This window comes from Acipenser ruthenus, chromosome 19, assembly GCF_902713425.1.
Source record: "Acipenser ruthenus chromosome 19, fAciRut3.2 maternal haplotype, whole genome shotgun sequence".
Lineage (NCBI taxonomy): Eukaryota > Metazoa > Chordata > Actinopteri > Acipenseriformes > Acipenseridae > Acipenser > Acipenser ruthenus.
The window spans coordinates 15,027,361-15,171,539 of NC_081207.1; the positions used below are offsets into that span (position 1 = coordinate 15,027,361).

Sequence of the window (144,179 nt, forward strand, 5' to 3'; positions counted from 1 at the left end):
GAGATACACAAAAATAGGAGGAGTGGCAAACACTGTTGAAGCAGCAAAAGTCATTCAAAATTATCTAGACAGCATTCTGAATTGGGCAGACACATGGCAAATGAAATTTAATAGCGAAAAGTGTAAAGTATTGCATGTGGGCAATAAAAATGTGCATTATAAATATCATATGGGAGATAGTGAAATTGATGATGGGAACTATGAAAAAGACCTAGGAGTTTATGTTGACTCAGAAATGTCTTCATCTAGACAATGTGGGGAAGCTATAAAAAAAAGGCTAACAAGATGCTCGGATATATTGTGAGAAGTGTTGAATTTAAATCAAGGGAAGTAATGTTAAAACTCTACAATGCATTAGTAAGACCTCACCTAGAATATTGTGTTCAGTTCTGGTAACCTCGTTACAAAAAGGATATTGCTGCTCTAGAAAGAGTGCAAAGAAGAGCGACCAGAATTATCCCGGGTTTAAAAGACATGTCGTATGCAGACAGGCTAAAAGAATTGAATCTATTCAGTCTTGAACAAAGAAGACTACGCGGCGATTCAAACATTCAAAATCCTAAAAGGTATTGACAATGTCAACCCGGGGGACTTCTTTGACCTGAAAAAAGAAACAAGGACCAGGGGTCACAAATGGAGATTAGATAAAGGGGCATTCAGAACAGAAAATAGGAGGCACTTTTTTACACAGAGAATTGTGAGGGTCTGGAACCAACTCCCTAGTAATGTTGTTGAAGCTGACACCGTGGGATCCTTCAAGAAGCTGCTTGATGAGATTGTAGGATCAATAAGCTACTAACAACCAAACGAGCAAGATGGGCTGAATTGCCTCCTCTCGTTTGTAAACTTTCTTATGTTCTTATGTTCTTACAACGCAGAGACAGATCCTGACCAAGTACAGGCTCAGTGACCACAACCTGGCCATAGAAAAAGGCCGACACAGGCAGACCTGGCTGTCCAGAGAGAACAGGCTCTGTGGTTACTGTGAGACAGGAGAGGTCAAGACAGAGATGCACTTTCTTCTACACTGCAAGAAATACAACCAAACAAGGGAAGTATTCTTTAATAAAATAGTAAATGCCCATCCACGTTTTCCAAACATGGCAGACCCAGAAAAACTGGCTGTACTCCTAGGGGAGGGACATATAGTCCCACTGGCTACCCAATACGTAGCTGCCTGCCATCACCAAAGGGGCACGCGGTGACACTCTGCATAAGGAGCACAACTTGGGAGGAGAGAAAATGTATTACTTGTAGCCACTGTATTATTTATTTTGTGTGTGTATATATATATATATATATATATATATATATATATATATATATATATATATAATTATTTATTTAAATCATTTTCTTTGATTATTATTTATTTATTTATTTAATCATTGACTGTACTATTTTCCCATCAATTGTATTCCTTTTTTTTTTTACTGTACTTTATAAATCAGTTTTCAGTTTGTTTATATATATATATATATATATATATATATATATATATATATATATATATATATATATATATATATATATACATGTATGTATTGTATAATTGCTTTGGCAACACCTGTTATTGTAAGTCATGCCAATAAAGCACCATTGAATTGAATTGAATTGAATTGAATTGAGAGAGAGAGAGAGAGAGAGAGAGAGATTAACGGTAGGATCCGAGGGGACTCTTTAGGAAGACACACCTACAGCTCAGCTCTTGGCAACAGTGTAGTAGATTACACCATTACTGACCTCGACCCTTCCTCTATTAGTGCATTCACTGTCAGGCCAATATCTCCTCTGTCAGACCACAGTCAAATAACTGTGTTCCTTAAAAGAACAGAGCAGACCAGCAACACACAGACACAGCCCTGCAAGCTGTATAACCTCCATCATTCCTACAGATGGGCTCCAAACAGTGCAGAAGAATACCAGAAAGCAATCAGCCATCCAAAAATCCAATCACTATTAAACACCGTTCTGGTTACACCACATACTCACAGTAAACAGGGAGTAAATCTAGCTGTAGAAAACCTGAATGAAATATTTAGACAGGCAGCTTTAAAATCCAAACTAAAAATAATTTGGAACACTCAAAAGAAAAAACTGAAAGAAGAAAATTGGTTTGATGAAGATATAAGATAAAAATATAAGGAAAAGACTTAGGCAATTATCAAATAAAAAACATAGACAACCAGACAACCAAGATTTACGCCTCAGCTACTGTGAAACTCTAAATTACTATAAACGCACACTAAAACAGAAAAAAATAACCACATCAACAAGCAACTGACAGAAATCGAGGAGTCCATTAACTCAAACCGATTCTGGGAACATTGGAAAAAACTAAATAAATCAAAACCAGAAGAATTGGCCATACAAAATGGAAATATATGGAAAAACCATTTTGAAAAACTCTATCAAAACATAACACACAATGAACAACCATTAGATCAAAACAATATTTATGAAAAACTGAAAAAACTAGAATTGTCAATTAAAGACAACCATAATCCACTGGACTCTCCAATCACTGCGCAGGAACTTAAAGAGAAACTGCAGACCCTCCAGAATAGGAAAGCCAGCAGGGTAGACAGCGTCTCCAATGAGATGCTGAAGCACAGCAGCCCTAAGCTGCAGGAGGCCCTGCGCAAACTGTTTAACCTGATACTAAGTGTGGGCTACTTCCCTGACATCTGGAACCAAGGGATTATATCCCCTGTCTTTAAGAGTGGAGACAAATTCGACCCCAATAACTACCGGGGCATCTGTGTGAGCAGTAATCTGGGGAAGGTATTCTGCAGTATCATTAACACTCGGATACTGGCCTTCCTTACCGAACACAGTGTCTTGAGTAAGAGTCAGATTGGCTTCCTTCCAAAACACCGCACTACTGATCATATTTACACCCTACACACCCTAATAGACAAACACGTAAACCAAAATAAAAATAAATTATTTGCTTGCTTTATAGATTTCAAAAAGGCTTTTGATTCAATCTGGCACGAAGGATTATTTTATAAACTCCTCCAAAGTGATGTAGGAGGTAAAACCTATGACACAATTAAATCAATGTATACAGAAAATAAATGTGGTGTAAAGATTGGCAATAAAAGAACACAATTCTTCTCACAGGGGCGTGGAGTGAGACAGGGGTGCAGTTTGAGTCCAACACTGTTCAACATCTACATCAATGAATTGGCCACAGTGTTGGAGCAATCTGCAGCCCCTGGCCTCACTCTGCTTGATACTGAAATTAAATTCCTGCTCTACGCAGATGACCTGGTCCTGCTGTCGCCCACAGAGCAGGGGCTGCAGCAGAGCCTGTCAGTGCTAGAGCAGTACTGTCAGACCTGGGCCCTGGCAGTAAACATGAACAAAACTAAAATCATGATATTTCAGAAAAAACCCAGATATCAGGAAAGTAGATTCATCTTCACACTACACAACACCACAATAGAACACTGCATGCACTACACCTACCTCGGACTAAACATCAGCGCATCAGGTAGCTTTAACCCGGCAGTGAATGCACTGAGAGAGAAGGCCCGCAGGGCTTTCTATTCCATAAAGAAAAAGCTTTATATAAAACTCCCCATTAGAATTTGGCTCAAAATTTTTGAAAGTGTTATCAAACCCATTGCCCTCTATGGCAGTGAAGTGTGGGGTCCGCTCACAGAGCAGGATTACACTAAATGGGATAAACACCCAATAGAAGCCCTGCACACAGAGTTCTGCAAAAACATCCTGCAAATCCAGAGAAAAACACCAAACAACACGTGCAGGGCAGAACTAGGTCAATATCCATTATTGATCTCAATACAAAAAAGAGCAATTAAATTTTGGTTTCATCTAAAACAAAGCAACCCAAACTCCTACCACAGTAAAGCCCTGCAGTACCAAGAACTGAGCCAAAAGAAGAGTCCCCTCAGCCAGCTGGTCCTGAAGCTCACTGCACTAACTAACACCAACCAGCCTCAGGACAGCACTGCTCCAACACAGACAATTCGAGTTAACCAAATTATAACACAACACAAACAAAACTACCTCACCTATTGGGACACACACACAAAAACACAAAGCAAATTAGAGTGCTATCGGGCCCTAAAAAGACACTACACCCTGGCTGAATACCTGAGCAGGGTGAAAGACAACAAGCAGAGGCAGATCCTAACCAAATACAGGCTCAGTGAGCACAGCCTGGCCATAGAAACAGGCCGACACAGGCAGACCTGGCTGCCCAAAGAGGACCGGCTGTGTCATCACTGTCAACTCCAACAAGTAGAGACAGAGATGCACTTTCTACTGCAGTGTACAAAATACACAGAAATAAGGGAAACTTTCTTCCCACAAATAAAAAATCTCTGCTAAACATTCCCAGACCTGCCAGACTCTCAAAAACTCCCAATCCTCCTCGGAGAGGAGTCCAGCTGTGTCCAACTGGCAGCCCAGTACACAGCTGCCTGTCACAGCCTGAGGGACAAACAGTGAGCACTCTACATTAGTTCAAGTCTTGTTATATTTCATTGTTGTTATTGTTAACTTATTAATAACGTGGTTATTATTTATATTTGTTTACCATTATTATTATTATTATTCTCATCAGTGTTATTGTCTATTTAATGTTCAGATGATGTACTGTGTGTACATTGCTTTGGCAATACTGTGAATAATGGCCATGCCAATAAAGCACCTTTGAATTTGAATTTGAATTTGAATTTGAGAGAGAGAGAGAGAGAGAGAGAGAGAGAGAGAGAGAGAGAGAGAGAGAGAGAGAGAGAGAGAGAGAGAGAGAGAGCTGCACAGCAGATATCAGTAACATTAGCTCAGAGCACAGACACCCAGCTTTGGAAATGACACCCTATGACAGCCATATTGGCTCTGAATGCTCTATAGATCTTAATAGGATTCTCAATACATGTTTGAGCCACAATGGCACCAGTTTCTTATCTAGGAAAAGGAGAAAGGGAAAACATTTTTTAAATAAGGGGGATGGAAAGAACCAGGGAAAGAAAGAAAAAAGAGACAAAGATAATTGTCTGGTTGTTTTGTTTCTTTTTCTTTTCACCTGCTCTCTGACGCTTGCTCTCCCTCTCCCTCTCTCCTCCTCCCCCTCTCCCCTCCTCCTCCTTCTCATTTTCTTCAAGAGAGGGAGAGAGGAGAGAGAAGGCACCCTGCATATCCTTAATATTTAAAATAATTAACAGAAAAATTGAAAAATAAAGCGGAAGGACGCGCGAGAGAGAAAGTGATATTCGTATCACACTCAAGTATCAGAGACATATTTAAAAGAGCAGAGGGAGATAATATGCTCACCCATTCACAAGCAGATTGAGGGAGGCAGAGAGAGAGAGGGAGGGTAGACAGCGAGGGAGGGAGGCAGAGAGAGAGAGGGAGAGAGAGAGAAGGAGGGATAGTAAATACCTTATATGTATTCTCAAGAGCAATAGGAAAATAAAAACAGAGACGAGAGAGAAAGAGAGAGAGAGAGAGAGAGAGAGAGAGAGAGAGTGACGAGTGGGAGGGAGAAAGAGAGGGTTAGATGTTTATATATTTTGCTGATGGGAGAGACAGATAGATAGATAGATAGATAGATAGATAGATAGATAGATAGATAGATAGACTGCCGGATAAGCAAACAGACAGACAGACACACAGACATGCACACACAGAGCGACAGACACTAAAATCAACAGAGGGAGGGAGAGAGCTGGCTATTTCCATCAATGACAGAGACACAGACAGACAGACAGGCAGACAGACAAGGGCTATTTTTATTACCGACTGAGGCTCAGACAGACTGACAGACAGACAAACAAACAATAGGCATACTAAAACCAAAACACAGACAGCCAAGACCAAGAGAGAGAGAGAGACAGATAGAGATAGAGAGAAGGTGTGTGTGTGTGTGTGTGTGTGTGTGTGTGTGTGTGTGTGTGTGTGTGTGTGTGTGTGTGTGTGTGTGCACTTGGCCTGTTTTCCGCGTTTCCTCAAAGCCCCTGTCCCCTCCCTTCTACTACCCTCTCAACCCCCACCCACTCCTCATCCCTCACTGGAGCACAGGAGAAGACAAGAAGAGAAGAATGTCAGGCCTGGGTTTAGGAATATTATCACTGACCAATCGAATATTACCTGGCTGCTAAGAAAGGACAGGACCAGACTCACCTCAACACAACTATGGGCTGCATAGGATCCCGGACTATCTGTGAGTACAGGGGGCTGGAGACTGAGAAATCTGCGTGTGTGTGTGTGTGTGTCACTGGATCTGTGAAACTGTGTCTGTGCCACATCTGTGCATATATGTGTCTACAGATTTTTATCTATCTATCTATCTATCTATCTATCTATCTATCTATCTATCTATCTATTTCTATCTGTATGTTTATGTATACAGAATACCTATTTATCAATCTGTGTGTCTATCTATCTATCTATCTATCTGTGTGTCTATATATGAATCTGAGTGTTATGTATCTCAATGTGTCTCTCTCCATCCATCTACTTCTGTCTGTGAATCTGACTACAGTATACATAGCAGCTATTTATCTGTTTGTCTATCTATCTGTCAGTGTGTCTATATATTAATCTGTTTTGTGTTTTTGTATCTGTGAGGGTTTGTGTCTCTGTATAAATCTCACACCTACCTTGTCTGTCCATCTCTTTGGCTGTTTGTCTAGCTGTGCGTGTCTGTGTCTAAATGTGTGTTTGACCAGCTGACCACACTACAAGCCTCCCTTGTTGTCCATCTGCGTAGCTGTATTGTATCTGTCTGACCACAGTATCTATCTGGTTTGACCATCTACATGTGTTTTTATGCCTGTTTATAAATGAACATTATCTATCTATCTATCTATCTATTTATCTATCTATCTATCTATCTATCTATCTATCTGTCTATCTAAGCATATTTTTTATCTGCAACGTTTTCTGTCTAATGTTTTGATTTACTGGGGATGCAGAGAAAAGAGAGAGTGAGGAGATGGGAGAGGGAGAGAGAGAGCACGAAAGAGAGACGAGGACAGATAATTTAGTAAACAAGACAGAGAGAGAGAGAGAGAGAGAGAGAGAGAGAGAGAGAGAGAGAACTGAAGGAACAGGAAATTTAATAGGGATCATCAGGAAGGCTTTTGAAATCTCGTACGGAATGGAATGGAAGGGAAAGTCGTAATTGGAAAAGCGTTGAGCAGCACTGAATACTGTGTCTGGTGGAAATGAAGTGGTGTTTATGTTTGTTATTTGTGTGGCATGATTTTGTGGCCCTTCTTTAGAGCAGAACATTGATACGACAGAACATTGGTTCTGATGAGGAATAGAGAAGGCAGGTTGAGGAACTCCTGGCTGTTTTTTTTATATATTCTACTGTCTGTATGGGGGGACTGTGACGGTCATGTTCCCAATATTTTGGAACTGACTGTTGTAATTTGCTTTGCTACACTTTTAAAAGCTTAATATAAAAATGGTTATTATGTTATGAACTATATAATCTTTTGAACTAACATAAGTTGGCATGGTCCTACCTGACTTCCCTCTTTGGCATAACAAGTTGAAAACCTGTTGGAATTCATTTAATCCAACAGCAGATTTCTTAGAGCAGTCACAATGCTTTGCATTTTTATTTTAAACCATGATATTACACTAGGTTAAAGACATCTCTGTTTGCACAATACATGCTTCCAGATACTGTTGCAGCTATCTGAAAGCATGGCTTGCAAACTGAGATTACAACATTTATTTTTCAGGGGTTCCCAAATATTAATAAATCCCTTGCTGTATTTGGCTGGAGTTCTTCATTGGACTACCTGTTAATTATACAACAGTTTCCACCACTTTCAGTTTATGGGTTGATTCTGACCAGCTGTGATTGAGTCATGCAGAGATATTTAGTCAACAATAGAAAAGCATTGTGGGTTCCCGAGGTCTCCCCTGGTAAAGGAATGTTTGTGTGGTGTGCAGGGTGAGTCATACAGTCAGGAGAGCGCAGGTTTGCATCCTGGCTGTGTGGTGTGCAGGGTGAGTCATACAGTCAGGAGAGCGCAGGTTTGCGTCCTGGCTGTGCAAAGTCACCGGTCTTCATTGGGGATTCCGGAGGGAGCGTCACATTGGCTTGAGGGTTCCGTAGTGTAGCCGGTTCCTGGAGTGGGACGCCTGGTTTATAAGGCTAGCGCTCGCCTTCTGGGGCAGTGTTTCAATCTTTGTGAAGATAAAGAAGTCAGACCAGCCAGTCTATATAAATCCCAATGATGACCAGAGTAACCCAGCTTAGTTATAAGTGATGCCAACTCCACAAAGCAGGAAGTCGCCAGAGAAACCTCACAAAGTTGCTAGATGTCACTATTTACACATTCTAAAGTCGCCAAAAATGTCGCCAAACAATTTATCACTCCTCTCGGAATCGCTTAACCTTTAAGAGTAAATATAAAGAATATTAAATGTATTAAATGATGGTTGATCATTTTTAAACATTTTGTATTTGTCTGGATTATCTACCTATACAGTTTAATGTAATTGATTAACATTAACTTTATTTTAACATTACGCAGCACTTATCACGGATTTAGTACGTTATGTGTGTTTATATAATTGATGTCGTTCTCTTCCGTTAACAAGGGGCAGCTGTAGTTTTAGTAGTTATTTACATTATGATTAGCTTCTTTGGTTCACAGCCGCAACCAGTCTTCACAGCAACTTACACCTGGAAGTTGGTTACTTATTCCCGGTTCCTTATTCGCGATGTAGTTGACAAAGTAGTGTGTCCTTTTTTCTGTGTGTTTTAACTCATTTACACATATTGCTCAATTAATATATTGCTACTATTTAAAAAATAATCACTCCTTCTTAAAAAAAAACCCAAAAAGAATATTAATAACAAATCTGTATCAGCAGCATAGCGGTACCCTATATTACCAGCTTGTTTTGCCCCATTTACCCCCTTAGATGCCTTGCTCACTAAATATTGAAGTATCCCTAGATAGGTTATCACCCCCTCTTTGCAAAACCACTAAATAATTTATTGAACAAGCCGTAACACGAAGAACAGTATCCCAAAATGCAGCCCATTATAACCAATACAGAACGCATGGGGGCACGTTTTTGGATGCCCCATTTACCCCCCTTAGGCACCTTGCTCACTAAATATTGAGGTATCTCTAGATAGGCTATCGACTCCTCTTTGCAAAAACACTAACGATTTTAGTGAGCAAGCCGTGCCCCACGAGCAGCAGCACCCCAAAATGTCGCCCATTATAACCAATACAGAATGCATGGGGGCACGTTTTTGGATGCCCCATTCACCCCCCTTAGACACCTTACTCACTAAATATTTTGGTGCCTTATGATAGGCTATTGTCTTCTCTTTGCAAAAACACTGAAGATTTTAGTGAACAAGCCAAATGCATAGCAACCCCTTTGCTCTTACTTGTTGATAAACCGGGTCCAAAGTGTGATGCTAAAGTTGGCTTCTAATTCGGCCAGCTTCCTATTCACATTCCAGCTTTTTAATCGCATCCTGCAAATGTAACTCAAATTGAATAAGTAACTGGGGTATTTCAGGGGTTAAATCGTTTCGGGCCACTTATTTCAAAGCTGATTCTCACACAGGGCTAATACCTCTACCTCACCCTTATGTATTCATCCTGTCCCAAAATTGATTTTGATACGAAAACAACGGGCAAACATGGCACAGAGACAAGTTGGCATGTTATCCAATTCATGCAAATTGAATAAGTAACTGGGGTATTTCAGAGGTTAAATCGTTTTGGGCTACTTATTTCAAAGCTGATTCTCACACAGGGGGAACCCCTCTATGTCACCCATATGTGTTTATACCGGCCCAAAACTGTTTTTGATACAAAAACAGCATAAATCATACAATAATCCAGGACGTTATCATAAGAATGACTGCATTTAACATCAGATGTATAAACATGACTCTGACGTGGCATGGGAGTAGAAGAGAACTTGTTAAATTGCGTTAGTTTGCCGGTGGTCGTTTGGTTTGTTAGGGTATTGATGAACTCTTGATAATGTTACTCCACTTACTGTCACAATGTGTTCAGTCCCTTTGAAGTGAGATTACTGGATTCATTGACAGACGAAACACAGTCTTTATTTCATACCTTCAAAATCAGAAGACAGCAAACCACAACCCCCAGCTTGATTCTCGATGTATTTATTTATCTTTTCAAGATTAAAAGGTGAAAAAAGCAAGTGAATTTACATTTTTTTAAAGGAAAAAACGATTGGACAGAATATACAGCAATCTGCTTCCAGGATTTCCTTATAGTAACATTGACAGCTATGGCCAAATGTTTTGCATCACGCTATAGAATTAACTAATTTTGCTTCATAAAGTTGAATGAAACCTGCTGAATAATGTTACATTAACATATTGAATTACACACCACTTTGTAGTTTTCATATATTTAATGAAAAACTGACATACATCACAAAATGTGACATTTCAAAATTGTAATAGGTTTGTTTTCTTCTTAACAAAATAATGTCAGTCTTCTTCAGGTAATCTTCAATCAAAAGAGTTTAAATCAGGAACAAAGCAAACCAAAAGACAGAACAGAACGTAATCACATGCAGAAGCAGCAGGTAAACCTAAAGGTCTTGCCAGGTAGTATTCAAGCCACAAAATACAAGTTACAGACATTAATATACATACCACAGGGAGTGGAAATCTACTTTCACCAATGAACAGAGTTGCCCCCCCCCCCCTTCACTGGAGGCACACCAGCAGGTGCTCGAAGACGCGGCACCAGAGGCACAGCGCGCCACTCCTAGCAGACATTTGTGGATTAAAACCAGTTTTATTTGGGTTGATTGTGGTTCGTACCTATGATTAAAATCAGCATTTTAAGTAGAAACAAACTCATGCATAAACAAGGCTAATCCTCCCGATGTCACAACTGCTCTTTAAGCATTAGATTTTAAAACAAAATCTTAGATTAAATACAGGGAAATCATACAATGTTCAGAGACAAACAGAGGTTCATACAATTTTAGAGCAGCAGAGTGACAGGCCTGTCTTAGGTTGTCAGATCTTTAAATATCCAATCTTACCCATCGTGGGATCGTCCCTCACCTACATTCTGCTCAGTTTATCAAAAGTAATCTCTTTAGATAGCTGATATCCTTACCCTTCTTAATCTGACACTTTTGGTAACTAAACATAAAGAGAGTGACCATCAGTGTGAGAACTGTCAGACATACTCCTTCCCCGACTACCTAATTCAGATGGGTGTTGACATTACCTATCTTCATGTCAGATCCATCCAGGTAGTTTTGTACTTTATGAATAATTAAGTAACAATTTATATTTTAAGTGTGATCCAAATTATTTCCTGATAATCCAGAAATATTGTGTTTTATTCTTGTGCAAAAAAGAAAATAATTAAACCTTATCTTTATATATATTTAATCTTATCAATAGTAACTTATTTATTTAACTATGTTCATACAAAACATATATCTAGGCTTGCTACTATTCAATTTTTATTTTTTTGCCAAATCGATGATTAATATCGACGTTTATTTTTTAAAGAATTTACAGGGTTTTTTTCTATCATTATTTTTCAATTCAAGCAGATCATGGGTGAAATCGACCTTTATGCCTTAAAAAAACAGACTTTTTATGCCATTAGAAATGTCTCATTTAGAGAAACTCCTTTATCATATACAACATGCAATAAAACCATGGTTACCAACATTCTAATTGAAATAACGTTTGGTCACAGCAAAGCTATACCTTATAAAGCTAAAGTTCCTACACAAATTTAAAAAATTGTCTCAAATAAACCGTAGAAAACGCAGCATATAAAATGTATTACATGTACACAGACTTTTATAGCATACATTTACAAGTAAAAATAATATGCACAGAACAAAACATCAGATAGTTCAACAGAACTAATTTGCACTTATTATTCTGAGCTCTGCCCCTCTCCTGCTTCAGCACTCAGTCACTGGAGGCATGCAGGCAATAAAAATGTGCATTATAAATATCATATGGGAGATACTGAAATTGAAGAAGGAATCTATGAACAAGACCTAGGAGTTTATGTTGACTCAGAAATGTCTTCATCTAGACAATGTGGGGAAGCTATAAAAAAGGCCAACAAGATGCTTGCATATATTGTGAAAAGCGTTGAATTTAAATCAAGGGAAGTAATGTTAAACTTTACAATGCATTAGTAAGACCTCACCTAGAATATTGTGTTCCATTCTGGTCACCTCGTTACAAAAAGGATATTGCTGCTCTAGAAAGAGTGCAAAGAAGAGCGACCAGAATTATCCCGGGTTTAAAAGACATGTCGTATGCAGACAGGCTAAAAGAATTGAATCTATTCAGTCTTGAACAAAGAAGACTATGCAGTGATCTGATTCAAGCATTCAAAATCCTAAAAGGTATAGACTATGTCGACCCAGGGGACCTTTTTGACCTGAAAAAAGAAACAAGGACCAGGGGTCACAAATGGAGATTAGATAAAGGGGCATTCAGAACAGAAAATAGGAGGCACTTTTTTACACAGAGAATTGTGAGGGTCTGGAACCAACTCCCCAGTAATGTTGTTGAAGCTGACACCCTGGGATCCTTTAAGAAGCTGCTTGCTGAGATTGTAGGATCAATAAGCTACTAACAACCAAAGTAGCTACTAACAACCGAATGGCCTCCTCTCGTTTGTAAACTTTCTTATGTTCTTATGTTCTTATGAGGCAAGACAGGCGGGCCCGCTTTGTCCTGCCGCGGAGACTTCTGCCGTCGATCAGGGTATTGTGCACAATACTCATTAAGTGTTTTCCTCTTGCGCCCCATTTTCAAATCAAACTAGTAACTGTCACCATATATACCTATAATAGCAAAAGCTTATTCACACCTTAACCCGCTAATTTCAAAGTAGGCGCCTTGAATAACAGGCGCTGTAGCTGGAAAATGAAAGTGCACAACAGTCTGTCTTGACGACTGACAGTCATTTCAATAAATGAGAGAGCATTCAGCCAATGGGATCTGTCAGAACAGGATGAAACGACTGACTGTGAAACTATACTAGCCTATTAAGGGACCACTGAGGAACAGAAACGGGACAGACAGCAAGTATAAAAACTACACCAGACAAGAGATGATTGCTAAATTATTATTTTTGGTAAGAAAAAAAAACAGCGGGTGGTTTTACCGATATTCATCCTATATAAATGTATTTCAGTCAAAATCATATTTTTGGGGAATTCGTTGTTTAACAAGCTTTACCGATTAAAATCAAAAAGTAGCAAGCCTACATATATCCCATGTTAATTACATTACCAGTTCTATTATGCAGATCAGAATCTTTTAAAAACTGGAACTATAACTGGAGCTAGAAATGATCACTGTACATTGAACAGGTACTAAAATAGTGTGTGAATGCTTAACCATCTATCTGTAACACACTGGGAGGCAGCAGTTCCTTTTCTCCTTATACAGTTATACAAACCTCCATTATATCTTGTGATACTCTCTATACCGGGGTGCTCAGGACGTTGATCCCGGGATTCTGGTCTCTCGTGGTTACTGTTCAGTAATCACACAAGGTGGCGCTGCTTGACTCTTGACTGTATTAACTGGTGTTGTATGTATAGTAGCTAATGCTATCAGTTACAGCTTGAGAGTTGCGATTTTCTACTACGTTTACAGTGATTTTTTTTTTCCTATAAAGTTGCGGTGAAGACCTTAATATGAGTGCTGGACCAAGCAGCAAGAAAGCAAAAATGTATCACTTTCACAGTGAGTGGGAGGAAGATTATTTGTTCACCACTGTAAATTCAAAATGTGTGTGTCTGATCTGCCATTCAAGCGTAATTCAAAGTAAAATTAATGATAAGGAATAAATAAATAAATAAACAAATATATAAATAATAATGCCAGTAATTAGAACTGTCAGGCAGTTATACCGCTTCCAAGCTTAGTACCAGTTGGAAATTTTGGCAAGCTGAGGCACTGCAGCACAAGTGTCAGCAACAGATCAGTTTTATGGAGCACTTTCAATTCAAAATACTGCATTAGTTCATTGTCTCACAATGCTTTATAACTTTAAAGAGCATAGTAACCATGACCCAAATCTACACACTGTAATGAGTTATAAGCTAATTTTACATTTAACCTTAAGAGAGGTCTAGGTCACAGGCAAGGTCATTTTTGGATAGAGCACATATGGGTTCCTATATGTGTTCCATAGTAACCATTAACCTATCTGCACTGTAAGGAGTTATAAGCTAGTTTTACATTTGACCAAAGATTTTGAAAGGTTTTAAAACAAATGCGTCAGGTGGCCATATTGGTTTACGCACAAACGACCATGCGACCCTGGATTGCAGATGGTACCTTGTGAGGGGTGGAGTTCTTTCAGTCAGGGCAGGGTGGCCACTGTCAGAGATGGGGGTGGGGAGAGAGAGGGGGTAGGAGGGAGAGAAAAGGAGGATAGCAGGGTGTTGGGGACGAGGAGGGAGAGGGAGAGGGGAGAGGGATGGTAAGAGGGGAAAGAGAGTGAGCAGGATGGGGTGTGGTTCTTAGATATATGAAATGTAAATATATATGACATGTATCAACTCTGAATGCCCTGACCAAGTTTCATCACAATCGGATAAAAGGTTCTCTAGATAAATTTAAATGCAAGTGTGAAATACAGACAGAGAGACGACCAGACAGACAGACACTCCATATACACCCTAGAGTATGATGATACACTTAATAACTTTTGCTAGAAGGTCCCTAACAGGTTACATGACACTTGGATAAGAGGCTCTCTTGATATGAGTTTACAGTATTTTTGCAGTTTTGCCATGATTTTCCCATGGCTATACGATGCATTTACCATAGTTTACCCTGGCTTGCCATGTGTATTAATATGCTTTACCAGACCTCGCTATTCTTTACCATGCTTACCTGTGATTTACCATGCTCTCACTGTGCTTTATTACACATTGCTATGCTTTTACTATAAGGGGTGTAAAAGTGAGAGACAGACGCTTACACAGTTTCCCCAGAGGATAATTATTCCAAAGCGAACCTTAAAATGAACACAAAAAAATGAACTTTATCCCTGTCTCCAAATTAATTACAACGTATCTGTGAGGAGTTTTGGGACATTTCCAATTAAATTGAATGTCCAGAGGCCTTTGAGAAATTAATCTGTAAATTAATGGGCAATTTATAAACGGATAATTAAAATAGATTAATCATAATGCACAAACCACAGATGCTATTAAATTCCTACTGAATATATAATACATTATGTAATATACCCAACAACACAATGCTGACCAGACCAGTAGTTTAAAATTCTGGCTTTTTAGTTTATATAACATTGTCTGTGTCTGTCTTTTATTGTGGTGATAATAGTGTGGTCCGTTGGTTTTTTGCATTCATTTTGAATTTAAAAGCATTTCAAATACAATGTTACAGAATACTGCTGCATCCTTGTACCCTTGCTGTAGGTCACATGGTCTGATTCCTGCCGGACCATTGGACAGTTTCAACTACTACACAGGAAGTGATTAGGTAACAGGAAGTAGGAAGCCCAAGTGATCATTTTTTAAACCCTTTCCACCTTTCCAGACATTCGATTTGCAGGAGTCTTTTCAGAAGCAGGCACAGTGGTTGTAGAGGACATTGGTTCGTTATCACATTTTGAAATGAAAAAACATACATTGAAATTAGCACGTGTTCCTTTCAAAACTGCACATGTGACACCCGTTTAGTGAATGGAGGGGCACTTCAGCTCGTCACTGTGGTTGTGGGTCAGTTTTCTGTTTGTTTGTCTCTTTCAGCATCGGAGGCCGTGCAGGTGGGCAAGAAAGAAGGAGAGCAGGTGGGCAGCTTCGTCACCATAGCAACACCGATTCAGTACAGTAGCATACATAGAACCTACAGTACATACAACTGGGTAGACTGATTTTGAAAGGAGAGTGAGTGTGTGTGTGCGTGTCTGTGTGTGTGTGTGTGTCTGTGCGCCTGTGTGTGTCAGTGTACTCTATAATCGTGCAATAACACTGGTTTCTGTGAAAATGCAGTTAATCCTTTGGTTTCACATATAAGCCCATGTGTTGTCTCTGAGTATAAGTCCCCCCTGGTTGAAGAACAGTGGAAATGCAAGGGGGCTAGATGCATATAAGCATGCTTTACTGTAAATCTTTTTTTAAACAGTAGAAGTAGAAGAAGTTTTTGTATATAATACAGTTAACACGCACACAGGCGAGAACATTGTCCTCACGAGTCAATGTGAGGACAGAAGTGATGGGCCTCCTCATTTAGATATTGATTTTTCTTAAAATAAATCTGCTCTATTCAGAAAAAAGTACAGTGTGAATGCAGTGTTCTTACTAATGTAGTAAAGATAACATGAGTGTGTGTGCCTGCGTGTGTCTCTGTGTGTGTGACTGCGTGTGTATGTCTCTGTGTGTATGTGCTAGTATGTGAGTGTGTGTGTAATGTATGTCTATGTGTGTGTTTGTGTGAGTGTGTGAGGGCGTGTGTGTGTGTGGGCCCAGATGTACACCAGCCATGTTATTTTTTAAACGCAAAACTTTGTCTTCTATATTTTCTTAATATTTAAAATCTTACCTGTTTAATATCCTTATATGTGTATTCTGTTTGACTCCCTATTGCTGTTTCGAATTAGATCATTATGAGTCTGGCTTACTAACTATTCCAGTATAAACTGCTTTCTTAAGCATCATGGAGAACCATAATAGTGTTGCACAGGCTTCAGTGCACAATGCTTCTGCTGTGGGCTGCGGCAATGGCGCAACTCTGAAATGCTTCCCCACAATCAGACCCGAGGAGTCTTTTCTGAAGTCATTTTGCTGGATTAGTTAGCAAGCAATTGCAAATAATGATCTGAGCAGAAATCACAAAGAATGATAGAGAGCACACATAATAGGGCATTAGGCTGGTAAGAATATTAGGACAATGTGTAGATGGTATAAAGTACCCTTACAATGGGAAAACTAGCATTGTTTTGTGGTATATATGTACCCTGTATCAGCATTGCTAATTCTGTAGACACAGATCTTAGCCCTAACACTAATACACAGCCAAATAAACAACCAGAACACACATGCATTCTATAATGTCTGAACATCAACCAATTATTGGAAAAGACGCACTGCTTCAAATGAAATCAGAGACAGAGATGCCCATGTTTGTATTTGGTTTCATTTGCAATGGACTGCATCAAAAATATGACACAAAGGAAACTAGTGCATCAATGAGGTCTGCAATAGACAACACCCATCCATTCTAGTTTTATTTCATTTTTGCTTTTATTTTATTTCTTTTGGTTGAATGTAGGAAGTTCAGAACTATGGCAAAAGTCAGAATCTTTCTTGGAGGTCACTGCAGAATCTCTTTGTCACAATATCATGTTTTCCATTTCTTCTCTCCCCTCCCTATCCTTCCTAACCATTTCTCTCTCTCATCTCATCCCTTCCCCCTCCCACTTTCTCTCTCTTTCCCTCTGACGTCAATGCAAAAATATCAAATGCCATCAATACTAAATCTATGAGGATCTCCTCTCCCTCCCTCTGTTACCTGTGCAACAATTTCAAATGCAATGCATGCTGATCAATTCTCTCTCTCCCGCCAACCCCTGCCCTTTTATCCCTCTCTCTCAGACACCACTGTAATAATATCAGCTTATCAGATGAATACTAACTCTCTCTCTCTCCCTCTCTCTATCATTCCCTCTCTCAGAATGCCCGTACAGAGCTCTCCTGGGACGGTATCAATGTAAGTTACAGTGCTATTGGCAGTGTGTCAGTGTCTGTGAGTATGAGTCTGCATCTCTGTGTGTCCTTCAGCTGAGAGGTCACTGCACAACGAAAGGAAATCCCTCCATCTGCTCAAACCTACTCCAGCCAGTCAAATAATCCCATCAACCTGCAGTTTTAAAGTACCCTTATAAAAGTCTCCTGCTGTGAAAGCATGGTAAAGCATAGGGAAGCATTGTAAAGCATAGAGAGGTGTGATAAAGCATATTGATAAACATGCCAAACCAGGGTAATCTATGACATGCATAGAATAATCATGGGTAAGCTTGTGGGAAAACTGCAAAAACACCATGCAAAAATATTGGGTAGCTAACAAATGAATTTCATAAATCTTACATGTTTTGCTCTTCAGTTGGCTACATTGGTCTAAAATTAGCAATTTTAAAAGTATTAGCAATTTTAAAAGTATTATAAAAAGTATTTTAATTAAACAGCATTAATACAGCAGTACTTGGGCTAGACAAGCCACAGCATGTGTGGATATACCCGTATGCCAGTGTTTATTAAAAATACTAAATTGAAATTGAACTCAACGACAAACTTTTCGATGTGCAGTCTTTCTGTGTTGTCTTTGATTCAATTTATTTATGATCCAGGTGAGTTCTTATAAGAGGAAAGTACCTAGGGGCGGGACGAGTGTGTGGTTTCATCTCAGGGACTGCTGTGATTGGATAACATTTCTCATATTTTGGAATCTTTTTAAACTTCTGGGCTTGTCGTTTAAGCCCCTAGGTGGTGTGGAGATCAGATCAATGTCGTCTCAGAGTTGGTATATTAATTAAGTAGTCATTTTGCAGATGTTTTTATCCAAAGCAACTTACAGAGGCTAGGGGGTGAACTATGCATCGCAACTGCTGCTGCAGAGTTACTTACAATAGGACCTTGGTTTTATGTCTCATCCAAAGGACGAAGCATAAGTTAAGTGCCTTGCTCAGGGTCACGGGGGGGGGGGGGGGGGGGGGCATAAACATACATCACTGGTATCACAGCAGTCCCTTGGCTGAAACCACACCCTTGTGCCTCCGCTAGGTCCTTTCCTCAGCTGTCTCACGGTCTGATTATCCTCACAGATCTCAATGGAGGACACAACCTCAATTCTCCCCAGGCTGAAACGGAACTCAAACGCCTATGGGATTGGAGCGCTGGCTAAATCATCACTATCAGGTACAGAGACTGAACCAGTTAAAACCAGTAACTAATAAATGATTTCTGGAACGCGTTCTAACCAGGGTTAGACTCCTACAGAGAATAGTGAGTGGACTCTATAGGTTTAACCAATGTTGAGCAATGGTGCACATTTTCCTACCCACAAGGGGTTTTGTGACCCCAGGCCCCAGTGGGGTCCAGGGGCAAAGCGTCACTGACACATTTACAGTGCCAGTGAAGTCAATTTTACACCTAAAAAGATGAGAGTTATTATTTCTATAGATCTATAGTTATTATTTGGGGAGCCAGGTCCATGAAAAATCATGCTGTTGAATGGGAAAATCTTTATTTGCATTTAAATAATTAATTGTGGAGATTGGAACGAAGTTTTAGGCTACCAATAATCAGTATAATAATTAGAATTAATAGTGGAGCATATGCTGTCACTGTTGGGTAGATTTTGTATTGAAGGTTCCCAGCCCAGAATAAAGAGAAAGAGACTCTCCCTCTCTAAACTAGGAGGAATATCCTTACCTGTTCTTGAGAAATATTATTTGATTGCAAGGCTATCGGTGCAATACTGGATTTAAAAAAAATGTTCATGCGGGATGTACCCACCACATGAAACCATTTGGGAAAATAATCTGACTAACTCACATCTCCTGGTACCCCAAAAAATTGTTTAAACATTTTAAATAAATTGTATTTTGCATACACTAAATGTCTGGTATAACGTTTACATTTTTTTAGGATTAGACAATAATTTAAAACTGGAGAACAAAGATATTTTGTCCACAAAATAGAAAGTATGGCATCAACACACTGCAGGACATCTCAGGATGGCACACTGTTATCCTTTGACAAGCACAGTCAAGCACAATACAATAGCAAAGGCACTCATTTCTTTCAAGTCCACACTAATAGCATACATCAGGGGTTCCCAACTGGCGGACCGCGGTCCAGATTCGGACCCCGAAGACATTTTTTCCGGACCCCATATGCATCTGCCAATATTATGACTTAAGGGCTGTTCACACCAGACTCAGCGCGCGTGCCGCCTGTTTGCGTGCCGCTCTGCAGTCACCACGGACCAGTGTTCACATTGAACGTGGCAGGGGAAAGACAGTGGGAGGTCTGTTCGTGCCGCGCTGCGTCCGTTGTGAACGGCCCTTTAAACCGCAATTATATACAACGCTGCTTGTGGAAGACTGCGTAGTTTAATCAGTGCAGTTAAAATCATATTGCACATTGAAAGATTTGGACAAAATGGATGCCAAAAAGAGAAAAGTCGACTTAGAAAACCGTGTTTTTAAAGACAACTGGACCTCTGATTTCTTGTTAATTCTTCCTGATCGACCGAACAGCAAGCCAGTGTGTCTATTATGTACCGAGACGGTGGCCCTGATCAAAAGCTCAAATTTAAAATGACATTACGACAGTAAACACAGCAAGTTGTTTGACAAAACCTACGCACCAGGTTCTGAACAACGGTTACAGAAGATATCTTCATTCCAGGCAAGTTACCAGCATAGCACAGCACTTATAAGCGATCTATGACAGATTAGGAAAGAGCCACTGAGGCTTCATTGCGAGTAGATTGGCTTCTATGTAAAAAATGGCTCCTTACTCCCAATCGGAAATGATAAAAGCGTGCATGGTCGAAAGTGCTTCAGTGTTGTTCCCAGAAAATAAAAATCCCGTGGACACTTTTAAAAGGATTCCGCTGTCAAACAATTCTACTACTCGCCGATGTGAAGCACTGGCTGATGATGTCTTTGGTGATCTAAAATCAAATATAGAAAAGGCTGAAATAATCTCATTTTGTACCGATGGCGCTCCTGCAATGGTTGGTAAAGAGAAGGGCTTTGTAAAGAAAATGAAAGAAGTGAATCCAACACTTCTTGCCTACCACTGCATTATTCATCAGGCCATCCTCTGCTCTCACCTTAAGACAGGTCCACACCTGAGGATCAGTTGCGCAACCCAATTGCTCCCGAAATCACGCAACTCAGTTGCGAGCAATTGCTGTATCCACATTTGAGCAATTACTTGTGCAACAAGGTTCCCGCGTCTACAAGTTTCATTTTTTTACAATAACTGAGTTGACAGGTTTTTGTTGTTGTTGTTGTTGTTGTTGTTTTTACATTTTTATTCCATCTACAAGGTGAAGTAGTTTTTTGGGGTTTTGACAACCGAGTTGACACTTTTTGTTTGGTTTAGTTTTTCCTCCCGTGTCTACAAGTTTAGAATCGTATTTATTCTATTTTATTTATTTTTTTTACAACCGAGTTGACACAGGTCTTTATGTGTCAGTAATTAACGAGGAAGAGTTGGCTGTTATTATTTTTCAACTGTTATTATTTTTCAACTGTTATTTTAAATGCCCTAGTCCCTAAAGAAAAAAACAAAGCTGCGTAAAAGCTGGAGGAAACCGTTTATTTATTTTTTCTTTATCGCTGACATTTTTTAAATTAGAGCTTCTTAATATGGAAGCCGTGCAGTCAGCATTATAAGAACCAATCAGTTGGCGAATTGCCACATGATCGCTATGTCTACAGAAGTCGCTCAGGAGGTTGCCTGGAAAATAGAGCCTGGCTCTACTTCAAGCAACTGGTTGCGCAACTGCTTGCAACTGGTTGCAGGGACGTCCACATATAAGTGACTCAGTTGCAAGCAACTAAGTTGCACAACTGATCGCTCAGGTGTGGACCCAACTTTAGTGAAGAATGTGGCAAAGTCATGTCCAAAGTGTTTAAGTTGGTAAACTTCATTTGTATTAAATCCTCCCTGCAACACAGGCAATTCAAAGCATTTCTGCAAGAAGTTGACGCCAAACTCGACAATATACGGTGGCTCAGTAAGGGTGCAGTGTTGAAGAGATGTTTTGCTTTGAGGGATGCGATTTTGCAGTTCCTGTCTGATGATTCGTCTTCACGTGCAGAGGAATTTCTGAATTTTATGCGTGATGAACATCAGATGGAAGTTGTTGCTTTCCATGTAAATATATTTGAGCATTTGAACACACTGAATTTAGCACTTCAAGGCAAAGGGTCATATTTGATCTTTGGGAAAGTGTCAAAGCATTCAAGGAGAAGCTGGTCTTGTTTCAGGAAGACCTGCAGTTGGAAGAGCTCCTTCATTTTCCCACTTTGAAGGAGGTTTTGGCGCCATCTGCTGGAAAAAAACATGACGCGTCTATGGTTTTTGAGTAAGCTAGCCACCGAATTCAGTGAACGGTTTTACCAGTCCAGCACAACAGAAGACCTTTTCTTGTTTGCGAAAAACCCATTTCTTATAGAACCAAGAAGATCGTGGAATGTGACTGCCAGTAATACATTTCCTTGCGTAGACAGAGGACACCTTCAGATGGAGCTGTGTGATCTGCGTGCCATAGTGATTGCCCTGACAATTACATTGATCCTGAGAAATTCCCAAAAGCGAGAAAACTGGCTTTGGCAATTTGTACCATGTTTGGATCAACATATTGCTGTGAGGCATGCTTTTCAAAAATGAACATGATCAAAAACAGACACCGCAGTCGGATAACCAATGAACATCTTGCACATTCTCTTCGCATTGCTACTACAGCCTACACACCCAACTTCAAAAGGCTGACCTTGGAGAAGAAGTGCAAATTTTCACACTAGACTCAATAAAATGAAAATGAAAAAAAAGTTTGTAAACAGTTAGGAAAGAAAAACAAAATAAAACAAACAAAAAAATGTTTCCTGTTATGGACTGATCCTGAGTCACCGATTTGTGTTCCTGGACCTCAGAAGGAAGAGTATATTAGGTAAGTGGACCTTCGCTAAATAATGTTGGGACCCCCTGGCATACATCCAATTGAAGAAATATTATTGCTGCATATCAGCCAGATAGAATCTTCTCCACATTTTTCAATATTCTAATATCTAAAAACAAAATATTTAAAACTCAAAATAAAACATGATTAATATGTTTAAAGAGGATCAGAGCAGAGCGGTTGGAAACATGTTAATACTATCAGAATGTCTTCATGTAAACTATCTGGTTTTTAACATAAAATATCTCGGGGGTTTCTGCCTTAAAATTAAATGTTTTAATCATTCAATTTAAATAACACTGGCTTAAAACGTAAAAAGAGCAAAATGTGTACAAAGGTTAAAAACACACAAAATCATCTGTCTCAACAGCACTCATTACAATACCTGATGCCTTTCTAAACATAATAAAAGACCACAAATTAAATAAATCCATATCACTAATGTTGGGGTGATGTGATTCAGCGCCTCAGTCACCATCTGCTGCCACACTGAAGAGCTCCTCTAATGGGACCGGACTGCACTGCTGCATTACCTGAATCTTAAAGGTGCACAAGACATCTACTATTAAGTTACATTATATGTATTAGTCTATGTCACAAAGACGGCCGGAGTGGGTGGCGTCAGACCAGAAGCAGGGAGTAAACAGACAGAGACTTGGGGTTTTGGTGGAGCTGAGCGAATGGTTTCGCTCAGCATTTAATAAAACAGCACAGAAAATAAAAGGTTTGAACAGTACAAAAACAAAACAGGACACGGCACTACACGCCAAAATAAATAGACAAACAAAACGGACTACACAGACAAACGGTGCACGGAGACAAACAAACACGGTGAGTGAAAACACTTAACTATTCTTCTTCTTATTATTATTACCTCCGTCTCCAATCCCGTTCTCCACTCACTGAACACCTAACCCTGACTGAGTGCTACGTGTCTCTATATATACTGTTGTGCTGGGATTCAATTACTAATTAATTATTCACTTGAATCCCAGCACGTGAATTAATTCTGTGCAACCCCGTGCTCACATATTACATTTTAAATGCACGTGCGTGATGTGCAATCCCGTGCCTAAATACAAATATACACTTTTTAAATACACGTGAAACACAGACCCGTTTATATCCCGTGTACCAATCTATACACCAACATTAACACACGCACGCAACATACAAATGCACACAGGGACGGGGCACATTGCCACATATACCCCCCCTTGTGCGCAGCACACATGGCCTCAACGGCCACCTCCCCCCTTAAAAATCCAGCAGTCCAGGACAAAGTCTCGGGCTGGGAAGGGAGGCTTCAGTGGGCCCATGGCTGGCCATGCTGTCAGCACCCCTGCCGGTAGTGGCACGGCTGACAGCCTGTTGGTTTGCTCCTGCAGCGAAACTGCTGCTGGGGAAAGTGGTCTCCTGACCTCTCCCCCTGTCTTTGTAGCTGGTAGCTCCCTTTGGTGGGGCTCCGACCACAGTACTGCCGGCAGCGAAGAAGCTGCAGTGGGAGCAGGTCTCCGGACCTCCCCCACGATCTCCGGCAGCGAAACTGCTGCAGTGGGAGCAGGTCTCCAGACCTCCCCCACGATCTCCGGCAGCGAAACTGCTGCAGTGGGAGCAGGTCTCCTGACCTCCCCCACGATCTCCGGCAGCGAAACTGCTGCTGGGGTTGGTGGTCTCCAGACCTCCTCCCCCTTCTTCGTGGCCGGCAGCTCCCCTTTCTGGGGCTCCGGCCACCGTACTCCCTGCGGAGGTACGGGCAGCAGAGGCAGCTCCTGCTCCTTTGCTCCGGGCGGTGGCGGAGGCAGAGGCAGCTCCAGCTCCTCTGCTCCTGGCAGTGGTGGAGGCAGAGGTAGCTCCAGCTCCTCTGCTCCTGGCGGTGGTGGAGGCAGAGGCAGCTCCAGCTCCTCTGCTCCTGGCGGTGGTGGAGGCAGAGGCAGCTCCAGCTCCTCTGCTCCTGGCGGTGGTGGAACCAGCAGGTATTCACCCTCTGCTGGTGGAGGTGGGAGGGGCCAGCAGTCCTCCCACTGCGGTGGAGGTGGAACCAGCAGGTATTCACCCTCTGCTGGTGGAGGTGGGAGGGGCAAGCAGTCCTCCCACTGCGGTGGAGGTGGAACCAGCAGGCATTCACCCTCTGCTGGTGGAGGTGGGACCAGCAGGTATTCACCCTCTGCTGGCAGCTTGGGTCCTAGGGCTGTGGAAGCCCCGACTTCCCTCTCTTCGGGCTGTGGACGCACCGACTCCTCCCTGTTGGGCTGTGGACGCCCCGACTCCTCCCTGTTGGGCTGTGGACGCCCCGACTCCTCCCTGTTGGGCTGTGGACGCCCCGACTCCTCCCTGTTGGGCTGTGGACGCCCCGACTCCTCCCTGTTGGGCTGTGGACGTTCGGGCTCCCCCCACTCAGGCGTAGGACGTTCGGGCTCCTCCCACTCAGGCGTAGGACGTTCGGGCTCCTCCCACTCAGGCGTAGGACGTTCGGGCTCCTCCCACTCAGGCGTAGGACGTTCGGGCTCCTCCCACTCAGGCGTAGGACGTTCGGGCTCCTCCCACTCAGGCGTAGGACGTTCGGGCTCCTCCCACTCAGGCGTAGGACGTTCGGGCTCCTCCCACTCAGGCGTAGGACGTTCGGGCTCCTCCCGCTTGGGCTGTGGACGCTCAGGCTCCTCCCGCTTGGGCTGTGGAGGCAAAACCAGCAGGAATTCTTCCTCTGCTGGTGGAGACGGGGACAGCAGGCATTCTTCCTCTGCTGGTGGGACTGCTACCTGGGCTGCTGTTCCACTTATAATTGCCTCCAGGTAGCTGAGGACCAAACCCACACCTTCCTCCCAGGTGCTTACGGTCTGCTCCCTTGCATAAGCCTCCCATCGTTCCCTATCCATAAACTGCAGGAACTGGACGACTACTGGTATAGACTGGGCCTCCAGCCCAGCATTTTCCAGCATCCAGTCCCGCACTTTGATGGCGTCTTCTGCCATTTGTTTTTTTTAATTTTATATATTTTTTTTTAAATCCAAAACTGCGGTTCCTGCTCTGGCCTGAGTCCTGGAGGCGCTGTCGATCCCACGCAGGACACCACGTGTCACAAAGACGGCCGGAGTGGGTGGCGTCAGACCAGAAGCAGGAAATAAACAGACAGAGAGGTGTGGTTTGGTGGAGCTGAGCGAATGGTTTCGCTCAGAATTTAATAAACAGAAAATAAAAGGTTTTAAACACAACAAAAACACAGGACACGGCACTACACGCCAAAATAAATAGACAAACAAAACGGACTACACAGACAAACGGTGCACGGAGACAAACAAACACGGTGAGTGAAAACACTTAACTATTCTTCTTCTTATTATTATTACCTCCGTCTCCAATCCCGTTCTCCACTCACTGAACACCTAACCCTGACTGAGTGCTACGTGTCTCTATATATACTGTTGTGCTGGGATTCAATTACTAATTAATTATTCACTTGAATCCCAGCACGTGAATTAATTCTGTGCAACCCCGTGCTCACATATTACATTTTAAATGCACGTGCGTGATGTGCAATCCCGTGCCTAAATACAAATATACACTTTTTAAATACACGTGAAACACAGACCCGTTTATATCCCGTGTACCAATCTATACACCAACATTAACACACGCACGCAACATACAAATGCACACAGGGACGGGGCACATTGCCACAGTCTAACATTAAACCTACATGTAATATGTTGAATACTGTATTTGAGTGCTGTTTTTTTTTAATTTCCAAAAATAAACGCTTTTAGCAAATCATAATACAAATTTTAAAAAAAAAGAAACATACTAGATGTACACAAAAAATAAAAATCGAAAAATAACTTACTATCAAAGCACCAAAAAAAAAAAAAAAACTAGCGCCTACCAGAATATATTGCAAATTATACTTATACAACACACAAGAGCCATCTTATTAAGTTGTATGCATAACATTTAAAAAAGAAAGAAACAAAATTAAAAATCAGACAAAATAGCAAGTCACAAATAGAAAACTACACGACATGCAATAAAATTAAGAACGGAAGGCTTTATATTATAGCCTATAGTAAAACAGATGTGCAGTGTCTTTGTAAACACTGATATGCTATTAACAAATTTCGCTTTGTGTTATGCGCTTTCACAATTATTTTCAGCATATCAAGAGATCTTGCTAGGAACGCAGTGCCTGTTTGGAGCAAATGTTATTTTTCATGGAATCTGTTTGGATAGTGTTTGTCATTTTTGGAAGGTAAAAAAACAAAATTAGCTGTTATACTAATTTTCACTTAGTTCATTTTAGAAATGTTGAACTGAATCAACACATGTTATTATTATGTGATAACATTCTTAAAAAAAAATTAAATGAAATCGCCCTCAAACAGTTGTCATGTCAATTTCAGTTCCTAGTGCCGTTTGTCAATTTCAGTACAACTCGAATTGTTGTTTCGCTGAAGAGCACACGCAGACGCAATAAAAGCAAAAGTTGTGTCGGGAACATTAAAGGATGAAGTATTGGGAAGAAATAAAATAGGCTACTATTCAAGACAAATAACAATGAAGATGGGTGTGAAAAATGCTGTTTCACCAAAAATAGTGGGTGGACTCCAACCACCCTTCCAAAAAAGTGAGTGGAAAATGTCCATCTGCGTCCACCCCCCAGTATAACACTCGTCCTAAGTCTTAGGTGTGTTCTGGTATAAAGAGAATAACGAGCTTCTATCCCATGATGACCCACTTCACTGAAAACTACACCTCCCACAATCCCTTACAGAAGATATTCTGTCCATCTCAAAGCCCTTTTCAATTGAACAGCATTGTGGGAAACTGTGGCAGAGTGCTCCGCCCATGTGTGGGTTATGTGTTATGTTTTGCGTGTGGTGTGTTAATGTTGGTGTATAGGTATTGGTGCACGAGATATAAATGGGTCTGTGTAGCACGAGCGATTTAAAATGTATTTAGGCACGTGGATTTTATAATCACTTCACATGCAGATAAAGTATGTGAGCATGGGATCGCACTAATTAGTTCATGTGCTGGGATTCAAGTGAATAATTATTTGATAATTGAATCCTGGCACAACAGTATATATAGATGCACGTTTTACTCACTCGGGGTTGGGTGTTCAGTGTGGAGAGAACAGGAGAGAAAGTCGGGAGTAAGCTTTAAAAGAATAATAATTACAATTGTAGACGTGCTGAATTAGATCAGCACGATACTTGTATGTTTAGAGTTCGTCCACCCTGTTTGTTAGTGTTAGTCCGTTTTGTTTGTCTGTTTATTTTGGCCTCAAGTGCCATGTGCTGTTTTTGTTTAAACCTTCTATTTTTACAATTAAATGCACTGAGCGCCGCAGCGTCTCAGTTTCACCTGCCAGTACTGCCTGTCTGTGTGTTTCTTTCTGGCCTGACGTCACCCCTACAGCCAACCTGTTCACATGTGTTAGTGGTGGGATAACAGTTCATTTCAGGCCAGAAAGAGTACTGCGAGGGAAAAAAATAATATACAAAAATAAATACAAAAATGGAAAGCTGGAGAGACGGCTGCAGTGAGCTGGAGGATATCCTCGGGGACCTTGAGGACCAAGGCTGGTGCCTTGCCTACGGGGTGTATGGACACACTGTGGTGATCTGCCCCTTCCAAGATAAGGAGGAGGAACCGGCCCAGGAGAGGAAGGTGGGGAGAAGGAGCAGGAACAGAATGGGGAAAGGAAAGCTGCAGCAGCAACAACAGCAACCGCAGCAACAGCAGGAGGAAGTCGGGGATGATGGTTGGGGGGCCTTTTTAAAGATCCTCACTGCGGAGTTGTGCCCCGGCTGTAGGGCATATGGGCACATATTGGCCATATGCCCCACGCAATACGAAGAGGGGGAACTATCACGCCCAAGTGGTGGGAGCCCAAGCTACCAGCGCCCAGAAGGGGGGAGCCCGTGCGTCCAGTGCCCAGAAGGGGGAAGCCCGTGCGTCCAGCGGCCAGAAAAGGGGGGCCGTGCATCCAGCGTCCAGATGGGGGAAGCACGAGCATCCAGCGCCCAAGAAGGGGGGGGGGGCCGAGGAACCAAAGCCCAAGAGGGAGCTGTTCCCACCTCCACTGCAAGAGGGAGACTGTCTGCTGCTCCCACACGTGCAGATAAAGTATGTGAGCACTGGATTGCACAAATTAGTTCACATGCTGGGATTCAAGTGAATAATTAAATGGTAATTGAATCCCGGCACAACAGTATATATAGATGCACGTTTTGCTCACTCGGGGTTGGGTGTTCAGTGTGGAGAGAACGGGAGAGAAAGTCGGGAGTAAGCTTTAAAGAATTGCTAGACGTGCTGAATTAGATCAGCACATCTAGCAATTCGTCCACCCTGTTTGTTAGTGTTAGTCCATTTTGTTTGTCTGTTTATTTTGGTCTCAAGTGCCGTGTGCTGTTTTTGTTTAAACCTTTTATTTTTACAATTAAACACACTGAGCGCCGCAGCGTCTCAGTTTCACCTGCCAGTACTGCCTGTCTGTGTGTTTCTTTCTGGCGTGACGTCACCCCTACAGCCAGCCTGTTCAGACAGACCTAATTTGTTTTTGAGATACACCTGTCATCGTTTCTATTCAGTTTAAAAAATGAGTGCTTAAGAACTACACCTTCCACGATCCTTTGCTACAGATCAGCATTCCCCTCCCAATGCCCTTTATGCTGAACATCACCTTGTGAGATGTAGTTTGTTCCTTTCTGGGTCTTGACCCACTGTCTCTCTGTCTCTGCCGCCCCTCAGCAGGGGCGTCCCGCAGCGTGAAGGATCACATCACCAAGCCCACGGCCATGGCTCAGGGACGCGTGGCGCACATGATCGAGTGGCAGAGCTGGGGCAAGCCCTCCGCCGGCCCCGGGGTGATTAGACCAGCCGCCCGGGAGAGAGAGAGGCGGCTGGAGAACGACGCCTACTCAGACCTCAGCGAATCAGAGAAGGAGGCCAGGTTTGCTGCTGGTGAGACAGGCATTGGTACTGGTGTTGATATTAGTATCAGTATCAGAATGGATTTCAGGATCTGTATTGGTATTGGTATCAGTATGGATTTCAGGATCTGTATTGGTACTGGTATCAGTATTGATTTCATGATCTGTATCTGTATTGGCATTTCAGGATCAGATTTTTAGTAGCAGTAGTTTACAATAGTAAGAAGATTTGCACCATGACCTTTCTGATTGTCCTCCCATCTCTCAGGTGTAATGCAGCAGTTTGCAATCTCCGAGGCGACTCTGCTGGCGTGGACCTCGATGGACGCAGAGAGCATGAGCGTGGGGTCAAACCAGGGCAGCGTGGCTCAACTGAGCGAGATCAACCAGGAGTCAGTCACCAGCAGAGGTACTTGTCTGTCTGAGTCTCTCTCCTCTCTCAGATCAGATCCTACACCACTCTCTGTACAGTATATTGACCCTCTTCTCCTCTCCTCTCATCTCTCTTTCTCTCCTCTCCTCCTCTCTCACAGATCAGATCCTCCATCACTCTACAATATTTTGGCCCCTGTCTCCTCTCTTCTCTTCCTCTCTCCTAACCTTCCTCCCCATCTCCTCTCTCTCTCTACTCTCTCTCCTCCTCTCTCACAGATCAGATCCTTGAACACTCTACAGTATAGAAACCCCAATCTCTCTCTGCTATCTCTCCTCTCTCAGATCAGATCCTACACTACTCTCTGTACAGTATATTGACCCTGCTCTCCTCTCTCTCTCTCTCTCTCTCTCTCTCTCTCTCTCTCTCTCTCTCTCTCTCTCTCAGATCAGATCCTACGCCACTCATCAGTAGATGGCTGGCCACACACCTATGTATCTCAGGGTCTGTACTGTCTCAGCTCCTCCGATGCCTGGGAGCCAATGAGCAACGAGCAGTCCAACATGGCCTCTCCTGCTGCTGGGTCCTATGTGATGGGGGCTTCACAGAACTATGATGAAAACTCTGCCTACTTACACCAACATCTACAGCAGATGCAGGTAACCATCCAATCGCTTCCCAGCAGACCAACACAAGCCATGCACTGCCCGGCAGACCAACACAAATCTCAAACAATAGAGAAGGAAAGGTCTGTTAACATGGGGGAATAGTACATTTACTGTGAACACCACTGTGTGATACAGTGCTAAATTAATAATAATAATAATAATAATAATAATAATAATAATAATAATAATGCGTTTTTCTTGTTTTTTCAGCCAATGGAACACAGAATAAACCACACCCAGTCTGCTCAACAAACCCCGAACAGCACAATCCACGGGCAGCAGGATCCACCCACTCACACACCACTGGTGGATCTGTGGGGGGCGGGCCAGAGTAGAGTTCATTACACTGAGGTGGGCGGGTATGTGGGTGTGTCTGCTGAAGAAGGAGGTGTGACCACGGGGGAGGAGCCTGCAGTGGAAAATGCTCCTTTATTGAACAAGCAAGATTCAAAGGTAGTTGACTTTTTACCTGGTTTCTGCTAAATAAAGTATTGGTTATGGTTAATTTATATTGTATTCCTTTAAGCCAGGGATTCATCTGGTTGTTCTTCACTGGACTCTGTCCAAGACCACAATGTCTTTTTGTGTTGTGGAGACCAGAATTGATCACAGGCTCTTTTGGTCCATTCCAAGCCAGGACCTTGTTCAGCCAAGCTCCTTCATTTCTCAGTTACGCACCCAGGTTCAATGAAACCATTTGAATTGCTTTTAAACAAGCACAAGTTTGTATTTATAGTACGTTGTAGTTTAGAGTCAGATATTAGATTTAACAGACAGAGGTATATGGATTAATTGTGTATCTTTCTTTGCATTGTTTGTATCGTGATACAATTCCAAAAGCGCAACAAGATAGCTCATTGCAGTTCACCAAGTGGCTCTTGAATGACGAATGAGTGTGTTTTGTAGTTGGTATGAATACATACTCTCCCTAACTCATTTCACTTTGTAGTTTTTTAATATAATAATCCCTCATTAATTGCTCATTTGATCTTATTATATATCATACAAGTAGCCCATCAGGACCATCCCATGTATTGTAATACATATCATATTGTGACCAAGTGGGTAAGTGTGTGCAGGTGAAAACAATGCAGCAGTGCAGAAGAAACAATGAGATTCAGGTGCAATGGTGTTTAATGATCTTGTTTTCCAAAGCCTGACGGCAAAACAAACAGTAAATAATAATGATGGAAAGTAAAACAGTGGTGTGTATTACTTTACTTATAATCCCATTCTTTATACACCCACACATAACACAAAACACATACACAAGTCCTTTAGTGAGTGAATTAGTGCTCCTGGTGCAAATACGGTTCTTCGTGAAACAAGTGGTGATGTTATCCGGTTTGTTGCTGGCCTTTGGCGACAGCTCCGGATCGTGTTAGCTCTCTAAACAACAAACAAAGAGGTTTTTAACAAGACAGTACAAACATACACTCACCGTTCTCCTTTTTAGGCTTTCCCTAACCGTTCACTTCACTACGTCCCATTTTTATACCGTCATCCATGACCCCTTGGTCAACGAGCGCATCTGCTCCTCCAACCAGCGGATGCCACACCGTTTCCCGTCCAGATCATTGAGGTTGTGTACCATAGCTCTGCTCCCTTTCTAGATGGCCGACTTCCTCCTAACCCTGGGAATAAACTGTGGTGTCATTTAGTGCAGGGTAGTCTGTTCCCTTTACACAGCGCCCTTGCAGGTCGGGAGGGAGATCTAACACCAAGAATCATTCGATCTCTGTCACACCTGCATATCGTGATCTATGGAGAATGAGTGTTGAAATACCCTATTAAAGATAATTAATTAATATGTGTAATGGTTTCATTTAATTGTCAGTCTTTGTTATAAATTTCTCCTGGACAAGCTTGAGATCGCAGAGAAAAATAAGAGTAGAAAAGATGGTAAGTATCAAAATAGCATAAATCAGTACAGAACATTCAGCTGTCCATAATATCCAGTTACCAAATATCCAAATACTAATTACATGAAAAACTCAGGTATTCATCAATTGTCTATAATGGGTCTTTTCTATAAGAACTAGTACTACTCTTAAACCAGCAAATATAATAATATTAATATGTAAGCAGGAGAACTGTTTGAGTGAATATGAGTCAGTAAATACCCAAATAAAATCAGTGAATTCCAATTAATGGGACATTACGAAATTGTAATTCATTCTTTATTAATTGGTTGTTAAAATATATCTCTGTTAACTAAAATCCATGGTACACTAACTTAATACCCGTTTCATTTGTTTTATATTTATTCCAGCACCTTTTACTCTATTTCTGAGATTGCTATCTTATTCTCATTCTGTATACTTGTCAAGTCAACCATATAATATAATTTCCACCCCTTTTGTTAACAGAACAATATATATATATATATATATATATATATATATATATATATATATACACACACACACACACACATACAGACGTGCTCAAATTTGTTGGTACCCTTACATCTCATTGAAATAATGCTTCATTCCTCCTGAAAAGAGATACAAGCTGAACTCCAAGGTGAAGGTATGTCAGTTTCTGATCGCACCATCCGTCGCTTTTTGAGCGAAAGTGGGCTCCATGGAAGAAGACCCAGGAGGACTCCAGTTTTGAAAGAAAAACATAAAAAAGCCAGACTGGAATTTGCTAAAATGCATATTGACAAGACACAATCCTTCTGGGAGAATGTCCTTTGGACAGATGAGTCAAAACTGGAGCTTTCTGGCAAGTCACATCAGCTCTATGTTCACAGACGAAAAAATGAAGCTTTCAAAGAAAAGAACACCATACCTACAGTGAAACATGGAGGAGGCTCGGTTATGTTTTGGGGCTGCTTTGCTGCCTTGAATCTGTGCAGGGCACAATGAAATCTCAAGACTATCAAGGCATTCTGGAGCGAAACGTACTGCACAGTGTCAGAAAGCTCTGTCTCAGTCGCAGGTCATGGGTCCTCCAACAGGATAATGACCCAAAACACACAGCTAAAAGCACCCAAGAATGGATAAGAACAAAACATTGGACTATTCTGAAGTGGCCTTCTATGAGTCCTGATCTGAATCCTATCGAACATCTATGGAAAGAGCTGAAACTTGCAGTCTGGAGAAGGCACCCATCAAACCTGAGACAGCTGGAGCAGTTTGCTCAGGAAGAGTGGGCCAAACTCCCTGTTAACAGGTGCAGAAGTCTCATTGAGAGCTACAGAAAACGTTTGATTGCAGTGATTGCCTCTAAAGGTTGTGCAACAAAATATTAGGTTAGGGGTCCCATCATTTTTGTCCATGCCATTTTCATTTGTTTTCTTATTTACAATATTATGTTGAATAAAAAATCAAAAGCAAAGTCTGATTTCTATTAAATATGGAATAAACAATGGTGGATGCCAATTACTTTTGTCAGTTTCAAGTTATTTCAGAGAAAATTGTGCATTCTTCGTTTTTTGTGGAGGGGTACCAACAAATTTGAGCACGTCTGTATATATATATATGTAGCACACCCTTTTTAAATTTCACAAGTATCACCTTTTCTATGAATGCTAATTTATTACATTCCCCAAGTATATTCTCTGTACTCTTTTCTATTCCTTAGTTTAATGGAGAATACTTTATTTTTTTGCAATCATTTATTTTGAGGTGTGCTCTGTTGTAGAATTGTTCCAGTAGCGAGGTGAGGGTGTGCTCTGTTGTAGAACGGTTCCGGTAGCGAGGTGAGGGTGTGCTCTGTTGTAGAACGGTTCCAGTAGCGAGGTGAGGATGTGCTCTGTTGTAGAACGGTTCCAGTAGCGAGGTGAGGGTGTGCTCTGTTGTAGAACTGTTCCGGTAGCGAGGTGAGGGTGTGCTCTGTTGTAGAACTGTTCCAGTAGCAAGGTGAGGGTGTGCTGTGTTGTAGAACGGTTCCAGTAGCGAGGTGAGGGTGTGCTCTGTTGTAGAACGGTTCCGGTAGCGAGGTGAGGGTGTGCTCTGTTGTAAAATGGTTCCAGTAGCGAGGTGAGGGTGTGCTCTGTTGTAGAACGGTTCCGGTAGCGAGGTGAGGGTGTGCTCTGTTGTAGAACGGTTCCAGTAGCGAGGTGAGGGTGTGCTGTGTTGTAGAACGGTTCCAGTAGCAAGGTGAGGGTGTGCTCTGTTGTAGAACTGTTCCAGTAGTGAGGTGAGGGTGTGCTCTGTTGTTCACACTTTGTTCAATAAGAACAATCTTCATGCAGAGCTGTCCTTTCCTGGTCACCCAACCCAGTCCATTATTCAGTTAATCAGTTGTTAACTTTCCTTTTCTTCAGTGGCGATTCAGGTTAATATAGTTACTATTAAGACCTTTTAAACAGTGTCCAGGCTGGGGGTGTTTAGCTGGAATGAATTTAGAGCTGGTATTTCAGTTGTTGTTCATTGCTATCCTCTTCTCTGACTAAGTAGACAATCTCTGTGAAACAAAGAGTGCACTTTTTCTTATAGACCTTGAGGTTGTTTTCAGGACTTGCATACATATCTCATTACTACAGTAACAAGATTTTGCAAGATTTGAACATGAAAAAGAGAACAGTGAGCCCCATACCCTATCAGTGTTACCATGGGGACGAGACTAGCTGATGTTTTCATCTCATTTCCTAGTTACAGTTTCAAGGTGCTGGACTAATTATTGAGCAATAAAAGTTTGACCTTTTACCTACTTTTATGGTCCTTGTGGCAGGGCAGAAGCCTGCCATGTAAATAGTGTGTATGTGTGTGTGCGGTTTTGGTGTTGGGTTTGAATAAAGTTTGATTATTTGAATCTAAGTGTGGTAGGAATGGGGTTAATTCCATCCATGCCAGAATCCACGTGCAGAATGTCGCTGGGTCTTGATTGAATAATTTATGGTCTATCGAGCCCTAGCCACATGGTATATAAGGGGAGCCAGACCCTTTGTTTGTTGGAGGAGTTTAGTAGAAAGTGTATTGTGAGTGAAGGCGATTGCCCAGCCTGACGGTAAAGTATGTTTATTTTATCCCTTGTAACTCTGTTTCTTTATTGTTGTAAATAAATGTGCGCATTAGCACTTGACTGCAGCTTTCTTGACTCTGAGTCTCCTTTCTGATGGTATCCTTCTACATATGGTGTTGGGATAGCGCCCCCTAGGGACTCAGAGCCAAACAAAACCCTATTTAAGGTGGAGTGGATTAAAGGAGCAGTGAGTGGAGGCCTCTGGTCTAAACGCTTGCCCTTTCTATCAGGAGGACGAGGACGATGCTCTGTGTAGAGATCTGGAGTCCATGTCTCCCCCCCGAGAGGAAGCTGTCATCGTGGGCAACAACAGCACCAATGAGACCATCCTGCCCCGGAAAATCTCTGATGTCACTTCCTCTGGAGTGCAGTCTTTGGACGAGGAAGACGGAGAGACCAGCAACAACTGAAAGGACGGCAGGTTTGACATCTGAATCGCCTCCATACTCGGCACTAGTGGTAGATATGGCAGCAACTATTCATATATTTTTTTTAGTTTTGAGAAGATTTTTTTTGCTTCAATAAGTATTCAGTTGATATGCAATTACCCATGCATTCAATCATGTCTGTAGTGTTTATTTTGATATTTCAATAGATTGTTGTAGAGTTACACTTTAATAAAGAGCTAAGTTATATGCAGTAGGAGCTTGTGTTTATGATGATCTCATCAGAATTCTGGTAAGTTTCAATCTCCATGGTTTATATATATATATATATATATATATATATATATATATATATATATATATATATATATTGTAATAAATAGGTTTATAATCACTAATGTTACGAATATAGAACAGTGGGGGTGTCTTATATTGTAACATAGAGAATTATAATATTTAGTTGATATGGGTTTTAACCTGAAATAGGTGCAACTGTTATAAAATGATGGTTTGTTGTAACGGCAATGGAGTGACCACTTTTGATGGGTGGCACTGTTTCAGATAGAGCTATGGGAAATAATAGACCTATCTAGGAAGAGAAAGAGAACTCTATGATTGACCTGTGACCCGGATCTGAAAGGTGGCCATCTTTAAGAGGGGCAAGGGGAGTTTGCAGAGAGAGGAAGTGGTTGGAGTTAGTGAAGAGTGAGAGGGGGTTTGCAGACAAGAGTTAAACAAAAGGAAATTTGTTTGGTCAAAAAGTGTCTTTTTGGACATAAAACAAAGCCTGGACCTTTGAGTGTGGAGTCTAGCCTCTAAGTCCAGTTAAACCAAAGTCTGTTGGAAAAGCTGACTGGCCATGTGCACAGCGCAGGAGGTACCGGAACAAGGGAACCAGAATGGAATAAAGGTTTTCTTGGAAGACAGTAGGTGAAGCAAATAAGTACTTACTACAGTGTAAACAAAGCAACGGAGTAGTTGCAAAGAGACTGCAAAACCCCACTCAAGAGCAAACCAACCAAGTGCATGTCAGGTATACACTGCAAAATGTATATAGTGTAAAGAGTGGTCTGTGTGAGTTGAATAATCAAGGGTATGGTACACCAGAGTCTTACACAACTACCATTGTAGGTAAGGGTACTCTGGTGGAGGTAATGGTGTCAGACTGGCAGTGATAAATTGGCACACAGACAGTTTAAAGGCTACCACTGGTTGGTAGTGAAGATTTGAGTTGTTTTCTTTCTGTTACCTTCACCTTCTAACAGAATAAATATTGCCAGCAGCTGATGTACAGCAATTACAGTTGTGGGCATTGTAATCATTTACACCACCTCGACCATCCTGTCACACGTGGTGTCTTGTGTGGGATTCAATGCAGCTGAAACAACATCAGTCACCTACAGCACTCCAATCCACAACTAAGATGGCATCCTTAGAAGATTTAGTGAAGGCACTGGTACAAAGCACAAACGCTTTTGTACAGAGTCAAGAAGCAACTAACCGCTCATTGCTACAGGCTGCAGCAAAGCAACAAGAGGCTAGTTAGAGGCAGCGAGATGCAACAGCGGCACAGTATGAAGCAACCAAGGCACAGCAGGAGCAAATACAAGCTCTGGTAGAGCGACCGATCATAGCAACCTTAAGTTCAGATAAACCATCTTCCATCAGATCTAGTCATGTGCTTCAGAAGTTGACTGCGGAAGATGACATCGAAGTGTTCCTGGGGGCATTTGAGAAAACAGCCACCCGAGAGAAATGGCCAGCAGATCAGTGGGCGGGGATTCTAGCACCCTTCCTGAAAGAAGATGCCCAGAAGGCCTACCACGATCTCCCCTCAACCGTCGCAGATAACTACGAACAGCTGAAGGCGGAGATCCTTGCCAGAGCTGGCGTCACTACTGCAATGAGGGCCCAGAAATTCCACTCCTGGCTTTTCAACTCAACGGTAGCGCCCAGATCCCAGATGTTCGACCTGTTACATATAGCGCGAAGATGGCTGGACCCAGAGGTGAATGATGCAGTGAAGATCGTCAACATGATAGTGATGGATCGCTATCTGAGAGCCATGCCAGCTCATTTGAGGAAGTGGGTGGGGCGATGTGATCCATCTACATCGACGAGTTTGTGACCTTGGTGGAGCGAGAGTATGCTGCAGAGGAGTTGGCCAAACAACCCCTTCCATCGCAGCCAGGGATTCTTCAACACACCTCTTCATCCGCGAAGCAACGGCAAGCGCCCAGACCGGGTAAGACCGTGATAAAAGGGGGAGATGTTGAAGAGCAGTCACCGACTGTGAAGGGACTTAATCGGGACAGTGGGGTTAAAATTCAGGGGTATAATAGATTTGCTGAAGACATTTGTCATAAATGCCACAAAAAGGGTCATATTGTAATACAGTGTAAAGGTATGGAGGAGCCTATGGAGTGTAATATAGGACATAGTTACTGTGGATGTATCACTGTGTCAGGGGTAGCCATTTGTAATACACCTTACATTGTCAACATAATAGTAAATGGAAAGGAAGCAAAAGCTATCGCAGATTCAGGCAGTTCAATTACATTGGTACGCCCGGAGTTTGTGGAAACCAATAAATTGGATGAAAGTTTTAAAACCGGAATTACATGCATTCATGGGGATGTACGATACTATCCCACCACCAAAGCCAGATTTTGTTGCAACAAGACTGCACTGGTTGTATGGGTAGGAGTCATCCCTAGTCTGCCCCACCCTGTAATTCTTGGTAGAGACTTCCCAGGTTTTAAAAGCCTGGTACAATTCAGCGGAAAATTGGAATCATCCGAGGTAAGAAGGGAGGGGGCATTGGAACCTCCAGACAGCTTGTTTGCTATGTTTCAATTCACTGACCCTGACCTCTTTCCCAGACACAATAAAAGTAAAATAAGCAAATCACGTAAGCAAAGACGGCTAGAAAAGAAAAGAGGGCCGCCTGTGAGGTCTGTGTTGCTGGGTAATTTTGGTAATGGGAACAAAAAGGGGGTTGGCACCCAATGTAGCCAGAATGACATTTCTAATGAAACAGGGGAGGTAATAATTGATACTGGACCTGAGAATGAAACATGGTTTGAGTCATTTAAATTATGTGGTCAATTCGGCAGAGAACAGGAGAGGGATTCAACTCTTGTAAATGTAAAGAAGGGGGTGGTATCTGTTAATGGTGTGCCAGTGGAGGGCACTGTTGTTAACCCTAGAGAGCATTTTATTGTGAAGGACAATTTGTTATACCGGGTTATTGAAATTAATGGTAAGAGAGTGGAACAGTTGTTGGTCCCTCAGACCTATAGAAATACTGTAAAGAAATTGGCGCGTGACCATTTGTTCGGTGCACACCTGGGGTGGGAGAAAACATATCAAAGAATCTCACAGAGATTTTATTGGTTGGGGATACAGAGAGATGTAGAAAATTTCTGTAAATCCTGTCCCGAGTGTCAGCGAGCTGGACCTCGCCCACACTTTAGACCGCCTCTGGAGTCAATGCCCATAATTGATGTCTCCTTTGAGCGCATAGCCATGGACCTGGTGGGGCCTTTAAATAGATCTGCCAGGGGCCATGACCATGTACTCGTCATTCTGGATTATGCGACCCGATATCCAGAGGCGATTCCGTTAAGAAATACAGCTTCCAAGCACATTGCAAAGGAGCTAGTACAGGTATTTTCGAGGGTTGGAATACCAAAAGAGATCTTAACGGACCAAGGTACTCCCTTTGTAAGTAAGCTAATGCGGGACTTGTGTGCAACATTGCATATTAAACCTATACGCACCTCTGTTTACCACCCACAGACGGATGGTCTCGTGGAAAGGTTTAATAAGACCCTGAAATCTATGCTGAGGAAGGTGATCAGCAAAGATGGAAAAGACTGGGACTTATTGTTACTGTACTTGATGTTTGCTATCCGGGAAGTCCCTCAATCTTCCACTGGGTTTCTCTCCATTTGAGCTGTTGTATGGGAGACAGCCCAGAGGGATTCTTGATATAGCAAAAGAGACCTGGGAAGAGGAAGTATCCTCAGGTAAAAACGTTATAGAGCATGTGCTTCAAATGCGGGATCGGATTGAGAGGGTGACCCCAATCGTCCGTAAGCATATGGAGCAAGCACAGTCTAGGCAAGCCCACTATTACAACAAGTCCGCCAAAGCTAGATCTTTCCAACCTGGAGACTAATGGTGTTAGTACCAACTCCAGAGAGTAAACTGTTTACTCATTGGCAAGGACCCTTTGAGATTATTGAGCAAGTGGGTACCGTAGACTACCGGGTGAGACAGCCGGGAAGACGAAAACCTAAGCAGATCTACCATGTGTGAAAGAATCGAACCTCTTTGCGGTTCGTTGCCCCTTTAAAAACACTGACCCAACACAGAAATTGATTTTTGAAGCGCGGTTGCGCAATTTTTAATGAAAACACAAAAACAAAATAAACAAAACAGCTAGCTCTCTTTGAGCACTAACTAAAACAAAACAGGAACCTAAACTAAAACAGGACAGCTAAGCTGTTTACCTGTACAAAAATAAACAAACAAAACAGCACACACACAAAAAGGCTTCACTCTACCTTTTACAAATTACAGCTGTACCCACACCAGCACAGTCGGGCCTCTGCCCTCTTCAGCAGCCGCCCAGAGCAGACTGACTGCTCTCTTTTTAAACCCTGCACCTGGCTCTAATTTTCAATAATAGCCAGGTGCAGGTAATGATCAATCAATAAAACAATTAACAAAAGACAAAAGTGTGCCTTCCGCACATGTTTTTTTAGAGGGAGGAATTAACCCCCTCCCTGCTGTCTCACACATGTAAATCTGCTAAAACATTGGACCGATAGAGAGGCCTTGGTGGTAACTCCCCATAATAAGCCTGATAAGTGCAGAACTCCTCCGAAGGTAACCCCACACAGAGTACAGGGTGGGGTAAACCTAGGACCTGATTTGAGTGTTAAGCAGGTTAGTGAGGTAGAGAAGCTGGTGGTTGATAACCGTGATGTCTTTTCCACTTTACCAGGCCGGACTCGAGAGCTCCAGCATGAGATTATCACTCCTCCTGGGGTCAGGATAAAACTGCGCCCCTATAGAGTGCCAGAGGCAAAAAGGGCGGATGTTCTAAAGGAGCTGAAATCCATGTTGGACCTCGATGTTATTGAGGAGTCCAGCCCCTGGACCAGTCCAATTGTCATGGTCCCAATGCCCAGCGGGCTATGGAGGTTCTGCAACGACTTTCGTCAATTGAACGAAGTGTCTAAGTTCGACGCATATCCAATGCCTCAGGTGGACGAACTTAGAGAAAAGTTGGGCAAGGCTAGGTATCTGACGACCCTTGATCTAACGAAAGGGTATTGGCAGATTCCGTTATCGTCTGAGAGTAAGGAAAAGACAGCCTTTGTAACACCTTGGGGCCTATACCAGTACAAGGTAATGCCATTTGGTCTGCATGGAGCTCCGGCTACATTCCAGCGCCTCATGGATAAGGTCCTAAAGCCGCACGCCGAATATGCATCGGCGTATATAGATGACATAGTGATCCATTCGGAGACATGGGAGGATCACATAATCAGGGTAGGTGCTGTCTTGCAGAGTCTCAGGGAAGCGTCGTTGACAGCTTACCCTGAAAAGTGTTATGTGGGGTTAACTGAAACCAAGTATTTGGGCTATAGTGTGGGAGGAGGACAGGTAAAGCCTCAGTCCAGCAAAGTGGACACCATCAAGAATTGGCCACGACCATTTAACAAAAAGCAAGTGAGTGCCTTTCTTGGTTTGGTAGGCTATTATAGGCGGTTTATACCAGAATTCTCTACAATATGTGCGCCACTTACTGACTTAGTAAAAAAATCTGCACCCAACATGGACTAATGTTGCAGAGCAAGCATTTAAGAAGTTGTCAAATGCCTTATGCAGTGAACCGGTGCTGGCAGTGGCAGACTTCACAAAACCTTTTGTGGTGCAGACTGATGCTTCGGATGTAGGCATCGGAGCAGTCCTCTCACAGGTAATAAATAATGAAGAGCACCTCGTAATTATTATTATTATTTATTATTTATTTCTTAGCAGACGCCCTTATCCAGGGCGACTTACAATTGTTACAAGATATCACATTATACATTATTTCACATTATACAGATATCACATTATTTTTACATATAATTACCCATTTATACAGTTGGGTTTTTACTGGAGCAATCTAGGTAAAGTACCTTGCTCAAGGATACAACAGCAGTGTCCCCCACTGGGGATTGAACCCACAACCCTCTGGGCAAGAGTCCAGAGCCCTAACCACTACTCCACACTGCTGCCCATAATGTACCTCAATGCCACCGAGGGAAACCAGGTATGCAGTAGTTGAGAAGGAATGTCTGGCAATCAAGTGGGCAGTGGAGGCACTGAAGTATTACTTGATTGGTAGGGAGTTCACTTTGGTTACAGACCATTCTCCTCTCAAATGGATGAAGGAGAATAAAGAGAAAAATGCGAGAGTAACCAGGTGGTTCCTTACACTTCAACCTTACAAGTACAAAGTGGAACATCGTAGTGGTTCGAAGAATGCGAATGCTATTATGGAGTGAGGGGTTCCACCGAAACAAGTTCTCCAGGGCCTGCTGCCCCTCCACCCTCTCTGTCACCCCCCTGGACCTCTCTGATCACTATTTCATCTCTTTTTCTCTGTCTCTCCCCCCTCTCCCTGCTCCTCCTACCCCCACTGTCACCTCTCGCCGTAACCTCCGCTCTCTCTCCCCCTCTGTCCTTGCCTCCACTGCTCTCTCTCACCTCCCTCCTATCGACTCCTTTTCACAACTCTCCGTAGACTCTGCTACCTCCACCCTCTTCTCCTCACTCACCTCCTCCCTCGACTCCCTCTGTCCCCTCACCTCCCGTCCTGCTCGCCCCTCCCCTCCCCATCCCTGGCTCTCCTCTGCGCTCCGCTCGGCAAGAATCACACTGCGATCTGCTGAAAAGAAATGGAAGAGAACCAAACTCCCTGCTGCCCTAGACCTTTACCGCACTCTCCTCTCCTCCTTCTCCTCTACTCTCTCCTCTGCTAAATGTGCTTATTTCCAATCTGTAATCCAAGCCTCCACTAACAACCCACGTAAACTATTCTCTACCTTCTCCTCCCTCCTTAACCCTCCCCCCCTCCTCCTCCCTCCTCTATCTCCCCTGATGACTTTGCCTCCTTCTTCTCTTCTAAAATTTCAGATATCCGCAAACTCTTTAACACCTCTCCCTCCCCCGCACCCCCTCCCGCTCCAACTCCTACACCCACTGCAACCCCTACTAACTCACCCTCCTTCTCCACCTTCTTGCCCCTCTCAGACTCTGACCTCTCCTCCCTGCTCCAGGGTCACAAACCCACCACGTGTGCCTTGGACCCCCTCCCCACTCACCTCTTTCAAGCTGCTGCTCCTGCTCTACTCCCCTTCATCTCCTCCCTCCTCAACACCTCTCTACTTTCTGGTATCGACCCCACCTCCCTCCAGAGCTACCGTCCTGTCTCCCTCCTACCCTTCCTCTCCAAAACCCTCGAGCGGACTGTACACCGCCAGCTCTCTGCTTTCCTGTCCAACCACTCTCTGCTTGACCCTCTCCAATCTGGCTTCCGCTCTGCTCACTCTACTGAAACCGCCCTCCTGTCTGTCACCAAGTCACTTAAATGTGCCCGAGCTGCCTCTCTCTCCTCTGTCCTAATTCTCTTCGACCTCTCTGCTGCCTTTGACACTGTTAATCACTCTATTCTACTATCATCTCTTGCTGACCTGGGGATCTCTGGCACTGCTCTGGCCTGGTTCTCCTCCTACCTCTCCAACCGCACTTACCAGGTAACCTGGCGTGGAGCAACCTCCACACCTCACCCTCTCTTAACTGGAGTCCCCCAAGGGTCAGTCTTGGGTCCTCTCCTGTTCTCTCTCTACACCCGCTCCCTGGGCCCCCTCATCGCATCCTATGGTTTCTCATACCATTTCTATGCTGATGATGCTCAGATTTTCCTCTCCTTCCCCACCTCTGACTCCACCATCTCCTCCCGTATCTCTACCTGTCTGTCTGCTATTTCCTCCTGGATGCACTCGCATCACCTCAAACTCAACCTCTCTAAATCTGACCTCCTTTTCTTTCCTTCCTCCTCCCCCTCCTCTGATCTCTCCATCTCTGTTCCTCTGGAATCTACCACACTCTCTCCCTCTTCCTCAGCTAAGAACCTTGGAGTCACCCCGGACCCCTGCCTCTCTTATTCCCAGCACATCTCCACTCTGGCACGCACTTGCAGATTCTTCCTGAGCAACATCCGAAGAATCCGACCCTTCCTCACCAACTATGCTACCCAGCTCCTGGTCCAGGCCCTGTTACTCTCCCGCCTAGACTACTGCAACTCCCTCCTGGCTGGCCTCCCTGCGTCCGCCACCCGTCCGCTCCAGCTCATCCAGAACTCTGCTGCCCGCCTAGTGTTCTCTCTGCCTCGCTTCGCCCACGCTACTCCACTACTCCGCTCGCTCCACTGGCTCCCGATCACCGCTCGCATCCAGTTCAAGACTCTTGTACTAGCCTACAGATGCCTTGACCAGACTGCACCCAGCTACCTCCAGACCCTCATCTCTCCCTACACCCCCACTCGACCTCTCCGCTCCGCCTGCACTAGAAGACTAGTTCTACCACCGCTACGCTCCCCTGCCTCCAAAGCCCGCTCCTTCTCCACCCTTGCTCCGCAGTGGTGGAATGACCTTCCTACAGATGTCAGGACTGCCCAGTCCCTGACCACATTCCGGCGCCTCCTTAAGACTCACCTCTTCAAAGAGCACCTGTAGAACTCCTCTGTTTGTATCCTGGGACACTATCACCCTTCATGTAAATGTGCTTTATTTTGCTCTTATCAGCCCCTATTTTACTGCATTTAATCCTGTACTTCAGAATACTGTAATCTGCCAAGTTTTTAACCTGTAGTACTTTGTATTTAATCACATCCTGATGTAACTATCACTATTTAATCATATCCTGATGTAACTATCACTATTACCTGCTGTATTATTGAATTGTGGTTTGTCAAACTTGTACTTTACTTGAACAAAAGTTATTGTATTTCTTGCTCTTATTGTATTACTTGTATTGTAACGCTTGAAATGTTTTTGCTTATGATTGTAAGTCGCCCTGGATAAGGGCGTCTGCTAAGAAATAAATAATAATAAAAGTTGGTGGGGTAGGAAGGTCGCTAAAACCAGTAGGTTTAAGCTGGGTGGGAGGATGTGTAATAAATAGGTTTATAATCACTAATGTTACGAATATAGAACAGTGGGGGTGTCTTATATTGTAACATAGAGAATTATAATATTTAGTTGATATGGGTTTTAACCTGAAATAGGTGCAACTGTTATAAAATGATGGTTTGTTGTAACGGCAATGGAGTGACCACTTTTGATGGGTGGCACTGTTTCAGATAGAGCTATGGGAAATAATAGACCTATCTAGGAAGAGAAAGAGAACTCTATGATTGACCTGTGACCCGGATCTGAAAGGTGGCCATCTTTAAGAGGGGCAAGGGGAGTTTGCAGAGAGAGGAAGTGGTTGGAGTTAGTGAAGAGTGAGAGGGGGTTTGCAGACAAGAGTTAAACAAAAGGAAATTTGTTTGGTCAAAAAGTGTCTTTTTGGACATAAAACAAAGCCTGGACCTTTGAGTGTGGAGTCTAGCCTCTAAGTCCAGTTAAACCAAAGTCTGTTGGAAAAGCTGACTGGCCATGTGCACAGCGCAGGAGGTACCGGAACAAGCGAACCAGAATGGAATAAAGGTTTTCTTGGAAGACAGTAGGTGAAGCAAATAAGTACTTACTACAGTGTAAACAAAGCAACGGAGTAGTTGCAAAGAGACTGCAAAACCCCACTCAAGAGCAAACCAACCAAGTGCATGTCAGGTATACACTGCAAAATGTATATAGTGTAAAGAGTGGTCTGTGTGAGTTGAATAATCAAGGGTATGGTACACCAGAGTCTTACACAACTACCATTGTAGGTAAGGGTACTCTGGTGGAGGTAATGGTGTCAGACTGGCAGTGATAAATTGGCACACAGACAGTTTAAAGGCTACCACTGGTTGGTAGTGAAGATTTGAGTTGTTTTCTTTCTGTTACCTTCACCTTCTAACAGAATAAATATTGCCAGCAGCTGATGTACAGCAATTACAGTTGTGGGCATTGTAATCATTTACACCACCTCGACCATCCTGTCACAATATATATATATATATATATATATATATACATATATATATATATATATATTGTGAAGGGTTTTAGTCCTTCGGGTTCTTTTCCAGCACTTTAAATGACCCAGCCACACACAAAACTTGATTTTTAACAGCGCTGTTGCGCTATTTTTTTAATAGTCACAAAACCAAAATAAACAAAATACAAAACAAACACCTAGCTCTGTACGAGCACTAACTACACCTCAGGAACACCCTGACTACCAGTGGGACAGCTAGGCTGTTTCCCCACTACACAATAAACAACACCACACAGGTTTCATACAACACACTTTACCTTACGACTGCTGGGAAGCAGAGTACCTCTTCCTGCCTCCTTCTACTCAGCAGCCTAAAACAGACTGGCTGCTCTCTTTAAATACCCTGCACCTGGCTCTAATTTACAATGATCACCAGGTGCAGGGGATAATTAAATAATAAAACAAAACAATGACATCAACCAATGTGCATTTGCACATGTTTTCTGCAGGGAGGATTTTAACCCCCTCCCTGCTGTGTTACAATATATATACAGTGGCTCTCAAAAGTATTCACCCCCTTGGACTATTTCACATTTTATTGTGTAATCAAATGGATTTAAAGTTTTTGCCACTGATCAACACAAAAAAAGTCCATAATGTCAAAGTGAAAAATACAATCTACAAATTGTTCTAAATTAATTACAGATACAAAACAGAAAATAATTGATTGCATAAGTATTCACCCCCTTGAGTCAATATTTGGTAGAGGCACCTTTGGCAGCAATTACAGCCATGAGTCTATTTGGATAAGTCTCTACCAGCTCTGCACATCTGGACACTGCAATTTTTGCCCATTCTTCTTTGCAAAATTGCTCAAGCTCTGACAACTTGGATGGGGACCTTTAGTGAACAGCAATTTTCAACTCTTTCCACATATTCTCAATTGGATTGAGGTCCGGGCTTTGACTGGGCCACTCCAGGACATTGACCTTTTTGTTTTTAAGCCACTCCAGTGTGGCTTTGGCTGTATGTTTGGGGTCATTGTCCTGCTGGAAGATGAATCTTCTCCCAAGGCCCAGGTCTCTTGCAGAATTCAGGAGGTTTTACAGTAGGGATGGTGTTCTCAGGATGATGTGCGGTGTTAGGCTTGCGCCAAACATAGCGCTTAGCGTTGAGGCCAAAAAGCTCTATTTTGGTCTGATCAGACTATAGAATCTTCTTCCACTTGGTCTCAGAGTCTCCCACATGCCTCCTGGCAAACTCTAGCCGAGATCTGATGTGAGTTTTTTTCAACAATGGCTTTCTTTTTACCACTCTCCCATAAAGGCCAGTTTTGTGAAGCACCTGGGCTATTTTTGCCGTATGCATAGTGTCTCCCAGCTCACCCGTGGAAGACTCTAACTCCTTTAGAGTTGTGGTAGGCCTCTTGGTGGCCTCCCTAACTAGTTCCCTTTTCGCCTGGATACTCTTTTTGAGGAAGGCCTGTTCTAGACAGATTCACAGTTGTGCCATATTCTCTCAATTTTTTGATAATGCACTTTACTGTGCTCCGGGGGATATTCAATGCCTTGGAAATGTTCTTATATCCCACCCCTGATTGGTGCTTCTGAAGAACAATATTCTGGATTTGCTTTGAATGTTCCTTCGTCTTCATGATGTAGTTTTTGTTAGGAAATGTACTAACCAACAGTGGGACCTCTGAGAGACAGGTGTATTTAACCTGAAATCATGTGAACACCTTAATTGCAAACAGGTGGACTCAATTCAACTAATTATGTGACTTCTAAAGACAACTGGTTGCACCAGAGCTTATTTAGGTGTGTCATAGCAAAGGGGGTGAATACTTATGCAATCAATTATTTTATGTTTTATATTTGTAATTAATTTAGAACAATTTGTAGATTTTATTTTTCACTTTGACATTATGGACTTTTTTTGTGTTGATCAGTGGCAAAAACTCCTAATTAAATCCATTTTGATTCCATTTTGTAACACAATAAAATATGGAAAAGTCCAAGGGGGGTGAATACTTTTGAGAGCCACTTTATATACAGACGTGCTCAAATTTGTTGGTACCCCCCCACAAAAAACAAAGAATGCACAATTTTCTCTGAAATAACTTGAAACTGAATAAGAAAACAAATGAAAATGGCATGGACAAAAATGATGGGACCGCTAACCTAATATTTTGTTGCACGACCTTTAGAGGCAATCACTGCAATCAAACGTTTTCTGTAGCTCTCAATGAGACTTCTGCACCTGTTAACAGGGAGTTTGGCCCACTCTTCCTGAGCAAACTGCTCCAGCTGTCTCAGGTTTGATGGGTGCCTTCTCCAGACTGCAAGTTTCAGCTCTTTCCATAGATGTTCGATAGGATTCAGATCAGGACTCATAGAAGGCCACTTCAGAATAGTCCAATGTTTTGTTCTTATCCATTCTTGGGTGCTTTTAGCTGTGTGTTTTGGGTCATTATCCTGTTGGAGGACCCATGACCTGCGACTGAGACAGAGCTTTCTGACACTGTGCAGTACGTTTCGCTCCAGAATGCCTTGATAGTCTTGAGATTTCATTGTGCCCTGCACAGATTCAAGGCAGCAAAGCAGCCCCAAAACATAACCGAGCCTCCTCCATGTTTCACTGTAGGTATGGTGTTCTTTTCTTTGAAAGCTTCATTTTTTCGTCTGTGAACATAGAGCTGATGTGACTTGCCAGAAAGCTCCAGTTTTGACTCATCTGTCCAAAGGACATTCTCCCAGAAGGATTGTGTCTTGTCAATATGCATTTTAGCAAATTCCAGTCTGGCTTTTTTATGTTTTTCTTTCAAAACTGGAGTCCTCCTGGGTCTTCTTCCATGGAGCCCACTTTCGCTCAAAAAGCGACGGATGGTGCGATCAGAAACTGACATACCTTCACCTTGGAGTTCAGCTTGTATCTCTTTGGCAGTTATCCTTGGTTCTTTTTCTACCATTCGCACTATCCTTCTGTTCACTCTGGGGTCGATTTTCCTCTTGCGGCCGCGCCCAGGGAGGTTGGCTACAGTTCCATGGACCTTAAACTTCTTAATAATATTTGCAAGTGTTGTCACAGGAACATCAAGCTGCTTGGAGATGGTCTTGTAGCCTTTACCTTTACCATGCTTGTCTATTATTTTCTTTCTGATCTCCTCAGACAACTCTCTCCTTTGCTTTCTCTGGTCCATGTTCAGTGTGGTGCACACAATGGTACCAAACAGCACGGTGACTACTTTTCTCCATTTAAATAGGCTGAATGACTGATTACAAGATTGGAGACATGTGTGATACTAAGTAAAGAAACTAATTAGTTTGAAATATCTCTATAATCCAATTATTTATTATCTTTTCTAAGGGGTACCAACAAATGTGTCCAGGCCATTTTAGAATATCTTTGTAGAATAAGCAATAATTCATCTCTTTTCACAGCTTCTTTGCTTTATTCTATGACATACCAAAGGCATGCAAGTATACATGATAAAATAGCTTTTAATTTCATCACTTTTCAGGAGGAATGAAGCATTATTTCAATGAGCTGTAAGGGTACCAACAAATTTGAGCACGTCTGTATATATGTATGTATATATACGTCTGTATAGCTCTGGAAAAAATTAAGAGACCACTGCAAAATTATCAGTTTCTCTGGTTTTACTATTTATAGGTATGTGTTTGGGTAAAATGAACATTTTAGTTTTATTCTATAAACTATTGACAACATTTCTCCCAAATTCCAAATAAAAATATTGTCATTTAGAGCATTTATTTGCAGAAAATGACAACTGGTCAAAATAACAAAAAAGATGCAGTGTTGTCAGACCTCGAATAATGCAAAGAAAATAAGTTCATATTCATTTTTAAACAACACAATACTAATGTTTTAACTTAGGAAGAGTTCAGAAATCAATATTTGGTGGAATAACCCTGATTTTCAAGCACAGCTTTCATGCGTCTTGGCATGCTCTCCACCAGTCTTTCACATTGATGTTGGGTGACTTTATGCAACTCCTGGCGCAAAACTTCAAGCAGCTTGGCTTTGTTTGATGGCTTGTGACCATCCATCTTCCTCTTGATCACATTCCAGAGGTTTTCAATGGGGTTCAGGTCTGGAGATTGGGCTGGCCATGACAGGGTTTTGATCTGGTGGTCCTCCATCCACACCTTGATTGACCTGGCTGTGTGGCATGGAGCATTGTCCTGCTGGAAAAACCAATCCTCAGAGTTGTGGAACATTGTCAGAGCAGAAGGAAGCAAGTTTTCTTCCAGGACAACATAAGAACATAAGAACATAAGAAAGTTTACAAACGAGAGGAGGCCATTCAGCCCATCTTGCTCGTTTGGTTGTTAGTAGCTTATTGATCCCAGAATCTCATCAAGCAGCTTCTTGAAGGATCCCAGGGTGTCAGCTTCAACAACATTACTGGGGAGTTGGTTCCAGACCCTCACAATTCTCTGTGTAAAAAAGTGCCTCCTATTTTCTGTTCTGAATGCCCCTTTATCTAATCTCCATTTATGACCCCTGGTCCTTTTTTCTTTTTTCAAGTCAAAGAAGTCCCCCGGGTTGACATTGTCTATACCTTTTAGGATTTTGAATGTTTGAATCAGATCGCCGCGTAGTCTTCTTTGTTCAAGACTGAATAGATTCAATTCTTTTAGCCTGTCTGCATACGACATGCCTTTTAAACCCGGGATAATTCTGGTTGCTCTTCTTTGCACTCTTTCTAGAGCAGCAATATCCTTTTTGTAACGAGGTGACCAGAACTGAACACAATATTCTAGGTGAGGTCTTACTACTGCATTGTAGAGTTTTAACATTACTTCCCTTGATTTAAATTCAACACTTCTCACAATATATCCAAGCATCTTGTTGGCCTTTTTTATAGCTTCCCCACATTGTCTAGATGAAGACATTTCTGAGTCAACATGAACTCCTAGGTCTTTTTCATAGTTCCCTTCTTCAATTTCACTATCTCCCATATGATATTTATAATGAACATTTTTATTGCCCGCATGCAATACTTTACACTTTTCTCTATTAAATTTCATTTGCCATGTGTCTGCCCAATTTTGAATGCGGCCTAGATCATTTTGAATGACCTTTGCTGCTTCAACAGTGTCTGCCACTCCTCCTATTTTTGTGTCGTCTGCAAATTTAACGAGTTTGCTTACTATATCAGAGTCTAAATCATTAATGTAGATTAGGAATAGCAGAGGACCTAATACTGGTCCCTGTGGTACACCACTGGTTACCTCACTCCATTTCGAGGTTTCTCCTCTAATCAGTACTTTCTGTTTTCTACACGTTAACCACTCCCTAATCCATGTGCATGCATTTCCTTGAATCCCTACAACCTTGTACTTGGCTTGATTCATGCCAAAGCTGCCCGATTCCAGCCTTGCTGAAGCACCCCAAGATCATCACCGATCCTCCACCACATTTCACAGTGGGTGCGAGACACTGTGGCTTGTAGGCCTCTCCAGGTCTCCGTCTAAACATTAGATGACCAGGTGCTGGGCAAAGCTGAAAATTGGACTCATCTGGGGGTGCTTCAGCAAGGCTGGAATTGGGCAGCTTTGGCATGAATCAAGCCAAGTACAAGGTTGTCCTGGAAGAAAACTTGCTTCCTTCTGCTCTGACAATGTTCCCCAACTCTGAGGATTGGTTTTTTCAGCAGGACAATACTCCATGCCACACAGCCAGGTCAATCAAGGTGTGGATGGAGGACCACCAGATCAAGACCCTGTCATGGCCAGCCCAATCTCCAGACCTGAACTCCACTGAAAACCTCTGGAATGTGATCAAGAGGAAGATGGATGGTCACAAGCCATCAAACAAAGCCGAGCTGCTTGAATTTTTGCGCCAGGAGTGGCATAAAGTCACCCAACATCAATGTGAAAAACTGGTGGAGAGCATACCAAGACGCATGAAAGCTGTGCTTGAAAATCAGGGTTATTCCACCAAATATTGATTTCTGAACTCTTCCTAAGTTAAAACATTTGTATTGTGTTGTTTAAAAATGAATATGAACTTATTTTCTTTGCATTATTCGAGGTCTGACAACACTGCATCTTTTTTGTTATTTTGACCAGTTGTCATTTTCTGTAAATAAATGCTCTAAATGACAATATTTTTATTTGGAATTTTGGAGAAATGTTGTCAGTAGTTTATAGAATAAAACAAAAATGTTCATTTTACCCAAACACATACCTATAAATAGTAAAACCAGAGAAACTGATAATTTTGCAGTGGTCTCTTAATTTTTTCCAGAGCTATATATATATATATATAATCTCATACTGTACTCTGGCACCAACAATGATTCAGACAGTCCCCCTAAGAGTCAATATTTTGTTTTGTTTTTCAGATTCATTGGAATTTGTTGGTCAACCAGCTTTGTGAAAAAAAGCAACAAAGTAACCCCACAAACAAACTTTAATTTGTAAAGAAATACATGTAAAAGCATTTAGGATTTCCATTTTGGAAAATGGCCAAGCATGCTAAAGGGTCTTTTTACAAACCAATGGAATTCTGCTTGAAAAATGGGAGAAGGATCCAGAAAATACCAACAGGAGTTTGGAAAATTTGAAATGTTCCAGAAATACGGAGAGGAAATAAGGAGTCTAAAACTGAGACAGAAGCTTGATTGTTGAAAAGTGCAAGTCATGCTGATTTTTTACAAACAAACTCTGGACACAATGGATTTGTGTTTTAAAGTTTTACACAGAAAACAAAACATGCACTAATTCTTCAACCCTACTTGTAACTCTAAAAGATTTTAAGACAACTTCTGAATTCTTTCCAAAACCAGGACTTGGCACTGTTTATTTTTAAGCAGGTTCATTCACTAGCCTCTCTATTCTTTCCCCTCAAAAAATATTCAAGAATTCCCCCTATTATTACAGTATCTATAGACGTTAGTTCTGTTTAATTGTGTAAAATCTAGACATAAAATCAATATTAAGGATAACAAAATAATGCTATTTTAATATAGAGTTTTACAAAAATATACAGTAAATGTTTTGTATTCTCCAAATGGAAAATCTAATTAAAACATAAAAATGACATTTTCACCTAACGACTTCACTAAGGAGGTTTGTAATTGCAGGAATAAAGAGTACATGGATTGAAACTGCATTTTCTTAGCTTTGCCTTTTCTGTGTGCTTCTCATTGCATTTGTCAAAATATTTGATCGGTCTGTGCTTGGGCTATGAGTTTAGAAGCTGGTTGTTTCCTGCCATAGATATAATGTAGGCTAGATCAGCCAAAGCATCTTTATATTAGTAAGTACCAGCGCCATCTAGTTCACAGCAGTGTATTACAAACAAAACAAAAGTAAACTTGATCCAAAGTGACAATCACTAATGGTACCGGCTTTTCTATAAAGACACTTGGACTGGTCTAGAATTGAAGAGCAGCTCCTGAAATAAGGGGAAACCATAAAAACACAGACTTAGAAAAACAGTAGAAAAAACACAGTATTGTAGTAATTGTAGAATGATTGCCAACATCACAAATGCATTAAAAAAGAATTGAACTAGAAGCTCCTTTCTCTTCAGACTCATAATCTGTAATGATCAGATACTTACAAGACAAATTGTCTATTTGTAATGACCAAGACCAATAGAGTTTACTGCTGAGGAAGCAAAAGATCGATCAAGCATATCAGAGGAATATTTTTGGGAAGATTTTAAATTTTTTGAGTAAAATATTGAGGGATGTTTTCAACTCTAGAATGTTTTCAAACATTGGAATTAAATGATGTGGGACAATTTGAATTTTGGAGCAAAATGTCATTGGCATGTACTTTATTTGGATGATACAAACTGTGAATTTTGGTGGAAAATATTGAGGGGTGTTTAGGAATTTGGAAGAATCTGGAAATGTAATATCTCTGGCTCATGTTGAAGTATTTTAGGCATTTTGGATGAAAATATTGTTGGAAAGTTCTGAATTTTAGAAATGAACTTTCTTAAAGTTTCAGTTTTGGAGAAGAAAATCTATTGTCAGGACCATTTGAACTTTGGAACAAACTAGAGCACTTGCTAAAACTCAACCAAACTATGATCCTGTACGTTGACCAGTTTATAGTTCAAAACTACAAGTGTTGTGAGTCGACAATTACAATTCTTGGATGGAATACTTTCAATATTCTGCAAAAAAAACAAAAAAAAAACAATGATGAGTGAAATGTGTGTGAAGTTATCTTAAAAAAAGGAAATGAAAAGTACTCTCTGGAACGTGTGTCTTTTTTTAATTTTGTTTTTGTTTTTTTAATCTCTGCATGGACAAAGTTGTCAGCCATTTTGAAAACCAACACTGCATCATGGGTAATGATTGTAACTGTTTATTGCCAGGAAAAGCATCCTGTTAATGCTTTATATTACATTACATTAATAAATATTCAGTTGATATGCAATTACACCATTAGACTGCCATTGCAGTTCTTTGCTCATATCCCATATATATATATATATATATATATATATATATATATATATATATATATATGTTGTCGCTTTTTAAGACTTCTAATGATATATTTCAGCTAAAATTAATTTTATATTTCCCTGAATGTTTATTACCATGTAACTGAAATTCCAGAAACAGGTTGCTGCATAACAATTAAATTCTTATCATGAAAAATATAGCGTTACTCAAGTTTAATTTCAGCAATGAGAAAATCCTCCGAAAAGGATACACACAGATTATATTTACTAATTAATGAAGTTAATGTATTATTTTATTACTTTATTATTTTTGTTTTAATATATTCATTTTGTATTCTATTGATTTTTTTTTGTTCTAGCTAATGAATTACTTTTCCAAATCTTACCTGAGAACTATATAGTGACTAAGTACACTCCAGAGAAGATTTGGGGAATTTCTTAATTTAAATGCAATTTAAATATATCTTTTTATCACAAGTGTAAGGGAGATGAAAAATTAATATTAATATTACATTTGTACTTTAATATTCTGCCCAGCATCAAGTCCAATATATTAGTGTTTGTTTTTTAAACTTGAATCTTATCTGATAAAGCAGTAAAACAATGGATTTCACCCAGTGCACAGGAGAACTTTCCAGATGTGTTGTGGTGCAGAAGTCAAATGGACCCCCTTCTTTTCTTTTCATTTGTAACCTTTACAGTTGGAAATGGAACAAGCAATGAAAAGATGGGGACCCTTTTAACTGTTAAACCACAACACCAATGATAAGCTTTTGTGTATAAATCAGTTGTTATTGATCAGTCATTAACTAGATTTTGAATCATTTTCAAATGTATTGCACTTAAGGCAGGGCAAGATTGATTTAAAGTAATCATTTCTTAATTACTTTTAATAGGAATATATAAATACTCTTTTTATTGCGGCGAGAATCTTATTATGTTAGTTTGGGAAATGCAAGTATGTCAGACGCTTTATAGAATACTGCTGCACCCTGGTTCGCTGTCAGTCACATGGTCTGATAGCAGCTCGACCACTGGAGTGAGTTTTAACTACTCACAGGAAGTGATCAGGTACCAGGAAGCAACAGCAACTTTTCAACTATAGTGTTGTCTTTGAAATAATATTCCAAAATACAAGAACCAAAAGATCTTCAACAGAAGAAAAGGGAGTCAGCGATAATATTGTTAGTGCTAATAAGAGGTAAGAGAGTGGATTTTAAACTCTTGGATGGCACTCCTTTGATACAGACCTGCCAGTATTTCATGTATTTTTTGCTGCACAGAGAATGTTTGGTCTGATTGTATGTAACACAAATTGAAATTGTCTTCCATGTGTTTCAATTGCCTGCAGATTTCAAAGCGCATGTTTTATCCCCTCTTTTTATATGTAATGAATGGGATAAAAATAATAAAAAACATAATAATTATAACTCTCTAAAAATTATAAATATCATATATATATATATATATATATATATATATATATATATATAAATATATATATATATATATATATATATATATATATATATATATATATATATGTGTGTGTGTGTGTGTGTGTGTATAAAATATACAATGATGAGACATGAAATGTTTTCTTGTGTTTTTTTTTGTTTAAAGTAGGTGTAATGTTATCACAGGACACAGTACAGTTTAGATAAACAGATGTCATGACCTGTACTTACCTTTTCAACTGATTTAAGTGAAGATGCCGGTCGTGAAATTATTTTAAAAATGATACTATGGAAAGGATGAACAAAACTAACGTTTGTGTTCACAGTATATCATGTGCAATCAATATGAAGAGCTGCCTGCTGCTGACTGGTTTAAGTTTTCACTCTCTGCGTTTGAGGTTGAATGTCGAGTGTTAGCAGGAGTTAAAAATAAGAGCTAGCCATCTGTATTCCGCATGTATAGTTCAGCATGAGGGCAGAGTCCAGCACCGGGGATTAGAAATGCACAGCTCATTGGAACAGGGCCAGTCTTTCAGTGGTGTCTGCCTCAGCGTTCAGTGGATCATAATAGTCAGCAGGGAGAGAGAGAAATGATAAAAAACTACCAAAGTATATTTTTAAGAACATAAGAACATAAGAAAGTTTACAGACGAGAGGAGGCCATTCAGCCCATCTTGCTCGTATTGGTTGTTAGTCGCTTATTGATCCCAGAATCTCATCAAGCAGCTTATTGAAGGATCCCAGGGTGTCAACTTCAACAACATTACTGGGGAGTTGGATCCAGACCCTCACAATTCTCTGTGTAAAAAAAAGTGCCTCCTATTTTCTGTTCTGAATGCCCCTTTATCTAATCTCCATTTGTGAACCCTGGTCCTTGTTTCTATTTTAGGTCAAAAAAGTACCCTGGGTCGACATTGTTTATACCTTTTAGGATTTTGAATGCTTGAATCAGATCACCGTGTAGTCTTCTTTGTTCAAGACTGAATAGATTTAATTCTTTTAGCCTGTCTGTATACGACATGCCTTTTAAACACGGGATAATTCTGGTTGCTCTTCTTTGCACTCTTTCTAGAGCAGCAATATCCTTTTTGTAGCGAGGTGACCAGAACTGAAAACAATATTGTAGGTGAGGTCTTACTAATGCATTGTAAAGTTTTAACATTACTTCCCTTGATTTAAATTCAACGCTTTTCACAATATATCCCAGCATCTTGTTGGCCTTTTTTATAGCTTCACCACATTGTCTAGATGAAGACATTTCTGAGTCAACATAAACTCCTAGGTCTTTTTCATAGATTCCTTCTTTAATTTCAGTATCTCCCATATGATATTTATAATGCACATTTGTATTGTCTGCGTGCAGTACTTTACACTATTAAATGTCATTTGCCATGTGTCTGCCCAGTTCGGAATGCTGTCTAGATCATTTTGAATGACCTTTGCTGCTGCAACAATGTTTGCCACTCCTCCTATTTTTGTGTCGTCTGCAAATTCAACAAGTTTGCTTACTATACCCAAATCTAAATCATTAATGTAGATTAGGAATAGCAGAGGACCTACTACTGGTCCCTGTGGTACACCACTGGTTACCTCGCTCCATTTTGAGGTTTCTCCTCTAATCAGTACTTTCTGTTTTCTACATGTTAACCACTCCCTAATCCATGTGCATGCATTTCCTTGAATCCCTACTGCGTTCAGTTTGAGAATTAATCTTTTATGCGGGACTTTGTCAAAAGCTTTCTGGAAATCTAAATAAACCATGTCGTATGCTGTGCAATTATTCATTGTCGATGTTGCATCCTCAAAAAAATCAAGCAGGTTAGTTAGACACAATCTCCCTTTCCTAAAACCATGCTGACTGTCTCCTAGGATATTGTTACCATATATGTAATTTTCCATTTTGGATCTTATTATACTGTAGTTTCCATAAGTTTACATATAATACAAGTCTGGCTTATTGGTCTGTAGTTACCTGGTTCGGTTTTGTCTCCCTTTTTGTGGATCGGTATTACGTTTGCAATTCTCCAGTCTGTCGGTACAGCCCCTGTGTCAAGAGACTGTTGCATGATATTGGTTAGCGGTTTGTAAATAACTTCTTTCATTTCTTTGAGTACTATTGGGAGGATCTCATCCGGCGCAGGGGATTTGTTTATTTTAAGAGCTCCTAGTCCCTTTAACATTTCTGCCTATGTTATGCTAAAGTTATTTAAAACTGGATAGGAGCAGGTCAACATGTGGGGCATGTTGTCCGTGTACTCCTTTGTAAAAACCTGTGAAAAGTAATCATTTAATATATTTGCTAATTTTTTTTCTTCGTCTATGATTTTGCCATTTGTGTCTCTTAGACATTTAACCTCCTCTTTAAACGTTCTCTTGCTGTTATAATATTGGAAAAACATTTTGGAATTGGTTTTAGCCCCCTTAGCAATACTGATTTCTATCTCTCTCTTGGCCTTTCTAACTTCCTTTTTGACTTTTGTAGTGTTTGCAATTCCAAGTACTCTTTCTGTGTACTTTGTTTTTGGTCCCTTTTAAATGCTCTGTAAAGTGCCTTTTTTCGCTGAATATTTTTTTAATTGATGTATTAAACCATTTTTGCAATTTTGTTTTAGATTTAGATTTGTTTACTTTTGGGATGTAATTGTTTTGCGCCTCAAGTACTACGTTTTTAAAAAACAGCCATCCTTTTTCTGTGGATGTTTTGCTTGTCTTTGATCACTTACTGTACCCCTGCTTGTTCCACCAGTTTGAAATGGCCAGTTTGAATGTGAACTCACCTCTGCAACCCAGTTAGTGATCAGGAGGAGTGGCGATCAGGGTGCTGCCTGCCTCTCTGCCTCTCTCTGAAGCCAATCATCTCTTCATCAAGCTAAGCAGCAGATGTTATCAAGTTAATGAACCCTGGAGGCAAAGAAGGAATGGATGGAGGGAGACAGGAAGTTCTGACCAGCAGGGGTCGCTGAAGCGCAACAAAGTAATAATGAAGCAACAGAACTAGAATCATTATTATTATTATTATTATTATTATTATTATTAGTTTATTTAGCAGACGCCTTTATCCAAGGCGACTTACAGAGACTAGGGTGTGTGAACTATGCATCAGCTGCAGAGTCACTTACAATTACGTCTCACCCGAAAGACTGAGCACAAGGAGGTTAAGTGACTTGCTCAGGGTCACACAATGAGTCATTGGCTGAGGTGGTATTTGAACCGGGACTACTTGGTTACAAGCCTGTTTCTTTAACCACTGGACCACACAGCCTCATTGCAAACATCATAATAAAGGCAAATAAAACATAATCATAATTAGACGGCACTTGAATATAAATGCCCCCACATCTCGAACCTGCATGCCGAAGCATATCCTCGCTCCCCGTTTGCATAAGAAAGTTTACAAACGAGAGGAGGCCATTCAGCCCATCTTGCTCGTTTGGTTGTTAGTAGCTTATTGATCCCAGAATCTCATCAAGCAGCTTCTTGAAGGATCCCAGCTTCAACAACATTACTGGGGAGTTGGTTCCAGACCCTCACAATTCTCTGTGTAAAAAAGTGCCTCCTATTTTCTGTTCTGAATGCCCCTTTATCTAATCTCCATTTGTGACCCCTGGTCCTTGTTTCTTTTTTCAGGTCAAAGAAGTCCCCTGGGTCGACATTGTCTATACCTTTTAGGATTTTGAATGTTTGAATCAGATCGCCGCGTAGTCTTCTTTGTTCAAGAATGAATAGATTCAATTATTTTAGCCTGTCTGCATACGACATGCCTTTTAAACCCGGGATAATTCTGGTTGCTCTTCTTTGCACTCTTTCTAGAGCAGCAATATCCTTTTTGTAATCATGTAACTGTGATTAGGAAAAGAGATGAATGTTACTAATATATATATATATATATATATATATATATATATATATATATATATATATATATATATATTTTTTTTTTTTTTTATTTCACTGTAATTAGCAAAACAGCCTGGTTGCAACAGTAAACAAAGAAGAAGAGCGTTTCCACCATCTGCACAAAACTTTGTACTCAGTGAAAGCAATCACTGTTGTCCAGTTGCTGTATTTTACATTGTTCTGGACATGGCAGCCATCAATTCCTTAGTTTTGTACACCAGGGAAAATATCAGTAGGAGAGATCTCTTATGATGCTAGCCATGGAGCTTTGGCAGAAACATTTCGATCAGAAAACTGCAAAGCGGCAGGGAAACGCAGCTCAACCCGGATACAGTGTGCATCAAGTGACACACGCAACAGAAAACAATGCCAGGTAACTAAATGCAGTAAAAATAAAACTTCTGATATCTGTGCCCAGTGTGAAAGAGCAGTATGTGGTAAATGCACACGACAAGTTGATAAGCATTACATCTGTGTGGATTGTGCGAATATGGGGGCTACTTTGAAGTATGTTGATTCTTGAAATGTATTTTTGTTTATGACTGTAAGTCGCCCTGGATAAGGGCATCTGCTAAGAAATAAATAATAATAATAATAATAATAATAATAATAATAATAATAATAATAATAATAATAATAATGATGATGTTTCCATGAATATGCATTCCCGTTACACAATGGTAACTGAGTTATTTTCTTTTTTATGTTATTTTGTATAAATTATTTCGATTTTACAATTGTGTATGTAGGCCTACATGTAACCAGTTTACAGCTGGTTACACAATATCTTCTTTTGAAATGTTTATTTTATTATAGTTTTTTTTTTATTTTTTGAAGTCATGCTATGCAGTAGGCTAATGTGAAAAAAAGCCTTTTGTTATTTTTGTAAATAATTACTTTGTTTTCACAATTGTGTTTGTATGTATAGCAGTTTACACCTGTTTACACAATATCTTCTTTTGAAATGTTTATTTTATTATAGTTTTTCATTTTTTACGTAATGCATTATATGCGCTAATTTAAAAAATAAAGCCTTTTATGTTTATTTTTCATTTAAATACAGTGTTTCTGCTATGCAAATGTTAGATATGATGTTCATAAATAAAACTTTTGAGTTGTATCTGATAGTCTGTGTTTAATTTTCATATCGAAGCTGTTTAAAATGTACCCGTCATATTGACTACTGCTGGCGGTTCTAGGTAGTATCATAAACCCAGCGGTTCTAGTGTTAAATCTGATCATCAATCTGCCTTGACTGTTCTTATCTTTGAGTTAATGATATATTCTAGAAGGATCCGGTCAACTCTTTTTAAAACTAATTGGAGTTACATAACAACCTTCAGAATTAATTGGATATAACTCCTTTCCAAAAATATTGGAACATGATCTCATGGTTCTCATTTTCAACCCCTCCTTTCTCTAAAAAGTCAGGTGAACCAAAGTTCACAGGATCCTTGCTATAATACAATACAATATGATACAAGTTCATATGTGTATTAAAAAAGATGCTGTTTTATATATAACATCAACTTTTTTTGTGTGATTATATTGAGCAGTATATTTCACCTTTTCAGATTAGTTTACTATTATATACAGGTTTGTGTGTGTGTGTGTGTGTGTGTGTGGGAGGGTAGTGGGTGGAGCTTAAGGGAAGAACCAGAAATGACAGCACACAGGAGCCGGAAGTGTCATAGAGTCCATGGAGCCATGTACCATCAATGGTAACAGGCAGGATTTTATTTTAACAAACAAAAATGGAACAGTCCAGCATTGCAGAAAATAAACAAGAAAACCACCTGGAATACTAGCAATGGTAAACTCAGATTTCAAATAAAACAACAATAAAGGAAGCACTGGGTTTCTCCGTGCTACTGCAGTGGGTTTCCTCTCACCGCCTCTTGGCTCCCTTCCACGGATTACTGGCTTGTCCTGGGCTTTCTTCACTGCGGCAATCCACCAAAGTTTCCCAAAGTTTCAAGCTTCTGTGAATTAAAGCAGTTTGATAAAAACAAAACAACAAAGCACAGCGCGTGTTTTCAGTTCAGGACAGGGAGCCGAATGGCAAAACCATACTGCTTAAATACTGCAAAGTCCCAGCCCTGCAATCAGCACGCTGCCTCACGTCAGCCAATCGACGAGAACAGCACAGCTGATTGCAATGATGGGACCTGACGGCCGCATGGTTCCACCTTGGTCCAAGATGGCCGCCTGGCCCGGAACTTCCTGTATGGTCAGAGTTCAGCCTCCTGACCCAATCACGGTCAACCCTACACAGCGCTGCCGGTGGTCGGGAGGGCGAATTACGACAGAGACTCCTTTCAATCCTGTCACACATCCCCCCCCTCAGAGTGGAGCCGTAGGCACACTCGGCCAACCCTAACTCCCTTGAAAAAAAAGTTAAAGGGTTGCAGTGCCAGACTCCACCGAGTAATCCAGGCGTTCGTGTCCCTCATCGTGTTTAGCCACTTAAGAGGAGCGTTATCTGTGACAAGAGTGAAGGATCACCCCAGGAGATAATATCGAAGAGAGTTCATGGCCCATTTAATGGCCAGGCACTCCTTCTCAATAACTGAGTAGTTGCACTCCCTCTGAGCCATTTTCCTGCTAATGTATAGCACGGGGTGTTTTACCCCATCGATCTCCTGGGACAAGACTGCCCCCAGACCGACATCTGAGGCGTCTGCCTGGAGGATGAATTCCCTGTCGAAATCTGTTGAAACTAATGCAGGGGCATGGCAAAGTATCCGCTTTATCATGTCAAACGCTCCCTGACACTCATCTGACCATTTAACAGCGTTTGGGGCACTCTTCTTAGTGAGGTCAATCAAGGGGCTAACAATGGTGGAAAACTCGGGGATAAAACGGTGATAATAGCCTGCCAGCCCCAAAAGTGACCTCACTTGAGCCTTGGTTCGCGGGACCGGAGTGTCCACCAAGGCCTGGACCTTGGAAGCCACTGGTTTCACCCGACCATTACCCATGCTAAAGCCAAGATATTGGGTCTCTTGTTTGCCAACGCGCATTTGCCTAGGTTGATTGTTAGCCCTGCCTCCCTCAGAGACTACAGGACAGCCGCCAATCTATCAAGGTGCTCCTTCCAGGTAGAGCTAAAAATAACCACGTCATCAATATACGCTGCCGCATACTGATGATGGGGACGTAACACCTTGTCCATCAGTCTCTGGAAGGTAGCTGGGGCCCCATGCAAATCGAAGGGCATGGTCTTGAAATGAAACAAGCCATCCGGGGTAGCAAATGCAGTTTTCTCCTTGGAGCTGGGTGTTAACGGGATCTGCCAATATCCCTTTGTCAGGTCCAAAGCGGACAAGAACGTCGCCTTACCCAGTCTGTCGAGGAGCTCATCCACTCGAGGCATGGGGTACACATCGAACTTAGAGATAGCGTTCACCTTTCTAAAGTCCACACAGAAACGAGTGGAGCCGTCCTTCTTAGGTACCATTACCATGGGACTACACCACTCGCTCTGGGAAGGCTGCACTACTCTCAGCTCGAGCATATTGGCCACTTCCCGGCACATTACACCCCGCCGACTTTCCGGGATCCGATAAGGCCTCTGACGCACCCGAACACCTGGCAGAGTAATAATGACATGTTTAATAATGTCAGTTCTACCGGGCAACTCAGAAAAAACATCACTGAATTCCTCAGTTAATTGACCCAGCTCCTGTTTCTGACGGGGAAGTAACTGTTTCCCCATCTAAATCTTAGTTGTTTGACCAGATGGCCCTGCCTCAGGACCAAAATCCTCCTTGGGGCTATCATTAGCAATAAACAGGGCTTCTCTGTCTCTCCAGGGTTTTAACAAATTACCAAATTTACAAGATAAATTTGGAGTGGTTTTCGATGGTCGGGCTGCCTGATTTCATAATTCATTCTCCCTATAGCCCGAACCACCTCATAAGGCCCCTGCCATTTGGCAAACAACTTAGATTCGGCTGTGGGAAGGAGCATCAGTACTTTATCTCCAGGTCGAAAAGTCTGAATTCGTGCTTTTTGATTGTACTGCTGCTGCTGCTGATGCTGAGCATTGCGCAGGTTCTCTTGAGCCAAACGACCGACTAATTCTAAGCAATCTCTTAGCAGTAGTACGTATTTGACTACATTTTTAGAAGTAGAGGTTTGGTCCTCCCACTCTTCTCGCACGAGATCAAGAATGCCTCGGGGTTGTCTCCCATACAGCAGCTCAAATGGGGAGAACCCTGTTGAACTCTGTGGCACCTCTCTCACTGCGAACATCAGGAAGGGGAGTTTTGCCCAATGTTTTTGTTCCTGGTTCACAAATCGCCTCAGCATCTGCTTCAGGGTCTGATTAAACCTTTCCACCTGGCCATCTGTCTGCGGATGGTACACAGAGGTCCTGATGGGACGAATTTTCAAAATTTTGTACACTTCTTTGAGGGTATCGGGCATGAAGTTGGTTCCCTGATCCGTCAGAATCTCTTTGGGCACCCCTACTCTAGCAATAATCTTAACTAGTTCTTTAGCAATGGCGACGGCGCTAGTGGAGCGCAGTGTCACCGCCTCTGGAGATCGAGTAGCATAATCCACCATTACTAGAATGTGCGTATATCCAGAGTCGGCGGGATGCACTGGGCCCACTATGTCCATTGCTATGCGATCGAAGGGAGTACAAACCAGTGGCAGCAGGGCCGGGCGAACCCACCCCGGCGCTACTCTCTGGCAATCGGGACACTCCGCTACATATTTCCTCACATCCACGTGGAGTCCCAGCCAATAAAACTGGGCCATTATTCGTTCCAAGGTCTTTTCCTGCCCCAGGTGGCCAGAAAAGGGAATATCATGTGCCAACCGCATGACCTCCCGGCGGAAAGACCCCGGAACCAATAATTGGGTTATCTCTGTTTTAGTTTTACGGGGCCTGAACCTGGAAGTAAATATGTCGGCCTGCAAGGGGAAGATCCGGCCAATTGGATCCCCCATTGCGACCACCCCTTCTACAATAGGTGGCCGAGCCACATTGACCTTAACTTCCGTATAGTAAGGCCAATCTTGACCCAAAATTACAGGGTATGGCACCTTTTTAACGACGGCCAAGACTACGTGGCACGTCTGACTTTCCACAGTCATTCTAACTTTAGTGGTAGGATACGCCTTGGTTTCTCCATGAACACACAAGATGGTCACAGACCCCTGTGGCCGCCAGGGCGTACCCTCCAAGAGAGCAGACCGAATTATAGTGTGACTACACCCTGAGTCCACTAATGCATGGGTACTCATATTACTAACAACTACATTAATAATGCAAGGCCCCTCCTGACCCCTTCCTCTGTACTCACCACCCTCTGCGTCTGGACATCGCAAGGCCACGTCACAGTCCATCTCACGATGTGTCCCACCTCGTGGCACCGGAAGCAGGTAGGGGAAGGCAACGCTGTGGGAGGCAGCTGCTTGTCCCTTGGTCCACCACTGGGGGGGGGAGTCCAGGGATTCTCTCTGGCCCAGCTGGGAGCTAACCTCAGTCTCCAGTTTGGACTTGAGGCGCTCAAAGGGACAGGGAAAACTGAAGGCCTCGCTGCAGTCCTTGGGTGCGCTGGTGAAGGTCGATACTTCACTGGGACCGCTGGGGCTGGACTGGGGTCCACCCGAAGCAGTGAATCCTCGAATGATTTGTTGGGTGGTCCGTTCAGTGGGACGCAGCCAGCGGGTCAGTTGGTCCCAGAGTTGCTGGGCCGCAATGCAGGGCCGGGTTCCCTCCGGACGCTTGTAATCCCTGCAATCAGCATGCTGCCTCACGTCAGCCAATCGACGAGAACAGCATAGCTGATTGCAATGATGGGACCTGATGGCCACATGGTTCCACCTTGGTCCAAGATGGCCACCTGACCCGGAACTTCCTGTATGGTTAGAGTTCAGCCTCCTGACCCAATCACGGTCAACCCTACACAGCCTAGGTCGGGAGAGCGAATTACGACAGGGACTCCTTTTGATCCTGTCATAAGCCCTTGTATGAAAGTACTAAGCATGCAATGGTCAGGTCAGTTCTTTCCATTTAAATTTAAGATATAATTAACATGTTAAATATAATAGTTTTATTTAACTGTGCCATTCTTGGACTAAGTCTGACCTCTGTTTCTAAAATTTGCCTGCACAAGCAGGTTTTCAGACACTGTTTTCTTACCAAGACTAGTGTTTTAATTAATATGAAACTCCACTGTAAGCGCTTTTCCAAATTCACCGCATGAAGTAATTTTTTGGCTCTCAAACATTATCCCAATTAAAGTCACTACCTGTCTGATACTGTAGACAACTTTTCTAATTTAAATGAAATGCTTGCTTTGGCTGCCAAGTTTTCATTCATTTCTATGATATAATGAAGAAGTTAATTTTGCTCATTATGGAAAGGCCTTGGATTCAAAACTGCTGACGGCAATTAAATCTCGCTTTGACTGCCAAAAAGAACTTTCCAGATCTAGCACCGCTCTGCTGCAAGTCGGTAAAGGTGAGGCTATTTTTCTTCCAGTAAGTCTACTATGTATTAAAGTTATTAAATACAGTTTACACTTTATTGTCTTATATTCAAACCTAAAGTTCCTGTTTTTTATTGACGTAAAACCTTTATATAAACTAAACATTTATATTGAATCAGCTGCGCCAAGCTGAAACTTGGAACAGCTGTTTCAAATTCCGTGCCGTTCTGAGACACGGGGGAGGGGCGGAGCTCGCAGCACAACGCAGAAACAAACAAAAGGCAGCCATTATTCAGAGCAACAGCGTGTGAAAGCGACAGCGTGGGAGAAGTGCAATCGTGGACAAGTACAGCACAGTTAGAAGCAGTTTGAAAGCAGGTTGACAGCTGCAGAAGCTAAACTTAACTTCCAAAAAAAAAATAATAATAATAATAATAAAACATGGTCTTCAAGCCAGTAATCTGTGACAACTGCATGATGTGGGAAATCTGAGAAAACCCAACAGAGCTCAACTAAGTTTGTGTAAAGTGCCGCACGATCCAGGACTTGCTTCAACGAGTAAGTCTGTTTTTTACACAGAGAATTGTGAGGGTCTGGAACCAACTCCCCAGTAATGTTGTTGAAGCTGACACCCTGGGATCCTTCAAGAAGCTGCTTGATGAGATTATGGGATCAATAAGCTACTAACAACCAAACGAGCAAGATGGGCTGAATGGCCTCCTCTCGTTTGTAAACTTTCTTATGTTCTTATGTTCTTATGTTCTTATGTTCTTTCTTATGTTCTTAAATGGAGCTGGAGGACATGAGACAGCAACAGGAGCTTGAGTAGCTGACACACCCACAATTCATGGAACTCTGCACCCCTAGCAGACTGAAAGTCACCAGGGAGATGGAAGAGAGTCAAAACAGCTGGGTTCAGATAGGCAGAAGCAGGGGAAAAAAAGAAACTTCGTCAAACACAACCACCAGAAATCCAAACATCCAACAAATTTGAACCACTTCAACATTTAGATGACCAAAACTAACATCAAGAGAATGAAAGAAACAATATCCAGGATCCTATAAACAGTGCTGGCCAGGCAGCAAAAAGAAGGGAGGTCATGACTGTTGGGGACTCCATATTGAGAAACACTGCAAGTTCAGTTCGCAGTTTGGACCCCCTTACTACAACAGTGTGCTGCCTTCCAACAGAATGGAGAACACATCAAAACAAGGGCAACAACTCTGGTAAGACAGCCATTAAATGTATTTATCTTAATGCTAGAAGTCTGAGAAACAAAATGTTAGAACTTGAAGCTACTGCACTAACAAGTAACTACAATGTGATAGGTGTTACAGAAACTTGGTTGTCTGAGAGTGATGGAGGCAAATATAATAGTAGTGGGTACACACTGTATAAGAAAGACAGGCAGGATAGAAGAGGCAGAGGGGTAGCGCTATACATAAGAAATAGTCTTGAAGCCCAGGTGTTAAATCAGGACAAAGAAAACAATGCAGAATCAATATGGGTCAGAATAATAGACACAAATGCAAAGGGCATAATAATAGGAGCATGCTATAGACAGCCAAATTCGGATGCCAAGCAAAATAATCTGTTATACAATGACATTCGAAATACGTGTAGAAAAGGAGAAGCCATACTAATGGGGGATTTCAACTTCCCCGTATAAAATGGGAGAACCCGGTGGGGAGCGTGACGGACAAAATTGAAATGGTGGAAATGACAAATGACTGCTTCCTAATGCATTTGTCAAGGCACCGACTAGAGGGGAGGCATGCCTTGATTTAGTCTTTTCAAATAATGAAGACAGAATAACTAAAACAGAGGTCAGAGAGCCATTGGCAAACTCAGACCACAACATGGTCTCATTTGAAGTATTTTTTAAAACCCCAAAAGTAATGACTAAAGCTAAGGTTTACAATTTTAGAAAAGCAAACTATGAAGCTATGAAACAGAGACTAACAGAAATAGATTGTAGTAAAATAGAGAAAACATCCACAGAAAAAGGATGGCTGTTTTTTTAAAAATGTAGTACTAGAGGCGCAAAACAATTACATCCCAAAAGTAGACAAATCTAAATCTAAAACAAAATGGCCAAAATGGTTTAATAGATCAATTAAAAAAATATTCAGTGAAAAAAGACACTTTACAGAGTGTTTAAAAGGAACCAAAAACAAAGTACACAGAAAGAGAACTTGGAACTGCAAACGCAAGTCAAAAGGAAGTTAGAAAGGCCAAGAGAGAGATAGAAATCGATATTGCTAAGGGGCCTACAACCAATTTCAAAATGTTTTTCCAATATTATAACAGCAAGAGAACATTCAAAGAGGAGGTTAAATGTCTAAGAGACACAAATGGCAAAATCATAGATGAAGAAAAAAAAATAGCAAATATATTAAATAATTACTTTTCACAGGTTTTTACAAAGGAGGACATGGACAACATGCCCCACATGTCGACCTGTTCCTATCCAATTTTTAATAACTTTAGCATAACAGAGGCAGAAGTGTTAAAGGGACTAGGAGCTCTTAAAATAAACAAATCCTCTGGGCTGGATGAGATCCTCCCAATAGTACTCAAATAAATGAAAGAAGTTATTTACAAACTGCTAACCAAGATCATGTAACAGTCTTTTGACACAGGGGTTGCACCGACAGACTGGAAAATTGCAAACGAAATAACGATCCACAAAAAGGGAGACAAAACCGAACCAGGTAACTACAGACCAATAAGCCTGATAATAAGATCTAAAATGGAAAATTACCTATATGGTAACAATATCCTGGGAGAAAGTCAGCATGGTTTTAGGAAAGGGAGATTGTGTCTAACTAACCTGCTTGACTTTTTTGAGAATGCAAGATTGACAATGGATAATTGCAAAGCATACGACATGGTTTATTTAGATTTCCAGAAAGCTTTTAAACGCAGTAGGGATTCAAAGAAATGCATGCACATGGATTAGGGAGTGGTTAACATGTAGAAAACAGAAAGTACTGATTAGAGGAGAAATCTCAAAATGGAGCGAGGTAACCAGTGGTGTACCACAGGGATCAGTATTAGGTCCTCTGCTATTCCTAATCTACATTCATGATTTAGATTCTGGTATAGTAAGCAAACTTGTTAAATTTGCAGACGACACAAAAATAGGAGGAGTGGCAAACACTGTTGCAGCAGCAAAGTTCATTCAAAATGATCTAGACTGCATTCAGAACTGGGCAGACACAAGGCAAATGACATTTAATAGAGAAAAGTGTAAAGTATTGCATGCAGGCAATAAAAATGTGCATTATAAATATCATATGGGAGATACTGAAATTGAAGAAGGGAACTATGAAAAAGACCTAGGAGTTTATGTTGACTCAGAAATGTCTTCATCTAGACAGTGTGGGGAAGCTATAAGAAAGCCAAGAAGATGCTTGGATATATTGTGAGAAGTGTTGAATTTAAATCAAGGGAAGTAATGTTAAAACTTTACAATGCATTAGTAAGACCTCACCTAGAATATTGTGTTCAGTTCTGGTCACCTCGTTACAAAAAGGATATTGCTGCTCTAGAAAGAGTGCAAAGAAGAGCAACCAGAATTATCCCGGGTTTAAAAGGCATGTCATATGCAGACAGGCTAAAAGAACTGAATCTATTCAGTCTTGAATAAAGAAGACTACGCGGCGATCTGATTGAAACATTCAAAATCCTAAAAGGTATAGACAATGTCAACCCAGGGGACTTCTTTGACCTGAAAAAAGAAACAAGGACCAGGGGTCACAAATGGAGATTAGATAAAGGGGCATTCAGAACAGAAAATAGGAGGCACTTTTTTACACAGAAAATTGTGAGGGTATGGAAACAACTCCCCAGTAATGTTGTTGAAGCTGACACCCTGGGATCCTTCAAGAAGCTGCTTGATGAGATTCTGGGATCAATAAGCTACTAACAACCAAACGAGCAAGATGGGCTGAATGGCCTCCTCTCGTTTGTAAACTTTCTTATGTTCCTATTTTCTTAAAACAATTGGATTAGGTTAACACTATCTAAAAACAAGTTCAATTGTGGAAATAAGCAGGGAGGTTCCCTGTGCTTCACAACCGTGAGAAGAGAGGCCGTAGCACGGAAAGATACAACCTTGTATTCTTTGTGTCCTGGCTTATAGTATCACTCCAGGCCAAAAATGGCCCTTCGCTATAAATTAGCCCCACACAGACAGGCCCCATCAAAACCCAGGGCCGGCTTCTCCCTGTCCCGAATGCTGTCCTGCTGGTAAGTGCAGTTCCGTTGCAATGTAATGTATCCCAATTTAAGTTTCTAACGATACTCCAGCAGGTTGTCTTATATACAGACCACCACAATAATTATGTTCAATCGGTATAATGCTATTTATCACACTTCATAACTCCTATATAGTAGTAAAGTCAATATATGTGTCGTACAGTAGAATAAAATGGTTTCCAATCGCAACAAAATGATTCTAGCCCTGTGCACTTATCTGCAAGCTGGACAGGGTTCACCACTCAGCAGTATTACTTGGTTGTAACTTCCCTTTATCTCTTTGTCCAACTTTTCCAGGTTCTTCCTGCAGTCTGTGCTGTAGGACGAAGTTGCCCGTAGCCGCGTGTCCAACGTCAGTTTTGCCAATAGAGCGAGTTCCCGCCCACCCCACCGCGCGCCTTCGACCATCCCTCCCTTCACCAACATCACTGAAATTTGAACGCCCCAGTGCGCGGGAAACCCCAAAGAGAGCAGCAGCATTCTCCACGCAAAAGGTATGATAACGAAATAATAATAATAATAATAATTATCACAAAATATAGACAAACGAGGGAGTGACTGGATATAATAAAACATCTAATGTAATCTCTTTGTACAGTATTTTCAATTTTGCTCATTTTGGTTGCCCCCCACAATCAGTTCAAAAGCCAATGTTTGCTAGCTAATGTCATTAGCTAACGTTAGCCAACTTAACTATTAACCATTACTAGGTAAAGTGAGCAAATTTATCGCGTCTGACTAGTTTCAATTTAAATATCTATTCTTGTTTTACTGTAATTATTATTAGGCTATACCATTTATCTAGTCTTGTGTCAGTTATAAACTAATCTGAACTCACATCAGTTTTGACATCTGACCTGGTGTCAGTTTGTAATTAACCCTGTATCGGTTTGTAATTAACCCTGTATCGGTTTGTAATTAACACTGTATCGGTTTGTAATTAACTCTGTATCGGTTTGTAATTAACCCTGTATCGGTTTGTAATTAACACTGTATCGGTTTGTAATTAACTCTGTATCGGTTTGTAATTAACCCTGTATCGGTTTGTAATTAACTGTGAGCCCAGACCAGTCTGTATGTCTGACCTGGTGTCAGTTTGTAATTAACCCTGTATCGGTTTGTAATTAACTCTGAGCCCAGACCAGTCTGTATGTCTGACCTGGTGTCAGTTTATAATCAAATCTGAAATTAGACCAATTTTTTTCATTTGGTATGTTTATTATGAAATCTGAACCTAGACCAGTTTTGACATCTGAGCTGGTGTCAGCTTAAAATCAAATTTGAGCTCAGACCAGTTTTTACATTTGGTATCGGCTTAATCTGAACCCAGACCAGTTTCTATATCTGGCCTAATGTCAGTTAACGATCAAAGCTGAGCCCAGACCAGTTTTTACATCTGATCTGTTGTCAGTTTGTAATTAACTCTGTATCAGTTTATAATTAAATCAGAGTCCAGATCAGTCTCTATGCCTGACCTGGTGTCAGTTTATAATCAAATCTAAATCCAGACCAGTTTTCACATCTGATATTGTGTTAGTTATAATAATCAAATCTGTATCTGTAATTCTGAATTGAGACCAGTTTTCATATCTGACCTGGTGTCAGTTTGTAATTAACCCTGTATCAGGTTAAATCTGAGCCCAGACCTATTTCTATATCTGATCTGTTGTCAGTTAATGAACAAATCAGCACACAGTTTTCACATCTGACCTGGTATCAGCTTGTATCACAACCTGAATTCAGTCCACTTTTTACACCACCTCATTTTATTAGGTCATGTTTTTGTAGTGGATTGTGGGCGATATTGTACCCGGTGCACCAACCCGGTGTCAGTTTGCAACCAGTCAGTGTTTACAGATGATAAATCAATGTGCAACAGTATTACATTTCTAAACTTTCAACTGAGACCAATGTAGTTAACAGGTATAAGTTCTATCAACCTTGACTAATCTCCTTACCAGTGAATAAAAAGATCTTTTTCTTTTCACAGTATGTAGCAAAACTTTCACAACAACTATTTTTTCAAGACTCAACAATTTCTTGAGACGGCAGAAGAAAGAATGGAGGAGAGATTCCTTGACTCTATCCGAAGAGGCATCAAGACTAAAGCAGGCATTGAGGTGGAGGTGGCTCTTTTGCATGCCAGTGAAGACAGTTTCGAGTATTTGAAATCACTTCAAGAGAATGGATATGGATCATTTACCCGTTTCAAACATGATGGACAATACAAACAGTATTTGTGTGAACGTAGTGGAATGCCCAAAGGAAAGTCAAACGGTGACCCCATTGAAATACAAGCTAATGGTTGCACAGCTTATGTTTCATTTAGCTTTGTGAGTGCTGCTGTGTGTGCAAGGAAAGCTGTAATAATCAGAAGAAAATGCAAACATACTGAACATAACAATGAGGGTAAATTCCAGGATTGTACAAAGACTATTGACTGTTCCCTGCTATCTTTTATTCAGATGCTCATTGCTCTTGGCAAAAAAAACAAATGAAATCCTGGTGGAAGTGGGCTGTTGGTCCAGAGAAAGAGGGTACAGTGATCCCACCAACAGAGCATTTTATCCTTCTCCAACCAATATTAAATATCTATCCTCCAAATATAAGGCTGAAGGCAGATTTGACAGGAATGATGCTGCCAGTGTGGATAGGCTCCTAAAATGTGACCTGAAGGAAGATGTACTCTACTATCAGCCACTATCAAGAGAAATTGATCAACCCTTGATAATTGTGCTCCAGTCTGCATATCAGAGGAGGAAGGCTGAGGAGTAATATTCATTGACGCCACATATGCTGGTAATTTTTTGCATAATTGCAGAACCCCATCCCAAGTCAGCCATGGTATACAGCTTAGTCTCTGAAGTATTGTGTTTAGTGCTGTCACATAATTCTTTCTATTTTGTGTAGCCCACAATGTACTTGTTATTTTTTTTTAAAGAACCTTAATAGGTTTGATTGAAAGTTAAAAAAAAATTGATGCTAATAAAGTTAAATACTCTCCAGGTTATGCCAACAAGGCAACATTTGAGGACAGTATTTTCATGTTTCCTGAGTTTATACTATGATTGTGTATTTATTGTGTAATTGACAGTTGCTTCTTTTGTAGGTCTCTCCTCTTACAGATGGCCAGGGATTCTTTCGGGCATGGATTTCCAATAGGTTACATTATATTAAGCACAGAGACAATCCATGTACTGCAGGCATTTGCTGACAGGAATCCTTCATTCCATCCAAGGTGCATTTTTCACCAAAAGAAGCATAATATAACTGCCATTTGGCTGTTGCAGCAATTGCTGATTGTCCCTTTTAAATGTTTGAAATATGAGATTTATCAATACATTTTTTCAGAGTATGATACTCACGAAACCACAGTGATTGCTTTGCAAGTTACTGTTTCTTTTAAATAAGTAAAATAAGCAGAATAATGTATCATGTATACAAATGCTTTCAGGGCCTTCATTATTATTATTATTATTAGTTTATTTAGCAGACGCCTTTATCCAAGGCGACTTACAGAGATTAGGGTGTGTGAACTATGCATCAGCTGCAGAGTCACTTACAATTACATCTCACCTGAAAGACAGAGCACAAGGAGGTTAAGTGACTTGTTCAGGGTCACACAATGAGTCAGTGGCTGAGGTGGGATTAGAACCGAGAACCTCCTGGTTACAAGCCCTTTTCTTTAACCACTGGACCACACAGCCTCCTGGTGGATAAGGACCTGAAACTATCATGGTGGATAAGGACCTGAAATGAATCAAGCATTCTGCTTTGCTGGTTCCATGTAACACAGGTAATGTATAGTGTGACAAGTTTTGAGAGTTTAACATAGAAGTTTAATGTGATAACACTTGAATTTACATGGCCAGCTGAAGTGAAGTACAATAGCCTACTGCCCACCACTCATCCCGGTCCAAATAAGTTTGGAAAAGCCCATCTTGTTTAAAATGTTTCACATTTAAGGCTAAGAGTGCCTGCATTGTGCCCAACATGTCTGGTGATTAAGGGATTTGTTGTTCAGGCTGCCTCAAAACAGTTTTGAAATTCTAATGCTCTCGATTTTTTTCAACTAAGAGTAATGGCATGCACTGTCTATTTGTGCCATAACTGTTTAGGCAGTTCAGAGATGGATAACGAAGAAATATTCAGAGATAAGTGGCCCGAGTTTGAAGGAGGAGCGGAATAAAGTAATGGCCTTAATGTTTCAGTTGAAGTACTGCACAACAGTAAGTTTGCACATGCTTTTAAACCAATATTTTCACCAGCAGTAGACTACCACTAATTACATCCTAAAGTTGACATCCAACAATAACATGTATTGTGTGAATGTTTATCCTGAAAGGTAACTGAATGAATGTCACAGGTGTACAGTGATTTCCTTTTTCCCTGCAGGAGTCACAGTTTCAGGAGGTTTTTTCATCTCACTGCAAGAATGTCCACCCTAAGGCAGCCAATTACATTAAAGAAAATTGGATTACATGTGGTCAGATGTGGTCGTCCTTTGGAAGGCGGTTCTTCCATGAGGACAGTGAAACAAATAATTTAGCTGAACAGTAAATAGTTGTGAGAATACTCACTATGAAATATCAGTTTCTGAATGGGTATGCCAACTGGATGATCTACTACTATTACTGTGTAGACATGTGTGGCAATGTGGCCACGCCCTTGTGTGTAGTTTGTTTATATGTTACGTGTTGTGTGTAAATGTTGGTGTATAGATATTGCTGCACGGGATATAAATGGGTGTGTGCAGCACAAGTTATTTAAGATGTAATTGTATTTAAGCACGAGGTTGCACGTAATTAATTCACGTGCTGGGATTCAAGTGAATAATTAATTAGTAATTGAATCCTAGCACAACAGTATATATAGATGCACATTTCACTCACTCGGGGTTGGGTGTTCGTGAGTGGAGAACGGGTGAAATAAAAGCTAAAGTAAAGAATAACAATTGCTACAGCGTGCTGGAAGTGCCAGCACAGTACTTGTTTAAACGTTCGTCCACTTGTTTTGTGTGTTAGTGCGTTTTGTTTATATATTTATTTTGGCGTAAGTGCCGTGTCCTGTTTGGTGTTTAAAACCTTTTTATTTTGCAATAAACATTCTGAACGCTACCGTTGCGTCTCAGTTTCACTCACCACTGTCTGTCTGTCTGTGTTTCTTCCGGGTCTGACGTGTCACCACTCAGCCAGCCTTGTGACAACATGTTATGGAGTATTACAGGTATGTTGTTTACTATGTAGTAAGATTCAGGTTAGTATATACATAAATTGTTATGTTTCAAACAAGTGTTATTTTGTCTTATATACTGTAGATACCTTGATGGGCTACAAGAAGCTGGACATTTGACCAACCCAAGGGCAGAGAAGGAGTCAACAGGTCTGAGGGCAGCTGAGGAACTTCTACAAAAGGGCTGGATAGAGCGAAGTCACTGGATGGATGACTACAGATGCCTTGTACCGTCAACCAGCAGAGAAAACTGGTGGTACACTGTGGTTCTTCCAGAGTACACTTGTGAATGTGTTGCAGCTTCTAATGGAGGTATTTTGTGTCTTCTCATCTGCATAGTATTGACATACATTAGTTTTATGAAGTGTGTCCTGGATAAGGGCGTCTGCTAAGAAATAAATAATATACACAGTATGTATATAATTTTATTATTTTCATTTTCATGTTACACAAAAATGTAATTGTAGCATTGTTCATAGGTCTTTGCAAACACCTCCACATTGCTTTGGAAGCTGCAAAACAAAAGGGTCTTGACGTGGACTCTATGCAGAAGAGACTTGTCCAGGAGCTGCTTCAGCGGGGAAAGACTTCCCAGTGCAAAGACATGGTCTTAGTTGAGAGTTTTTTTTCAAATGTGTTTAGCTGCATTGATAAGTACAAGAAATGTTCCTGCATTGCAGCTAGCCATGGGAGATTGTGCCTCTGTATTCAAGTTTTTAATAGAATCTTTGCAGACACTGATGTACAGGACCTAGAAGAGCAGACCCCACATGACCTTGCAGAAGCTTGCCAGAGCAATGCCACACAGCAGTACTCTAACCGCTACTCCACAGATTCTGCAAGCGATGAATCGCTAGTGTCTCGTTGTATAACTAAATCTCGGCAGTTTCTGACAAGTTTTTCTAACATGAGGAACTACCGTTCCTCTCAATATATATATATGTATATTTACATGAAGCTTGTACTTTTTATATAGGTATATAAATGTCAATTGCTGTGGATAAACGCATCAGCCAAATCAATTAATATGACGTAGTTTTCTAGCTTGCTATTTATTAATTTATTTATACATTTTTAACATAAACATGTATTCATTTCTACATTTATTTAAAAATATTTATTTCTAAATGTATTTATTCCTCTATGCATTTGTTTAAATCATTTATTTATTTCTACCAAATAAATTATTCCTTGATTTATTTTTAATTAAACGAGGAACTACAATTTATCAGAGATTTAGAGACGGAAGCTACATGCTACTCTTGTGTACAATTCCATTCTATGGTATCTACCAAACAAACAGGAAATAGAACATTTCTAGAATCGAGCAACACATTCAGGTTTTCAGCGAAAGCTGGTCAGGCATGGGATCTAAGCTTAAAAAATTAATACATTTCAACAACAGCCCAGTGGCACAGCAGGCTAAGGTCGTGTGTGCTTCAAGGATGTCATGTTGCAAGATCAAACAATGGAAAAAAAAAATTGTGCAATGTGCTGTTTTAAAACAGAAATATATTGTTTAATACAAATGGTGTGGATATCAAACTGCTTGCGTTCCCTGGTTTATTTTGACGTTGACCAACATGTGGAATCACATGATTGGTAGATGTCCAGTTTAGCTTTTCTCTTTGAAAAGTCGCTATACACCCTTAAGTAAACAGAAGAGGAAGAAGAACAATTTTACCTTAGTTTGACAACTTATATCTCATTGTGTATAAGATGTATTTTATATATTTTTTTCACATTTTGATGTAAGAAAGTTTCAGACTTTTGGTACTGGTATAGATTGTAATTCTAAGTGATTTAGTTTTGCCGCTGCAACATGGTTAAAACAGCAAAACTCTCTGAGCTGTATAGAGACTCTCGGTAGTTTCAAACAAGTTTTTCTAACTTGTACGAGGAACTACAGTTCCTCTCAATATGCATTGTGAAACAGTCACGTGATGAGAATGCTACCCATTCACTGGCACTTTCACAACAGATTATTATTATTATTATTATTTATTTCTTAGCAGACGCCCTTATCCAGGGCGACTTACAATCGCAAGCAAATACAAATACATTCAAGTGTTACAATATAAGTCATACAATAAGAACAAGAAATACAATAATTCAATAATAAGTGTGACAAATCACAATTCAATAATACAGCAGATAATAGTGAAAGTTACATCAGGATATGATTAAATAGTGATAGTTACATCAGGATATGATTAAGTACAAAATACTACAGATTAAACACTTGGCAGATTACAATATTCTGAGGTACAGGATTAAATGCAGTAAAATAGGGGGCAGATAAGAGCAAAATAAAGCATATTTAAATGAAGGGTGATAGTGTCCCAGGATACAACAGAGGAGTTCTACAGGTGCTGTTTGAAGAGGTGAGTCTTAAGGAGGCGCCGGAATGTGGTCAGGGACTGGGCAGTCCTGACATCTGTAGGAAGGTCGTTCCACCACTGCGGAGCAAGGGTGGAGAAGGAGCGGGCTCGGCAGGCAGGGGAGCGTAGCGGAGGTAGAGCCAGTCTTCTAGTGCAGGCGGAGCGGAGAGGTCGAGTGGGGGTGTAGGGAGAGATGAGGGTCTGGAGGTAGCTGGGTGCAGTCTGATCAAGGCACCTGTAGGCTAGTACAAGAGTCTTGAACTGGATGCGAGCGGTGATCGGGAGCCAGTGGAGCGAGCGGAGTAGTGGAGTAGCGTGGGCGAAGCGAGGTAGAGAGAACACCAGGCGAGCAGCAGAGTTCTGGATGAGCTGGAGCGGACGGGTGGCGGACGCAGGGAGGCCAGCCAGGAGGGAGTTGCAGTAGTCTAGGCGGGAGAGTACCAGGGCCTGGACCAGGAGCTGGGTAGCATAGTTGGTGAGGAAGGGTCGGATTCTTCGGATGTTGCTCAGGAAGAATCTGCAAGTGCGTGCCAGAGTGGAGATGTGCTGGGAATAAGAGAGGCAGGGGTCCAGGGTGACTCCAAGGTTCTTAGCTGAGGAAGAGGGAGAGAGTGTGGTAGATTCCAGAGGAACAGAGATAGAGAGATCAGAGGAGGGGGAGGAGGAGGGAAAGAAAAGGAGGTCAGATTTAGAGAGGTTGAGTTTGAGGTGATGCGAGTGCATCCAGGAGGAAATAGCAGACAGACAGGTAGAGATACGGGAGGAGATGGTGGAGTCAGAGGTGGGGAAGGAGAGGAAAATCTGAGCATCATCAGCATAGAAATGGTATGAGAAACCATAGGATGCGATGAGGGGGCCCAGGGAGCGGGTGTAGAGAGAGAACAGGAGAGGACCCAAGACTGACCCTTGGGGGACTCCAGTTAAGAGAGGGTGAGGTGTGGAGGTTGCTCCACGCCAGGTTACCTGGTAAGTGCGGTTGGAGAGGTAGGAGGAGAACCAGGCCAGAGCAGTGCCAGAGATCCCCAGGTCAGCAAGAGATGATAGTAGAATAGAGTGATCAACAGTGTCAAAGGCAGCAGAGAGGTCGAGGAGAATTAGGACAGAGGAGAGAGAGGCAGCTCGGGCACACTTAAGTGAGTTGGTGACAGACAGAAGGGCGGTTTCAGTGGAGTGAGCGGAGCGGAAGCCAGATTGGAGAGGGTCAAGCAGAGAGTGGTTGGACAGGAAAGCAGAGAGCTGGCGGTGTACAGTCCGCTCAAGGGTTTTGGAGAGGAAGGGTAGGAGGGAGACAGGACGGTAGCTCTGGAGGGAGGTGGGGTCGAGGGTAGGTTTTTTGAGGAGGGGATTGCCAAACTTTCTTACTCGTTGTGTCAACACGTTTTTGGCCCCGATGGCTTGGATAACCTGAGATCCAAGATGCAAGAGTATAACTTTAATCACAGTGTCTTTATTAGAACAATCTCTGTTGAAACCTACACATTAGTGTTCTCTAACTAAGGACTTCCTCGACCGACTGGTATCCTAGGAGAGGGTAAGTATATGGGGCACTACTGACCTCTAGTGGCATAACTTGAACTGCATTATATACATAAGCATTCACATTACTACATTCTCCCCCCCTTAAGATTTCAGCTTCTCTAAAATTTAGAAACATTTTAAACACAGTTATAAACAAAATGTAACACTAATACACTAAATGTCTCTGAACTATTGCTGTAACAACAACTACACACAATAGTCCATCCTTAACTGTACATAAACATTTAATTTCAAACTTTTTTTTTTTTTTTTACAACTCAAAGTCCTTCAGGTAACCAGGCTTTTTGACAGTTATTTGGGAACGACACAACAGCTTGTGCCATGCTTTGATTGTCCCTGCCCACCTTTGGGGAACTCCCAGTTTGTTCCCCTGTTTTCAAAACAAGCTGCTCTGAGACAGTGTCCGCATTGCTTGGAACAAGTTCATCTGGCATGGTTACTCTAGCTGGTGGTTGTAGAACCTCTGCAGGTGTGTCCTGCACAATATCCTCTGACCCAATGGTGTTGTCCTGTTGTCTAGACAGGATCTGATCTATGTGTCTGCGTACTATTCTGCCATCTCCCAGCATTACCTTGAAAGATACAGGACCAGTCACTGTTGCAATGACTCCTGGTATCCACTTGGGACCGTGACTGAAGTTTCTTGTCATCACAGAGTCTCCGTCTCCAAAACTCCTCCCCTTTGTGTGCTTGTCATGGTGTTCCTTTTGTTTATTCTGCTTAAGTTTCACTTTCCTCTTTAAATCGGGATGCACTAAATCAAGCGTAGACCGAAGTTTCCTCCCTAGTAGCATCTCTGCTGTAGAGAGTCCTGTGGTAGTTTGCGGTGTTAACCTATAGCTGAATAGAACCCTTGACACTTTAGTTGACATACTTCCTTCTCCCGCTTTCTTCATCATCGTCTTGAATATTTGAACGGCTCGTTCTGCGAGACCGTTGGAAGACGCATGAAACGGGGCTGATGTAACATGGACAATGCCATTTTTGTTCATGAATTCCTTGAACTTTGAGCTGACAAACAGGTGCCGTTATCAGAAACTACCATTTCTGGTAATCCCTGATTGCTAAAACTTTTTTGCAAACAGTCAATTGTAACAGCTGATGTTGCTGAAGTTACCGGGTAAACATCCATCCATTTGGAATGAGCATTTATGAGTATCAAAAACATCTGCCCCATAAATGGTCCTGCATAATCTATGTGTAATCGTTTCCAGGGTTTGTCTGGCCACTCCCAGGGATGTAGCGGGGCTGTGGCTGGTGCTTTCTGGTGTTCCTGACACTTGCTACATGCCTTTACCCGTGTCTCTATCTCCTCATCTAGTTTGGGCCACCAGAAATAACTTCTGGCCAGAGCCTTCATGCGCGAAACCCCTGGATGGCACTGATGCAGCTGTTCCAACACAGCCTGTCATCCTCGCTGTGGGATGATTACACGTGTCCCCCACAAGACACAACCATCTTGCACACTCAATTCTGTCTTCATAGCAGCATAAGGTGTAAAATCTGTTCCTTCCCCCTGCAGTGGCCACCCCCTTAAAACGTGCTCTCTCACCCTAGACAGTATGGAATCTTTACCTGTCCACACTCTCACCTCCTCTGAAGTCACCATCGCAATGTCTTCCATCATCAGCACCCTGTCTTCCAGACCTGTGGATTGGGAAGTGTCCGGCAGTGGCACACGACTCAAGGCGTCTGCGTTGCCGTGGTCCTTACCCGCCTTGTAGACTATCACGTACTCATACGCCCGCAGTGTCACAGCCCACCTCTGGATCCTCGGTGACACCATCTGTGGAACAGCCTTCATTTCGTTGAAGAGTGAAAGAAGCGGTTTATGATCTGTGCATATCTTTCTACCATAGAGATACTTGTGAAACCGTTGCACCCCGAAAATCACAGCCAGTCCCTCTTTATCAAGCTGAGAGTAGTTTCGTTCAGCTGATGTGAGTGTTCTTGACATAAAACCTATGGGTCTCTCCCACCCATCCGGCATGAGGTGTGAAAGTACTGCGCCTACCCCGTAGGGGGAGACGTCACAGGACAGAATCAGCTCTTTCTCACTGTCGTAATGCACAAGTATATCTGTGGATTGCATGAGCTTTTTAAATTTCTCAAAAGCAGCCTCCTGCTCTTTTTTCCATTGCCATTTTGTGTCTTTTCTCAACAATTTGTGCAGTGGAGCCAGCAGTGTTGACAGGTTAGGTAAAAACCTGTTATAATAGTTCAAAAGTCCTAAGTAAGCCTTAAGCTCTGTTATGTTGGTAGGTGCAGGTGCATTTTGGATAGCTGCCCAGTAGGTTTGGTCCTTTGCCAGACACTACTACTACTGGCAGCTGTTTAACAGTCTCTCTGTACTGTACAGTTAAGTTTGCAGCACCCAATGTTTTCACTCTTTCGCCTGTAAGATGCAAGAGATCCAAGATGCAAGAGTATAACTTTAATCACAGTGTCTTTATTAGAACAATCTCTGTTGAAACCTACACATTAGTGTTCTCTAACTATGGACTTCCTCGACCGACTGCAACATGGTTAAAACAGCAAAACTCTCTGAGCTGTATAGAGACTCTCGGTAGTTTCAAACAAGTTTTTCTAACTTGTACGAGGAACTACAGTTCCTCTCAATATGCATTGTGAAACAGTCACGTGATGAGAATGCTACCCATTCACTGGCACTTTCACAACAGATTGCCAAACTTTCTTACTCGTTGTGTCAACACGTTTTTGGCCCCGATGGCTTGCCACATCCGGGGCCGTGTTGGTAAAGTTACATTTCACATTGCAACAAATGTGTTCCTCTTGCTGTCGACGGCAACAAGAACACATTTGTTGCCTGCTTGTTGCCTAGCAGTTTGCGGTGGTCACACAAGACACAATTATCTAGTCGACAAGCTGGCAACACACAGGCAACAACGTAATTGTAATAACCTGAGATCCAAGATGCAAGAGTATAACTTTAATCACAGTGTCTTTATTAGAACAATCTCTGTTGAAACCTACACATTAGTGTTCTCTAACTAAGGACTTCCTCGACCGACTGGTATCCTAGGAGAGGGTAAGTATATAGGGCGCTACTGACCTCTAGTGGCATAACTTGAACTGCATTATATACATTCTAAGCATTCACATTACGACAGTAATGCAACCCAATCATAATGCACGTAAGCTTCGAATGAAGATTATGATATAAAAATGTACTAGTTACATTACCAAACCTGTAGTTCCTTCTTAATTAAATAAAAAGGTGTACATTAGTATAATTATTTAGTTTGTATGTCTACATATTTAAGATGCCAAACATAGTAAATACATCAGTATTCATTATCCTAAACAATAATGTACTTTTAATTCAAGGCTTTTGAGTGTAAGAAGGCAGACCTGAGATTTAAAAAAATAATAAATCACTTTGTTTACTGTTAAAACAAAAGATGTTATGATTGGGGGTCAAGTAGGAATGACAGGCATACTGCATACACAGCAAATTTAAAATAAAACAATGTTAAATACGCTACATATGTATTTTATTATTGTATGATAAATTTAATTCATAGCTTAATGTTATTGTAATTGTGGACATTAACATTTGCTTATCCACTGTGTGGCGGAGTGTCCCGCCCCTATTATTATTATTTGTATTATTGTTTGCGTCGCGGATAACAGTGCCGCGTATTTCTTATTATTTATATTTAAAAACCTCGTGAGGATGCGTGACTGATCAGCTACTGATTATTTAACTAGCTGACAGTCACGCATCCTTACCAAACGCGTGCAGACTGTGGCCGAGGGGTAATAAGATAATTAACAGCTAGTTAACCCCTCGGCCAGAGTATAAGAACCTGCAGCTGTCTGTTCGGTTGGTGGTGGAGTGTACAGAGGAGAGTACGGGGAGCGGAGAGAGCGAGAGAGAGCGAGGAGAAACAACAACGATATTTAGAAACAATTGCTAAAACGTGCTGGATTAGCCAGCACGATACTTACTTGTTTGTCTGTTTATTTGTTTGGCCCTCGTGCCCTTTGGTTTCTGTTTTCTGTTTTGTTTAAATCTTTTGTTTTGTTTATTTATTAATAAAATCACCTGAATGCCGTAGCATTCAGCTTCACCCGCCCATCCACTGTTGTGATTCAGTTACTTCCTGGTCCGTGACGTCACCACACCAAGCCATCCTGTCACATATGGTGTCCTGCGTGGGACAAACAACGCCTCCAGGAGCCGGACCAGGAAAAGGACGTTTTGTTTTGGTTTTTTTTCAAAAAGTGTTTTTGTGGTTTTTGGGAAAATAAAAATAATAAAATAATATAAATAAAATGGAAGGCTGGAGAAACGGTGGTCTGGAGGACCAAGGCTGGTGCCTTGCTTGCGGGGTCTACGGGCACACTGTAGCGATCGGCCCCTTCCAGGATGAGGAGGAGGAATTGGCCCAGGAGAGGAAGGCAGGGAGAAGGAGCAGGAAGAGAAGGGGGAGAGGTAAGCTGCAGCAACAGCAACCGCAGCAACAGTAGGAGGAGATCGGGGAGGATGGCTGGGAGGTTTATATTGTGAACCTCGTGGCGGGGTTGTACCCTGGCTGTGGGGCATATGGGCACACGTTGGCCATATGCCCCACACAATATGAAGAGGTGGAGCACAAGCATCCAGCGCCCAGAAGGGGGGAGCCCGTGCATCCAGCGCCCAGAAGGGGGGAGCCCGTGCATCCAGCGGCCAGAAGGGGGGAGCCCGTGCATCCAGCGGCCAGAAGGGGGGAGCCCGTGCATCCAGCGCCCAGAAGGGGGGAGCCCTTGCATCCAGCGGCCAGAATGGGGGAGCCCGTGCATCCAGCTCCCAGGGGGGGGGAAGCCCACAGGTCCAGAAACTAGGCCTCCAGCAGCAGAGTAAGAATACCTTCTGCCTCTGCCTCTGCCACCTCCACCACTTCCACCGCCAGGAGCAGAGCAGCAGGAGCTGCCTCTGCCTCCGCCACCTCCACCAGCAGAGGGTGAATACCTGCTGGTTCCGCTTCAGCTGCCGTGGGAGGCAGGAGCAGAGCAGCAGGAGCTGCCTATGCCTCCGCCACCTCCACTGCCAGGAGCAGAGCAGCAGGAGCTGCCTCTGCCTTCGCCACCTCCACCAGCAGAGGGTGAATGCCTGCTGGTTCCACCTCAGCCGCCGTGGGAGGACTGCTTGCCCCTCCCAGCTCCACCAGCAGAGGGTGAATGCCTGCTGGTTCCGCCTCAACCGCCGTGGGAGGATTGCTTGCTCCTCCCACCTCCACCAGCAGAGGGTGAATACCTGCTGGTTCCACCTCAATCGCCGTGGGAGGACTGCTTGCCCCTCCCACCTCCACCAGCAGAGGGTGAATACCTGCTGGGTCCATTCCCACCTCCACCAGCAGAGGGTGAATACCTGCTGGTTCCACATCCACCGTCATTGGAAGGACTGCTCCTGCCCTGCTTCGCACCGCCCAAGGATGCCTGCTTTGCACCGCCCAAGGATGCCTGCTTCGCACCGCCCAAGGATGCCTGTTCCACATCGCCTGGGGCTGCCTGTTGCTCTGCATCGCCTGGGGCTGCCTGTTGCTCCGCATCGCCTGGGGCTGCCTGTTGCTCCGCATCGCCTGGGGCTGCCTGTTGCTCCGCATCGCCTGGAGAGCCACCAGTTACAGGGTACGAGGGAGAAGTGGAGCTCCCGCTGCCACCTCCATGGCCAGGGGCTCCTCTCCCGAGTTCGCCTCCCAATGGTCCGCTGCTGCTGCCGTCACCTCCCGAGGGTCCGCTGCGGCTGCCGTCGCCTCCCGAGGGTCCGCTGCGGCTGCCGTCGCCTCCCGAGGGTCCGCTGCTGCTGCCATCGCCTCCCGAGGGTCCGCTGCTGCTGCCGTCGCCTGCCAAGGGTCTGCAGCTGCTGCCGTCGGCTCCCGAGGGTTCTGTTTTGCCTGGGGTCGCTACAGGAAATACTGTGGCTGGATCCCCATGAAGGGGAGCTGCCGGCCAAGGAAAAGGGGGGGGGGGAGGTCAGGAGACCAGTTCCCCCAGCCGCACTTTCGCGGCAGGAAATACTGTGGCTGGAGCCCCATGAAGGGCAGGTGCCAACCATGAAGAAGGGGGGGGGGGGGGGGGGTCAGGAGACCAGCTCCCCCCGCAGCAATTCGCTGCAGGAGAGAGAGTGGCCGGAGCCCCACGGAGGGGAGCTGCCGGCCATGAAGAAGGGGGGGCAGGTCTGGAGACCGCCTGTGCGTGGTCCACTAGGACGCTACAGTTGTTGGGGTGGGAGGAGGACATCCCGCCATGGCTGCCCCCGGAGACACCTTGCTTCCCCTGTTCCTGGGCCAGGACTGCTATCCGGGACTTTAGGGAATAAGGGGGGGAGGTGGCCGAAAAGGCCAAGTGTGCTGCGCACAAGGGGGGGCATGTGTGGCGGAGTGTCCCGCCCCTATTATTATTATTTGTATTATTGTTTGCGTCGCGGATAACAGTGCCGCGTATTTCTTATTATTTATATTTAAAAACCTCGTGAGGATGCATGACTGATCAGCTACTGATTATTTAACTAGCTGACAGTCACGCATCCTTACCAAACGCGTGCAGACTGTGGCCGAGGGGTAATAAGATAATTAACAGATAGTTAACCCCTCGGCCAGAGTATAAGAACCTGCAGCTGTCTGCTCGGTTGGTGGTGGAGTGTACAGAGGAGAGTACGGGGAGCGGAGAGAGCGAGAGAGAGCGAGGAGAAACAACAACGATATTTAGAAACAATTGCTAAAACGTGCTGGATTAGCCAGCACGATACTTACTTGTTTGTCTGTTTATTTGTTTGGCCCTCGTGCCCTTTGGTTTCTGTTTTCTGTTTTGTTTAAATCTTTTGTTTTGTTTATTTATTAATAAAATCACCTGAATGCCGTAGCATTCAGCTTCACCCGTCCCATCCACTGTTGTGATTCAGTTACTTCCTGGTCCGTGACGTCACCACACCAAGCCATCCAAGTATGTGTATGTCACACACATACACACACTGCATTGCATATCAATAGAATACTGTGGCAAAGTGGTGAATACATGCAGGTGAGTGCAGTGCAGAGCGGATTAATCACACAGACAATGTTGTACAGGTGCAAGGGTGTTTATTTAATTTATTAAATGTCCAGAGCCTTGAGGCAAACCTGCAAACAATAATAGTGTTGGAAGTGGTACAGCGGCGTGTATCACTTCTGATTATAATCCCACGGGTTTGACCCGTAACCCAAAGTCTGGTTCTTTCACCCACACAAAACACAAAACACAGACACAATTCCGACAGTGCGTGATTTTAGTGCTAGTGGTGCAAAAAGACAGTTCCTGTAGTGGAAAGGTGAGAGGTGATGTCTGGGTTTTTCGCTGGCCTGCGGCTGCAGCTCCGGATCGTGCTCAGTATTCTTGGTGAGAAACGACACACAAGACAAACAGTGTAAATACAGAGACAAGCAAAACACTCACGGTTTTTAGTACACACAAGACGGGCTCCTTCTAGGTTATTTGGTTTAACCATATGCAAAGGAACAGATCACGTATGCTACCGCCCTATTTATATCCTCGCTCGTGACCCCTAAATTAACGAGCGCATCCGCTCCTCCAATCCTCGGATGCTACACCGTTTACCGTCGGGTCATTGAGTTTGGATACCGTAGCTCCGTTCCTCTCCTAAATGACCGACTTCCACCTACCCTACGGAATAAATTGTCGTGCCATTTAATTAAGGGTACTCTGTTCCTCTTGCACCGTGCCCTCACAGGTCGAGAGGGAGATCTAACACCAAGAATCATTTGATCTCTGTCACAAATACATATACAGTAATTAACTAGATGAAATGCAGGAATCAGAATGTACCATAATGGCTGCATTCCTAAATTCAACGCTGAGAAACAACTACTCTTAAAATCGTTCCTAACTCACCGTTGAGAGCTAGTGACGCGCAGCGTTGGGTCAACGCTGACTCAACGAACTCACCGACTCTCACTGATCAACAGAAAGATGGTGACACCCTCAAAACCGCGATCAAGCTGCTATATAAAAATTATGAATGAGATTTAAATGTAGATATTGATCCCGAAACCGCTTACTGATACTGAAACCTGATTACTGATACTGATCCCGCAATCCGCCTACAAAACGGGAATGGTTAATACACATACACATATACATACATACATATATATATATATATATATATATATATATATATATATATATATATATATATATATATATATATATATATGTATGCATATATGTGTATATATATATATATATATATGTATATATATATATATATATATATATATATATATATATATATATATATATAAATAATGACACACACACACACACATTATAAACACGAGCCAGACGACAGCAGCAAGATCTCATTCACATGTTTATTCATTCAACATCAGTACACCACAACACAGCCCCGAGCTGCTCGCAGGCAGCTCCTAAATAGAGATCCCCTTACATACACACTGACCAATCGCTCAGACCCTCGGTCCCGCGCAAGCAGCTGACCGGCAGAACCGAACACAAATCACAGTGCAGCAAACACAAACTCCATCTACATACAGCTGCACTATGCACGTGACACCCCAGTCTGCGCGCGAGCACTGCCTAGACACAAAACATTCTTTACTCACAGATTCATGCAGGGTGACACACAAACGGTGAGAAAGACAGGACAAAACAGGACAGGACAACACACACACACAATTAGCACACATACGCTGTCTATCTGACGTTATGATCTATCCGACGTTATGATCTATCCTTATTATTACGTGCCACTACTATCAAATTTGATTGGCTGGTATTGAGAAAATGTTGCCCTTGTGTTGGCTGAAAAATAGAACATATTAAGTGGCAGACATATCGCCAGGTGTGTTGCCGGGTGTCATCCAGGGTGGTCACAGGAGGCGACCATCGTGACCAGGCCTTAAGAGGAATAAAACCACTGACGCCATATTGGGTAAGACACGAGTTCTAATTGCAGTATTTTTGTTACAGCTCCAGCGGTAAAAACATGCAACAGGAGACAGTTATTGCACAAATGTACCCTTTTAATCAAATGCGCATTTTCTTTATAGAAAACTAACTTTGTTTTACAAATATTGGTTTTACACCTCAAATCAAGTTCTTAAAACCTAGATCAGTTTGTATTATAGTCTGGTTCAGACTCTTATCAATTATTAACTTCACCCCCGCCTTAAACCTTGAGTCGAGCATTGCTTCATGGGAAATGTAGTTTATTTACTCAAAAAATGCAGGAAAGAAATAAAGTGAATCTTAAGTGATCAAAATAGAGGTGTTTCATTATTTACCACAAGCACATTTTTCTTTTTTTTTTTTTTTCCTTGGCAAACGATCAGAAGCATTTAAACTAGAAAGGAAGGGGGGAGAAAACAAAAAAACAGAAGGGAGACTACATCAAAACAAGAGCAACAACTCAGGTAAGACCACTATTAAATGTATTTATCTTAATGCTAGAAGTCTCAGAAACAAAATGTTAGAACTTGAAGCTACTGCACTAACAAGCAACTACGATGTGATAGGTGTTACAGAAACTTGGTTGTCTGACAGTGATGGAGACGAATATAATATTAGTGGGTACACACTGTATAGGAAAGACAGGCAGGACAGAAGAGGCGGAGGGGTAGCGCTATACATAAGAAATAGCCTTGAAGCCCAGGTGTTAAATCGGGACAAAGAAAACAATGCAGAATCAATATGGGTCAGAATAATGGACACAAATTCAAAGGGCATAATAATAGGAGCATGCTATAGACCGCCAAATTCAGACGCTGAGCAAAATAATCTGTTATACAATGACATTCGAAATGCGTGTAGAAAAGGTGAAGCCATACTAATGGGGGATTTCAACTTCCCCTGTATAAAATGGGAAAACCCAATGGGGGGCACGACGGACGAAATTGAAATGGTGGAAATGACAAATGACTGCTTCCTAACGCAATTTGTCAAGGCACCGACTAGAGGGGAGGCATGCCTTGACTTAGTCTTTTCAAATAATGAAGACAGAATAACTAAAACAGAGGTCAGAGAGCCATTGGCAAACTCAGACCACAACATGGTCTCATTTGAAATATTTTTTAAAACCCCAAAAGTAATGACTAAAGCTAAGGTTTACAATTTTAGAAAAGCAAACTACGAAGGTATGAAACAGAGACTAATAGAAGTAGATTGGAGTAAAATAGAGAAAACATCCACAGAAAAAGGGTGGCTGTTTTTTAAAAATGTAGTACTAGAGGCACAAAACAATTACATCCCAAAAGTAGACAAATCTAAATCTAAAACAAAATGGCCAAAATGGTTTAATAGATCAATTAAAAAAAAATATTCAGCGAAAAAAGGCACTTTACAGAGCGTTTAAAAGGGACCAAAAACAAAGCACACAGAAAGAGTACTTGGAACTGCAAACACAAGTCAAAAAGGAAGTTAGAAAGGCCAAGAGAGAGATAGAAATCAATATTGCTAAGGGGGCTAAAACCAATTCCAAAATGTTTTTCCAATATTATAACAGCAAGAGAACATTCAAAGAGGAGGTTAAATGTCTAAGAGACACAAATGGCAAAATCATAGATGAAGAAAAAAAAATAGCAAATATATTAAATGATTACTTTTCACAGGTTTTTACAAAGGAGGACACGGACAACATGCCCCACATGTCGACCTGTTCCTATCCAGTTTTAAATAACTTTAGCATAACAGAGGCAGAAGTGTTAAAGGGACTAGGAGCTCTTAAAATAAACAAATCCCCTGGGCCGGATGAGATCCTCCCAATAGTACTCAAAGAAATGAAAGAAGTTATTTACAAACCGCTAACCAAGATCATGCAACAGTCTCTTGACACAGGGGTTGTACCAACAGACTGGAAAATAGCAAATGTAATACCGATCCACAAAAAGGGAGACAAAACCGAACCAGGTAACTACAGACCAATAAGCCTGACTTCTATTATATGTAAACTTATGGAAACTATAATAAGATCCAAAATGGAAAATTACTTATATGGTAACAATATCCTGGGAGACAGCCAGCATGGTTTTAGGAAAGGGAGATCATGTCTAACTAACCTACTTGACTTTTTTGAGGATGCAACATTGAAAATGGATAACTGCAAAGCATACGACATGGTTTATTTAGATTTCCAGAAAGCTTTTGACAAAGTCCCGCATAAAAGATTAATTCTCAAACTGAACGCAGTAGGGATTCAAGGAAATGCATGCACATGGATTAGGGAGTGGTTAACAGGTAGAAAACAGAAAGTACTGATTAGAGGAGAAACCTCAAAATGGAGTGAGGTAACCAGTGGTGTACCACAGGGATCAGTATTAGGTCCTCTGCTATTCCTAATCTACATTAATGATTTAGACTCTGATATATTAAGCAAACTCGTTAAATTTGCAGACGACACAAAAATAGGAGGAGTGGCAGACACTGTTGAAGCAGCAAAGGTCATTCAAAATGATCTAGACAGCATTCAGAACTGGGCAGACACATGGCAAATGAAATTTAATAGAGAAAAGTGTAAAGTATTGCATGCGGGCAATAAAAATGTGCATTATAAATATCATATGGGAGATACTGAAATTGAAGAAGGGAACTATGAAAAAGACCTAGGAGTTTATGTTGACTCAGAAATGTCTTCATCTAGACAATGTGGGGAAGCTATAAAAAAGGCTAACAAGATGCTTGGATATATTGTGAGAAGTGTTGAATTTAAATCAAGGGAAGTAATGTTAAAACTCTACAATGCATTAGTAAGACCTCACCTAGAATATTGTGTTCAGTTCTGGTCACCTCGTTACAAAAAGGATATTGCTGCTCTAGAAAGAGTGCAAAGAAGAGCAACCAGAATTATCCCGGGTTTAAAAGGCATGTCGTATGCAGACAGGCTAAAAGAATTGAATCTATTCAGTCTTGAACAAAGAAGACTACGCGGCGATCTGATTCAAACATTCAAAATCCTAAAAGGTATAGACAATGTCAACCCGGGGGACTTCTTTGACTTGAAAAAAGAAAAAAGGACCAGGGGTCATAAATGGAGATTAGATAAAGGGGCATTCAGAACAGAAAATAGGAGGCACTTTTTTACACAGAGAATTGTGAGGGTCTGGAACCAACTCCCCAGTAATGTTGTTGAAGCTGACACCCTGGGATCCTTCAAGAAGCTGCTTGATGAGATTCTGGGATCAATAAGCTACTAACAACCAAACGAGCAAGATGGGCTGAATGGCCTCCTCTCGTTTGTAAACTTTCTTATGTTCTTATGTTCTTATGTTCTTAAAAGTAGGCCTAACGTTATGTTGGACATTTCAATAGAATTCCATCTCGATGTTGTGTTAGTTTGAACTCCCATTGTTAAACCCTCTGTCTTGTTGTTGACACTCCTGTTGGTTCACATTCCATAAGGGCACACGAGATCCTATATTCTATTACAGCTCCTTTATGGTAGGTATCCTAATTTACTGTGTTTACATGTGCAGTAGTGTTCAAAAGTCTGACAACAACCAATGATTTACAGCAAGACTAGGGGTGGGGATTGTATTTCTCTAGGGAATTTTAGCATCTTATTGGCTGTAAAGCATATCAGTCATTAGGGGAAGCAGGTAGTTGGTTACCAGGAATGTTGAGAACATTTTCATTCTTCAGATGACTAAGGAAGTGCAAGACAAATGGGGCCAAATGTTTTAACATGAAAATATGTGTTTGATAAAACATAGATTTACATCAAAACGATACCTATATAGTGAATGGATGTACATGGCATGGAAAGTATGGATTTATTTAGCTATGATCACCTTAAGTGCATTTCTATGTGTTTTATAGACAAAGAGGGTGAAGGGGCTCCCCAAACTCCTCACAGCCCCCAGACCCCTCAGCAAGGAGATGGGAGGAGAGAGAAAATGGAGAGGGGAGAGAGTAGAGGAGAGAAGAACAATAGAGGAGAAAGGGGAAAGAGGAAGGGTGGGAGAGGAGACAGGGGAGGGGCAAAGAAGGAGGGCAGGTTGGAGAAGGTAGAGAGAAGGGAGAGAGTAGAGGAAAGGAAAGGAGAGGGGAGAGAGGGAAGAGGAGAGGGGGCGAGGAGAGAGGGGAAATGGGAAGAGCATCTGGTCATAGAGATGGTAGTGCCGGATGTCACGGTGGTGTGCCAGGTGCACATTTGGCAGCAGGGCGCAGCCTCGGGACACCTCAGCATTGATGTAATGGATGACTCGCCGCGGCACGTCTGCTGTGGGCAGTAGGGTGGAGATGGTAACCTTGGCTGAGGGGAACTCTAATGATGCTTTAGCTGCCACCTGCCTCAGGGCTTTGGCCACATCGCCCCTGTCTGCGCTCAGGTCGTTGGTCCCGGTGTGGTTCAGGATGTGCTTGGCGTTGCTCAGTCTTCGCCCTGACAGCAGGTCCTGGGCAGTCTGTGTTGTTGGGCACTAGGGAAGAGGCGCCTCTCATTCAGGTACTTCCCATTTGAGTCACTCAGGATGATAATTTCTGCACCGGCCTGCTGCACAGTGAGTGTGTCAGTGTTTGGGGTGTTAGAAGGGGCAGTCTGTGTGTGAATGTGTGTGTCGGTGCTGGTGGGGGGTCAGTGTGTGTGTCGGTGCTGGTGGGGGGGGCAGTGTGTGTGTCGGTGCTGGGTGGGGCAGTGTGTGTGTCGGTGCTGGGGGGGGCGGCAGTGTGTGTCAGTTCTCGGGGGTGTAGTGTGCGTGTGTGTGTGTGTGTGTGTGTCGGTGCAGGCTGGGTGATGGGTGTTGTGCAGTGTTTCTCTCAGTTCCTCCAGTTCTCTCTACAGGCTCTTCACGTAGTTGTGCTGGGCTGTCCTGGGCAGCTCCTCTCTCACTCTCCGGAGCTCAGTCTTCAGAGTCTGGTTGTCCTCCTCTAGTCCTCTCATCGCTGCTCTCAGCTCTTGCACCTCGGTCCTGTGCTGTGTCTTGAGCCTGGTCACCTCGTCTCTGAGCTGCTGTGTGGGGCTGCTCTAGTTTAGGTTGGCCAGGGTTTGCTCCCTGAACTCTGAACTCCAGCTCTTGCTGCAGAGTTTTGGTGAAAGGGGGTGCAGTGAGTGGGGGGTGTTGTTTCGCTCACTGGGTCAGTGTTTGAGGGGGGAGGGGCTGCAGTCTGCAGGGTTGCAGGCTCTGCTTCTTGTTTCTCCCTCTCTGTCTGTTCTTTCAGTGTCTGGAAGCTGAGTTCAAACTGGTCTAGGCTGTTCTCAGTGCCTTGCACCATGATTGGGCCATTGTGTTACACATTGACATTTAGCATGGTGCTGTCTGCCTTTTCTAATCCCCCTCTTCCTGATGCAGGGGTAGGTCTTGCACAGAGTGCCAGGCGGTGGGATGCTGCATGTAAAACAGCAGGTTGCTCTTGACCCTGCTGTCCCCCAGCACTGTATAGTCTGCAATCAGGTTCACTGGAGATTCTCTCAGAATTTTGTTTTTATATTGTCTCTTGGCCTGAGCAGAGCAAACGCGACCTGTTTTTTTCAATTGTAATTCAACTGCTATCCCCTAGATGTCCCTGCAGCCACTCCAGTTATAGTAATCGAATTCACAATTAAGAAATCAACACATTATGCTTTGACTAATTAGAAAATTAAAAGCTAATTATGATACGTATAAATGGTAATTGAATAAATTGATGCGTTAAAAGAAAAATCGAGAGACCTAAACATGGAGTCAAAGACATTGCAATCAAAAAGCATTTCATTGAGCGAATGCATGCAACAATATCCACCTGGTGTTCTGTGCACCGATGGTTATAATTTATTTTGCACAACTTGCAATTTATCTTTGGACCACACTCGAAAATCAACAATAGACCAACATTTATCATCAGAAAAACAGAGAAAACGAAAGGCTGAGATTGACAGCTTTGAGACGGCATCCTCCAGTAAAAAACATAAGGTGAACGGAAATGAACTCGGACGAGATGTTATTTTCAATTTGACAGAGGCATTTGTTTGTGCTAATATTCCCCTGGAAAAACTGATAATCCCAAATTACATCCATTTCTGAACAAACATGTAATAAATGTGGGAGCAATTCCTACAGCAAGTCAACTGAGAAGGGAATATCTACACCAAATTGATGAGTTGCACAAGATGAAAATTGTACAACTGGTAAAGATGTCTGACAGTGTATCTGTAGTTACTGATGAGTCTACAAATGCAAAAGATCAGTATGTTTTGCACATTCTGTTTTTCTCCAAGGACTATCGAATACCTTTGAATTGAAAGTAATATTAGCCGATACAGTTAATCTGCACTCTGTGAATTACTCATCGGTGGCACAGGGAGTTGTGAAATGTTTAAACGCATTTGAAGTGAATTTTAATAATGTGACTGGATTTGTCACCGATAATGCCAGTTACATGATCAAGGCATACAATGACATTCTTCGAGGTTTACTGACAAATTCAGTACATTTGACTTGTAGTGCCCACATAACAGCCCTTGCCAGCAATATCTGGGCAAATAATTTTCTGAAAGCAGACAAGCTGGTTGCAGCCGTTAAAAAAAATTGTTTAAACATTGCCCAAGCAGAAAATTATGTTTTAAAGACCACCTGACAGAAGCAATCCAACAAGAAGACTGTACTTTACCCATGCAGTTGTCAGCTGAGCCATGCATAACACGATGGGGCACTTGCTATTCTGCTGCTGAACATCATTCCAAATACATCCCTTTTTACCCAGGCTTCGTGGAAAAGGAAATGCACATTTCACCAAACACTGTAGTGTTAAAGGACCTCCAGAAATTGCATAAAGATGTGCAAAGTTTAAAATCTCAGCTCTCCCTAATTGCGACGGATGCTAATGGACTGGTGGATCTGATTCAGTGGTTTGAAAGCTGTGAAGTGAGAGTCCATCAAACATATAATAAAGTTGCAGAATTAATAAATACATACCGGGCAATGGCAAAAGAGGTACACAGCACAGACGCCGCAATAAACAAACTATGTGTAAAAACCTTCCATGACGTTTCTGAAAAACTGACTAATTACTACAACCTGGATCATTGCAAAAAGAAACCACGTTTTTTCAACCAGCTCATAACTTTCTGATATTCAAAGGATATTCGACCCACAACAAGTGTGTAGTTTGGATCTGGAAGCCCTCCCATTATAATCTATTCCAGGATTTGATGCTGACTGTAATGGATCAGAAATGGACAAATACTTATCATATGCAAAAAAAAAACAGCAGAATGACTTTGAATGCATTTTGGATTAAAGCTGAAGAATTATTTCCCAATTTAACACGAAAGGCTAAAATATATTTGTCAGCTGTTACCAATTCTGTAGATGCTGAAAGAAGGGTTTTTTCTTATGGCCAAGTTTTTACAGAACAACGTCAATCTATGAAAGAAGGCAGGGTTAACCAACTGACGATGCTTAAGTTTAATAGCAACATTTAATGCATGGGACATTTTCTTTCATGAAACTGTAAGTGACACTTAATGTGCTGCTTGCGAACACCTTGCATTATTATTATTATTATTATTATTATTATTATTATTATTATTATTATTATTATTATTATTATTATAATGTTATATTTGTAATATATATGTTACAGCATTGATGTTATGATTTCAGTATTTTATATAAATTGTTCCGGGAATCAGTGCTGTTTTTTTAATATTTTGTTGACAAATTATGTGTTCCTACTAGTAAACTGAAACATTTAAATTATTTATTTACACTTTCTAAGAAATAATATTGAATAAGACGTATTAGTAATAAAGGGATGCATGACTAAATGAATGTCCGTAGCTGGTGCTGTCGCCTAATCAACGCGCCAATGCGCATTAATAGAATGACTAATTGAGATGATTAGAGGAATCGGGAGATTATTAATCAATAGGTGGTTTAATTAAGCAGACTACATGACCACCTTGCAGTGGGAGGAATGAAGTGCAGCCTGTGAAAGCAGGTCACGTAAAACGCAGGGCCCTAGCTATGATTGATACATTTGTGTGTGGTGTACATTTTAGGACATCCTCAGTTGTCACCCCTCCTCGAGTCAGTCCACTAAATCTTGTTTATTTTGAACTGAAACTGAACTGCAACGTTTGAAAAAGTAAATGGTTGTTAGTGCACTGTATTTGAATTTAAATCCAGAACTGGGACTGAGTTTTGTTAGCAGAAATAAAGCTCATGTTCTGGAGAAATGCGTTTGGCCTGAACTAGCAGTATACACTTGAGGCAAATACAGTTAGCAAGTATTTCTTTGTGAGAGAGAGATGTGATTCGGCATCTGTCAAGAGTGGATGTGGACTGAAGTGATCAAACTTCGCCTGGCAAGTGTTGTGTTCAACTTCCAAACGTTTAGGACAGCCAACTGTGTTTTCGTTGTGAGGGAGAAAAGCATTAGGACTGGTAAGCTTATTAGAGGAGCTGCAGTAAATCGCCTTGATTCACCTTTGCCCTGCCAACCCAGTGACATCACTTCAGACGTTCCTGGATCCTCAACACTTGATGTGAAGTCTGCAAAAGCATAACTATACTGAACTTTTATTGATTTCCCATTGTTTTGTGCATATAAAAAATGTTGATTTAGCAATGGAAGAGATTCAGTTTGTGTTTTAAGAAGTATTTGAAATTTGTGTTTGAAACAGTATTAGACTGGTGTATAGCCAAAAGTAATTGTTTTGTCTTATTGGAAATACAAAATAATTATTTGATTATTATTTTCTTTCTGGAAACTAAAGTGCTGAATTTAAGTAATACTGCTTAGAAAGGTTAATATTATTTGTCATTGACTATTGACATTTATTATTGAGCTGCCAGTAAGACATTCAAAATAATCTGAATTAACCTTACTTTTTCCTTTCTGTAACAACTGATAATTTTCTTTAATAAATACGGATAGCAATTTGAACTTAGCTATTGTGCAACTGTTATTATTGCTGTAGATTTTATTTGTATGTGTATCTTGGAGTAGGGGCGTCTCACCTGTCCTGTAAGATTTGGGGAGGGAGGGATTGTTTAGCTGGTACTATTACCTGTTGTGTGTATCACTACTGTTAATTCAGGTAGCCACCACACATTCAAACTCTGAACCCTACCTTGCCAAATTAAGTGAAAGCTTTACTGAAACAGTAGAAAGGTTAACGCGGGATAGGCACATACCTATAATCTGCCCTAACAAGGACACAATTGTATTGTATAATATATGTATCCTACACCATCAATGTATAGTTCCCTGTGTTACAATAATGCAGTACAACCATAATAATAATGGTATAGCTACAGTATAGAACCGTGGTACATTTTTATAGGGGTATAGCTTCACACAATCTACATTTACTTAATCGTATTAAAGTAAGAATTATGTGTATCATTCTCATCTTATTTACAATGTAAAATTGACATGCTTACATCTGTATAGGTTAGCCTAGGTATACGCAATAAAATATAGCAAGCTGAAGTTCAGGTAGTCACTCATATTATTTGCATCCCAGTTTTTGTTCTGTCCTTTAAGCTCATATGCCAATTGATTTATCAGTTGAATGATTATCCCTTTGTTTAAGTCCCTTTGGTCATATCATGTGCCATGTATTTACATATCCTAAATGAAATACAAACTGAAATTAGAATTTCAATGTAGATGTAAAATAAAAATACAGGCCTACGTAAACCATTGTGCAATCAGTTTTTAATATATATATATATATATATATATATATATATATATATATATATATATATATATATATATATATATATATATATAAATAAAATTCTATAACTGTTAATTTGCAGTCTGTGTGGAGTTTGCATGTTCTCCCCCTGTTCGCGCCGGTTTCCTCCCACAGTCCAAAGACATGCTGTCCAGGTTGATTGGTCACTCTAAATTGCCCTCTGTGTGAGTGTGTGTGTGTGTGTGTGTGGTGCCCTGCGATGGACTGGCGTCCCGTCCAGGGTGTAGTCTCGCCTTGCACCCTGTGTATGCCGTGTTAGGCTCCAGCTCACTGTGACCCTGTAAAGGAGTAAGCGGTTAATGATAATGGATGGATGGATGGATGTTAATTTGCGGCATGCACAAAGTGAATTAGATATAGGTTATATTCACCCCTGGACATGTTCACATAGATATACCAGCATGTGGATTCGTGTTTAGGGCTCTGGACTCTTTACCGGAGGGTTGAAGGTTCAAACTCAGGTGGGGCACTGCTGCTGTACCCTTGAGCAAGCAGGTACATCAAAGATTGCTCCAGTAAAATACCCAGCTCTATAAATGGGCAAAAATACAAGTCACTTTGAATAAAAGCATCAGCTAAAAATGTGATGTTTGTTGGTATAGAAATTAATTAGTGGAAAGGGAGTGGATTTTATCTGTTCCTATTAAAATTGGAAGATTTTTTTGATTACATACACAACATACACATAGGGTAGCAGTGTAGAGTAGTGGTTAGGTCTCTGGACTCCTGACCGGAGGGTCGAGTTCAATCCCAGGTGGGGGACACTGCTGCTGTACCCTTGAGCAAGGTACTTTGCCTAGATTACTCCAGTAAAACCCCAACTGTATAAATGGGTAATTGTATGTAAAAAATAATGTGATATCTTGTAACAATTGTAAGTCACCCTGGATAAGGGTGTCTGCTAAGAAATAAATAATAATAATAACAATGAGTTCTGTAACCACTGGAGGTTTTAATGAAGAACTTGATTACAATCTTTGCTCTTATGATTTATCATGTATATTAGGTTATAGTTTGTGGCATGGTGGTGTGGTGGTTAGCGCTGCTGCCTCACAGCTCCAGGGCCCCAGGTTTGATTCCCGTTTCAGGGGAGTTTGCATGTTCTCCCCGTGTTCATGTTGATTTTCACCAGGCACACTGGTTTCCTCCTCTCATCCAAAAACATACTGGTCAGGTTGATTGGTCACTCTAAATTGCCCTCTGTGTGCATGCTTGTGTGAGTGTGAGAGTTGGACTGGTGTCCCATCCTGGTGTAGTCCTGCCTTGCACCGTGTCTGCCGGGTTAAGCTCCAGCTCACCGTGACCCTGTATTGGATGAAGTGGTTATTGATGATGGATGGGTGGTTAATATTTGTAATAACGCATTTATTGACATCCACATGTTCTCCGATTAATAAACATTTGGACTGAACGTGTTTAATTTTCCCACACATAAATTGTCAAAATCAAGTATAATATATACATTTAGTGGTGCACAATTCTGCTCATCTAGAGTCGCAGCCAGTCCATCAGGTTTTTGTAGCTGTCTGTAAATCTCCAACTGCTTAAGAGCAAATAAAAGGGTAAACTTGTCCAATTAAGCAAGTTAATTCAAATCAGGTAATGAAGGCCTCAGGGGGATCAAAAAATGAAAACCTTCTTGCCCCAGAGTTATGCACCCCTGACAAAGTAGATGTAACACAGTAATTAATTCACAGTTGTCTGAAGGTTTTTTTTTTAAAGCACTTATTTATCTGTTTTGATTGAAGTCCTGCTTTCCTGTCAAAAGTACTATGAAAACAAACAAGGAGATCAAAATTGCAAACAAAGAACTTTATTACAAATATATAATGCAGTTTGGATATTAAAAATTAAAATGCAGTTATTTTTGACAGATATGTTTTTTATGATATAGCAAGAAATAATGAATGTAAACTTGCTTTTTGTTGATATTTTAAAACCAACTTTGGGGGGATTAAATCAACATTTAGACCCATCCACTAAAACCAAATTAGAAATATGCACTTAATAGCAGTTTGATTTATCATAAGTGGGCACTTTCTTCTACTTATAAATACAACCACCATTAAATTCCGACTTTGCGATTAGCTGGTGGGTCAAGTTTTAATTTAATTCTCCCATTTTATTTACACTGAATAAAGGGTATGAATAATTTTGGAGCCTACTGTATTTGCAAGTGCGTATTCCTGAGCATTCTCTATAAACATTTAAATAAACATATGTAAACAATAAGTATTAATGACTTTATGCACAATATTTTACTTGAAATGCATATCGTTCACTAAATATATTAAACAACCTTCAACAATGTTACATGTAAAAACCATTAAATAACAAACCATCACACTGCACTGCACCCTTTAGATGGACATCCAAGTGATTTTTTAAATGGTGGCTTTTATTGGGTTTATATTTGCTTGGCTGGCAAAATGGACAGTGGTACAAAGTGCAGCATTGGGTACACAGTTTCACCTCAGGCAACACTCCTCCTTTCACTGCTGTTTATACAGACGTGCTCAAATTTGTTGGTACCCTTACAGCTCATTGAAATAATGCTTTATTCCTCCTGAAAAGTGATGAAATTAAAAGCTATTTTATCATGTATACTTGCATGCCTTTGGTATGTCATAGAATAAAGCAAAGAAGCTGTGAAAAGAGATGAATTATTGCTTATTCTACAAAGATATTCTAAAATGGCCTGGACACATTTGTTGGTACCCCTTAGAAAAGATAATAAATAATTGCATTATAGTGATATTTCAAACTAATTAGTTTATTTAATTAGTATCACACATGTCTCCAATCTTGTAATCAGTCATTCAGCCTATTTAAATGGAGAAAAGTAGTCACTGTGCTGTTTGGTATCATTGTGTGCACCACACTGAACATGGATCAGAGAAAGCAAAGGAGAGAGTTATCTGAGGAGATCAGAAAGAAAATAATAGACAAGCATGGTAAAGGTAAAGGCTACAAGACCATCTCCAAGCAGCTTGATGTTCATGTGACAACAGTTGCAAATATTATTAAGAAGTTTAAGGTCCATGGAACTGTAGCCAACCTCCCTGGGCACGGCTGCAAGAGGAAAATCGACCCCAGATTGAACAGAAGGATAGTGCGAATGGTAGAAAAAGAACCAAGGATAACTGCCAAAGAGATACAAGCTGAACTCCAAGGTGAAGGTACGTCAGTTTCTGATCACACCATCCGTCGCTTTTTGAGCAAAAAGTGGGCTCCAGGAAGAAGACCCCGGAGGACTCCACTTTTGAAAGAAAAACATAAAACAAGCCAGACTGGAATTTGCTAAAATGCATATTGACAAGCCACAATCCTTCTGGGAGAATGTCCTTTGGACAGATGAGTCAAAACTGGAGCTTTTTGGCAAGTCACATCAGCTGTATGTTCACAGACGAAAAAATGAAGCTTTCAAAGAAAAGAACACCATACCTACAGTGAAACATGGAGGCGGCTCGGTTATGTTTTGGGGCTGCTTTGCTGCGCCTGGCACAGGGTGCCTGGAATCTGTGCAGGGCACAATTAAATCTCAAGACTATCAAGGCATTCTGGAGCGAAACATACTGCCCAGTGTCAGAAAGCTCTATCTCAGTCGCAGGTCATGGGTCCTCCAACAGGATAATGACCCAAAACACACAGCTTAAAGCACCCAAGAATGGATAAGAACAAAACATTGGACTATTCTGAAGTGGCCTTCTATGAGTCCTGATCTGAAGCCTATCGAACATCTATGGAAAGAGCTGAAACTTGCAGTCTGGAGAAGGCACTCATCAAACCTGAGACAGCTGGAGCAGTTTGCTCAGGAAGAGTGGGCCAAACTACCTGTTAACAGGTGCAGAAGTCTCATTGAGAGCTACAGAAAACGTTTGATTGCAGTGATTGCCTCTAAAGGTTGTGCAACAAAATATTAGGTTAGCGGTCCCATCATTTTTGTCCATGCCATTTTCATTTGTTTTATTATTTACAATATTATGTTGAATAAAAAATCAAAACCAAAGTCTGATTTCTATTAAATATGGAATAAACAATGGTGGATGCCAATTACTTTTGTCAGTTTCAAGTTATTTCAGAGAAAATTGTGCATTCTTCGTTTTTTGTGGAGGGGTACCAACGAATTTGAGCACGTCTGTATATATATATATATATATATATATATATATATATATATATATATATATATATATATTAATAATAATAATACAAAATAAATCACCAAAATAGTGCACAATATATATATAGAGGAGGGCTCCCCGTCACAATATATATATATTTAATCAAAAAGAAAAAGATAATATAGGTGCATAAAAATGTGAATAATTGATAAAGAAATTATTTATCAGAATGTTTCGCACTACAAGTCCTTCTTCAGCTGGGTGAAAAAAGCAGTGCTGACCCCGTACTAGATGCAGTAGACCCTGTTACTAATGTAAAATAGCGATCTGAATTTTTTTTAGAATACATGTATATAGTAGACCCGGATATTGATGTGCTATAGCCATATAACATCTCTTTACAATATTGTGCAGACCCTCATGTGATGTGATACAGCCATGTAACATTTGTCACCTGCTTTTTGTAGTGGGGTGACCAGGGGTAGGAGTTTTAGAAAAGTTTTAGCCAAGTGTTTAACACGTAGTATTTTGTATTTAATCATATCCTGATGTAACTATCACTATTTAATCATATCCTGATGTAACTCTCACTATTATCTGCTGTATTATTGAATTGTGGTTTGCCACACTTGAACAAAAGTTTTTGTATTTCTTGCTCTTATTGTATTACTTGTATTGTAACACTTGAAATGCGTCTGCTAAGAAATAAATAATAATAATAATAATAATAGAAAATCCAACTGTGTTTTATACAGCTGCATTGCATATAACATGTCTCTTTCAAAAAAATAATAGAACGTACCTTCTGTGTTTCAAAAAGTGAAGAGTCACTCTGACACTGGAAGAGTTCTCTGCAGCCTCCAGAAGTCTGCAGACAGGGGGTTGTGCAAAAAAATAACTACCAAGAGACTAATTGTGAAAATGAAAGGAGAACCATTGGTTTTCATTGTTTTAAATAGACTGCTTGTGTAGTATAGGAAATATAACTCCATTCAAAACTGCAGACCAGAGACATAATATAGTTTATATATATATATATATATATATATATATATATATATATATATATATATTGTGGGCGAGTGGGTGCACACAGACCAAGCAGACAATAGTTTCCAATCCAAGTTGGTTTATTAAACTTCACAAAAACACAACAAATAAACTTGCTTGCTTACTTCACAACAGAAAATACCGTCCTAGTTGTGAGATGCAAGGTAAAGAAAATAAACAGTTCAAACAGGATTTGTATAACCAAAAAAAACAACCAAAAATGTAAACTAACTGGACAGTTCCCCACATCCAGTTAGATTACTTGGTTCCAGGGTTTTACCAGGCTGGTTGTTGGCTTCAGTTTGTCTCCAGCTTGTAAAAACCAGCGGCATCTATTTCCCCGTTGCTGTATTCCCTCCAACAGCGAAAGGAAAGAAAGTGTTAATTGCAAAGGCAGTTCTTTTAGCTTCTGTTTTATATTGACAGTCCGTCTATGTTGTGGATAACCTCACGCTGCTCCCTGGTTAGAAGCCCCCTTGACTGGCTGTGAAGGCTTTCTTTTAAAGGGTCCTGCATCATCTGGTAATGGGACGGTTACAGGCTACAGGTGCGGGCAATTTATGCTAATGGGAATCAACCAAGATACATCCTTGGTCCCCTACCTAACCACACCTGCAGCCTGTTTACCCGTTAACTCCTGGACGTCATGGCAGGCAAGTATGCTGACCACAGGTCTATCATTGTATTATCTGCCACACCTGTGGGCTTGTTCCTAGCCTGCCATGAACGCCTCCTGCTGGTGAATCTGTGAGCTGGCTCACATTCCCTCCCCCTTTGCGACTGCATATTCCTGGGAAAAAAAACAGAGTCATCATGCAGTCTGGACAGCACATCAGCATTCACATGTTCCTTCCCAGCCCGGTGTTTTATATCGAAACAGTAAGGCTGGAGGGTCAAGAACCAGCAAGTGAGACGCGGATTGCTATCTTTCTGACTATACAACCATCTAATAGGGGAATGGTCGGTGACGAGTGTGAAACGGCGGCCCCATAAGTAATACCTGAGACTTTCCACGGCCCATCTTATGGCCAGGCATTCTTTCTCAATAGTTGCATAATTACGCTCACGGGGAAGGAGCTTCCTACTTAGATACATAATCGTTTGCTCCTCCCCCCCAACATCCTGTGCCAAGACTGCTCCCAAGCCCACATTGGACGCATCAGTCTGTATGAGGAACGGTTTTGAAAAATCAGGATTACGCAAAACGGGGTGCGAGGCTAAAGCCTGCTTTAGGTCCTGAAATGCCGCTTCACACTGGTCTGACCACACAATGGGTTGGTTTTTCCTACCTCTTGTGAGCTCTGTGAGGGGTGTAGCGCGAGTGGAGAATTGTGGTATGAACCTCCTATAATACCCCGCTAACCCCAGGAATGCTCGAACCTGCTTTTGAGTTTTGGGCCGAGGGTAACTGTGAAGGACCTCCACCTTCTTTTCTTGTGGCTTCAGCCAGCCCTGCCTATAGTATACCCCAGATATTGTGTTTCAGAGAAGGCTAACCTACATTTCTTTGGGTTAGCTGTCAATCCGGCCTCACGTATGGAGTTCAGTACTGCTTGAAGCCTTTGTAGGTGAGTCTGCCAGTCATCACTAAAGATGACAACATCATCCAAATAGGCTCCGGCATATGCAGTGTGAGGACGCAGCACCTGATCCATTAACTGCTGAAAAGAAGCAGGGGCTCCGTGAAGACCGAAAGGCAGAACCACAAACTCAAATAAGCCGTCAGGGGTGGCAAACGCCGTCTTTTCGCAGGAGCTTGGGGACAACGGTACCTGCCAGTATCCCTTGGTTAAATCCAGGGTAGAGATATACTGGGCGGTCCCCAACCGCTCCAGTAACTCATCCACCCGAGGCATGGGATAAGCATCGAATTTAGATACCATATTCAGTTTCCTGAAATCTATGCAAAATCTAATTGAACCATCTGGTTTATCCACCATGACCACAGGGCTGCACCACTCACTGCGTGACTCCCGGATAACCCCCAAATCCAGCATTTTACGCACCTCATTGCGCATGACTTCCCGTTTAGCCTCTGGTACCCTAATGTACCTTTGCTGTACCTTTACTCCCGGTTCGGTCTCGATCCGGTGCTGGAAGAGGTGTGTGGACCCTGGGAGGTCTGAATACCCTGTATCAGCCTATCCAGCTCGGCCTGCTGCTGTTTATTCAGTTGGCCGCCGGTGGCTACAGTCAGGGAACCCCCGGGTCGCGCCTCACTCTCTTCCATGTCAGGTTGTCTGAAAAAAAAAACAATCCCGGTCCTTCCAGGGTTTTAAAAGGTTAATATGATATATTTGATGAGGCTTACGCCTCCCGGGCTGATGCACCTTGTAATTAACTGGGCCCACCTTTTCTACAATTTCTACCGGCCCCCTCCATTGTGCCAGAAACTTATGGGGATCGGACGGGACAAGCACCAATACCTTGTTATATTGACGCTGTTGTGCTCCCTGCACTTCCTGGAGATTGCTGGACACCAGGTCTGCCATCTCCGCTAGCCTACCCCGCAGAAAAGTTATATATTCAGGAACCGCTTGTCCTTTAGTTGGCTCCGCCTCCCATGCCTCACGTAGCACATCCAGAAGTCCTCTGGGTTGTCGCCCAAACACAAGCTCAAATGGGCTGAACCCAGTGGACGCCTGTGGAACTTCGCGATAGGCAAACATGAGGTAAGGTAGAAAGACATCCCATTCCCGCGGTTGGCTAACAGTGACCCTCCGTAACATCTGCTTCAACGTTTGGTTAAAAAGTTCCACCAACCCATCAGTTTGCGGGTGGTAAACGGAAGTGCGTAAAGTTTTAACCTTCAGGAGGGCACAGAGCTTTTTAAACACCAGAGACATAAAAGGGGTGCCCTGGTCGGTCAGGACCTCCTTGGGTAACCCCACCCTACAAAAAATATGTAGCAAGGACTGTGCTATAACTTTGGCCGAGGTGTTCCGTAACGGTACCACCTCAGGGTAGCGGGTGGCATAGTCTACCATGACCAACACATGCTGAAAACCAGACTTAGTTTTAGGAAGTGGCCCTATTAGATCTATCCCAATCCTCTCAAATGGGACCTCGATGATCGGCATGGGGATTAATGGGGCTTTAGGCGGTTTCTTGCTGGTCACCCGCTGACACTCGGGGCACGCTTCGCAAAAGTCAGCCACATCACGCCACACCCCTAACCAGTAAAACCTGTGCAGAATCTTAGCCCTCGTTTTATCTGTTCCCAAATGTCCCCCAAGTAAGTGTACATGTGCCAGGTTTAATACCGTTTTCCGCTGTGTGCGTGGTACTAATAATTGGTGGGTGTGTTCCCCTGGAATGGACCCTCGTATTACCCGATATAATAACCCCTTATTTAGTAAAAAATGGGGAGTAGGCCTCTCCCCAGCATCTCTCCAGTACTCCTCATCCGCCACCACTGCCTGCTCAAAAGCTATTTTTAGATTTTGGTCCCCCACTTGGGCTTGTTTAAAGTTTTCCCTATCCAACTCAATGGCCTGCTGGAAAAAATCTTCTGGTTCGATTGGCTCTGGCAAGACGGAGGGTGGCTGAGGATTACTGGCCTGGGGTGGTGTGTTTGTGTATTTCTGTTTGGCTAGAAATTTTCTCCCGTCCTTCCCTTTCTGAGACCTAGTTTTCCTTTCGCCAGCAGGCGGCGTTATAACCTCATTATGGAAAGGAAAAAGCTCCCTCTCTGGTTCAGGATTCTGAAGTGAGGTGGACGGTTGGATCTCCTCCCCCTGCCCCAGTAACCCTGCTCCTACCCTAACCAACTGTAAAAACTGCGGATAGTTTTTTCCTATAATCATTGCAACTGGTAGGCTAGGAACTACGCCAACTTTCACTAAAAATTGTTGGCCTTCTATCTCTACCCCAATTACTACTGTGGGGTAAGGCTTAATGTCACCATGGATATACACATCCTTACTCTCCTGCGTATACCTCTCCAAGGGTACTAGGTCCCTTGTGACTAATGTCTCTGACATTAGACCAGAGTCTATCAATGCAACCGCATCTTGACCCTCCACCCTCACTGAAACAATAAAGGGATCAGTACTCACTGGGCTGGTTTGGAGACAGGGGACGCTCTGGCTGTGACTGACGTCCAGCCTTTCCGGAGATTTCTTCCTGCAATGTCTGGCGATATGTCCAGTAGTGCCGCATCTAAAGCACCTGATGGCTTCCCTGTAGTCCAAGGTAGCAACAGGGGGACCCTGCTCTCCCGGATAGTTCCTTTGGGGTCCCTGTGGCTCTCTCCGGAGATCACCTCGGGGTGACTCGTTCGGGATTAGGTTGGAGGGCTGCTTGGGTGCCCTGGTCACTCTTTTCTCTTGGACTGGCTGATCCAGCTGTACCAAAGCCTGCGCTGCTGTATAGCGTTCCAATGCGGCCATGGTGGCATCCAAAGTACTGGGGTCTGCTTCCCCCACTCGTTCCCTTGCTGCCGCGGGAAGGCTCCGGACAAACTTATCCATCACCAGTAACTCAACCACTCGTCCCGCTGAGTTGAGTTCTGGGTGAAGCCACTTCTTCGCCAGGTGTAGGAGGTCAAACAACTGGGAGCGACCGGGACGCCCAGGGTCGTAACGCCACTCATAAAACCGCCAGGCTCGGACCACCGTGGTCACCCCCAGTCTGGCCAAGATCTCCGTCTTTAGCTTGGGATAGTCGCAAGCGGCCTCTCGGTCCAGATCGAAATAGGCTTTCTGCGCCTCCCCACAGAGGAACGGAGCTAGGATGGTTGCCCATTCCGCTTTTGGCCAGCTCTCTCGTTCAGCGGTACGCTCAAAGACCCTCAGGTAGCTTTCCATATCATCTTCTGGTGTCATTTTAGTTAGCACCTGGTTGGGTCCAGTAGGTCGATGAGACCCTATTGACTTCAGAATAATGTCCTGGAATTGTAGCTGCTGTTGCTGCATGGTCGCTAACAAATGCTGTACAGTAGTGGCTAGTTCCCCTGGCCCTACTACCACGGGGCCAACTGCTCCCTCTGTCCCCTGGATGTCTTCCCTGACATTGGGGTTAATGGGAAACATGCTGGCTGGCTGGCTTGATTCTCTGTGTGACCGGCCCCACTTCTGGTACCACTTGTGGGCGAGTGGGTGCACACAGACCAAGCAGACAATAGTTTCCAATCCAAGTTGGTTTATTAAACTTCACAAAAACACAACAAATAAACTTGCTTGCTTACTTCACAACAGAAAATACCGTCCTAGTTGTGAGATGCAAGGTAAAGAAAATAAACAGTTCAAACAGGATTTGTATAACCAAAAAAAACAACCAAAAATGTAAACTAACTGGACAGTTCCCCACATCCAGTTAGATTACTTGGTTCCAGGATTTTACCAGGTTGGTTGTTGGCTTCAGTTTGTCTCCAGCTTGTAAAAACCAGCGGCATCTATTTCCCCGTTGCTGTATTCCCTCCAACAGCGAAAGGAAAGAAAGTGTTAATTGCAAAGGCAGTTCTTTTAGCTTCTGTTTTATATTGACGGTCCGTCTATGTTGTGGATAACCTCACGCTGCTCCCTGGTTAGAAGCCCCCTTGACTGGCTGTGAAGGCTTTCTTTTAAAGGGTGCTGCATCATCTGGTAATGGGACGGTTACAGGCTACAGGTGCGGGCAATTTATGCTAATGGGAATCAACCAAGATACATCCTTGGTCCCCTACCTAACCACACCTGCAGCCTGTTTACCCGTTAACTCCTGGACGTCATGGCAGGCAAGTATGCTGACCACAGGTCTATCATTGTATTATCTGCCACACCTGTGGGCTTGTCCCTAGCCTGCCATGAACGCCTCCTGCTGGTGAATCTGTGAGCTGGCTCACAATATATATATATATATATATATATATATATATATATATATATATATATAGATAGATAGATAGATAGATAGATAGATAGATAGATAGATAGATAGATAGATAGATAGATAGAATGTGAAAAAAATAAGTGTGCATTATTGTTAATTAATTGTATTGATAATACAAATGGAGATTAGATAAAGGGGCATTCAGAACAGAAAATAGGAGGCACTTTTTTACACAGAGAATTGTGGGAGTCTGGAACCAGCTCCCCAGTAATGTTGTTGAAGATGACACCCTAGGATCCTTCAATAAGCTGCTTGTTGAGATTCTGGGATCAATATGCTACTGACAACCAAATTAGCAAGATGGGCCGAATGGCCTCCTCTCGTTTGTAAACTTTCTTATGTTCTTATAATTAGGAATATAATTATTTTGCTCAGTCGTATTCAAAGGTACTTGTGGCAGAGCAGGGCTCTGCCCTTGTAAATATTGGCAGGGATGGGGTTAAATTCTCCTCCCTGCCCAGGTTTATTGTTGTTATTGGTGGGAGTAATTAACAATCAATTAGTGCCCAGCCACCTGACATAAAAGGATGCCTCATTAGTGAGAGGTAGCTGAGGAAGCAAGTGTGTTCTTGCTTTGGGATGCTGTCATTTTGTTAAATTTGCAATCCAGTGAAGGCAAAGTTCAGCCTAGAAGCCTTATTTCTGTAAGTTTTTACTTTGTGTTTATTGTTTGTTTTTAAGAACCTTTTTGTTTGGCCCTCATGCCTGTTTATTTTGTGTTTTTATTTTAAAAAGTCTTTTGTGTAAACTGCAGTCTGTTTCTAGGCCTCATCCCTTGTGCCATCCTGTCACAGTACTATGTGAAGCCTTTTTGTTTCGTGTTTTGTGAAACTGTGTACTGTTTTGTCAATCAGTAAACAGCTTACCTGTCCGGTTATTTAGGTAGGTTCCTGGAATGTGTAGTTAGTGTTTTGAAGAAAGTTAGGTTTTTGTTTTCATTTTGTTTATTTAGTAAATCAGCACTTAAAACTCAAGTTGTGTGTTGGGTCAGTGTTTTTAAAGGGGCAACAAACTTTGCATTTGTGTGGTTACAAGTAAAGATGGGTAGCTATCTCACTAAATTATATATATATATATATATATATATATATATATATATATATAGTGATAAAGTGGGGGTGCCGTCCCACAATTTGGGACCTTTTCACTGTCTTGTGTGTAAAAGAAACATTTACTGCACCACAGATTTTATTTAAACAGGACAGAGCCTGTATATTTATTCAAAAAAAAACAAAAGCCTAACTCCTCAAAGGAGTGCTAACTAAACACAGCACAGTCCCTGACTGACCACCGGCCAGATAAGCAAATTACCGATACAAAACTACAACACACAGTTGTTACAGAGAAGCACAGTATTTACTTTACATGACTGTTTGGAAGCAGAGCACACAGCTTTCTGCTCCCTCCTACTCTGCAGTCCTGAATTAACTAACTGTGAGGCTTATATGCCCCACAGTAACAAGTGTGGGCAGCTGGCTCTAATTTACAATGGTCATGCCAACTGCCAAAACAATTAACAAATCTTACAATTAACCAATTACACCATTTTCATTAACATGGCTTACTTTTGCAGATACACTCACCAAGATGGAGTAGATGTTCCCTAAACTCCTAGGGTCCTAAAGCCTCCAAATTAATCTCAGGAACACCTACTCTATTTATATATATATATATATATATATATATATATATATATATATATATATATACACAGACGTGCTCAAATTTGTTGGTACCCCTCCACAAAAAATGAAGAATGCACAATTTTCTCTGAAATAACTTGAAACTGACAAAAGTAATTGGCATCCACCATTGTTTATTCCATATTTAATAGAAATCAGACTTTGCTTTTGATTTTTTATTCAACATAATATTGTAAATAATAAAACAAAAGAAAATGGCATGGACAAAAATGATGGGACCCCTAACCTAATATTCTGTTGCACAACCTTTAGAGGCAATCACTGCAATCAAACGTTTTCTGTAGCTCTCAATGAGACTTCTGCACCTGTTAACAGGTAGTTTGGCCCACTCTTCCTGAGCAAACTGCTCCAGCTGTCTCAGATTTGATGGGTGCCTTCTCCAGACTGCAAGTTTCAGCTCTTTCCATAGATGTTCGATAGGATTCATATCAGGACTCATAGAAGACCACTTCAGAATAGTCGAATGTTTTGTTCTTATCCATTCTTGGGTGCTTTTAGCTGTGTGTTTTGGGTCATTATCCTGTTGGATGACCCATGACCTGCGACTGAGACAGAGCTTTCTGACACTGGGCAGTATGTTTCGCTCCAGAATGCCTTGATAGTCTTGATTTCATTGTGCCCTGCACAGATTCAAGGCACCCTGTGCCAGGCGCAGCAAAGCAGCCCCAAAACATAACCGAGCCTCCTCCATGTTTCACTGTAGGTATGGTGTTCTTTTCCTTGAAAGCTTCATTTTTTCGTCTGTGAAAATAGAGCTGATGTGACTTGCCAAAAGCTCCAGTTTTGACTCATCTGTCCAAAGGACATTCTCCCAGAAGGATTGTGGCTTGTCAATATGCATTTTAGCAAATTCCAGTCTGGCTTTTTTATGTTTTTCTGTCAAAAGTGGAGTCCTCCTGGGTCTTCTTCCATGGAGCCCACTTTCGCTCAAAAAGCGACGGATGGTGCGATCACAAACTGACGTACCTTCACCTTGGAGTTCAGCTTGTAACTCTTTGGCAGTTATCCTTGGTTCTTTTTCTACCATTCGCACTATCCTTCTGTTCAATCTGGGGTCAATTTTCCTCTTGCGGCCGCACCCAGGGAGGTTGGCTACAGTTCCATGGACCTTAAACTTCTTAATAATATTTGCAACTGTTGTCACAGGAACATCAAGCTGCTTGGAGATGGTCTTGTAGCCTTTACCTTTACCATTCTTGTCTATTATTTTCTTTCTGATCTCCTCAGACAACTCTCTCCTTTGCTTTCTCTGGTCCATGTTCAGTGTGGTACACACAATGATACCAAACAGCACAGTGACTACTTTTCTCCATTTAAATAGGCTGAATGACTGATTACAAGATTGGAGACATGTGTGATACTAATTAAAGAAACTAATTAGTTTGAAATATCACTATAATCCAATTATTTATTATCTTTTCTAAGGGGTACCAACAAATGTGTCCTGGCCATTTTAGAATATATTTGTAGAATAAGCAATAATTCATCTCTTTTCACAGCTTCTTTGCTTTATTCTATGACATACCAAAGGCATGCAAGTATACATGATAAAATAGCTTTTAATTTCATCACTTTTCAGGAGGAATGAAGCATTATTTCAATGAGCTGTAAGGGTACCAACAAATTTGAGCACGTCTGTATATATATATATATATATATATATATAGTAAACGATCCAGTAGCGTGGTGCTGCTGACCACTGGTTTCCCGTTCCCACCAACTGGCACAGACTCGATACGTTTGCAGGCAAGGGTTTTATTTACTATTATTATTATTATTATTATTATTATTATTATTTATTTCTTAGCAGACGCCCTTATCCAGGACGACTTTCAATCGAAAGCAAATAGAATATTTACACAATAAAGCAGTTTCTGCTAAGGGCTAATGCCCTGTAGGGGATACTGACTAACTCACTTCTTCGACCCTCTCTAAGCTACTTCAAGACTACTACACTTCTACAAGCTTTGGCCTGTGCACGATCCACTTAGGTGGGACCGAGTCCACTGGAGCGAACTACACTGGCCACTGTATCCGTGGAGACCTAGAGAGTAGTACAGAGATTCCTTCCGCCGAAGTGAGTCAGTCCACAGGTAAGAACAGGACCAGCTCTCTTCCTTAGAGCTGTCCTGGATCACAGGTAAGTACAGGGTAGGCCCCTTCTGCTGGAGTAGTCCTGTAACACAGGTGAACACAGAGCTGGCTCCCCCTTGCTGGAGTAACTCTGCAACACAGGTGAGTATAAGACAGACTCCCTCTGCTGGAGTAGTTCCGCCACACAGGCAAGTATACAACAGAGTCCCTCTGCTGGAGTAGTCCTGTAACACAGGTAAGTGCAAGACAGGCTCCCTCTACTGGAGTTGTCCTGGAACACAGGTAAGCGCAGGTTGGATCCCCTTTAGAGAAGAATCCCAGGAACACAATTGAGATGACCCCAGACGTCCAGAGAAGTAACCCAGATAAAAACAAGTTATATCCGAGCTGTGGGGAGGAACCCCTGCTGCCAACTCCTGGTCGTCCTCAGAAACAAATTGTGTCCCAACTAAAAGCAAGTGTCCACTTTTCTTGTGTAAAGCGTATGCAATGTGTCTTGTATCTGTATTACAATAAACAATGTCTTGCACATCCCGACTAATAAATCAGTTCTTTCTGGGAATTATTCACTGTCTCTGCAGCGCGTGAATAATCCAATACACCTTCTGGTCGTACGTATAAAACTAAACACCCTGCGGTTGTGACGACGCACAACCACACAACGCGGAATACCGCGGACCTCTTTAAAATTGCTGAGAAGTAAAAAAAACCTCAACTAGCACCACGACATACCTATTCTATGACATACCAAAGGCATGCAAGTATACATGATAAAATAGCTTTTAATTTCACACAGACTTTTTTATATTTCTTTTATGAAGCGCCCTGGAATGCTTGCATGAAGAGCGCTATGTAAGTGACATTATTATTATTATTATTATTATTATTATTATTATTATTATTAATAAATAAACAACCCAGCATGTCCTATTTCTGTATTAATATTGTTGCCCCTTCTTTATAGCTTTATATTTATTTACACAGGATTATACTGAAAAACTCCAGCATTATTTTGTTGTTAAATTGTTTGAAGCAACTGCTAAATCATAATGGAGTCAGTTTATTTGATGCATTTCAAATTGTACTGTATTTTTTTTAACCAGTTTCCTTTAAAAGGGTATCCTTTACTGATGTTTTTCATTGCTGTTTAAAAAAAGTGTTCTCTTTCATTAATAACTTAAAATGGTCTAAATAAAACAATGCATTCATTGAGTAATGGTCATATTCTCCCTAATTGTAAATACTATTCTAGTATTATACTTTTAATACTTTGCTCCATAATACAGTTATGTGACCGAGCTGTTGAGTGGTGTGTGGGTGGTGACGTCACAGACCAGAAACAGAAACCAAAACAATGAACGGCGATCGTGAAAATGCAGCGCTACGGAACTCGGTGCTTTATTAAATAATAAACAAACAAAAGATTTAAACAAACAACACACTAAACGAACAAAAAGGGCACGTTAGCCAAACAAATAGAAATAAACAAATAAGTATCGTGCTGGGGTCAAACCAACACGCTTAGCAGCTGTTTAAGTCGTCATCATTGCCAAAGCTAAATTCCATCTTTACAATGAACATTTAAAACACATATGTAAATAAAACAAAAACAACACAGTACTTCAAACACATCACAACAATAATAATGATTTTATATATATATATATATATATATATATATATATATATTCTATAACATGTATATTTATTTATTTTTCTTTTCCTCCCTATGTGAGGAGCCTCAGTGTCACTCTCTGCCCCTCAGGCTGTGGCAGGCGCTTGTGTACTGGGCTGCCACTTCTATACAGTTGCTCTCTCTCGCTGAGGATTGTAGGCTTGTGGGGGGAGCTTGCAGAGAGGCAGCAGCGTTTGAACGCTGGTGCGGTAGGACAGTGTTTTTGCTACTATTTTTTTTGTTGCAAATTTCTCTAATTATTTGTTAATTGTTTACTTTGTTTATATATCTTTGTTCCGTTGCTTTGCTTGTATTTTACCGTTTACAGAGTAGTGTTTTGTGTGTGTGTTTGTGTGTGCAGATCCCGTTATGGGATCTCACTCTGGAGGGCTGGGGGCTCTCAGTCGCCGACAGGGGGTTAGCTGCTTGCCCGATACTGGCGTGTCGGTGGAGGAGTGCCTGCTGGCAGTGGGAGAGGTAGTCGGGTGTGACAACATAGTGTTGGCATCCTGTATGAATAAAAGGTTTGTCATATTTTTAAAAGAGGTATCGCTGGTCAATCAACTAGTGGAGGAAGGTTTTTCTGAGATTTTATTCAAGTATCCCCCTTAGTAACCACTGTTACCAAGGTAGTTATGTCTAACGTGCCACTGTTTTTAAAAAATGAGACCTTGGAAAATTAACTTGTCTGATACGGCAAACTGGTGTCCCCAATTAAAAATATACCTTTAGGGTGTAAAAACACTAATGCAAAGCACGTCCTCTCTTTTCGGAGACAGGTGTTTTTACTGCTGAATAACCCTGGCAGGTGATTGATGTTACTTGGAGCTTCAGTGTGGAAGGGACGGGCTGCGCTGTGTTTGTTCGCTCTGACACAATGCGGTGCTTTAACTGTGGGGAACAGGGACACCAGAGGAGAGCCTGCCCGAGGAAAAACAGAAATGAGGAAAGGCAGGAGCAGGGTACTGATGGTAGGGAGGAGGCTGGGGATGGGGGTGAGCAGGAGGATGAGACTGCTCTCCCATCGCAGCAGCAGCCGGAGTCTGCAGAGACCAGGGAGCCGCCGAACGGGATGGAGCTGCCCACACCACAGCCGAGGCTGAAGAGACTCAGCCACAGTCTGTCACAAAATGAAGGTACTGAATGATGAGTCATTTGTGATGGTAGCTAAAAAAAAAAGAAAAAAAAAGAAAAATAAAGACGCTGCAGATCTGCCTAACAGTGAGCGGGGAACGGAGCAGAGCCCCAAGCCTGTGCTGGAGGGGAGCCTGCAGTCTCAGGCAGGAGTGTCTGTCCCTCCTAACATGGAGGGAGAGGGGAGCGGCACGGCGACAGGCTTCAAACCCGGCGCTGTGCAGTGCTCTTCTCTCTCTGAACCCCAGGAAGCGGAGGCAGAGGCAGCGGTGGCAGCTGTGGCTGGGAGGAGGAGAGGAGAGCGGCGCTGTAGAGGTGGAGAGAGCCGTGGAGGAGCTGGCAGCCGTGGGCGGTGGAGCAGAGGAAATGGAGGGGGAGCTCTCTGACTCCTCGCTTATCTCTGACCTCCCCGATAGCCAACCCGTTAACAGGGAGAAAAAAATTACATCCTAGATTAATTTAAACTGCTTATGGAGAGTACAAAAGGGAAAAGGGGGGTTGAAATTGAAAACTTCTTCCCAGATTTGAGATTATTCCTCCACTCAGCACACATTGTCACACGAAAGGCAACATTAGAGGTATTTGACCAGCAAAAAAAGGTACTGTCTTAAAAAATATGTTCAAATAATTAAGAAAAAGATCACTAATGTTGCTAAAAAATAATTTTAAAATGGATACTTCTTTTACAATTTTTTTTATTGTTGCTTGTTTTACTCTGTCAGTTATATTTTTTTAACAGCTGTGGAAAAGTGTGTTTTTATTTCTTTTAACGTGAATGGCTGCAGACAGTCTTTTAAAAGCGCGTAGCTGTGTGAGTTTTTAGAGCAGAAGCGGGCGGGGGAGACGCACTCAGACAGGGAGAATGAGGCGGCGTGGCTGGCAGAGTGGAGGGGGCCCATGTGTGCTGAGCCACGGCTCAAGCACCAGTGCAGGAGTGGCAATTTTATTTAAGCCCAGCCTAGGAGCAACAATTTTAGATATTGAAGAGATTGAAAAGGGGAGGTTACTAAAAGTAAGAGCAAGGTTGGGTGGCACTGTATTTTATTAATATTTATGCACCAAATAAGGGGAGAGAACGCATTTTAATTTTTACTAAATTTTTACTAAATTAAAGCAAGCTCCTTTAAGTATTGATGATGATGTGGTGGTGGTGGGAGGAGATTTTAACTGCACTATTGATTTTACAATGGATAGAAACAATGAGGAACCCAATCCCCAATCCTCAAGTGAATTAGCTGCAGTTTTTCAGTTGAGTGTCCTGGTTGATGTCTGGAGGTGTCTGCATCCTAATGCAAGACAGTACAACTGGTCTCATTGTCACTTACAACAAATATATAGAGCCAGTTTGGACCGCTTCTACACATCACACACTCATCTGAATAAATTAATTAAAGCCATCATCCCCAGTAGCTTAGTGACCACCACTGCCTGTTAGTTACAGTAATACTTACCCCTGACTCTCACAGCACCTCCTACTGGCATTTTAATTTAAAGTTGTTACAGGACACAATTTTTGTAAAGCAATTTAATGATTTCTAGAACATGTTGAAAAAAGAAAAAACACATTATAAAAATATGAGGCAGTGGTGGGACATTGGCAAAATGCAGATTAAAATCTTTTGCCAGCAGTACACACTCAACTCAACCGGATCACTGAACACAGCGGTGAGAGAGCTGGAGTTTAAAATTCTCCAGTTAGAGAGCAGCCTGGACACAGACCACCAGGAGCAGACCCTGCAAACCCAGAGGGAGCAGAAACACATGTTGGGCAGTCTGCTGAAGGAAACAGTGAAGGGGGCGCTGGTGCGCTCTCGCTTCATGGAGCTTAAAGACATGGACACCCCCTCCAGTTTCTTTTTTGGCTTGGAGAGGAGGAGAGCAGACAGCCAGCAGATGCACTGCATCCGGACGACTTGCGGCAGGAAGCTGTACAGCCGGGAGGAGATCAGCAGGGAGGCAGTAAAATTCTATGCTGAACTATACAGCAAAGAGCCATGTGACCAGAAGGATACGGACCTGCTGCTCCAGGATTTGCCCACCCTGAGCGAGGAAGAACAGCATCAATTAAATAACCCGCTAACATATCAGGAGCTGACCACTGCTGTTACATAGCTTTCAAATGGAAAAGCTCCTGGCATTCATGGACTGCCCGCTGAATTTTTTAAAAATTTCTGGACTGTGATTGGTGAGGACTTTTGCAGGTGCTGGGAGAGAGCCTCCGAGATAAATAACTGCCCCTCAGCTGCAGGTGGGCAGTAATCACACTACTGCCCAAGAAAGGAGAACTGTGCTTACTAAAAAACTGGAGACCTGTTTCGCTTTTATGTTCTGATTTTAAAATAATTTCAAAATGTCTGGCCAATAGACTATTAATGTGTATAGGAGCTGTAATTCACATGGATCAAACTTACTGCATACCGGGACGTTCCATTTTTGATAATTTGTTTTTAATTCGAGACTTTTTATCAATGGCTAAACATGTGATTTAAATGTTGGGCTGGTTTCTTTAGATCAGGAGAAAGTGTTTGACAGGGTTGACCACACATACCTATTTAAAACCCTGGAAGCCTTCGGGTTTGGCCCTGTTTTTATTTCTTACATCCAGCTTTTATATATGAATGTTTTTAGCATTTTAAAGATTAACAATGGGCTGAGTCAGCCCTTCCCAGTGAGAAGGGGTATCAGGCAGGGCTGCTCCCTATCTGGAATGCTTTATTCGCTGGCCATAGAGCCCCTGCTGCACCTGCTGAGGGGCCGGGTGGTTGGCTGGGAAGTGCCCTCCTCACCGTCCCCTGTTGCAGTGAAGGTGTCTGCATATGCAGATGATGTGAACATGTTTGTGTGCAGTGACGGAGACATCAAGGCACTACAGCAGAGCCAGCACACATTCCAGAGAGCCTCTACGGCAAGAGTTAACTAGAGCAAAGTGTGACACCTTCCTGTCAGGCAGTTGGTATGATTGCACCCCCCCCCCCTGTCCTGCCCAAGGCACTGAGATGGGACAGAAGGGTCCTCGTGATCAATAACCTGGTGGCCTCCATGCTGTGGCACAAGCTGGTGTGTCTGGACCATCCCCTGGGCATGGTGCAGGAGATCCAAAGAGTACTGCTGGAGTTTTTCTGGAGCAGGAGACATTGGCTGAGGCCAATGGTCCTGTATCTCCCCACTGATGGAGGGCAGGGGTTGGTCAGCATTGCCAGCAGGGTGGCAGCCTTCAGACTGCAGGCAGTTCAGAGGCTCCTGTATGCTAGGGAGGAGGCTCATTGGAAGAGGCTGGCTTGTTTTTTCCTCAGCAGAGTAGGGGGGCTGGTGATAGACAAACACCTGTTTTTAATTGAGAGTACCGGACTGGCTAAAGTAGGTCTCTCTTCTTTTTACTCGAGTGTTTTAGATGCCTGGAGGGCAGTGAGGGTGGAGAGTGATGAGGGGTCTCTGACAGGCAGGGTCCTGTTGGAGGAGCCCTTATTTTTCAATCTGCTATTCCCTGTACGTTTCTTTCAGTCAATGACGCTCTGTGCCTCCTATTTTCTGTTCTGAATGCCCCTTTATCTAATCTCCATTTGTGACCCCTGGTCCTTGTTTCTTTTTTCAGGTCAAAAAATTCCCCTGGATCGACACTCTCTATACCTTTTATACATTTTGTGTCGTCTGCAAATTCAACAAGTTTGCTTACTATACCAGAATCTAAATCATTAATGTAGATTAGGAATAGCAGAGGACCTAATACTGATCCCTGTGGTACACCACTGGTTACCTCACTCCATTTTGAGGTTTCTCCTCTAATCAGTACTTTCTGTTTTCTACATGTTAACCACTCCCTAATCCATGTGCATGCATTTCATTGAATCCCTACTGCATTCAGTTTGAGAATTAATCTTTTATGCAGGACTTTGTCAAAAGCTTTCTGGAAATCTAAATAAACCATGTCGTATACTTTGCAATTATCCCTTGTCGATGTTGCATCCTCAAAAAAATCAAGCAGGTTAGATAGACACGATCTCCACAATATCCACCACTATCACAACATTCTTGAAACCACTATGAAGATTCCAGAGCTGTTCATTTGATATTTCTAAATAAAGGTCATGACCACAAGTGATTTTAATTTGAATTGTAAGATATTTCCCCCCACACACAAAGTTTTAGCCTTTAAATCAGATGTGTATTCTTCCCAAAATCAAAAAGTGTCCCCCAAAGAGCCCCCCGTAAAGACCTCACTGTATTAACATCCCATCTATGTTAAGGTTTCTATTAAAAGAGGGAACATGCCTTTATTCAAAATTGCCAAGCTTTTTTCTTGGAGTTGTTGTGGGTGAACATCCTGCTCCCTTCAATATGAGCCAATTTTTCAGAAATATGTTTTGAGATTTTTATCCCAACTTTGAACGCCGATATTACCACCATAACTTAATGACCAGGGTTGTAAATGTTCATGGTTGGAGATCTCCTTTGATACTAACATTAAAACCAGGAGCTGAAGTCATACCTTTTTTTAGAATTGTCACAACAGTAGTATGAAATCAGTTAATTTTAAGATCTGAAAATGTATATTTTTGGATAGCCACTAGGGGGGCTTCCCAGATCTCAGAAACTAAAAACATCTGAAATCTTATATTATATGGTTAATCATAGCTCCTCATATCTACCTTAAATACAAAATATGGAGGGATTTGGCTGACCCCCTGTCACAAAGACAGCCGGAGTGGGTGGCGTCAGACCAGAAGCAGGAAATAAACAGACAGAGAGGTGTGGTTTGGTGAAGCTGAGCGAATGCTTTCGCTCAGCATTTAATAAACAGAACAGAAAATAAAAGGTTTGAACAGACAAAACACAGGGCACGGCACTTGAGGCCAAAATAAATAGACGAACAAAACGGACTAGACAGACAAACAAACACGGTGAGCAGATACTTTAACTATTTACTTTTCCAATTTACAATTACCTCCGTCTCCAATCCCGTTCTCCACTCACCGAACACCCAACCTCGAGTGAATGCTACGTGTCTCTATATATACTGTTGTGCTGGGATTCAATTACTAATTAATTATTCACTTGAATCCCAGCACGTGAATTAATTCTGTGCAACCCCGTGCTCACATATTACATTTGACCAGCACGTGAAGTGATTTGTGCCCTCCTCGTGCCTAAATACAAATCTACCTTTTTAAATCACACGTGAAACACAGACCCGTTTATATCCCGTGTACCAATTTATACACCAACATTAACACACGCAACATACAACACATAACACACAAAATACACACAGGGGCGGGCACTTCGTCACACCCCCATGTTCCTGATTTTCCAGATTTTGCCTGGTTTTCTCACGCAATGACACTTAATACCACACCAGTGCCAGGTACCAAACGCTGGATATTTTAATGAGGGATGGAACAAGTGATTTGTCTGTAGTGGTGCAAGTGAAAGTATAGACCATGAGTCAAAATGTCGCCTGCACTGTGCCCAGATCTTTAATGAATTCTGAACAACTAGATTGACACTGTGGCGAGAATACGATAGAGGAAGGGAGGAACACAAAAGTGCAGACAGAGAGGAGGAAACACAAGAAATCTGCTTTGATTGTTAGCCACGTAGGGGCAGATTGATGTGTACATGACTGGCTCCAAAATGTTGAAGTACGAATGTTCGTCGCCCAATATGACAACTGGAAATTAGGTAGCACGAGTCCACCCTCTGGTTTAGATCATTGGAGTAATGTTTTTTTTTAATTTAAAGTTGCTTCTTGTTCCAAATAAATGAAGAATTGATGTGATCGAGAGTATTAAAAAATGACTTAGCTATGTACAATGGAATACATTGAAAGAGATATAGAAATTTAGGAAGAATCTTCATTTTTACTAAATTAATTCGCCCTGCCATTGACAAAGGGAGAGTTGACCAGCGAGTGAAATCTTGTTTGGTGCGTTCTAAAAGGGCAGACAAATTATGTTTAAACAGGTTTTTAAAGGAACATTATTATTTATTTCTTAGCAGACGCCCTTATCCAGGGCAACTTACAATTGTTAGAAGATATCACATTATACAGATATCGCATTATTTTTACATACAATTACCCATTTATACAGTTGGGTTTTTACTGGAGCAATCTAGGTAAAGTACCTTGCTCAAGGGTACAACAGCAGTGACCCCCACAGGGGATTGAACCCACGACCCTCCGGTCAAGAGTCCAGAGCCCCAACCACTATTCCATACTTCTGCCCTAACATGTAACTATAACTCCTAGACATGTGAATTTATGCGAAATTGTGAAGGGGGAATTATCAAAACAGCACTGACGAGCAGCTGAGTTAATGGGAAACATTATACTTTTATTCAGATTTATTTTATACCTAGATATCTTGCAGAAGTTGTCTATGACAAGTAGGGCATGGTGAAGAGAAGGTGCAGGGTTTGAAATATATAGTAAAAGGTCATCTGCATACAAAGAACCATTCTGTTCCAATCCACCTCACATCACTCCCTGAATCTCACCACTATCCCGTAGAGAGATAGATAGAGGCTCAATAGCGATGGCGAAAAGGAGTGGAGAGGGGGGGCAACCTTGTCTAGTACCAGGGTGAAGTGGAAAATATTCAGAATTTATGTTATTTGTGCGGAAAGAGGCCTCAGGACACGAATATAAAAGTCTGATCCAAGATATGAATTTGGGACCAAAAGTGAGGCGACAGCGTGGGAGAAGTATGAGTGGACAAGTACAGTGCAGTTAGAAGCAGAAAAGGAGGAATTACATCTTTAAATTAAATTTTGAATTGCTTCAATCAGAAAACATTGCAGCTTAAAGTTTAACAGCTGCGTGTCTTTTTGTGATAACACGCTGAAACTTGGAACAGCTGATTCAGATTCCGCGCCATTCTGAGACTCGGGGGAGGGGTGGAGCCCGCAGCACAACGCAGAAACAAACAAAAGGCAGCCAGTTTTCAGAGCGACAGCGAGTGAGAAGTATGAGTGGACAAGTACAGCGCAGTTAGAAGCAGTTTGAAAGCAGGTTTACAGCTGCAGAAGCTAAATTGAACTTCCAAATAAATAAATAAAATATGGTCTTCAAGCCAGTAATCTGTGACAACTGCATGATGTGGGAAATCCAAGAAAACCCAACAGAGCTCAACCAAGTTTGTGTAAAGTGCCGCACGATCCAGGACTTGCTTCAATGAGTAAATCTGTTAGAAATGGAGCTGGAGGAAATGAGACAGAAACAGGAGCTTGAGGACCTGACACACCCACAATTCATGGAACTCTGCACCCCTAGCAGACTGAAAGCCACCAGGGAGATGGAAGAGAGTCGAAACAGCTGGGTTCAGATAGGCAGAAGCAGGGGAAAAAATAAACTTTGTCAAACACAATCACCAGAAATCCAAACATCCAACAAATTTGAGCCACTTCAACATTTAAATGACCAAAACTAACATCAAGAGAATGAAAGGAACAACATCCTGGACCCTATAAACAGTGCTGACCAGGTAGAAAAAAGAAGGGAGGTCATGATTGTTGGGGACTCCATATTGAGAAACACAGCAAGTTCAGTTCGCAGTTTGGACCCCCTTACTACAACAGTGTGCTGCCTTCCAGGAGCTTCTGTCAAACACATCACTGAGAACGTGGACAGGCTGAAATCGTGGTGCACACAGGAAGGCTTCACCTTTCTTGAACATTGAAGCACATTCTACAATGTGCTTCAAAGGACTATCTATATAGGTGGGACGGACTGCACTTAAACAGAGAAAGGAGAAATGATCCTTGACGAGGTCCAGAAGCATTTAAACTAGAAAGGAAGGGGGGAGAAAACAAAAAAACAGAAGGGAGACCACATGCTAAAAGTTTCAGAAACAAAATGTTAGAACTTGAAGCTACTGCACTAACAAGTAACTATGATGTGATAGGTGTTACAGAAACTTGGCTGTCTGAGAGTGATGGAGACGAATATAATATTAGTGGGTACACACTGTATGGGAAAGACAGGCAGGACAGAAGAGGCGGAGGGGTAGCGCTATACAAAGGAATAGTCTTGAAGCCCAGGTGTTAAATCAGGTCAAAGAAAACAATGCAGAATCAATATGGATCAGAATAATGGACAAAAATTCTAAGGGCATAATAATAGGAGCATGATATAGACCGCCAAATTCAGACATTGAGCAAAATAATCTGTTATACAATGACAATCGAAATGCGTGTAGAAAAGGAGAAGACATACTAATGGGGTATTTCAACTTCCCCCATATAAAATGGGAGAACCCGGTGGGGAGCACGACGGACGAAATTGAAATGGTGGAAATGACAAATGACTGCTTCCTAAAGCAATTTGTCAAGGCACCGACTAGAGGGGAGGCATGCCTTGATTTAGTCTTTTCAAATAATGAAGACAGAAAACTCACAACATGGTCTCATTTGAAGTATTTTTTAAAACCCCAAAAGTAATGACTAAAGCTAAGGTTTACAATTTTAGAAAAGCAAACTATGAAGCTATGAAACAGAGACTAATAGAAGTAGATTGGCGTAAACAAGAGAGAACATCCACAGAAAAAGGACGGCTGTTTTTTAAAAATGTAATACTAGATGCGCAAAACAATTACATCCCAAAAGTAGACAAATCTAAATCTAAAACAAAATGGCCACAATGGTTTAATAGATCAATTAAAAAAAATATTCAGTGAAAAAAGGCACTTTACAGAGCGTTTAAAAGGGACCAAAAATAAAGTACACAGAAAGAGTACTTGGAACTGCAAACACAAGTCAAAAAGGAAGTTAGAAAGGCCAAGAGAGAAATAGAAATCAATATTGCCAAAGGGACTAAAACCAATTCCAAAATGTTTTTCCAATATAACAGCAAGAGAACATTCAAAGAGGAGGTTAAATGTCTAAGAGACACAAATGGCAAAATCATAGATGAAGAAAAAAAATAGCAAATATATTAAATGATTACTTTTCACAGGTTTGTACAAAGGAGGACATGGACAACATGCCCCACATGTCAACCTGTTCCTATCCAATTTAAAATAACTTTAGCATAACAGAGGCAGAAGTGTTAAAGGGACTAGGAGCTCTTAAAATAAACAAATCCCCTGGGCAGGATGAGATCCTCCCAATAGTACTCAAAGAAATGAAAGAAGTTATTTACAAACCGCTAACCAAGATCATGCAACAGTCTCTTGACAGGGGTTGGAATTGGACACTGGAAAATAGCAAACGTAATACCGATCCACAAAAAGGGAGTGTGACAGTCTGGCTCGCAGTGGTGTGGTGGATGACGTCACGGACCAGGAAGTAACTGACTCCAAAACAGTGGATGGGCGGGTGAAACTGAGTGCAAAAGCACTCAGCGTATTTAATAATAAACAAACAAAATATTTAAACAAAATACAAACAAAAGAGCACGAGGGCCACACGAATAAATAAACAAACAAGTAAGTGCCGTGCTGGATTATCCAGCACGTATTAGCAATTGTTTTTTTAAATATTATTCCTTCTCTCCGCTCCCCGTACTCTCTACTCCAACACCCCAACCTCAAGTGCAGAGAGCTGCAGGTTTATATACTCTGGCCGAGTTTGGTAAGGATGCATGACTGTCAGCTATTTAAGTAATCAGTAGCTGATCAGCCATGCATCCTCACGGGGTTTTTAAATAATAATAAAAGACGCGGCGCTTTTACCCGCGCCGCAAACAAAAATACAAATAATAATAAATAGGGGCGGGACACTCCGCCACACATGCCCCCCCTTGTGCGCAGCACACATGGCCCCAACGGCCACCTCCCCCCTCAGTCTTAAAGTCCCGGAAGAGGGGGAAGCAAGTTACTTCTGGGGGGTGGCCATGGTGGAATCTCTGGCACCCCCCCATTCTTCGTGGCCGGCAGCTCCCTCTTCCGGGGCTCCCGCCACACTCTATCCTGCCGCGAAAGTGCGGCTGGGGGAGCTGGTCTCCTGACCTCTCCCCCCTTCTTCATGGCCGGCAGTTCCCCTCCGTGGGGCTCCGACCACATGATCTCCAGCCGCGAAAGTGCGGCTGGGGGAGCTGGTCTCCTGACCTCCCCCCCTTTCTTCATTTCTGGCAGCTCCCTTTCATGGAGCTCCGGCCATCGTGTAGCGACCCCAGGCGAAGCAGGATCCCTGGCGACCCCAGGTGAAGCCGGACCCTCGACGACCCCAGGCGAAGCAGGATCCCTGGCGACCCCAGGCAAAGCCGGACCCTCGACGACCCCAGGCGAAGCAGGATCCCTGGCGACCCCAGGCGACGGCAGCAGCAGCGGACCCTCGGAAGGCGACGGCAGCAGCAGCGGACCCTCGGAAGGCGACGGCAGCAGCAGCGGACCCTCGGAAGGCGACGGCAGCAGCAGCGGACCCTCGGAAGGCGACGGCAGCAGCAGCGGACCCCCGGAAGGCGACGGCAGCAGCAGCGGACCCCCGGAAGGCGACGGCAGCCGCAGCGGACCCTCGGAAGGCGACGGCAGCCGCAGCGGACCCTCGGAAGGCGACGGCAGCCGCAGCGGACCCTCGGGAGGCGAACTCGGGAGGGGAGCCCCTGGCCATGGAGGCGGCAGCGGGAGCTCCACTTCTCCCTCGTACCCTGTGTCCTGTGGAGAACAAAAGGCAGCCCCAGGCGATGCAGAACAGCCATCCCCAGGCAATGGCGATGGTGGGAGGGGAAAGCAGTCCTCCCACAGCGGCTGAGACGGAACCAGCAGGTATTTACCCTCTGCTGGTGGAGCTGGGAGTGGCAAGCAGTCCTCCCACGGCGGCTGAGGCGGAACCAGCAGGTATTCACCCTCTGCTGGTGGAGGTGGGAGGGGCAAGCAGTCCTCCCACGACGGTTGAGGCAGAACCAGCAGGCATTCACCCTCTGCTGGTGGAGGTGGGAGGGGCAAGCAGTCCTCCCACGACGGTGGAGGCAGAACCAGCAGGCATTCACCCTCTGCTGGTGGAGGTGGGAGGGGCAAGCAGTCCTCCCACGACGGTGGATGTGGAACCAGCAGGCATTCACCCTCTGCTGGTGGAGGTGGCGGAGGCAGAGGCAGCTCTTGCTGCTCTGCTCCTGGTGATGGTGGAGACAGAAGCAGCTCCTGCTGCTCTGCTCCTGGTGGTGGTGGAGACAGAGGCAGCTCCTGCTGCTCTGCTCCTGGTGGTGGTGGAGGCAGAGGCGATGGGGCGGATGCTGGCCACTCAGAGGGAGGCTGTGGCGGTGCTGGCTCCCTCTGCTGTGGCGACTGGGCTGGTGTGTGCCGTGCTCCCTTCAGCAGCATAAATAGAGGCTGCTGGGGAACACCAGCATCCTGCCCTTCTCCCCCCCAGAAAAATTCAGGGGGTTGAGCCTGTAACTCCTCCCCTTCTGGCTCTTGGGACTGCAGCTTGGGTCCTAAGGCTGTGGAAGCGCAGACTTCCACCTCTTGGGCTATGGACGCACCGACTCCCCCCTCTTTGGGCTGTGGACGCGCCGACTCCTCCCTCTTGGGCTGTGGATGCACCGACTCCTCCCTCTTGGGCTGTGGACGCACCGACTCCCCCCTCTTGGGCGTAGGACGTTCGGGCTCCTCCCACTCGGGCGTAGGACGTTCGGGCTCCTCCCACTCGGGCGTAGGACGTTCGGGCTCCTCCCACTCGGGCGTAGGACGTTCGGGCTCCTCCCACTCGGGCGTAGGACGTTCGGGCTCCTCCCACTCGGGCGTAGGACGTTCGGGCTCCTCCCACTCGGGCGTAGGACGTTCGGGCTCCTCCCCAGGCTGTGGAGGCGAAACCAGCAGGCATTCTCCCTCTGCTGGTGGAGACGGTAGCGATGGCTCCTCTCCCTCTGATGCTGGAGACGGTAGCGATGGCTCCTCTCCCTCTGATGCTGGAGACGGTAGCGATGGCTCCTCTCCCTCTGATGCTGGAGACGGTAGCGATGGCTCCTCTCCCTCTGATGCTGGAGACGGCAGCGATGGCTCCTCTCCCTCTGGCGCTGGAGACGGCAGCGATGGCTCCTCTCCCTCTGGCGCTGGAGACGGCAGCGATGGCTCCTCTCCCTCTGGCGCTGGAGACGGCAGCGATGGCTCCTCTCCCTCTGGCGCTGGAGACGGCAGCGATGGCTCCTCTCCCTCTGGCGCTGGAGACGGCAGCGATGGCTCCTCTCCCTCTGGCGCTGGAGACGGCAGCGATGGCTCCTCTCCCTCTGGCGCTGGAGACGGCAGCGATGGCTCCTCTCCCTCTGCTGGTGGAGACGGTAGCGATGGCTCCTCTCCCTTTTGTGCTGGAGATGGCAGCAGCAGGGTCTCTCCCATATCCGCAGCCAGGTAGTTGAACACCATGGCTGCGATGTCTGGGAGGGAAGCTGGGTGGTGTTGCTGTTCCCAGGCCTCCCAGCGCTCCCCATCTCTTGCCCACAGGAGGTTGATCACTGCAGGGAGGGCTTCCTCATAATCCCTCCCCGGCTCCACCAGCCAGTCCCAGACTCCCTCAGAGGAGAGTGCATTCGTCCTCTTTGGAGGATGCAGGTCCTCCCTCACTGGACGCTCTGGCTCCTCTTTCTCCTGCCATGGAGGGGGTTGGTCGGGTGCTATGTGACCCACTTCCCCAACAGCGAAGCACCACTCCTCACCTTTCAAGCAGGTGGGGCAGACGTCCAGCATGGTTGAGCTACAGTGGGACCTGCGACCGGCCCCACGCTGCTGTAGCTGCTGCTTCCTCTGTCCGCTTCTTCCCATATATTTTTTTTTTTTTTTTTTTTTTTTTCCCCCAAAAAACACACAAAAACACTTTGAAAAAAAAAACGAACAAAAAAAACGAGCTTTTCTTTCCTGGTCCGGCTATTGGAGGCGTTTGTTTTGTCCCACGCAGGACACCATATGTGACAGTCTGGCTCGCAGTGGTGTGGTGGATGACGTCACGGACCAGGAAGTAACTGACTCCAAAACAGTGGATGGGCGGGTGAAACTGAGTGCAAAAGCACTCAGCGTATTTAATAATAAACAAACAAAATATTTAAACAAAATACAAACAAAAGGGCACGAGGGCCACACGAATAAATAAACAAACAAGTAAGTGCCGTGCTGGATTATCCAGCACGTATTAGCAATTGTTTTTTTAAATATTATTCCTTCTCTCCGCTCCCCGTACTCTCTACTCCAACACCCCAACCTCAAGTGCAGAGAGCTGCAGGTTTATATACTCTGGCCGAGTTTGGTAAGGATGCATGACTGTCAGCTATTTAAGTAATCAGTAGCTGATCAGCCATGCATCCTCACGGGGTTTTTAAATAATAATAAAAGACGCTGCGCTTTTACCCGCGCCGCAAACAAAAATACAAATAATAATAAATAGGGGCGGGACACTCCGCCACAGGGAGACAAAACCGAACCAGGTAACTACAGACCAATAAGCCTGACTTCTATTATATGTAAAATTATGGAAACTATAATAAGATCCAAAATGGAAAATTACCTATATGGTAACAATATCCTGGGAGACAGCCAGCATGGTTTTAGGAAAGGGAGATCGTGTCTAACTAATCTGCTTGACTTTTTCGAGGATGCAACATTGGCAATGGATAATTGCAAAGCATACAACATGGTTTATTTAGATTTCCAGAAAGCTTTTGACAATGTCCCGCATAAAAGATTAATTCTCAAACTGAACCCAGTAGGGATTCAAGGAAATGCATGCACATGGATTAGGGAGTGGTTAACATGTAGAAAACAGAAAGAACTGATTAGAGGAGAAACCTCAAAATGGAGCGAGGTAACCAGTGGTGTACCACAGGGATCAGTATTAGGTCCTCTGCTATTCCTAATCTGCATTAATGATTTAGATTCTGGTATAGTAAGCAAACTTGTTAAATTTGCAGACGACACAAAAATACGAGGAGTGGCAAACATTGTTGCAACAGCAAAGGTCATTCAAAATGATCCAGACAGCATTCAAAACTGGGCAGACACATGGCAAATTAAATTTAATAGAGAAAAGTGTAAAGAATTGCATGCAGGCAAAAAAAAAGTGCATTATAATATCATATGGGAGATACTGAAATTGAAGAAGGGAACTATGAAAAAGACCTAGGAGTGTATGTAGACTCAGAAATGTCTTCATCTAGACAATGTGGGGAAGCTATAAAAAAGGCCAACAAGATGCCAGGTGTAGCAATGTTAAAACTTTACAATGCATTAGTAAGACCTCACCTAGAATATTGTGTTCAGTTCTGGTCACCTCGTTACAAAAAGGATATTGCAAAATGCTCTAGAAAGAGTGCAAAGAAGAGCAACCAGAATTATCCTGGGTTTAAAAGGCATGTCGTATGCAGACAGGCTAAAAAAATTGAATCTATTCATTCTTGAACAAAGAAGACTACGCGGCGATCTGATTCAAACATTCAAAATCCTAAAAGGTACAGACAATGTCGACCCAGGGGACTTTTTTGACCTGAAAAAAGAAACAAGGACCAGGGGTCACAAATGGAGAGTAGATAAAGGGGCATTCAGAACAGAAAATACAAGGCACTTTTTTACAGAGAATTGTGAGGGTCTGGAACCAACTCCCCAGTAATGTTGTTGAACCTGACACCCTGGGATCCTTCAAGAAGCTGCTTGATGGGATTCTGGGATCAATAAACTACTAACAACCAAATGAGCAAGATGGGCTGAATGGCCTCCTCTAGGTTGTAAACTTTCTTATGTTCTTCTTATGTTCTTATGTTCAAATAAATAGTCCCGTTTGACTCGATCAAATGCCGTTTCAGCGTCTAGAGAAACAAAGACCTCGGGAGATTGTGAAGTGGACTTTGTATGAATTACATTAATCTGGCAGCGGAGGTTAAAGAAAGACTGCCTCCCTTAATAAACCCTATCTAATTTAGTGAAATAATAGAAGGCAGGACATTTTCTAAGTGATGGGCAAGGGTCTTTGCAAGCACCTTCACATCGACGTTGAGAAGGGAAATGGGACTATATGATCCGCTGTCTAGAGGATCTTTGTCCTTTTTTAGGAGCAAAGATATAGACGCCTGATGGATGGTCTTAGGGATTGATTGCTAAAGGATTCAGAAAACATAGACAGTATCAAAGGAGACAACTGTGGGGCAAACTTTTTGTAGAACTCTGTGGGGAAACCATCAGGGCCTGGAGATTTTCCGCTCTGCATAGATTTTATTGCTTCATTTACTTCTAATAGTGTTAAGGGTTCGTCCAATTCCATTTAGTTTGGGGGTTAAGTGTGGGAATGATAAGTTTGTCAAAAAATGTGTTTGTCAGCAGTATTGCATAAAATGTTTTAAATTATTCATTGATCTCCTGTTGATTGATAGTTGATGAACCAGAGTGAGTGTTAATTTCTGTAATAAGATTAGACACTTCCCTCTTATGGAGTTGATGTGCTAGAATCCTACTAGGTTTATCCCCATATTCATAGAAATTATAGCGTGATTTAAGTAATAGCTGCTCAGTTTTTTTTGTGGAAATCAAATTCTGTTTGAAGGGCCAGCCGTTTTTTGTAACGGTCAGAGGTTGGGGCATTTGCATACTCCTTATCTATTTTTAAAATAAGATCTGTGAGTTCAGACAATCTGCTTGAGTAGTGTTTCCTTGATTGTACTGAGTACGAGATTTTTTGCCCCTTAAATAAGCTTTTAGAGCTTCCCATAAAGTTGCAGAAGAGATCCCTGGCGTGGTGTTAGTCTCCAAAAAGAGATCTATTTGGGAAGAAATAAATATAACAACATTTTTATCTGAAAGCAGGAGTGAGCTAAAGCGCTAAGAGTGGTGAGGAGAGGGTTGATTGGAAACTTTAAGCTCCATAACAAGTGGGGCGTGGTCAGAGACAACTAGTTTCATAATTACAAGATTGAACAGATGGGACTAATTTATTATCAATAAATAATCAATCCGGGAATAACTATGGTGCACAGGGGAGAAGAACAAATACTGTCTCGAATTAGGATAGAAAAACCTCCAAGGACCTGAGATCCTGTGAGTGTCTAAAAAATCACGGATAACTAAAGCTGATTTAGATGGAGCAGCCGGTACCGAAGAAGTGCGGTCTAAAGAGGGATGCAGCACACAGTTAAAATCACCAGCTAGTATCACCTTATGAGTGCCCAGATCAAGGAAGGGAGGAAAAAAAAAGCTAGCCACAAAGTTACTGTCATCCCAATTGGGGGCAAACACATTAGCCAAGATTATCAGAGTCTCATAAAGTTTGCCAACAACTATTATATATCTACAGTTGGGATCTGCAGTTATTTGGGAAGCCACAAAATGAACTGTTTTATGTATCAGAATCCCTGCCCCTCTGGCTCTAGTATAAAAATTAGAATGAAACATCTGTCCCACCCATCCCTTGCGCAATCTAAAATGATCTATTGTTCGAAGATGGTCTCTTGCAAGAATGCAATACCAACTTTAAGATGTTGGAGGTGAGTTAACACCTTGTTACATTTTACAGGATGGTTGAGACCCTTTACATTCCAACTAATAAAATTCAGCGAGCAGCCAACTGCACTCTTTCCAGTATTAGCAGACAGCATATCTACTGTGGAGAGTTATATACAGTGGCTCTCAAAAGTATTCACCCCCCCTGGACTTGTCCAAATTTTATTGTGTTACAACATGGAATCAAATGGAGTTTTTGCCACTGATCAACACAAAAAAGTCCATAATATCAAAGTGAAAAATAAAATCTACAAATCGTTCTAAATTAATTACAAATACAAAACAGAAAATAATTGATTGCATAAGTTTTCACCCCCTTGAGTCAATATTTGGTAGAGGCACCTTTGGCAGCAATTACAGCCATGAGTCTATTTGTATAAGTCTCTACCAGCTTTGCACATCTGGACCAAAGTTATTAACGTTAACGAAAACTAAAACTAAAACTGAAACGGACAAAAACGGAAAATAAATTATTCTGTTAACGGTAATAAAAACCGAAACGAAAATGAGATCAAAAACGAAAATAAAAATTAAATAGAAAAGTTTGAAACTAAAACGCAATAGAAATAAATAATAATTCTGATTTTTTTCCCGTTTCAGTTGCAAGCTAGCTGTAATATAATGTTCTCTATTTTCATTTTAAAAGTAAAGCCCGTTTCTCATTTGGTTATTTTTTTTGCATCAGTGAACACAATTAAATGCGATTGGCTGTTGTGTTAGACGCATTTCCTTAGCAAGTAAACGGTTGCGTTTTGAGTAAGGAATTCAGTTACACGAGGTAGCTACAGAAATGATAATAATAATAATAATAATAATAATAATAATAATAATAATAATAATAATAATAATAATAATACGTTCTCAGCATTTCATTTTAATATGAGTGTTCATACACAAACAATACATGCTGGACGAAAGCGCGAAAGCTCTGTTTGGGACTACTTTAAATATAGTAGTATCGAAGATACGAGCAAATGTCTGGTTTTAATGCTCCGTGAATGGGACAATACCATACTATATGTGGAGTGGAGCTTAAAGGAAAGAATTCCACCAACCTAAAAACACACCTTAACAGCTGTTACAAAGAGGTGTTCGAGGAAGTGGCAAAAAGGGACACAAACAGAAAGCAGGCTCAAATCGGAAAAAGAAAATCTGTTCAGAGTACCTCCGTTTCATCTGGATCACAACAGACACTTGCATCGTGCTTTAAAAGAGCAGAGGTGTGGGAAATTGGGTCAGTTGAATACTCAAAACGGGAAGATGCGTTGGTCAGTTTATTCGTGGAGACTGGCCTGCCAACTAGATTATGTGAACAACAAGCCTTTAAAAAGTTCTGTGGGGTACTCGACCCGAAGTTCAAGGTCCCAGGTTCTGGCAGAGTTACCAGTCAGCTTGCACAAAGAATGGACAGTGCAACGACACTTGTAAAACAGATGCTGCAAACAACTTGCAAAGTAACCCTATGTATTGATGGATGGAGCAAGAAAGGTCTGACAGCCTCCTACATGGGAATTTCTGCCTGCTTCTACATCCATCTGCAAAAGAAGCTCAACATGTTTTTATCAACCTGCATCGAATTTCCCATCCAGAGGTGATTGCTAAATGTATTGAACACACACTCGCTACCTGGGACATTACAGAGGAAAAGGTACTACTGATCGTCACAGATAATGGAGCCAACATTGTGATGGCCATTAAGATACTGGCGCAAAGTGGCAAGGTTTGTGAGGCTACTGAAAAAGCAGTGGAATATGCTGAAAACTCTGAAGACGAGCCTGATGACAGCGATTCAAGCAGCACGGATCAAGGCTCTTATACCGGTAAGTAATATTTGTAATCAAGTATGTTTTTAACTGAAATTTGTTTTACATCGATGTGCCCATATAATAACTTTGACAGATTAAAGATATACATTACTGTGATTTTTGCTGTGGTTCATACTAATCCTATTAGCTAGCTACAAATCCTGTTTTATATATATATATATATATATATATATATATATATATATATATATATATATATATATATATATATATATATTTCACTGGGCGTGAGCTGGGGGGGAAAGATAAGGCAGAAGAAGCAGCAAGGAGCAGTTAGTAGGACAGAATGTGGTCACCGACTGGGGCCGACGCTGTCGACATCCCAGGGGCGGAGGACCCGGCAACCGGAAAGGATAGAAAAGAGGTCACCGACTGGGGCCGACGCTGTCGACATCCCAGGGGCGGAGGACCCGGCAACCGGAAACGGGATAGAAAAGAGGTCGTCGACTGGGGCCGACGCTGTCGACATCCCAGGGGCGGAGGACCCGGCAACCTGAAAACACATATGAGGGTTAGACTTGAAAAGCCACCCCTCGGGAGGAAATGAGAGAGGTACCCAGCATTTGAGGCTTATGTAAGGGGCGCTCGTAAAACCCCTGATTGGCCGAGACATCACGCTGCCTGGGACCTGAAAATAAGGACAGAGCATTGAGGTTAGTATAGGACTCGGCACGAGTGACCACGTCCTGAAGAGAGGCAGAATAGAAGAGAGCCTTGAGTGAGATGAGCGCAGGAGCTGCGACAGGACAGAGTTTGGCCGGGGGTCCGCTCTGACTCACGCGGTGAGAACCCCTGAAGGTAAGGGAGGCGGCTGCCTAGCCCTGAGGTCGGGGAAGTGAGCCTCACTTGCCCCCCAAAGGATGGACCCCCGGCACCTACGAAAATTCCCACACCGTGAGACAAACAAGACAGAACATGCCAACGCATAACATAAACAAACAAACAAAAGACCAGAAGGACGAACAAAGGGGAATTAGTAAATTTGTTAATGGGATGTGACTGTGTATACCTGACTATGTGTATACCTGCCGCTCAGTGGAGAGGAAAAAACCCCTCGAAGCGAATTTAGGGGAAAACCTCAGGTGGCCCCGGCGAACAGGTAGCCCCCACTCCGGGCATGCTAGCAATTTTAAAATGGGCTGCTGCTATATCGAAGGGAGATGAATGGACGTAATAGTCTACTGCGGAAGAGGACCAGCGGCCCATGGTCTTGATCAGACTGTGATTGATGCTGGCTCTTGCAGCGGAGGTAGCTGCACCTATACGAAATGAATGGGGAGAATACAGCTGAGGAGGGAGGCCTGTTCTAGAAAGGAGGGAGGAGAGCTGGGCTGATTAGGAGATTTTCGTCGCTGCAGGGAAGCTTGAAGCTGAAGAAACTGTGTATTCTGAGCCGAAGAAGGCTGTGAGTGATGTTGGCCCTCGCAGCAGAGGGGGCTGTGCCTACGGAATGATTGGGGGGGGGGAGGCCCGCTCTGGAGGCAAGGTAGGTTGGAATCCAGTGACAAGTGATCCTAGGAGCGAGAGAAATCAATGAGGGGGTGAAGTAGAGGAGGGAGGCTTGCTCTGGAGGGTGGAAGGAGGGGCGATGAGTGATGATAGGAGTGAGAGGAATCAATGAACCGAGGGTCCTGGGGGGGGGGGGTTCTTGCTGGGGAGATACCTTGATGATGAAAAGGGGCAGATAGGGGACTCTACTTGACAGCTGAATGGACTAACCACGTTGAAATTGATCCCTCTTGGAGGTACGACCGAATGGTGAAGTAAATCAGAAGCAGAAGAAACTGCGAGTTCTGAACGTAATAATCTACTGCGGAAGAGGACCAGCGGCCCATGGTCTTGATCAGACTGTGGTTGATGTTGGCTCTTGCAGCGGAGGTAGCTGCACCTATACGAAATGAATGGGGAGAATACAGCTGAGGAAGGAGGCCTGCTCTAGAAAGGAAGGTGGAGAGGTTGGCTGATTAGGAGATCTTCGTCGCTGCAGGGAAGCTTGAAGCTGAGGGAACTGTGAAGTCTGAGCTTCTGAGGAAGCCGAAGGCGGCCGAGAAGCAGATGAGATACCTTGACGTTGAAAATAAGGGGCAGATAGGGGAATCTGCTTGACAGCTGAATTAACTGACGGCGCTGAAATGGATCCGTCTGGAGGTACACAACTGAATGATGGCGTAAATTAGAACTGTGAATTCTGAGCTCCTAAGGAGACCGAAGAGGGCTCAGATGCAGATGATCTCCATAGGTAGATTCTTGTATGGGGAGAAGCGGCGTTTCAGAAGAGTAGAATGCAAACTGAGAATGGTCATTGATGCGGACAGCGGGAAGGTGAGGCAGAAGGGAAGGCTCTTAAGAATCAGCTGTTAGGCAGATGGTCTCCATGAGGAGATCTTCGTAAGGGGACAAGCAAACTTTCCAAAGAGTAGAGATAAGTGAATGGAGAATGTCTGTTGATATAGGCAGGCTGGAAGGTGCAGCAGGGGGGGGGGGGGGGGGGACTTTGAAGATTCCGGAAAGAGTCAGACAAACTACTGGTATGGAGAGAATGGTGGGAAGAAAAAACCCCTAGCTGGACGATAAAAGCCATGATCTGGTTTGATTTGAAGGAATAGGATGAATCAGATTCTGGCACAGAATGTTTAAAACACTGACCAAGCTGTACAATATGAAGCTGGCGAAGGAGGGAGAGAGCTGCAGATACGAAATGCTGAGCAGATTGAAGGAGGTTACTGTGAGGATGATTCAGTCAAATGACAGCTGGTGAATCGGGGGGGGGGGGGCACGCAGCAGACGGGACCAGTCGACTGAACTTGAACACTAAAAGTGGAGGCCGAAGGGGAGCTGGAACTGACAGTTGAGGTAGCAGCTGGAACTGACGAACGTGTGTAAATCGACTGCTGAGGAAGCTCAGCACGCTTTGTGCTCCATTTACTGGAATGGAGGGCAGAGATGAGATGTTGACTATCCTATGTGTCAGTGAATACGGGATCGATCTGTGGTCTGCTACTATCATGTCTGCTTGAAATGGAAAAGGTGAACTCACATTGAGAGACTGGGTTTCACAACTCCAGTTATTCTCCTAGAGTGGAACTCCTTAACTCATAAACAAGACAGATTTCCAGTCTCACCGCGTCTCTCACCATGTATTAATGCTGTAATATTTGAGAGGATGTGTGGACATATAGATTGCTGAGAAAGACAAGCACCTCGTATTTTTGATTAGATGGGGATTAGCATTAGCCTTGACTGCGGAATGCTTCCACGATCTGCGTATTGGAGGAAAGCGGAAGCGTTGGAAGATCTGGAGTAGTGCAGGTCCAGATTTAGACTGAACTAAAGCAACTTGCATGCTAGAACAGTGAGTAGATCTGAAGAGGGAGCAGAGATCTGCTGCAGGGAGGAGCAATTAACAGTAGAGGATGGGATCTGCTGGATGGTGCAGAGATCTGAGGAAGTAAACAAAGAAGTCCTGTCAATAATGAGCGGTGGTCTGCTGTAGAGAGAGATCTGCTGAAGCAGTGATCTGTTATTGTGAATGGTGGACTGCCATTGGTAGAGCGTGGTGGTCTGCTGCAGAACGCCGATATCTGCTGAAGCAGGGATCTGTAATAGTGAATGGTGGATTGCCATCGGTAGTGTGATGATCTGCTGTAGAGCACAGACATCTGCTGAATGCGGTGGATATTGGACTGTGAGTTAAACTGATTTAGATGAAGCCAGAGATGGAGAATACATAGAGCTGAGGCCGCTGTAGAACCTAAGAGGATGAAGAATCCGCTGCTCTGAGGCTGTTGAAATATCTATAGATTTTGTCAGGAGCAGTCCGCCTCAAAGGGGCGGGGGGAGGGGGGTAAGAGTTGAAATTGAAGAATGTCATTTGATATAGATAGACGGAGGATGAGGCAGGAGGGGAACTCCCGAGAATCCATCCGAGTGAGAACTGCGGGAATAGATAGAAAAGCTGTAGTGTCCGAGCTTTGCAGCGAAACCAGACTGGTTTAATGTATAGAGAGAGAGCTTGTGGTATTATACTGCCATCCAGAGGTTATGATTGGAATTACATCATTGACCTGAGTGAATCAGGGTAGAATCTAAGAAGTTATTACGATTAAAATCCTTGTCTATGTAGAACAACATTTGCTTATTCCTTTAGATTTGAATAATAAATATTCTAGACATGTTTAGGACAGATAGTCATGAATAGAAATAAGTTAACGCAATATTTAGATGTTATGGTTCGGCGCGTTGAATTCGTCTCTGCCAGTTGTGAAAGTGCAGCACAGGAAGCCGGAAGATTGCAGTGCTGAGGCGCAGAGCACGCAGAGCCTGATGAAGCTGCCTGGTCACCATGACAACTTACCACTCCCCGCAGTCACTCAATAAGGGCGTTGCCGTGGTAACCATAGTCTGTGAGGCGCCGGTGGAAAAGTTACAGTACAATAGTGTAGTTGGAGAATGTTGTGACCAGTCGAGTCACGAGCCGCCACTAGTTAAAAATTGAGTTTAGAATGGGCTGGATACGTCTTTAAAAGGTTGAACGTAGCTGATGGAGGTCCAGGGCAAGATCTTCTGATGAAACGGTAATTGTGCTGGCTCAGTGGGAGCGAGGGGAGGGGCGTCTGATTACAAGCGAGGAGTAAAGAAGGAAGCCGACAAAACTTCGTGGTAGAATTAAATAGAGCTAAGGTAAGGCAATCGCAGACAACGGGAATGAGGATGTCATGTTGAAGGAGCTTGGAAGTTTAACGGAGGACCAGACTTTCTGATAAAGTTGCAGACAAGTTGAGTATTGAAGCTGCGCTTTGGACGGCTATGATGCCGAGGTGGAGACCGGATGGAACAGGAAAGGGTAACGTTGGAGCTCTTGGAGCCGAAGAGAGAAGCTGACTGAAAAGAAAGATCACCTGAGCAGGTAAGAAAATGATTGATAATAATAATATCTTGGCAGCGATGTGCAGAGAAACGACCTGCGTGAGCGAGGCAACGAAGTTTAGATATTAGAGGTGAAGCACGAAACGACGGCGTCTGAGCGTTTGCTAAAAACGAAACACTAGCTAGGTTGGTCCAAAGATGCACCTGGCAATTCTGCCTCTATATGGCCACACTGCTCAGAGCGCTCTCTGATACTCATGAACTTGGCAGTTTTCAACTCGTTGTACAATTAAATACAAATCAGTTAAGCACCATCTTTCTGTATTTTGTAGAAGTATAAATACTCCGGTAAACATAAATAACATTCATCATACTCATACTTTGACGGTTTTTGTTTTATTTCCCTTTAAAAACTGCCATTTCTGAAAATAATACGGTCTCAAGCATATTCAAACTGGTAGAAAATGAATAAAAACATTAAATTAAATCTAAAACACACATTTTCAGTATAGTATAGTAACTGAAGAAGACATAACATGTGCAATGTAATTTATTTTTGCTCGTAGTGCTTTCTTGTAGTGATCTCAAAACAACGCACCACGGCACCACCTGTTGTCTTGATAGTGCAAAATATGCATTTCGAACGGGTCCGCGGCACCGAGTTTTATTTTTCTACACTTTTTTAAACTCACGGTTGATGAGTCCTGGTCGATTTTGATTCATGTTTGTGTAATAAATTAAAAGTAGACAGTCTAAACTTTTTGTCAGTGTAGGCCCTAAAATGTACGTCATACAGAAGCGTTTTTTTCCGTTTTTTTTCCTTTACGCGATGATCTCAACACCTAAACCAATCAGGGCCGAGCTGACACTTAAACTATTGGTTGTTGAAGGTGTCTATAATAAAACGTAATTTAAATCAAGAGCCAATCATGGTCGACATTTTAGATATTAAGGCGTTAACATTGTACGCACTTCCTCACCAGCTTGTAATTTTTTGAACAGCTCAGTATAGTCTTTGTTTTGAAGTGGAGCGGAGCTCCCAACATTCCATCAGCGAGTACTATACTGGCGCAGCAGAGCAATACTTTATTGTACGGAATTAGGAATAGAGTTATTACATTTATTAAAGTTATTAAATTATAAAAATGTAAATGATAATTTATATGTACAGATTTTGAGCAATGGAGTTATACACGAAATATATGTATTTGCCGTTGCTAGACAAAATGATCGACCCCTGAAATATGCGTTTTGTGATATTTTAATCACTACTTCATCCTTAATTTAAAAAATCAAGAACTTAAATTTTAAACAAAAATGGTCTAGAACGTAAGGGAATTAATTTAAAATAGAAATAAAATGCGTGAAATTAAGCTTAGACAAACTGCCTATCGTTGTACGGGGGGGTGAAACAGTGCCGCGGGTCCAGCAATGCTGAACATGAACTAGGTCATTTAAAATACGCTAGTACACTAGTTGATAGGCAAACAGTTAAAAACTATAGATAATGGGGATATAACATAGATCTGACATATGCTTGTGTGTGTGTCTGTCATTAGACTGCCGTTTGAGCTCATATCTCCTGTGTAGGTTGAATATTTTTAGGCTCGGTAGTTTAAACATGTAACAAAACGTCACAAAGTGGTCATTTGAATATTAATTAAATAATTATTTTATTTATTTTAACCATTGTTGTTAAAACTACACAACGGCAACAAATATGATACCAAATTATATATTATGCTTTAAATATATAAACTTTATAGAAATTACAAAGTTGCAATTGTGTAACAATTTACACAAATTTAAATTAGATTAATATATTAATAAGTTAAAAATGCTAAACACTTTATTTATATACAAATAATCACATTACCTGCCTTTTCAGTGGCAAATGCACTCTTTACAAATTCTTAACATGTAAAACATTGTTATGATGACTTTTGAACCTTAAACAAACACTATAACACATATTGCAAAACTGGAATAGTTATAATTTCTTAACAGACAAATAAAAACGCTTTTAAACAAGCTATAATATGTTATGTTGCGATACATTATAAACAAAACCCTTGCATTTAAAAATGACACCTAACCCATTTTTTTCAGTACAGATTTACTGCACAGACACGTGTCTGTAGGTGCCACGCCTTCTGGGCAGTCCTGACACTTGGGTGAGGTGCGTTTTTAGGGGCAGGTTGTTGCATTAAAAGAAAAACTAACTTTCAATTGAAAAACACGACCAAGCTTAGCGTAAACTTTTTCTTTAATTTTTTTTTGTTTTTTAATTTTTTTTATTTATTTTTTTTTAATTCAGAAAGCTAAAGTCAGTAGAGTGCAACACTTAAATCCAAGATGGCCGCCGAGAAGGAAAGGGTAGCAGGATTTGGTGCATAAAAAAGCATTTCTACACGTTTTAAATCATTTTTTATATATTTTAATTTTAGATATGTTTAAGTTAGGTAAAAACTGTTAATAATAACCTATTTTTTTTGTTTGTTGTTGAAATCTAAAAAAATATGTGGCCAACAAAAGGTGCAGGTGATCAGGTCTTAAATAGTAAATAGAACTAATTAACTGGAGATTAGAAAATTGAAAGATTAGAGATTAGCAGCCCCCCCCCCAGCTTCACGCCCCCCGAACCTCGCAAGCTAACATATATATATATATATATATATGCGTTTTTGTTTTTAACTCCACTACCTCCCCAAGTGTGACATTTAAAACGATCTCCACAACCTATTCAAAAACTACAGCCTGGTTTTTGATTGTAATTTAAACCTCACTGATTGTGATTGTTTAGTTTTGTACAGATAGATTTTTTTTTTAAATTATACAATTACATCAGTTTTCGAAAAAAATAAATAATAATGGTCTGTGATAAACATGTTTTTTGCACAGTGAAAATTGTTTTGTTCCCTTTTACAATCAATATATTTGTTTTTAACAATCTGAGTGTCGTCTTAAAGTCCTTTTGGACAGGTTAAATTGCTGATAATTTATAGAGCCATAATCATTAGTGTGACCAGTCAATGCATACTGGGTAATTAGCGCAGGTTTAAATTGACTGGAAAAGCTAATGAGAGGGGGGGTCGTAGGAACGGTGGAGAGTTCCGTGTTGATTGTAGAGATGGCGAAAGTCTACAATATTAAAATTGTTGAAGTAGTTGGAGACGGCGTACGGTGGAAGATTTAAATTGAACAACGATGCACAGTTCAGTTTATGAAGAAGGAAAGCTGTAAGCCGCCTTTTATTAACCTGAAGAGGCACTTCGGATTTATAAAAACAACCAGCAATTGTAACGTCTTTTAAGTTGGACGAAGTACAGAGGCTTGAAGGAAGGGTATGTAAACCCAGGTTTTTGCATTGTTATTCATTCGCTGTTACCAGACAGACGGCCTGTGTTAATGTGGTACAGGGAACTGGCATTCTTTGTGGGACTGACTGACTGTTAAGTTTCCTTCGGTGCACTAACAACACTGAGGACGCTGCTGGAAAATACCACACTGCTTGTGTATGCAGAAAGTGCGCGTCTGTTCCTGTGGGACGTGAAGTAACAGCGTGTTTAATACTTTTAACTCAACGGAGTGGATTTACAATGCATATAAGTCAGTGACTGTTAAATCTCTGAGCTACGGGGAACAAAGGCTGAGAGGAGCAGAGATTGGCGCACACGGTGAACAGTGGAAGGAAAAACACCGTGTGCTTTATTGAAGTACTGTTTTATTAGTTGTAAAGATTGGTCCCTGGACGGTATACTTTTTAACTTTACGTCCTGCAGCATATGAAGGACTTCCACCAAGTACCAGGAGGGGCAGTCGTGTCCACCTTGCAGTACAGGGCCTCTGTAAACCAGGAGCAGCAGAGCTGAACCAACGTACTCACTGGAGGAGGGGTGGCCTGTCTGTACACTGCCCCTAGAGGGGACTGGAGGAAACCTATGCAAAGCAGGAATAAAGTAACTGTGGTTTATAAGGTTTGGGAGTGCCCACTAGAAAGCTGAACCTACTCACCTTGCAGTTCCACGCCAGGAGGTTTAAGTGGATGGTGAGTGACGGTCCTGAGACAATCCTGAACTATATAACGTGTATGATTTACTCCCTCAAGACTACAGGGACACTCTATGTTGTGTTGTGGATAACGCAGAAAGAGCAGCAGCACAATAAAAGTCACTGTAGTTTTGCATTTCCTGTGTGGCGTCCATCTGTTCACCCTGTTCTACACCTTCTGGCTATCCTACACATATTACGTAACTAATACCAACCGGTTACAATATATATATATATATATATATATATATATATATATATATATTACACATACATACATATATATTTTAAAATCACTATGACAAAAAACAACATGTACTGTATAGTATTTTTTTTAATAATTTGTAATTACTTCCTGTGACAGGTTGGCTGAGTGGTGACGTCACGGCAGAAGCAGGGACGGGAAAACACACTGACACCACCAGGCAAATACTGCAGGTAAAGGCTGTGCCGTTTTTATTCCAGCAAAAATAAAAGTTTAAACAAAAAGAAACTGTGCTCACAGAGCAAAACAAATAGTCAAACAGAACAAAATCACGAACACAAAAATACACTCTGAATGATCAATGATCCAGGTCAGGCTGGGCAGTAGCCTTCACTGATCCTGGAATTATTTTACTGTCTCGTTTTCACTATCTCGTTCCTCTCGTTCTCTCCACTCCTAAAACACCCCACCCGGAGCTGGAGAGCTGCAGCCTTTTTATATAGT

The 144,179-nt window shown here is 42.3% G+C and overlaps 1 protein-coding gene across 3 annotated transcripts; it reads left to right on the forward strand.

Moving 5' to 3' along the window:
* Positions 1 to 5,370: 5,370 nt before the first annotated feature.
* On the forward strand, positions 5,371 to 54,783 carry LOC117424280 (protein FAM131B-like). Of its 3 annotated transcripts, none has more exons than XM_058992523.1 (10): positions 5,373 to 6,196; positions 15,799 to 15,839; positions 17,723 to 17,758; positions 18,870 to 18,963; positions 29,498 to 29,710; positions 29,948 to 30,088; positions 30,500 to 30,711; positions 30,931 to 31,173; positions 35,925 to 36,153; positions 52,663 to 54,783. In XM_058992523.1, the coding sequence occupies exons 1-9, from the start codon at positions 6,169 to 6,171 to the stop codon at positions 36,102 to 36,104; spliced, it is 1,188 nt and encodes a 395-aa protein (XP_058848506.1). In that variant the 5' UTR covers positions 5,373 to 6,168; the 3' UTR covers positions 36,105 to 36,153; positions 52,663 to 54,783. The 3 variants fall into 3 exon arrangements, with proteins under 3 accessions (XP_058848507.1, XP_058848506.1, XP_058848505.1); XM_058992522.1 differs by having other exon boundaries at positions 35,925 to 36,115; XM_058992524.1 differs by lacking the exon at positions 35,925 to 36,153 and having other exon boundaries at positions 5,371 to 6,196.
* Positions 54,784 to 144,179: the final 89,396 nt, after the last annotated feature.

Excerpts from the sequence above, each read along its gene's own strand:
- LOC117424280 (XM_058992523.1), top strand. The coding sequence starts at position 6,169 with ATGGGCTGCATAGGATCCCGGACTATCT. Across the intron at positions 6,197-15,798 it reads CATAGGATCCCGGACTATCT|CATCGGAGGCCGTGCAGGTG; the intron begins GTGAGTACAGGG and ends TGTCTCTTTCAG. Across the intron at positions 31,174-35,924 it reads TGAACAAGCAAGATTCAAAG|GAGGACGAGGACGATGCTCT; the intron begins GTAGTTGACTTT and ends CCTTTCTATCAG.